The 139,993-nt window shown below is 44.3% G+C and overlaps 7 protein-coding genes and 1 non-coding gene across 20 annotated transcripts; 4 read left to right on the forward strand and 4 right to left on the reverse strand.

The window, feature by feature from the left end:
• Positions 1-25,250: 25,250 nt before the first annotated feature.
• hs3st3b1a (heparan sulfate (glucosamine) 3-O-sulfotransferase 3B1a) lies at positions 25,251-35,228 on the reverse strand. The gene is made up of 2 exons (XM_028986652.1): positions 34,432-35,228; positions 25,251-27,031 (listed from the first exon to the last, which is right to left on the reverse strand). The coding sequence occupies exons 1-2, from the start codon at positions 34,857-34,859 to the stop codon at positions 26,395-26,397; spliced, it is 1,065 nt and encodes a 354-aa protein (XP_028842485.1). The 5' UTR covers positions 34,860-35,228; the 3' UTR covers positions 25,251-26,394.
• Positions 35,229-50,870: 15,642 nt separating this feature from the next.
• On the forward strand, positions 50,871-86,650 carry arhgap44a (Rho GTPase activating protein 44a). 12 transcript variants are annotated; one of them, XR_003750328.1, is made up of 23 exons: positions 50,871-51,183; positions 68,573-68,612; positions 69,456-69,575; positions 69,662-69,738; positions 69,882-69,993; positions 71,027-71,103; positions 71,183-71,300; positions 71,410-71,478; positions 71,616-71,697; positions 71,923-72,050; positions 72,528-72,639; positions 73,061-73,142; positions 74,532-74,612; positions 75,843-75,956; positions 76,157-76,248; positions 76,321-76,504; positions 77,938-77,955; positions 78,786-78,974; positions 79,893-80,381; positions 82,852-82,997; positions 83,165-83,521; positions 83,603-83,982; positions 85,253-85,390. XR_003750328.1 is itself a non-coding variant. In XM_028986675.1 (23 exons), exons 1-22 carry the CDS (start codon positions 51,131-51,133, stop codon positions 83,936-83,938), a joined length of 2,748 nt encoding a protein of 915 aa, XP_028842508.1. In that variant the 5' UTR covers positions 50,871-51,130; the 3' UTR covers positions 83,939-83,982; positions 85,253-85,390. The 12 variants fall into 12 exon arrangements, 10 of the variants coding, with proteins under 10 accessions (XP_028842508.1, XP_028842509.1, XP_028842502.1 ...); XR_003750329.1 differs by having other exon boundaries at positions 85,256-85,371; XM_028986675.1 differs by having other exon boundaries at positions 83,931-83,982.
• Positions 68,739-68,901, forward strand: LOC114795004 (U1 spliceosomal RNA). Its single transcript, XR_003750417.1, has one exon. It is a non-coding gene; the product is annotated as a U1 spliceosomal RNA (small nuclear RNA).
• A 5,082-nt stretch (positions 86,651-91,732) lies between the features above and the next one.
• LOC114794767 (RING finger protein 222) lies at positions 91,733-93,341 on the reverse strand. Its single transcript, XM_028987539.1, has one exon. The coding sequence runs from the start codon at positions 93,038-93,040 to the stop codon at positions 92,444-92,446; it is 597 nt and encodes a 198-aa protein (XP_028843372.1). The 5' UTR covers positions 93,041-93,341; the 3' UTR covers positions 91,733-92,443.
• Positions 93,076-104,705, forward strand: ndel1b (nudE neurodevelopment protein 1-like 1b). The gene is made up of 9 exons (XM_028987537.1): positions 93,076-95,064; positions 96,825-96,921; positions 98,340-98,493; positions 99,908-100,056; positions 101,002-101,138; positions 101,246-101,419; positions 101,502-101,593; positions 102,155-102,300; positions 102,683-104,705. The coding sequence occupies exons 2-9, from the start codon at positions 96,836-96,838 to the stop codon at positions 102,771-102,773; spliced, it is 1,029 nt and encodes a 342-aa protein (XP_028843370.1). The 5' UTR covers positions 93,076-95,064; positions 96,825-96,835; the 3' UTR covers positions 102,774-104,705.
• Positions 104,706-106,374: 1,669 nt separating this feature from the next.
• On the reverse strand, positions 106,375-112,807 carry slc16a5b (solute carrier family 16 member 5b). 2 transcript variants are annotated; one of them, XM_028986523.1, is made up of 5 exons: positions 112,677-112,807; positions 111,576-111,979; positions 109,867-110,007; positions 108,300-109,160; positions 106,375-107,238 (listed from the first exon to the last, which is right to left on the reverse strand). In XM_028986523.1, exons 2-5 carry the CDS (start codon positions 111,946-111,948, stop codon positions 106,976-106,978), a joined length of 1,638 nt encoding a protein of 545 aa, XP_028842356.1. In that variant the 5' UTR covers positions 111,949-111,979; positions 112,677-112,807; the 3' UTR covers positions 106,375-106,975. The 2 variants fall into 2 exon arrangements, with proteins under 2 accessions (XP_028842356.1, XP_028842357.1); XM_028986524.1 differs by lacking the exon at positions 112,677-112,807 and adding an exon at positions 112,229-112,477.
• Positions 112,808-115,823: 3,016 nt separating this feature from the next.
• atp5pd (ATP synthase peripheral stalk subunit d) lies at positions 115,824-118,960 on the forward strand. Its single transcript, XM_028986951.1, has 6 exons — positions 115,824-115,896; positions 116,170-116,299; positions 117,935-118,031; positions 118,159-118,230; positions 118,522-118,584; positions 118,776-118,960. The coding sequence occupies exons 2-6, from the start codon at positions 116,178-116,180 to the stop codon at positions 118,905-118,907; spliced, it is 486 nt and encodes a 161-aa protein (XP_028842784.1). The 5' UTR covers positions 115,824-115,896; positions 116,170-116,177; the 3' UTR covers positions 118,908-118,960.
• Positions 118,961-129,429: 10,469 nt separating this feature from the next.
• metrnla (meteorin like, glial cell differentiation regulator a) lies at positions 129,430-136,047 on the reverse strand. The gene is made up of 4 exons (XM_028986400.1): positions 135,730-136,047; positions 133,610-133,992; positions 130,393-130,452; positions 129,430-130,233 (listed from the first exon to the last, which is right to left on the reverse strand). Exons 1-4 carry the CDS (start codon positions 135,825-135,827, stop codon positions 129,920-129,922), a joined length of 855 nt encoding a protein of 284 aa, XP_028842233.1. The 5' UTR covers positions 135,828-136,047; the 3' UTR covers positions 129,430-129,919.
• Positions 136,048-139,993: the final 3,946 nt, after the last annotated feature.

Genomic DNA, 139,993 nt, shown 5'->3' on the forward strand with positions numbered 1-139,993 from the left:
GAACCCGGAGACGCCTTTAACCCCTAAAGGTCTGATGTACAGCGGAGCCTGCTCGACCTGGAAGGGTCTCGGGACTTCCCCCCCCGTTGTCACCCAGAGCCGCAGAATTGCAGACGTACGCTTTCTGACGAAGAAAGGGACCGAAGGGAAGAACATCCGAGAGGAGGAGGTGTCCCGCTACTCTATAATGTTTTTCTTTTTTGTTTTAATGAAGTTGCTCCTGAATGGCATACGCACACAAAAGGGCGACTGTGGCCTGCAAGGCTTTGAATGCATTTGCCACCAAGCCCCCGACTCCCGAATGGCTAAATAATCCATCTTGCACACTCTGTCTTCTTTTTCTTGCCTGTGACCTCGCTGGCTTCTGGTTCACTTATAAAACAAGTAAAGCTTCAAAACATTTATGCAAAGGACTTCATTGACTCTGCCTCTCTGCCTCTCTGCCTCTCTGCCTCTCTGCAGAAAACATAAATCTAAATCGGAAAAAGCTCCAATCAAGAGCCCAAGTTCACACAAAAGCGGTGTGGTCCTACATCAGCCACTGCTGGGTTTACAGATTCTGCAACTGGTGACACACACAGTGTTGTTCCAGAAGAGGCTGTTTAAGCCTCCTCAAAAGTAGTCATTTTTGCAATCTTATACCTAGACCTAGCAAGTTTATATGGTTTATATCTATACACTCAAATGCACACATTAAACCACACCACTGCATAAAAATGAAGAACGCATTGATATTTTTATTTAATGGAAATGATTCTGGTTGATAGCTCATGAAATTGTAGCCAAAATACAATAAGTGCAGTAATGCTGAACACAGTGTTGTTCACACACTGTACACAACATTATGGCTCCTAATGCAGTATTATATATTTTATATATTTGTGTGACTGAATGGTTAGTCTCCTCCAAGTTGTGGCCTGATGAGGCTTCTGTTCTGCCGAATGCTTTTAGCAGTTAATTACAGAACCTTTTTCCCCAGCTCGGTTTTCCGTTTCAATCCAGATTACAGCCCAGGGACATGGCAGGAATTCGTTAATGCATCTGAGGACTCGGCTGCAGATGCCGGACTCCGGGATGAGGTAAGAAAGTTAAAAACAAACACGGGGCCTTCAAAGTGGCCCATTCACGCTTGAGTGATTCCTCGAAAGGATTCTGTTGCATCAGCGTCTGACGGTGTGTGTTAATCGCCTGGACCTCGCTTATTAACATGTATTCTCACGTTCTTCCCTGCTTTGGCTCTTGGAGCCAGACGACCGACGTTGCTTGTACGGCAGGTCGTGTCATGACTGGCCTAAATGGGGTTAATGCGCGGTTACTGTGGACGGCGGCCGTTGTCTCTGGACACATTCGTCAGGCTGTCGCTTGTGCGAGACACTGCGGCGAGGACCATGACAGCATGACAGAGCTGGGCCACGCTCAGGTAATGGGGTGAAATGCGATTGTGGCCATTCCTCGCAGGGTTAAATGGCCTAGTAGCTGACCGAGTATCCGGCACCTGATTTAATGAGGGGGAACTACTGAAGGCCAAACGAGGGTCACATCTATTCGGGCGGGTTAGTTTAACCCTGGTGACCTTACCCAGAAGCCTAAGCGTCCGTAGCGCTAACTGCGGCATAGGTGCCCCGGCCGGTGGAAGGGAGGATTGGGAGGCTGTTTGTTTGTTCGCCGCCTCTGGGTGAGTAATGGCCTGGGGTCCGAGGATGGCCCGCTCCCACCCTGCGTGGCAGCTTTGAAGCGAGATCATGGACACGTATCAGTGGGCTGACTGAAAAGGCTGGAACACACAGAAACACTCCGAAACCTCACAGGCAGACAGACAGACAAACGCACACTGACTTCTAATGGTCCTTTGGACACGTCACAGCGATCTCGGCCGCTATAACATGACCCTGTGGGCTATTAGTGTCAGGTCTGTTCAAACAGGCTGTGGGAGTCGGTATCAGAACGAGATCTTTATCCGGCGTCCTCTTTCTCCCCGCCGCTTCCTCGCAGACGAGCAGTTTCCTCCGCAGTAAAGTGCGTGCTGGGAGTCTGATTAGATCACATCTGCCCCTGCATCTGCATCTGTCCCCTCCTCCACCCTCAGCCCAGTCTCTCGGCTTGCAGGTTAATTACCCCAGCGCCCATTTCAGGAAAGGAACAAAGAAATCCGAACCCCGTTCTCACAAGGATATTTCTTTTTTTAGTCCTTTTGTACTTCAGATTCATCATCTGTCCTTATTTTTTATTTTTTTAAAGAATATCATACCAAGGGTAAGAATCCTGGTCAGAATGAGCAACAAAGGAAGTACATTATTTGCGGCAGACTACACAGATGACTTGTCCGTATTGTTGTACAGTGATGTTTTGTCTACTGGGGAATTTACTGCAGGGTGTTTATTAAGACGGTTGAATGTAAACAGCTGAAGCCAGATGAGACATCTGCTACAGGCCTTGATCATGTCCCTCCACAAGAAGGAACATCCAGCTTTCAGCCTTGGGTCTCATCCTGTTGCTATCGATAGCATTCATGCTCATGTACAGTAAACCAGGTGCTCACTTATTTTTTTGCGTTTGGATTTCCGAGAAGTGCCCAAGGTCTTTGTCATTGGAGTCGTGCATGACACAAATGGCCGTAGTCACAAATTGACACAGTGTTGGGTTGAACAGATGGACACATTCGCACGGCACACAACAAACAGGGGGGTTTATAATACAGAACAAGATCACACAGTGATACAGGGACGGACAAACCATCCTTTGGATAAACAGAGACATAAATACAGGTCCGACACAGGTCATTCTAGTGGGCTAGAAACTAGCCTATGAACCAGAAGACCACAAATTGTGTCCCTAAGCAAGACACTCAACCCTGAGTTGCTTCAGGGAGACTGTCCCTGTAACTACTGACACTCTGGATCAGGGTATCTCATAAATGATAGTTAAAATGTAAAATTAATTAGTTTTAAAGTTAAAATTAATTTAGCCAGTTATACATGCTTTTTTGCTCACTTTAATTACCTAAATTAAAAAGGTTCAGTGTTGTACTTGATGTGGCAAATGCCAATTTGTATCGGTAGCAATAATAACATGGCCACTAGACAAGGCCAGAACTACATACATCCAACACTAACACAGAATCCCCGACTCTGCTGCCAGGCATCCCCATTTTCACCTTCACCCTCAGGGACTCGAGTGAGGAAACCATTTAATAGCCTTAACGGTGCAAATGACACTTCTTTAAACATTTCACAGATTCCTGATATAGTGAAGTGTGGAGTTGACCTAACTGTTGGTGAGAAGTCTATCCATCACACTTTTTACTTTTTTTTTATGTTGTATATGGCTACAGCTTGTAGAATTCAGCAAAAAGCATCCAAATTGTACCTGTAAAACCAGACCCAGACCCAACCTACAGACCCATCTACTCCATACAACTATTTCAATTAGCTAAAACACGGCATTTTTTTATTATTTATGTTCTAGTTGTTTGATAATGTTCATCCCAAAATTTCATTTTCATTCTTGAATCGTTTCAATGTAAACAGCAGGGGATGAAAAGAAATGATCAATTCTACACTCAATAATATTGTAGGGGTCATATTCTCATTCCCAATGTATCCTTACATGTGGAATGCAGAATCCTGTCCTATACATGATTCTCTCATTAACACACAGTCCTCGTCTGCAAGCATCAATGACAATAGCCATAGAAAGAGCATTGGAAGGGGCAATTTAATTCAATTACTGATACATGATTGAACAATTAATACAAGCTAATAGGGTCAGAACAAGTGCACCGAAATGCTGTTCCGAGTGTGTGAGCCAGCATACCAAGCCTGGGTGGGGTCCAGACCTGAAAGGTACCATCTAAATACCCACAATTAGCTAATAGTTCATTTCCTCTGATGTGTCACTGAAGCCAGTGCTGTTGTCTCATGACAGAAGACAGTTTGCCCCAGGCCTAGACAGGCAGTCGGACCTTTGTGTTCTTGCGAGCTTAAAGGCAGTGCGTGTGTGACTCGAGGTTAAAAAAACACTCTGGCAGTTAATCATCGTCCGTCTTGCAGCACGACGTGCCTCACCTAAACACACCTTTCCTCCTGCTGGCACGCACTCCGGTGGCGGGTCTCACCCCGCAGCTCTGAGACAGCTGGAGGTGTTGAGGGAACATCTTGTTGGTGTCGCTTTGCAGTATTACGTGATGAGACCTGGTTTTCAGCGGAACAGTTTCTCGTGTTGGCGTGAATCGAGAAAATGTTCAGGTGTGCAAATAGGCCTCAAATAAAAGGACAAGTGTAATGCTTTTCTGTAATTGTACGGTCTAAACCATTTTCTGCTAATTTCATATCTGTAAATGGCAAACCACACCAGGAACATAACCAATAAGAGATTTCCTTGGCGTCACAGAGGTAATAGGGCGGTATTTTGACATCATATGAGCTAGCGGGGGCCATGTACACTAACATGGTCAAATTTGTTTAAATCTCAACAATGAAGGTAAGTAAAAGACATGTTCAACCAACAAGTCCTATTTATTTAGCCAGAAAACGTGGGAGCCTCCTAATGTTGCTCCGGTGTGAGCATCAGCACCACCCACAGTTCTGGACACACTAACAGCCTGCCTTGTGGTAGTCCTCGCACAAACTGATAGAGAATGCTTACATTCTGTTGCTGAATACCTGGGTGATGCGTTTAAATGTGTTTTTGAATGAATTGCCGTTTATTTGATTCATTTCTTGGAACATGTAAGAAATCGGTGTTTGCACAATGCAATAATGTTAGCCTTTGCACAATGTTTAGTTGCTTGACTACAACAGTATAAGTATAGCATATTACTGTGTTCACAACTTTGCCCAAGACTATTTGGCCTATTTTGCACATTTTTTGTATGAAAAACACCAGAAGCATCATGAATACCTTCAGCAGTGTTATGTTTTTAAAGGCAAATTTTATAATAATAAATAATATAATAAAGTGAAGTGATTGTCACATGTGATACACAGCAGAACAGCACACGGTGCACACAGAGAAATTTGTCCTCTGCATTTAACCCATCACCCTGAGTGAGCAGTGGGCAGCCATGGCAGGCGCCCGGGGAGCAGTGTGTGGGGACGGTGCTTTGCTCAGTGGCACCTCAGTGGTGCCTTGACGGATCGGGATTCGAACCGGCAGCCTTCTGATTACGGGGCCGCTTCCTTAACCGCTAGGCCACCACTGCCCCAATTTTGTAGTATGAGTAATGACAGCAATAATTGTTTCAGTGCGACCAAGGACCAAAAGATCCACGGTCTATCACTAGTACACACCCTGTTGGTCAGGAAATGCTGGTAAAGGTAACACCCCAGAAGAGTAATTTCCAGTGGTCCATATCATCTTAAAAGGATTGTACAAACTGAAGTTAACATCATAAAACATACATCTCCATTGCATGAAGTGAAACACTGCAGCACAGCCCACTGTGCACACAATGAAATGTGTCCTCTGCATTTAACCATCACCTTAGTGATCTGTGGGCAGCCATCACAGGCGGTTGGGGAGCAGTGTGTGGACGTGGCACCTTGGCGATTTGGCCTTTGAATCGGCAAACTTTTGATTACGGGGCCCTGCGAGGCCACCAATCTCCACTGCACTACATGGGATCAGAATTGAGACAGAAATGAGTTCTGGTTCAGGCTTTAAACCACCTGTTGCTGAGTAACTGATGTGTTTACCTCCAGGGTCACTAATGTTTTGGCTTCAGCTTAAGACGATGACACTCACACACACACACACACACACACACACACAGAAACACTCTGTGTGTGTGTTTTCTGAAATGGACCACTGACTTTGTGCATCTTATATTCGAGCCAGTTATTAACTCCTCAAAACTGAGCATAGCGGTACTGGAGAACTCATTAGCTTCGGTAGTTTGCTGACACATGCCTCATTCTCATTTTCTGGGTTTCATCTGGTGGAGTGGCTTTAAGATTCAGGTCAGATGACAGCTGCGTACCATCTTAAACACCTACATCCATGCTAATCTTAGAAATCCATGCAATCAGAATGTTGAAATTTTGACCTGCAGTTCCATCTGCAGAGAAAAGCAATGAATATTTCAAATGTTTGTAGTACTTTTTTCCATTTATTTTTTGATATTGTTATATTTGTAAAATTTTATTTATTTTTCATTGATCAGTTATTCACATTTTACGTCTGTACAGGCAGTTTGCATCCATCAGAGCGCTGCTGACATTCTGTAAATGAAGGCTGCCAGTGTTCTTATACAGAGGCGACATTCATTTCATCTCAGTTCTCAAAACCCCGAGCTATGTTTCTCTTCACTGCCCAGTGAACTTCAAAGTGAAGTTCACGCGGTCCAAAGTTCACACTTGCACTGACCATTTCTTGCCAGATAAGAGCCAAGCAAACAAACACTATTATCATTAGCAGACCCTCGTGTGCCCCAGCTCTTAAAAAGCCTCAAACCGATGGACATCTGGCCCCTGGTGACTCTGGGGAGAGCACAGGATGAATGATGGGCTGAGAGTGTGACCAGCAGGACAGTGGGGAGGGGGGGGGTTGCTGCTTATTGACCTCTGCTTATCTGCTGAGGAGCTTCCTGCCCGATTCCCCAAACTGACTTCATCACAACAGTCCGACGGAGCATCAGGTCACCCGTTCAACAAGGTCAAAGGTCCCGTCCTCGCAGCTAACACATGGATTCACAAAACACACACTCTCTAATTGTACTACACACCCGACTTAAAGAGTATCAGTGTGTGCTTGATTTGTTTATTTTTATTGGTGTGTGTCTGGTTGCTGCTCTGCATTAACACTCATAAGGCGTTCTCAAGGCTGAAAACTTGGGCCAGACATGAACGTTCCTTTTCATACCAGCTGCATGTTGTTCCGGAAACCGAAGATATGGGCCCAGGCGCTGAGACAGCGAGTGCAAAGTGGATGCGGCAGACGGGCAGCACTCAGCGGCTACACATTCCTGACTCTCGGCCCTGCATTTCCCATGGGCACAACCACAGTAATAAATCTGCCCGACCCATAAAACTCTTGCCCTTGCTATGAGACGCGCAGTGCACACAGATATACACACATAAACGGAGATACGTAAATACCCAGAGGAAGCGACTGTAAATCTGATTTGCTTATAAAGATTTGCCTTTACTCTCTGAGACAAAAGGACCTGTCTGGAAGGCACAACACAAACACACTAATTCAACGAATCTGAATTTTCCGTAAAAAAAAATACATTTATGGGAGAAAAGACCGTTTAAAGGGAGAGCTGAGGAACAAGGAATAACAGGAGTCTGTGTCCAAACAGCTTCTTAACTTCAGATAGGCTGGGGTTGTTTTTGTGGGCACATTTATCCCATCCATTGTGGAACCGCCCCAAATGGTTCTTCCGAATTTTGAACCAGCAGGAGGAGAAGAAAATATGTGAGCCTCTAAATGGACAACTTTCTGCCATTCTCTTGGTTAAGATGAACTTCTACAGAAACTCAAAGCAATTTGCCTAGAGCTCAGTTGAACCATGCATCTCATCTGTGGAGTTGACACCAGTTCAGGAATTTCTGGGATGAACAAGGAAATAAGTTGCCTGTGACAAGTACATTCCAGCTGTGATCATTTTTTTTTTCACTGCCTCTAGTGTCTCTTTTTGTCCATTGAAATAATTTCTTAGTTTGCACCACTACTCTGAAACAGTCTACTTCAGATCATTTGTACAGCTATAAACTAAAGCCAAAGGAAATAGACCAAACTCTTGGTAGAAGAGTTTGACTTAATAGAAATATATCATGATGAAAGTTATAATGAAGAATGGGTGTATAGAAGAAATGGGTCAATGAAGCTATTAAGAACGTGAAAGTAGAGAAAATTGCACACTGCCTAGACAATCGATGAAGTGATTATCAGACTATGTGGGAGGCCCCTTTCACAAACAAGATCAATTAACCTGAATAATTAATCAATAGAAGAGAGCTATAGCATAGCTTAACCTCAGGTGTATATTTGCTATTATTTTACTAATTGTCCTTTAATATTCATTAAGATGACTTGCAACTGTGGGGCAGTGGTGGCCTAGAGGTTAAGGAAGCGGCCCCGTAATCAGAAGGTTGTCGGTTCGAATCCTGATCCGCCAAGGTGCCACTGAGCAAAGCACCGTCCCCACACACTGCTCCCCGGGGACCTGTCATGGCTGCCCACTGCTCACTCAGGTTGATGGGTTAAATGCAGAGGACAAATTTCACTGTGTGAACCGTGTGCTGTTCTGTGCTGTTGTGTACCACAAGTGACAATCGCTTCACTTTATTTTTTTTTTAAACTACAGTGCATTTGGAAGGTATTCACTGCGCATCACTTTTTACACATTTTGTTAGGTTACATCCTTATTCTAAAATGGATTAAGTTATTTTTTCCCTCAGAATTCTATCCCATAATGGCAAAATCACATGAGTATTCACAGCCTTTGCCATGAAGCTGAAAATTGAACTCAGGTGCACCTGTTTCCCCTGATCGTCCTTGAGATGTTTCTGCAGCTTAATTGGAGTCCAGCTGTGGTAAAAACAGTAGATTGGACATTATTTGTAAAGGCACACACCTGTCTATATACGTTCTCACAGTTGACAGTTCATGTCAGAGACAAACCAAATATGAAGTCAAAGAAATTGTCTGTAGACCTCCAAGACAGAGTTGTCTCAAGGAACAACACTGGAGAAGGTTACAGAAAAATTGTCTGCTGCTTTGAATGAGCACTGTGGCCTCAATCATCAGAAGTTTAAGCCCACCAGCCACCTAAACCGAGTAATCAGGTGAGAAGGGCCTTAGTCAGGGAGGTGACCAAGAATTCCAAGGTAACTCGAGGATCTCTGTAGACAGAGGAGAACCTTCTAGAAAGACAACCATCTCTGCAGCCATTCACCAATCAGGTCTGTATGGTAGAGTGGCCAGACGGAAGTCACTCCTTAATACAAGGCACATGGCAGCCCACTCCCAGACCATGAGAAACAAAATTTTCTGCAGGCCAATACCATCCCTATAGTGAAGCATGGTGGGAAAGATGACTGCAGCAACGTACAGAGACATCCTGGATGAAAACCTGCTCCAGATCACTCTTTCAGCAGAGCAACCCTAAGCACACAGTGGCTTCAAGGCACAGTGTCTGTGCATCAGTGCTTCCCAGCCAACCTGATAGGTGCTGTGCTGTGACAAAATATTGAGGGAATGATCTGAAAACGTATGGATATGTGATTTCTCAGTTTTGTTTTTAATATTTTTGGCCAGTCAATTATGTTGTGTTGTGGGTAGAATTCTGAGAACTAAACAACACTTTGGAATAAGGCTGTAATATAACAAAATGTGGCAAAAGTGATGCACTGTGAATATGCCCACAACCAAAAGCCCATTGAAGCAAAGGGAGATGCTGTCTTGGTCTGATGTAGATGACCAGGGGAGTATGGGTCACTAACTAGGGATTATATGAACATGGAAATAATATTTGCTCTTTCAGCAGGTGAATATGCCCTGGTTCAAGAATGGTTTGAGTAACACAACATCGAGATTAGACTGTCAATTTAGCCTCCAAATTCTCCAGATCTCATAAGTCACCTGTGGGCTGTGCTGGAAAACAACAATCAACATTTATTTCTTATATAGCCCAAAATCACATACAGTATGTCTCAATGCGCTTTGACAGACCCTACAGTTGACACCCCTCACACTTGACCCTCCTGCACACAAGGAGAGAGTGATACAGAGAGTGACGCCCTTCTAGGGTAGAGTGAGCCTGCAATTGGTGTCACTGCAGGGTTTGTGATGATTTGTCCATAAATAGATAAAGTCCTACAGTTGTAGAGGTGGAAAAGTCCAAAGTGTTTGGAGGTCCTGGACAGTGCAGAATAGGTTTTAGTCCAGTGTCATTGTGAACATCATGTGTCCATTATGATGCTACTGGTCCATTTGAAGATCCCTGAAGCTTTAGTTGTTGCGATGGTGGTGGCTTTAGTGACCCTGTCGTTCGTTTCATGCAAGTCATCGTTTAGCAGTTGCCAGGAACCAGGATTTATCTGGTGGTCTCTTCACTGGAGTTTGCCGGTGGTTTGTGCGCTTGATTCTGTGTTTTGGAAAGAACAAACAGAACAAACGGCAGACGGTGGCACTGTACGACTGATACTGAAATATGTGGTATATTTGTGCAACAGTGACCCGGAACCCTAACTAGCACAGCCTAACTAAAACAAGGCTGGAAAACAAGCCTGACGCATGGAGCCACAATTTAGCCTCACAATTTGAAGGAACACCTGAGGACTATTAGAGTTCATGTGTTGAAGGGTCATGGCTGCTTTTGTGGCAAAAGGGGTAATAGATGCAGAGACATATAATCACATAGTGGAAATATTATTAATGATTGGTACAGATAAAAAAAAACATTGACTCTAGATGAGCTCTTTCTATTGCCAAACGGATGCAATTAACTTCACCAGTCGAGTTATTCTGAGATTAAAATCTGTATACAAAAAACAGGGCCGTGGTTATTGTTTTGTTAAGCATTCTGGCTCTCACCCGTCAGTGTTCTTTTCACACAGCACACATACATGCAGGTTACATAACCGTTTGGCACCATTGACTCAGCAGTGCAACCCACTCTGTCAGAGCACCGTGGTTCTCTGAAGTCACATTATCACTAAAAAAAGGGCCAGAGGTGGCGGTTCAACAACCCTGAGCGTTCTGAGAAATATCAGTAGTTGTTTGGTTTTTCACTGCCATTCAAGAGGGCAGTGTGTCAGGATGCAGGACCATGAACCCGTGTCCGTTCTCAGAGAACTCACAGCCGAGGGACGTCAGGAGCATGTTAGCAGTGGATGGGCTTTAAAACTGTGAAATATGTGCCTGTAGATCCATTAAGTCTTTGAGGAAATTCTGGGGTGGTAGTAGCCTTGTGAGTGACAAACTCGTCTATGAACCAGAAGACCATAAAGTCACAGGTTCAAACCCCACTTACTACCACTGTGTCCCTGAGCAAGACACTTAACCCTGAGTGTCTCCAGGGGGACTGTCCCTGTAACTACTGATTGTAAGGGGGTCTGATAAATGCTAGACATGTCCTGAAATTAGAAATGATTCATTTCAGTCTACCATCTGTGATTCAGAGAATCTCAAAGTACCATGCATTATAGAGTTTTATGGCAAAATTAGTAATGATGAGATCAATAACAAGCACATAAAAGAAAAAAGTCTTGTTTCCAGGGATACAGGACGTGACGGTGAACGGTCTAAGAAATGGCCAAGTTCTCTCAATTGTGAAATGACATTAAAACCTCTATAAGAAAGGCGAAAGCCTTGTTTCAGTCACGCCCTGGGGCTTCTGTAGGATGGGCTGGTGATGAGGGAGGGAGGGACCTGTCAGACATGACATTCCTCCCAGGCTAACTTGCAGGATCCGAGATGTACACTTCCTTTCTTATGAAGCCTTGCGAAAGATTAATTGCAGTAAATAGGGGTTCTGTAATGTAGGTCAGACGGTCCGTTTATTTTAGGCCGTTGATTAAGTGTAGGGGCCGAGTGGAAATGTCCGCTTTTGAACGGAGGAGGGGGGCTTCTGAATCTCCCTCGCTGCGGAGAACTTGTCTTGGCTCCGATAGTGATTATTTTCTCCCGCAGCATGAAGCTCTTTTTAAAATCTGGCAAGCCTTTGATCCCGCGTTTCTCGCAATTTGTTTCTGATTAACGTGCAATTTAGCTGCAGCCTTCATGTGGATTTCTTCTTCCCCCGACCTCAGGCAGGATGTGCGCCCTGACCTGAACAACACCGCCAGGGTTTTTTAAAAAAAAAAAATTAATTTTGTGGAAGAGATGCAAATAGCAGACAGGAACACAAAGCAGACGTCTGTTGCCAGACTGTACGTTTCACCCCTCTGGGCCACATCTGCGCTTCCCTGAGAACCAGTCAATGCAGGAGAGCAGGAGAAGCACACTCACCCATGGCAGCCACGACGCGACAGGAAGCCATGAAGCTCGACCTGTCGGCAGGGACACTCCCTGTATTCTTGTTTTGATCCGAGTTTCATTTATCTGCAGACGTATCTTCCAGAGCATTGTTTTCTGGGCTGAATGTTGAGGAACAGTGTGGATGTGGAACTACTCAGCTGTGAGCTTCTTGCTGAAGCTCAACAAATGTGAAAAAGTAAAGCTCAAAATTGTACGCCTATGCCAAGGCATTGGCAATATATTAGCATTAAAAGGGCATTAACTGTTAAATTAACTGTTAAAAGGGCATTGATTGCCCTTGAGCTCAATGATGTGTAAGGTGTCTGTTCACTGGAAATCAACTTGGGAATAAGATTTATTTTTCTTTGTGTTTATACAGAATATTCATATGAAATCAAAACCAGGTCTTTCTCATTATCCTGTCAATACATGTTATTGATGCCATGTCTACGTGGAACAAAGAGAGGGATTGGGGGTCTGGAATGCTAGGGGGCCTTGGATTAGGATGGTTTACTGCAGAGCGTTTCTCCGGCAAGAGATGGACTTAGAGTCTGGATGAGGACCATTTGTCTTGGCAGATGCATCTGATTGGAAAATATGAGGAGAGGATACAATACAGCACTCCATGAACCACACACACACACACACACACACACACACACACACACACACACACACACTGGTCCATACACTGTACACAGTTCTGCTGACCTACAGTGAGTTTTGTTATTTTTGGGAGGTTATTAAACCGTTATCGCTTGTTATCATTTCAACCAAATCGCCTTTTCATAAAATAAAAAGGAAACTTAATTAGTCTATTTTTTTTTTTAATCCTGCAGGAGACCCTTATCCTCTTCTCCACACGCAGAGAGTATGAGACTAGCACTCTGAGAACTTTAATAATTAAAATTTAGTAAAGACCACACAGTTAAATTAGGCTTGGCTGCAACCGCTGGGCATCATGGCCACCTCCATCCAACTCTGTTCCCCTGGGCGGTGGCATGCCTGTCATCTTTGCCCTCTGCCTATTCATAGACATCCCAGTGTTCCAGGCGGCTGGGAAGATGACACGCTGAGGGAAGCGGTGATGGCAGCATGAAAGGAAGTAAACCGGGGGTGCAATTTGTCTCCCTCGTCTGTGAATTAGTAAACCAGAGCCAGCCACCCACATGCAAGTGTATCCAGCCAGTCGGATGGGCAGAACTTAAAGCCAAACCCCCTTCAGGACTGGAAAAGAGCTTGCTTCATCCGTTCCTTCTAATAAAAGACCCCCACCCACCGCCAGAACGTCCGCATCAACCAGCAGAGGGGCTATCAGCCACCCGGGGTTAAGTAGGAGCCCTGCTGCTGGTTTGTGCCGCTTTTATCCCGCTAAACTCACAACTATCCTCCTGTTTGAGACACATATTTATTTCTCTGCTTTGCCCATAAACTATTTATGCTGAGCACTAATAGTCATAGCCAATCGAAAGGTTCGCAGTCGCTATGAGTATATTTAGTGGCTAATGTGATGTATTATAATATCATTAAAATCCTTCACCAAGCAAAGGCTGAATTATGACACCTTTATTTGTTCTCAACCTTGAAGCTCAAGACAGTTTGTAGACCTCTGATCCATCACGTTTAAATGCAACATGTTTTTACATATGCAACAATACTGAAATATAGTTGTTGTTGTTTTTGTAAGTGATGTCCATGTTCGTGAGCCACGGCGAAAGAGAAAATGAAATTACAGAGAGTGAAGAAAACAAGCTGGTGTTGAGTCGTGATTATATCAAGTTCATCAAAATAACCCCGGGCCTCATCTATGCTCCACATCCCCTTTGTTTGCAGTTCATAGATAACTTTATTAGGGAGTTCGCTGCAGATAGAGGGGGCTGCGTGTGTGTCTGTGTATAAATGTATTTTTTTGGTTTCATTTTTATATTTACTTACTCTAGGAATCGGTACTTTTTGAATTGTTTGTGTATTAAGGAATAGGCAAGTTTTAGTTTTAGGCTAACAGTGTTATGTGTACATGGTGGAAAACCAAACAATTCAATGAAGAAACCAAAAACATGGACACAAAAAAATGCCACTCTGAACACATTATGTTACAATTTTGTTTCTCAGGTTTGTTTATATCAGAAACAATTCATGACACAATTTTTTGATAGAAATTGTACAAAATTCTATAGCCAATCTTCATTAGTCCCAGTCTCTCCACCACAGACGGAGGCTGATGTAGCAACAGCACAGAGAATCATGGCGAGAACAAGACACCATCACTTCTGGAGGCCCTGAGTGACAGGCGCAGACAAGAAACCATGGAAACATGTGGAATTCGGCACTGCGAGGCCTGTGACGAATCAGGACCTTGGCGTTCACCTCCCTCTGACAGGAGAACACTGAGACGTGAGGGGTGGGGAGGGGCAAGAGAGGGGACAGACAGAGCACTGAAACAAAGGGTCTTCATTAAGATCGGGATCGGAGGGGAGAGTTATCTTGTGTGGAGAATGAGTTCAGCAGGCTTGTGCCGAATGGCAGATAAAATGAATTCCACCCATTGTAGTGGCAGCATTCGCAAAACTTGAAATACAAGGAAGTGCGGGCGTGAGTGGGGAGGGCTTGTATCAAAGGCCATTATACGTGGGGGAAACCCTTCTTTAAGCCGCAGCTGTTGGTCACTTTAAACCTTTATGGTCTGCTAGGTGATAGATTGTCACCATTATTCAAAAGAGTGTTTTCAACAGTAGTGTTCACAAGTTGTAGTGTAGTGAGATCATCACTGTTGTGGGTATAGTGATAGTTTCATGGATCAACCCTAGTTACAGGGACAGTCCCCCCCTGGAGACACTCAGGGTTGTCTTGCTCAGGGACACAATGGTAGAAAGTGGGGTTTGAACCCGGGTCTTCTGGTTCATAGGCGAGTGTGTTACCCACCAGGCTACTACCACCCCTTCAGTCCCTGAAAGTCCCTTTCAGTTAGCATCTGGTCCCAAACCACACACACATGTATGTGTGTGTACACTTTAATTTAAATGATATGTTTAATATTACGCAATATGTAATATTAGAACAATTCCACATTCAGCTTATTCTACCCTATTTACACACAATAAACCTGCAATAAGTAGCTAGCTGCCAACTCATTGACGCTGTTGCCATCATGGAAGAAACTGTATTTTCTGCTTAAATTTGTGATGTTTCTTTTTTTTTTCCATTTTACTGACCATCGTTCATTCGGTAATTGGTTAATTAATTAATGATGTGCAAGGACTCACCGACATGATGTGAAATATATAGTGCCACACACGAGATGCCACCTTAACTCAGCACTAGTACTCATACCAAATATCATACTTAGGCACACGTGCCGTATGCAGGCGCAGATCAACACAGAAAATGAAGGTGAAAAAAAATGCATCATTTTAATGCTAAATCTGACAATATTAGGCTTTGTCACAAAAGACAGAAGAAGTGATATTATGCTTTATCGTGCCTCTCAAGATCTGAAACTGTCAGCGTTGTCCAAGTGAAATCTGGAATACTCAGCTAGGGATATATCACGGCCGGCTGTGTGGATATTGGATAAACAGTCACGCCGAACGGCCATCTTGGGAAATTCCTGCTTCGGGCATTGCTTTAATTTCTGTCCAATCCCCTGAGCACACGTTTAACGAGCCAATTAATTGCAAAATCAGATTAAATCCCCAAACGCCTCAAAAATTATCTCTGTGTTTAGTGTTCTAATGGCTCCAGGCAGAAGAACGCTGCCTGGACTCAAGCTCTTGTGCTTTTTCCATTTGTACTGATGTCTTTTTTTAAAATGCCTTGGAGAATATAAAGCTTCTGAAAAGCCGCACTCCTCCTCACAAATAAATGAAGTAAGACAACGCAGGGACATGATTGTGCCTTTTGTCCTTGTGTCGGGAATGGACGGGAAAGAATTGTTCCATTCATGGAGGTGGGCTTTAAAGGTCAAACACAGAACATCTTTATCTCTGCGAGCCATGTTGATAGAGCCATCATGCCTCCAGATTGTGAAGACCCTGCCCTTCGCTCAGCAGGGGGGTTGGGGGTGGTGGGTGTCAAGGCCCCTCAGGTCCAGTAGGGCGAAGGTTGCAGACGGTGGGGGTGACAGACAGGTCAACACATAATCCCAGAGGGGATTTTTTTCCCCAAAAGTGTGATTATAGGGGTGATATTGGTCCATGGAGGATAAAGGGGTTATAGGGGAAAGAAGGATAAGGCAGCTATCAAGGCAGGTTGGATGCCTGAGCTGGGGAAGGTTGAGGCATGTCAAATAAACTCACCCCGTGTGATCTGGGATCTGAAGGAATTTCTACTTAGTACTGTGAAAAGGGCATCCTATATGCCCTATATATCCTAAATCTATAATTGACAGCTAAAAAAAGCTGCTAATACATTAAACAAACACAATGATGGGCTAATCATGGTTGCTTTCATGGCATTATATAATTAAATTACAAAAATCCGTTACAGTTGCTGGAAAGATTTATGATTACAATCTTAGTAACATATTAATATTGTATTTGAAACCTTGGCGACATAATAATAGTTTAATAATAGTAAACAATGTTAGTTGAATGAATGTTGGAGCTGGACAGTGTGCGTTTATGCAACTGAAAGCTATCACTAAAGGGCTAAAGTCATTATAAAGTATTTATAAAATAAATCTAAATGTATTGTCGTACGACCAATAAAAACAGAGCATTGAAGCAGCTCTGAAGCCAAAATGGAGGAGAGGTCGATTACAACAGTGATTATAAGTTGATTACTGAGACACAGCATGGAAGGCGGACTGCTGGAGAAAAATGTTGGCCTGTTTTGACAGTGAACTGGTGCTGGTTTACTGGGATGGAGGTGAGAAGGGCGGAGGAACCCTGACCTACCATAGATTTCCTCACATTATTCAATATTCTTAAATGTTAAATATTTAGCAGTGGTTTATAAGTGTATGATCATACAATAAAATGAGAATAAAATGTGGTGGCTGCTATCATACAGGGAGTGCAGAATTATTAGGCAAGTTGTATTTTTGAGGAATAATTTTATTATTGAACAACAACCATGTTCTCTATGAACCCAAAAAAACTCATTAATATCAAAGCTGAATGTTTTTCGAAGTAGTTTTTAGTTTGTTTTTATTTTTAGCTATTTTAGGGGGATATCTGTGTGTGCAGGTGACTATTACTGTGCATAATTATTAGGCAACTTAACAAAAAACAAATATATACCCATTTCAATTATTTATTTTTACCAGTGAAACCAATATAACATCTCCACGTTCACAAATATACATTTCTGACATTCAAAAACAAAACAAAAACAAATCAGCGACCAATATAGCCAATATATTGCAAGGACAATCAAAAGCCTGCCATCCATGGATTCTGTCAGTGTTGATCTGTTCACCATCAACATTGCGTGCAGCAGCAACCACAGCCTCCCAGACACTGTTCAGAGAGGTGTACTGTTTCCCTCCTTGTAAATCTCACATTTGATGATGGACCACAGGTTCTCAATGGGGTTCAGATCAGGTGAACAAGGAGGCCATGTCATTAGTTTTTCTTCTTTTATACCCTTTCTTGCCAGCCATGCTGTGGAGTACTTGGACGTGTGTGATGGAGCATTGTCCTGCATGAAAATCATGTTTTTCTTGAAGGATGCAGACTACTTCCTGTACCACTGCTTGAAGAAGGCGTCTTCCAGAAACTGGCAGTAGGACTGGGAGTTGAGCTTGACTCCATCCTCAACCCGAAAAGGCCCCACAAGCTCATCTTTGATGATACCAGCCCAAACCAGTACTCCACCTCCACCTTTCTGGCATCTGAGTCTGACTGGAGCTCTCTGCCCTTTACCAATCCAGCCACGGGCCCATCCATCTGGCCCATCAAGACTCACTCTCATTTCATCAGTCTTGAGATATTTCTTGGCCCAGTCTTGACGTTTCAGCTTGTGTGTCTTGTTCAGTGGAGGTCGTCTTTCAGCATTTCTTACTTTGGCCATGTCTCTGAGTATTGCACACCTTGTGCTTTTGGGCATTCCAGTGATGTTGCTGCTCTGAAATATGGCCAAACTGGTGGCAAGTGGCATCTTGGCAGCTGCACGCTTGACTTTTCTCAGTTCATGGGCAGTTATTTTGCGCCTTGGTTTTTCCACACGCTTCTTGCGACCCTGTTGACTATTTTGAATGAAACGCTTGATTGTTCGATGATCACGCTTCAGAAGCTTTGCAATTTTAAGAGTGCTGCATCCCTCTGCAAGATATCTCACTATTTTTGACTTTTCTGAGCCTGTCAAGTCCTTCTTTTGACCCATTTTGCCAAAGGAAAGGAAGTTGCCTAATAATTATGCACACCTGATATAGGGTGTTGATGTCATTAGACCACACCCCTTCTCATTACAGAGATGCACATCACCTAATATGCTTAATTGGTAGTAGGCTTTCGAGCCTATACAGCTTGGAGTAAGACAACATGCATGAAGAGGATGATGTGGACAAAATACTCATTTGCCTAATAATTCTGCACTCCCTGTATTATCTTTATTAAATTGTTCAGTGGCTGTGGGGCAGTGGTGACCTAGCGGGCGAGGAAGCGAATCCATCATTGGAAAGTTGCCAGGTCAAATCCAGAGCCACTGCGGTGCCACTGAGCAGGGTGTCGTCCCCACACACTGCTCCCCGGGCGCCTGTCATGGCTGCCCTCTGCTCACTAAGGGTGATGGTTTAAATGCAGAGGATACTTTTCGTTGTGTCACCGCGTGCTTTGCTTGCTGTGTATCAAATTGACAATCAATTCACTTTCTCTATATTAATTTATGTATTGAAACTAGTTCGGCCATATTCGAAGTTTAGTATTGCTCTTTGGTTAACACTGCCAGGCTACAACATTTTTAAACAGTTAAGAATATTGATTCAATATTAACAAAAGTAATCAAAAGTAATTAGTAACATTAATTTTATATAGAAATTAACCCAGCCACTAAGGATGCATGTGACGGTGTATTTCTTGGATAATTGGGGACGGTCAGGAAGGGCATCCGGCGTAAAACTCGTCAATTGTGCGGACAGCCAGACTGTGGCAACCCCTTCATTCAGGAAGAGGGAGATTCATGTAGTTGTTGAAATAGCTACATTATTCATAGAATTGAGTCTGCCTACAGAGAGGAGATAAAACATCCGGTGGATTGGTGCCAGAGCAACAACCTGACTCTCAATGTCACCAAGACCAAGGAGATGGTTGTCAACTTCAGGAAGAAACCGAATGTCCCCATCCCACTGAACATCGCTGGATCTGCTGTTGAGATCGTCAGCAGCGTGAAGTTCCTGAATGTGCACATGACAGACAACCTCTCCTGGAGCCTCAACACCAGCTCTACCACCGAGAAAGCCCAGCAACGTCTGCACTACCTCAGGAAGCTGAAGAAGGCCAAGCTCCCTCCTCCCATCCTCACATCGTTCTACCGGGGGACCATTGAGATGTTCTCTGCTGCCACATCACTGTCTGGTACGGGAACTGCACAGTCTCTTAGCAGAAGGCCCTGCAGCGGATACCGAAGACACCAGAGCACATCATTGGGGGTTCCACTTTCACCAGCTCTCAGAACCACCTCATCCGTCGAGCTCAGAACATAACGAAGGACTCCTCACATGCCCTGTCCTCCAGCATCAGAACTGTAACTGCCAGACACTGCAAGAGCTTCTTCCCCGCAGAGGTCCGAGCTGTCAATGCACTGCCATCACCAACAAACTGTTAAACTCAACAACAATACACCTTATGCACCTGATTTTTGCACATTCCTGCACATCTTGCACATGTTTGTCTTGTGTGTCCTGTTTAAAATGTCCAACATATTCACTCACAAGCATCCTACATGATGTTGTCATTGTACAGAAAAGACTTTTCTCCTGTAGAGAAACATGTACAGGATTTAAGCTTTAGTTATAGTTAGTATAGTTTGTTTAGCATGTATATACATATATATTTTTCTTTTATGATGGCAGTATGGGGGGGGTCTGTGTGAAACATTATTTCAATACACGGTATACTGTGTATACTGTGGTACTGACAATAAACCAATCTTGAATCTTGAGAATTGTTATTATAACAGGAATAAATATAATTACATATTCAAAGTAATCTTCACAACTGACTACGAGTGGAACAGAGTAGGAAAGAGGCTCAGAGAGGGAGTGACAGGGACAGAATCTGACATCAAATTATATGCACATAAAATTTAGTGCAAATGGCTCCCAATTTGAATGCAGCAGCCATGTGCCTCCAGATGAAAATAATGTAAATGCATCCATGTCATATATCACACTGTAATGCCACGGCAGGTTGAGAAGTGCTCGCAAACAGATGGTGAAACTTAATAGATGAAAAGGAAACAGACAGTAAAGCACACAGGAAAACAAGATAAGTGCAGGACAACCTATGTGTCCTGTTGTTGCACTTTTAAAAGAATCCTGAGTCACCCGAGTCTAATGTGTGGCACATGTGAGTGGTCACAGTTATACTTCCTGTTTACACAGGAAGTAAACAAAACAGATTGTGTTTATTTATTTTAACATATAATATATTTACAAATTGATCACAGGTTAAAATTGAAAGCCCTTAAAATGATTGTCCCGATTGGGTGCGGCAGGGGACGCATGGAAATGGTGTGAGGAATTAGGTGGACATGGCGGGAGCCTGGTTATAAGGAACTTCGGAGCATTTTGAGGAATAACATTTTTATGTGGACTGTACGACTTGTGAGGTACAATTGTTTTCAGTTCTGGCAATCGCCGCACGCCTGCGGGTTAGTTCGTGTTTCCCCCTTTTGTGTCATTTTGTTTATGTTTAATAAAACATGGTTTCCCAGAATGTCCCGCCTCTGCGCTTCATTCCCCCGTCAGCTGGCGGACGTGACAGTGATCTACGCTAAAAGAAAATGGGACCTCCTTTAAGTTAGTGTGTGGATCTGCTGTTATTCACAGCTGGTATCATAAAAATTCTAAATGGTGAATATCTGACAGCCCCACCCCCCACATTAAAGCAAGTACGACATGAGACAAACCACAAGCAGCGGTCAAATCCTAACCATGGTACACATGAGCTTAATATGGAGATATGGAGCAGGAAGGCATAAAAAAGAGCCCACTCCAGCAAAGGAACCTCAAACCAAACAGGTGAAGCTGAAGAGGAGTAGCGGTGTCACCGAGATATGAAGGCATGACACAAATGGTTTGCATAAATGGACCACCCAAATAGACGGAACCATCACAGTCACACATCAAATGAAGCATGTGCGTCAACCATCACATGAAAGACCTTCAAAAACATCCCTTTCTTTATAAACCTAACGTGTGATGAACCCCAACAGGCGGTTTTCTAGGAATCTGGAGTCATCATTCTCATTGCTGTAATAATATATTTCAGAAGTGGCATCCAGAAATTAGAGACTTTAGTTGCTCCCGCCTGTCATGTTGTGTGGAGAATTAACGAGGCACTTTCAATACCATAGGGTGGGAATTAGGTGCAATGACTGAAAGACATTCCCATGTACAGGCAGATGCACACAATGCTGGAGAAGGATGGACAGTAGATAGGAACAAAAATGAAGGCATTTTTGATTATCTTTCTTAATTGCCCTTGGCAGTGGGTGGAATATATTATGCATCCATTTGTCATTAGATATGATATGATTGGAGCATAAGAAACAGACAATTGTAAGGATTTTAGTGAGTTTGTGATGGCTGGATCAAAGCATCTCCGAAACCGTTCCTGGTCTGCCTATGACCTTGGGATGCACTAGTCTGAGAAGGACATTTTCTGGCTGGTATTTTAAAGAACATTTGGGGCACGGTTTTCAACCTGGCACAACTGGTGCTACGTGCTAAGCATGCCACAAAGACTAGTCTTTTTTGTTGGTATGTAATTCTTTCTGTCACCCACAATATGATCTTCAATGTTTTTTAATGTAATTTCAAATGGGATGAGCCCAGTGACTGACATGACGACATCAATGCATCACATGCAAAAACACATCAGCAAACATCCTCAATTTAGATATGTAGATGCTGAGGAGGCTTTTGACCTTAAACCAACAAACAAGTCCCACACTTAGCGCATAGTGCTGCATTTCGTGCCGTCATTGCTCATAATTATTACAGTCTTACACCATGTAACATCACAACCAGTCTAATGCCAACCTTACAATGTTGCTTACCACAAAGGAAAAATCATATTATATACGTAGTATATAGTGTGTGGGAATGGGATATAAAGGGGACATCAAAAAGGCCAACTGAATATCAAATAGTGTGCGTGGTCAGCGTTTCCTTCCATTCTTCACCCACCATGAATGCCTTCGGCCCATTCAGTATCATATCAGAGTAATCCAGCTGTTGGACCTAGTGCCCGATGTTAATAAGATTTTCACAAGATCTTGATTTTGCACTGAATTAAGGAGAACTGTGCAGGAAAAATCTTATTTAATCAGATAGATGAAAACTCCCTGCGAGAGGAAACCAGAGAGACCTGGATTAAGGGCCCTGTTGGCAGCCATATGTGAAGTCCTCTAATCTTATCTGGCAAAGCCTGTAGCCCCCGGTCCAGGCATGGTGTGCATTAAGAAAATCAGATGCTTTAGTCAGGGTCTTTTAGACTTTACAGTTTTGAGTCTCGGAGAACAAAAGCCATTTGTCTGGCTTGTTCAAAATTATGTTGCATGTTACTATAATAAATACAAAGAAAGCCCCTCTCCTTTGATTATCATTGTAAATTATAAAACCGCAACCAGGATTATGTTTCCTCCAGTAGGACAATGGTTGAAATTACAGAAAATCGAATTTGAATGCTGCATTTTGCCAAATCGGTACAATAACAGGAAGGCGAATATTCTAGTCAGAATAAAAAAAATTGTCCCTGGCCTGAGGTGGAGATTGATTGTTGTCATATCCTGGAATGGGCATTTCGCTACCGATTCAACCCAAAATACATTGACTGATGTGATCTGCAGACATTAGTCTACTGCAGCAGGGATTACGTTTCAGAATAATCGCGTCAGCACATATGTGACACCGCCTGTCAATCTCAGATTACCGCTCTCCACTCAGACTGGGATTAAAATTCAGCACAAAGGGGGGAAATTATGAAAAAAGAAGGCTAATTATTTATAGCAAGCCTTGTAAAAACTCCATCAGTGTCTTTAATAAAAGTATGGTGTCTGCAGGCCATGATAAAGCCATGCCTAATCCATTTGACAATGTGTCCTAAATCACGGTTTTAGACTACCCGACACACACACACACACACACACACACATGCACACACTCTGTAGGCTGTGTCGAGACAGGCTCCATGGGCCTGTAATCCAGCAAGCTTAGTACCCCTGGCCCTATTAGTGATAACTTTGTTAAAGTGGCTTACTGTATTCCATAGACGCCTAAGTCACTAACTCTATTAGAGAGAATCTTTTCTCTGACTGGCCATGGGACGCATCTCATTGCCTGACTGGCCGTTGCTCTAAATGTGCTATGAAGGCAAGTTTGCAGTCATGCAAGTTTCTGTTTGTCTTTTGGCAAAGCTGCGTTGAAAGGTGCCAGGTGTGTGTTTCGCTGCTCCTCCAGGCCACAGCATCTCGGCGCAAAACAGCTCGAGGGCTTCTGAACAAACAACGGTCCCCCGGCAGGGAGCGCCGCAATTAGAGCTCCTCTCTACACCGCCAGTAATTGCTGACGGAGGGGTGGGGTGCAGGGGGCCTGGCTGGCAGACTGTTACGAACGAAGAGAGAATTTTGGTACCTGCAGGCAGGTAAAGAGGGTGATTTGTCAGCAGGAGAGTAATGGCTGCCGGTGATCACCGCAGATCAACACTCTGTTGTAGCTTGCGTGAGGCTCACTGTGCTCTGTGTCGAAGGAATTTACATTCGCCTGTCAATACATGAAAGGAACCTGGAGCTGATTCCTTCACGTTGCGGGTTCATGAAAAGCAAACACACCTGATGCAAACCAAACGGCTGCATTTGTTGTATTTTGTCCAATTGTCAGGGTTTCACACACACACACACTCACACACACACACACTCGTTCAGTAAAATGATGCATCTGCCCGCCACCTTTTCACCTTAACTTAAATCCCCGGCATCAGCACATTCAGTAGGTCTGCCAATAGTAAATCCTGAGATGATCCACGCCACCTCGCGAACAGCGTTCCCTGCTGCAGCGGTGGTTATGGTGACAAGGCCCGCCGGCTTACGCTGCAGCAAACACTGGCTGTGCTGCGGCCCTCATTAAGGTGTTTAGGGTGTTTATTCTGCAGGGCATTCCGCCTGGGCCGCAGAGAACGTCTCCAGTGGAAACAGAAGCACCAGATAAGGGACACCTGAGGACTGTGCGCTATATTCTGTCTTTGTTCTATTCCAGTAGCTCTCAGGTTTTTTTATTCTTTTTTAAAAGATACAATGAACAAAGGATAAACACCTGTCTGCACTGTTGTATTAATGTAAAGTCTATTCTAAGAATCACATTCACATGTATGAGATTTTAACATGATGCCCTTATCCAGAGCGACTTACAATCAGTAGTTACAGGTACAGTCTCCCTGGAGACACTCAGGGTTAAGTGTCTTGCTCAGGGTTTGACCCTGTGACTTTGTGACCTTCTGGTTCACAGGCAAGTGTGTTACCCACTAGGCCACTCTCACCCCTAATTCATGTACCATTCTGCACATTATATTATTTAAAAGAAGGGACAATTTTGTCGTTTAGCCGAACAATTGATTCTGAATAATGATCATTAATTATGCCAGCCAAAGATTGGTACCTGTCAACCTATATTTTTACACTCACCCTCTCACGCACCATTCATTACTGCAGATTCGTGGGTGCCGGAGCCCACCCCAGGACATTGGCCGCCGGGCACCCAATCATATCCAGAAAATAATTGTTGTTGATAATAAATCACTAGTATGGATCCAGACTTAAGTTTGACATATGACTGCCATGAAAAGAAAAAGACATCTGCTGTTTTTTGGCTCATTTGGACTGATCCTGACCCATGCCATGTATAAATAATAACCCATCGCTTTATGACCTAAGTGAGAACATCATGTTATTTTAAAATGAGAGGGGAATGGGCTTTGGGGAAAGTATGTAGCAAGCAGAAACCACTGAACCGGGAGTCATTACATACTCCAATCTAGCCAATAACATTCCACATGTCATTCAATTGTGAAACCAAGGCCGAGGCTAAACTGCGTGGATGCTGTGAGAAATGAAAAGGACAATAGGGGTTAGATAAAAATAAATTTAATCACCAGAAATACTGCAGAACGGGCACTGTTCACATTTGTAAATGCAAACATACTGATGCTCATGTACTACTGTACATATTTTATTGAAAGGTACAGCATATTATTCACATGGCCTCCAAACTAAGTAACATATTCAGAGAAGAACACTAGTACTTGTTTTTTTCCTGGGGTTGAATAAAACTCAACCATAACATTTTTTTTGCAAAAAATACATGTAACATGAAGACTTTATATTTTTTTAATCTATATTTTTCCATATTGCTTTGCTTGAAATGCCATTTCTCACATCTAGCAAAATCTCCGGTCTTCAATCTCTCCCTTCTTCAAAAACCCCACGAAGAATCCCGGCTTTGTGTGGCATTCGAGAGTGATTTGTGAGATTCATGGTGAGGTCCGTGTTTTTACCTTCCTCAGCCAAGGTCGATTATGAAACAGCTGCTCAACAAACAAGATGAACACAGAGACAAGCTCCCACACTCACGACTCTCCATTCACTGGAATGGCAGAGACCTTAAAGCTTTGAGGTCATCGCAATATTTAGTCAGGAATGGCCAGGAGGACTTCACATCCATTGTTTCCGGGGACAGCAGATGCGATGCAGAACCGGTGGTCGAATGGAAATGATGTAATCTCTCACTGTTTTACCCAATCCGGCAGCTGCAGCGAGTACAGAGGTGGGTCATGACTTGTTTCCTGAAGCTCGGGGACCGGCGGTACCTCCACCATAATTGACAGGATGAGTAGCAATCAGCTTATTGATCTACCTTGCGAGCAGTTATGTGTCAGCCATCGACCCGATGAAGTGAAGCCATTATGTGAAGCCATTATCCTTTTTTCAGTCAGGCCAGTGATAGAGGATGAATTATGGGCAGAAACTATGAACATTAGATTTTTGTTCCATTACTGCGATACCCGTATCATATTTAATTGTGCTTTACATCATTCAGAACTATCAATCCTACAATATCCAAAATGTAAAAAAAAGAAAGAAAAATTGTGGAGATGGACATTTGATAGGCAGCTTAGTGAATTAATTGCTTACAAATAAATTATCATAAAATAGATTTCTATACTTCTGTACAAATAGAAACACGTTTGAAATGTTAATAACAACTGTTTGGTTTTATTCACCATCTGGTTGTGAGTCCCACCCAAAGTCATGTCCGGTCATACGGTAGAACTTCTTGTTGTACGGCCTGTAGAAGTTGCGTAAACTCTGCACAACCCTGGCCTCAATGTTAGGATGGGTTCTGCCTTTGGTTTTGCCCAAGCAGTGAGGCTTGCTGTTGCCCTCAGGCCTCTTTAGACACGGGAAGCCCTTGGCTGGGTTGAAGTGGAAGTGTTTTTGGGTGACGACCCTCCTCAGGCCCAGGAAATCCTGAACGCGGGCCATCTCCCCGGCGGGGTCGCTGATGAGGCCCTCCCCGCTCACAAACAGGATCTGCTCCATGGGGAAGAATTGGAGCCAGCGCTCAAGGTGCCGGGCGTACATCCCGATCTGGAGGGCGCTCCACGTTGTGTCGATTAAGTCCAGTGTCCTATTTTTGAACGTCAAGCTCTCAAAAGAAGGGATGTCTGGCTTCTTGGAGCGGGTCTGCGTGTAGTCAGATATGGCCCGAGTCACGGGGTCCCGCACCACCACGATCAGTTTGGTGGCTTTGGACATGGTGTAGATCCGTGCCGGTACCTCCTTGGTGACAAAGTAACTGGGGGTCTTCTCCATGGTGATCTGCCCTTCCAGAGTCTTGGGCATCAGATCTCTGGCGAAAAAGAAGAAGATATCAGCATACAAGACATACAAGGTTGCGAGTCACTCCTCCAAACTAAAGGAACTAAAACACAGCCTGGGACGCCCATCCTCCCCACTCTCCGCCACGCTGTCCCAGAAAAAGCCTCAAGCCTCGGCGGCTATTAAGCGAAAGGACCGGCGTAAAAGACCAGGACAGACAAGAGGCTGCTCTCACCACAATCACCTGTCACTCAGCCAAATATGAGGGACTGCAAATGAGACGGGCGCTCCACAGCCGAGGGAGCCGAGCTGAGCTGTCTGGCAAAGACAGAGGCATACGGCAGCAGACCTCGGCTGCCCCACAGCCTTTTGTGTGTTTATGACAGTCCTCGCAGCCGGGGCTATATTTGGCCCCCTTGAAGAAGACGAGGAAGAAGAAGAAAGAAAAAAAAAAGACATCTTCTGCTTCTCATAATCCCACTCATGGTTCTTAGATAATCCTCTTCAAAAGACATCAAGTCCTTTCTCTCGGCACTCGGGCCGAACATGATTATTTTTTCGTGTTATGAAACATCTTTTGAACTAAAGGAGCTTCGCGATTGTCCAATGGGGGAACTTTTACAGTCCATGCCGCAGTGCTTTGAAAAAAAAAGATGATATTGTGCAGGCTAAACCTGTACTCACTCAGAGGACCATTTCTTCCACTAAATTCCAACAACAAGTGTTTGAGGCCGTTCCCCTGCTGTGTCACTGTGAGGATGTCTCCATCGTGTTGTAACTTAGCCTTTTCACTCTAGCCCTCAGTGGCTAATGGCTAAACTGGGCCAAGTGGGATTTATGATAAGCCAGACGCTTTCTAGCATTAGGTCCATGGATGAGACAGAGTGAGAGGGGGCGAGAACAGACTGACAGCCAGAACAGAGGAGTGAAAATTGTATATGAATACATTTTTTGGATTAATTGTTTTTTTTTTTTTTTTTTTTTTTTTTTTTTAACAGCCCATCAATTACGGGTGGCACATTTTTGACAGTAGCTGACAGAAGTTAATTACTGAGTGGAATAAATTAGAATGAATAAAATTGGCAGCTCGTACGGGTCTGGTACATTCCTATGGTTTTATTCATACATAATTCTATGTATGAGGCAAGTGAGGTGAATGTGGTAGCGGGACAGGTTCTATACTACCAGACAAAAGTTTGGACACACCTACTCTGTGGCGCTTTAGTGAGAATAAGATGGAGCCATTTTGAAGAATCCAATGCAAGAAACATATTTAGTATTTTTGTAGCAGGAGAAAGTGAAGTATGTGTGATGAGTCTGTTTTTTCAGAGTCGGTTCTCATTTACTTCATGGCTGCTTTGTTCACTATTGACATCATCAAAAACTGCTTCCTGATATGCTCATTAACATGAATGAATAATAAAGTCTTCAGCATAAAACATTGAGGATATGGAACAGGCTCCAATGTTCCATTTTTTGCCTTAATTGCTATTTTATTTGTTGATTACATAACCTCATGTGTGTTATTCATATTCAAAATGCAAGACCCATAAATGAGTAGGTGGGTCCAAACTTTTGACTGGTAGTGTATTTCAGATGTGATAAATCAGCACATTCTTTTCAGGGCCAGATGTAACACAAATGTGCTTTTACATGTGCACTTTCCATTGAATGTAGTCTGGAACAATAGTGATATAAAATCTATAGGCCTTGTGTACTAAATTAACTTAATCACCCGATTGCTGATTTGCAATTTCACACACAGTTCCACCTAGAGATTCTGAATAGCAATAAGCCTTCACAATGTAGAGTTAGGCCTTCTCTAAATTCCAGATTAGAAAATGATGATTGATTCTGATTATAAAGTAGAAATTTATCTGTCGGATGACAAATTCTGCTCCTCTTTCTTATGTAAATACCACAAACTTGCTCTCTCACTTTGTTTTGTTCCTGCACACAAACAGACCTAATGAAGGAGATAAATGACCACGGCAGCAGCTGCAATTATCTCCTCCACCTTTTGGATTAAAAAAAAAACGAAACGCGTAGGATTGAGGCTTGCTCCCCTGGGCGAAAAGAAAACTTACGACTGATCAAACTTTCCACTTAGTCTCCGAGCACTGGAGCAGAACAGCGGCATGAATTATTCATGGAACAAGAAAAATAGAGACTGAGAAACATCTTGAACTGGGGGCAATAACACAAAAAAATGCTCACGGGGGGAAGATGTAGCGAGCTTCTGCAATTTGTTCCCTATAATAGACATTACTGCCTGCAACCAGACGCCCTCCAAGTATCTATTGTAATCTATCACTATCACTTCCAGACTCATTGCACTTTATACGTACAGCCCAAGGATCTCTCCAGATGCCTGAACCAGTCTTTCAATCACACGAACACATGGTAATAAGCACAGGAACTAATAAACAAGCGGAGGAAGGAAGTGAATGCAGGAAGTCACAAAAAAAAAAAAAGAGAAAGAGAGGAGATATATAAACAAATAAATAACCCGTGCAGGATTAAAGAGGTTAAACCCTTGGCCCCTGGACAGAGCTGATATTCTGTTCACGTCCTCATTAAGCAAAGCAAACAGACACACACGCAGACACAGGAAAACCACTGCTGAGAGCCTGCTCGGAGCGGTGCATTTACACGTGTTTTTTCTGGTGGGGGAGTCAGGTGTGTCCACCAGCTCGGGCCCAGTCTCAGGTCCCGAGCTGACGTCCCCACTAATCAGGTCGCTTGCATGTTCCAAGCCAGCAACGTCCGACTGGAACGCGGCAGGGCCGCTTCTCTCTATGGTGTGTTTAAAAGGACAGGAAAAAGAGGGTAATGGTCTGTTCCACCGTTGAGGTTTGTGGAATGGTACAGACGTCCGACATGTGGCATCAGCATCATCCGGGAGACAACTACTGTTTTCCTTTTACTGAAGCCTTCCATGAAAGAGGGATTTTCAATGGACCAAGAAGTCTGAGCAGTAAATCCTTAAATACAGTGATATGTCTTCAACGCCTGTGGTTATTTAAAAATATATATCTAATATATAGAGGGGAAACTCCACTATAATGTACTATGTCAATGATGATCATATGATTGGTCCAAAATGGCTGCCAATAAAAAGTTAAAACCAAACCACTGAAATACTGTGAATGTTCATTTCTGTATAATTTAAGCCTTTATAGATATGATGTCTGGGGGAAAAGGTGGCAGAACAGAGCAACATTTCTAAAGAATAGAGACTATGTAGTCTATGCATCCATTTAATTTAGTATTTGTCCCAAATTAATGTATTTGTCTAATTACAAGACAGCCCCCCTTTTTCCAAGACAAATTTAAAGAAAGCCCAACACTATCCTAAACCACACCGCAAACGAAACCAGACGCAATTCAAAATAAAAACATGCTGGAAAAAACACAGAATTTCTAATTAAGTTGTGGCCCACTTTGCAGCATGCGTTGTCATTTTGATGCTCTGTGGTTTTGCGGCGTGTTTTATTTCGAATTGTGTTGGGCACAATTCTCTGTTGAATTCTGATTTTCCCGACCAATTTTGTAATCCACACAACCATCAAATTTAGATCAATCAAGCCATTTATTTACGAAATAGTGCTTCAAATCACTTGTCATTAGAAGAGGAAGAGCTCTTTATACTTCTGCTATTTTTAGCCATATAAAAGATCACGCTTAACATCCATTACAAATCTTCAGACCATGAACCCATAATGAACCCCGTGTTTCCCACGCATTTAGAGAAAAAAAAATGGTCCAGTATTTGAGCCAATACGGTCCTCCTTTATCTGAATAGAGAACGATGGATAAGCTTAAAATCTGTTGTCTTTTAGACAGGTTCCAGACTGATGCTCAAGACGATGAAGCATGATGGCAACAGTCACAATTTAATGTATTTATTTCTTTATCAAATTCCACAACATCTAATCTCATTTGTCATAGTTGGCAGCCCTACTAGATGTTCAACAAACCAAAAACAACAACAACATTTTGATAAAAAAATACTGATCGTAATCCTGTTATAATGTTATAATGGTGTAAAAGTCTAATCGATTGTTTCTTCCCAATTATGCCATGATTTGTCCTCTGTTGACCAACGTGATGTACTGAACCTTCAAGAATGCTGAGCTGTGCCGAGATCTCTGTTCCTCCCCCAAAAAAAATCGTCTCCTTTGTGCCCTTGTTTAAAAAAAATCCCACATTAGCTGCCTCAGCAAGAACATTTTGAACCGACGTGAACTTCCACGTGGGAAAAGAAGAGTTTGGGCTTTTAAGAAAATGCCACAGAGGAGGGGGAAAGTTATCAGCTTCAGCATTCAGGATCTCCTCCTGACCGCCGGATTCCTTTCAGGGGGCCAGTTTCGCCGGGGTTCATGCTGTGCTCACCAAAAAAAGCACTTTCGCCCTCCTGAGCGCATTAGCATACAAAGTGAAGGCAGAAGCAGCACAATCCACACTAATTGGCCGCTCTTTCTCATCAGGGTTAATGCAGACCCCGGGGGCTCCGCTGCGTCCCTTTCAGAGAGTTCACTGCTTGTGCTGCCTCCTCAATGGGCTCGGCCCTTAATTTACCGCCGGGTGCATCTGCCCCCTCCCACTACCAGCCCTACCCCAGCAGGCTGGAGAAAGTTTTCTACAAGCTCTTCAATAATCCTTCACCATAAACAGATATCAGCGCAACCGTACTATAACCGTACTATATTAGACGTGTGGGGTCATCAGATGTCCCGGTAGAACCACCTTCTTCACAGCGTTCACAAAGGGTGTTTTTGTAGGGAAACATATTCCAAGTGCCTCCTCTGAGGAACTTTAAATGGCGTCCACGATGGCCTCCACCGCGTTGGGCCAACAGACCAGGCGGGTCTTCTATGCCGCAGCAGGACGCCGGCCCACCCAGATGTACTCACCTCACCCCAGGCTTCTCATTCACGATCAGTCAGTGGGTCCCCTCCTTTCCAAACCCAGGAAAATGTAACACCAGGGAGCTAGACCCCCATCTCTCCCAAGACAGGGCTGCCTGAGCTGGAACAAAAAGAGGCCGGGGTCCATCTCAGAACCTTCCGGAAGGAATTCAGTCGTGCTCATGACGTGACGCAGCACATGACTGGGAAAAGACAGAGCATGATCCTCCCTGGAAGCAGGGCCGAGTGGTCCGGCGGGTGGTGGTATTTCTTGAAAGGGACCCCGGGGCGTGTCGCCATCCCCGAGCGATCGCCAAGGGGACGTCACGACGCACCCCACTGTCTGGGGTCAGTCGAACAAGCCGCATATTAGTTATTAACGGAGACCCTGTCTGTCATGTGACATCTGACCCCCGTAAAACGGGATACGACCCCTGTTACATGGACCATTTTCTCCTGGCCGTGCGTGACGCAAGTTTCTGCAAGATAATTACGCACCGCTTTCAAAGTTATTTTCATACTTTCCCAATAACTGTTAACACTTACAAAATCACTAATCCTAATGGGATTCGTGCGGCCTTATCTCCACGAAAAATGTCCAGGCCTGGTTTCCATCAAAGTAAAACTAATCAACTAATGCGCCTTATGAGCGTGGACTGTCTGTCACAGAGGAACCTGACCTCTGAAACACGTTGCTTTCCTCCGTTTACATCGTGAGACGCATTCAGATTTTTTCCTGAACTCTCTTGATCATTACGTGACATTTTTCATGCCAGTTGTTACACGCTTCCCTTATTTTAATGACTGCTGCCATGCAAATAATTTACTGCAAACGTTCTATTTATATTGCACAACAGCTTAAAGAGTACAAAAGAAAGAAATGCTTTCTTTATGCCTTGCTGCTATATTATGCAACTAAACGACACTGTGGACACAGGACACATTTAGCTGTGAATGAGCATATCCTGTAAAACTATATAACATAGTTATATCAAATGTTGTTTTTATAAAGACTGCACACACACACACACACACACACACACATTTATGGGTCTTGTATTTTTTTACATTATAGAACAAAACTGAAGATTAAGGAATATAAAAAACGTGAAGTTGTGTAATAAACCGGAAAATTGCAAACAAGGCAAAAAGTTGAATATTTCAGTCTCTGCTGTGATGGCAGCATTCAACACTCTTGGCTTCTCTCAGCCATCTTAAGTTAGACAACGGGGACGGTTTTCCTTTCTTATCATTCCCTCATGTTAATGAGCATCTCATGAAGGGGCTTCTGATGATGACAACAGTGAAGAGCCGCCAGGAAGGTAAAAAGAGGCGACTCTGAAAAAACAGGTTCATAAGGCATACTTCACATTCTCCATTTCTTCTAAATGTCTCCAAATGTCTCCAAACTCTACAGAGTAGGGACGTCCAAAACTTTTGACTGGTCGTGTAAGATATACAGATTTAAAGCGGAAAACCGACCATCTGCTGAAGCAAACATGTGGAACATTGTTGTCTGTCTCCGTTTGCCTCTGTGTCCACTGGGAGCCGTATATATATGTGCGTTCTCGATGTCCCTTCAGAACGCTGCATGTGCCGAGTTTATTAATGCGCTGCGGGGAGGCAGGCGAATGCCTGAAACGTGATTGCGTCAACTTGCTCCCAGAAGACGGGCGAACAATTAAAGCGCGGCTACTTCTGGATCCACACAAGAGAGGCGTGCAAACAAATGACGTCAGAGCCGAGCCCTGCGGTCCCTGGCAGCCAAACCATGTGCTGATTGTCAAAGCACGACTACGACCTGTCAAACATCGTGAGCGCACTACGACGGAGGCGCTCATCTGGCCAGCACCGCGGTTTCTTGCGGGGCCTTGCCCTGGGACAGGTCAAAGGTCAGTCTAACCTGAAGCAACGTTGTGCAAAGGGACCTGGCCGTGAGGTGCGTTACGCAACCCGGCCGCGCGAAATGTTTGCGGAGCACGTGTTTGCACTGGGGCCTTTAGAAGGTTTGTGTTTGTGCTCCGTGCCAGATTTCTACATCCTTTTTACCCCGGCCCATGTTGGACGAGCCGAGATTGGCAATCGTTTGAAACGGCCGAGATGAGAAGGGATCCGGCCTCCAGAGGCGCGGCGCACCTGCTCAGCATTTATTTACTGTCTCTTCACCTGTCCAAGGACACACGCTTTTATGGAACAATTCAATTTTCTCTTTTCAATTATATAATTATGTTGTTCGGACTAAAATATAGTGAAACTTGATGTAGTTAAACTTGATGTAGATAGATAGATAGATAGATAGATAGATAGATAGATAGATAGATAGATAGATAGATAGATAAGTATTCTGAATCTTTATATAGTTAATACAGTAAAACAAACAAATGAACGAGGCAATAAATGCCATTCAGCAGTAAAACACTGCGGGTTTTAAAAAGACGTAGTTGTTTCAAATGTATTTCATATTTAGTTTAGTTTAGTTATTTAGTTAGATGTTGTGTCACATCACGGGTTCGTGCCCCACCTGTACCACTCCAGCCCCTTGTCGTAGTTCCTGTCGAAGAAGTGCGGCTCTGCCCCCACCGCTCGGATGTCGGGGTGAACCCGCAGGAACTCCAGCAGCGCCCGGGTCCCCCCCTTCTTCACCCCGATGATGATGGCCCGCGGCAGCTTCTTGCTCTCGGTCCCGGTCCCGTTGACGGAGCCCGGCGGGGTGGCGTCCTCTGCCCTCGCGTCGTCCCACTCCTCGTTCTCGTTGTTCAGCAGGTCCCGGGAGGACGTCTTGACGGGCGGGTCGAGGTAGTCCGCGACCCGGCCCGCGGCGAAGCCGGGCGCCGTGGAGCAGTAGCCGGCGCAGCAGTACAGCATGTAGACCCACAGGGAGAGCATGACGCAGGCGGCGAACACTTTACTCCTCACCGGGCTGGGCGGACGCGCCGGGCTATATTCCATAGGACCGTCGCTGGCGGTGCGCGCGCCGGCCGGGCATATTGGCAAAAGTTGGGCGCCCGGTGCGGGGATGCGCGCCCCGAGGGTTCGCCGGGGTTCGGTTCAATTCGGCTCTGGATTTGGGAGGGTTTTTTTGGGGGGTTGTTTTTTTCTTTTTTTTTTTGTAGACGCAGAAAAGTATTCCCGCTAACAGGGGACGCGGGTTTGGAAACGTGCAAATTCCCAAAACGAAGCGAATTCAATCACTTCTCGTATATAAAAAAACGACAGTCCAAAAACAATAATGGAAAAATAAAACTACACATCCGACATTTTTCACAACGTGCGCGTTCGCGCGTCCAGCCGCGTAGTGAGCGCGAGAGCAGCGCGCTGTTCCACCGCGACCTCACCGGTCTGAGGGGCGGGGCGGGGCGGGGCGAGGCGGGTGAGTGGCGGCACGAGTGGCCAATCAGAGGCGAGGGGCGCTCAATTAGCCGCGTGAGCTGCCCGCTGTGTTGCAACACGGTGGGGAAAAAATTGTGAACAATCAACACACATAAAAATACTACTAATTAAAAAGTGAGCCTAGTCACCAGCCATTCGACTGATTTCATCGCTCGGTTTCCTTCCAAGACACAATCATACCCATCAATTGGTGTCTTCTGCGGCTTTTGAAGAATAGTGTATACAGTACAAAAGTTTAGGGACATTTAGAAATGTCGTAGTTTTTGATAGGAATCAATTGTCTGTTGCAATGAGTAATCATCAAATGTGTGGAAAGAGTCCAGACTGATTTAAATGACTATGGGATCTTAAGCTTTTAATGACGGAATTACCGCATAAATGTAGAGGGGAACCACGCGTGTTATCAAACCCTTTTCAGTGCTGGTATTATAGCTGGATACAGTTGCACTGATTCGAGAAGCAGAAAAACTGGCCAAATTCACACAAGTACAGTATCTGGATGTGGGTTCCACTACACACACACACGTGCCTTCATTATTTCTATTTTAATAGAAATTGTAATCTGTTTCGGTAAAGAGGTCAGTTGTTTCACTATCAAACATAAATGCATTTAAAACCACCGAGCACTCGTCCTCAAGTGCTGTGCAAACAATTTTATGCGTTTTAAAGAGCCGCCACGAACTGTCCAAGCATATGGAGCGCATTGTGTTCCGAGAGCAGCATCTGTTTACGCCGCGCACAATGCAGCCCATTTACACACCAATGTCCGCTGCTTCCGCCAAACCCACGGCGCTCAGCGCGACCCAGCCACGTGGGACACGCCCCCCCCAACCATCCATTAACGGGCACAGTGACCTGTGATGACCCCCCTCCGAAAATACAGCGCGGACTTACTGCGTCCTGGGGCAGAAATTAAAAAAAAGAAAAACGTTGAAGTGATGCAGCACAGCACACAGGGACACAACGAAATGTGTCCCCTGCTTTTAACCCATCACCCTCAGTGAGCAGTGGGCAGCCATGACAGGCACCTGGGCAGCAGTGTGTGGGGACGGTGCTTTGCTCAGTGGCAGCTTGGCAGCTCGGGATTCGAACCAGCAACCTTCTGATTACGGGACGCTTCCTTAACCACTAGGCCACCACTACCCCATAAAAATGGTTGCCATGAAGCAAACTCGGTAGAAATTATGGCTTTGGTGCAAGCCAATAAACAGATATAGTAATGATGGTATTTTGGAAGACAAATATAGACCTTTGCAGCACAAGTAAACCACAGCGATGGCTTTTGCAGGTGTATGTGTCTGTGTGTGTGTGCAAGTAGTGTCTTGTGAGAGTATTGTGTATGTTGTGTGTGTGTCCCTAATCTTGGGTCAGGGGACCTCTGGACCTCTGGCACCTAGGGGGGGTCTTTCAGGATTAGCAGGATTACCCCAGAGCTGCCATGTCAGTCAGAGCCTCGGCCTTCACTAATCTCCTTATCTCATCTCCTGCTCATGGCACAGATACAGTGTATGACGATGCGCGTGTGGGTGACCGGACAGTAATATTTTAAAGCCTGCAGCGCTATTCCTCACCAAAACTCTCGTACCCTGCTGATGTCTGGGTGGGCAGAGTCGGCCCTTAACCTTCCCCCTTTTTTTGTTTAAAATTCCGACGTGCTCTGTCCCGTGTCACTCCAAGAGGCGTCGTCGAGCCCGGCTCACCTTAATCCTGACAGCTCATTAAATCTCTTCAGTTATTCTTCCAGCCAAACAGCGAGGTGTCTCCGTTTGTGCCTGTGAGGGGTGCTGTCAGGGTTTACGTTGCGCCCCGGCGCCACCTCAACCCTTCATTTTTCACCTGGGAGGGAGTCAAACACTTAAAAAATGCAACCAAAGCCATTGCTTGGTGTCATTTGCAAGTAGAACAAAAAAGTGTCTATCATGTCTATTTAACCGTAATTCGAAAGGATAAAAGGTCGTGTGTTTGCATGCTTATGGGACGTGGGGTAAATTTAATCCTCTAAGCAGGATAACCCCGCAGATCAGAACAGGAGGGGCAGAGAGCGCATTTCTTGACGCGTTCCCCTCCAGTCCCTTTTGCATCCTTTTTGTCTTTTTTTTTTTTTTGGGTCCAGATTGACACTTCAAAGTCCCCTGGAGGCGGCAGGAACAAAGGACACCCGAGGAGGAGCTTACATCGCGATCTTTCTTCAGGGTCCGGAAGACCTTGTGTGATGACCAGTTCCGTTCGTCATGGTACGTGATGCGCGACACACATGTGTGCGCACGCACACCGACATCCGCGGCCTGTGTGTCTTCAGAAGCACTTAAGAGAGACAGACTGGACACATCAAAGAGGGCCTGTCCTGAAAGCATAACTGTAACTGTACCATGATCACACACGTCCCCTTCAGCTCCCATCCGTGTTTGTGACGTCAGAGTACCGGGGTTTTCTAAATCAACTCATTGCCATGACTTGATGAATTCTGGAGGTGTGTTATTGATGCGTAGCTCTGGGAAAGGAAAGAGTACAGAAACACGTTCAGAAAACGATAAACTCAACATCTTTTTTTTTTCTTAAAGCAATGATTTAAAATGAATGTTCTCATCAACATGTTTCCATGGCAAAGTGTGAGTTTCCGCACCTCAGCGAAGGTGTATTACTGTGCCACTACACTTCTATAAGTAGTGCACCTTCTGTGTCAATAATTCGTGTTAATAATTTTCCCTTTGGTTCAGTTACATTATTGCTTGTATTTGACATTAACTGGTTAAGATATGGCAGATTTCCCCAAAGGAGTGCTGCATAATTCATACAATTTGTTAAAAAAACACATTGCTGACCTCAATCTCCTGGTACAGGAGGAACAATAAGAAAATGTGCTAGGAAGAGGAGGGGGAGATGAGGAATCTCACAATGGGCCGCCGGTAATGAGGGGGTTATTAGCTGGACAGAAAAGCAGATCAGGCCGTGCTGCAAAGTCTTTAACTGAGGTTAAGACAGTTTTAAATGTCTATAAATTCCCCAAGGGCTGCTGAAGTCCGACTCTCTGATCTCTTCCGTAGGAAAAGTCCCCAGCTTGGGCGGATTTTAAAGCCTTATCCTGTAGATGAGACTTAATCTTCTTGCTTCTTCCTTATGTTGGAGAGGGTGCAGGCTGCTTAGGCCAAAAAAGTACCCAGAAATTCTTTACCTATTCAGTGATTTTACTGTTATAGAGATTTTTTATTTCTGCAAGGTTATAAAGCTCCAATACCTTAGCAGCATCTTAGATATTATTTATTATAGCATTGTGATGACTTTAAATTAACTTTATTTTTTACAACACTTTATTAATCAGAATCAGAATTTGAATTAATAGTTTTGTGTCTAGTATGAAGCAATGCATTTGGAAGAATTACCCACCAAGGGGTGCACACACCATTCACATTTACATTTTACATTTACAGCATTTATCAGACGCCCTTATCCAATGCGAGTTACAGGGACAGTCCCCCTGGAGCAACTTAGAGTTAAGTGTCTTGCTCACGGACACGATGGTAGTAAGTGGGATTTGAACCTGGGTCTTCTGGTTCATAGGCGAGTGTGTTACCCACTAGGCTACTACCATCCCACTACACTACCATTCACTACACACTCCCATCAACAGACAATTCAGAGCCCCCAATCCACTGATATACATATCGTATATGTATACGTATATATGTATATGTATGTAAATTTATACATGTCGATATACATGCTGGGAGGAAACCGGAGAATGTGGAGGATGACCACGCCAACATAGAAGGAGCATGCAAACTTCACCCAGACAAGGTCTGAGGTGGGATTCGAACCCACAGCATTGGAGGTTTGGTTTTATAGAACATTCTGTTTATAGTAAATATTTCCACAAATTAATGTTCTTTTAACAAACCATTATATTCTCAATTCTGCCATATTCATCAATCCGCCATAAAACAACCCAGCGGTGTCCAGCAATGAAAAGGCCCAGATGTGGTCCATCGTCTGATCGTGACAGAGAGCGAGCGAGAGGAAGAGAGAAGAAATCTCAGCAGAGATTCCAAAATCTACAATGTTGCCTGCATCAGTACATAAACACATTATTTAATTCCAGCATGTGCATGTAAAGCTCAATGGTATTTGTTTAACATTTCTTTTAACCCAATAAGGGGAAATGTCAACCACAGCATCACACAAGAATTGCTTTTCGGTGCTCGCATGAAGTTTGACAGATGTGAGCGATTTTATCCGCAACGTCCAAAAACAAACAGGCTAATTTATGTAATGTATGTAATGTATTTTTATGTCATGGTGCAGTAGGCAGCGCTTGGCTTCTCTGGTGCCTGACTCTTGGAGATGCTTTGAAGGAACACGAATGCCCATAAGGGAAACTGTGGCTTTCGGCTGTTTTGTAAGTGATTCATATCACAAAAATGTATACACATTATTGGAGACATACAGGCTCATATTTTACGGCAATTAAGTATACATGATTCAGGAGGTCTCACCTAGACTTTATGACTCATAATAACATTTTATGGAGGGTGAAACTAAATCAAATCCCAAATGAAGTCTTCTGGACCCGTTCTGTTTTCCTGCAGAAAGAAATAGAAAAAAGTTGCCAAACACAAAAGAGGATATGCCTGCACAAAAGGGATTATTTTACCCCTTTAATGCCTGAACCATGAAATAATAGATAACAAATTATTTTACCTTTAGTCTTTATTTTGTCCTTAGTCTTTATTAGATCCTTTAACAAAATGTAAAATATTAATTTGCACATATGTGTTTTTTTTTCCTATCGTATTTGATACTTTGGGAAAATAAAAAAAAATTCTTTCATCATCAAGTTCTGCATTGAGAGTCCAATTATGATCATCTGTCTCTACAAGGCCCTCTAAATCACTCAAATTGCCATCACGCAATCGCAGGACATCTTTAGAAGTGAACTTCCTTTAAGCCATCTATAAATTAGCCATCCTGTAGAAATTCTTGTAATTCAATAAATATCCAACAGGGGACAGAAGACAAGCATCAGATATTATACAAAAGGGTTTTTTGCAATTTTTTTTATCTCATGGTAATGCAATGGGTCTCAGAAATGCATGTCTCAAATATGATATGCATGGCATTAAAGGGTTAAAAACAGAAAAAAAAAACATATGTGGGCATTTCTGCATGTCCATTCTCCTCATTTCAAGTTGACAATCTGGCAATCGTCAGCACCTTGACAAAAAGCAGGGGGCCAGAAATATCGTTCTCACCTACTGATGAAGAAATCAAGGCGAGATCAAGAGTGAGGAACCACACGTCTGGACAGCAAACTTGCTGGACAGTGCAGCCATAAAACACACAGGACCTGGCAACATTTTACTCAGGGCCCTGATTAAACAAAGGCACACTCTCATTACACTGAAGGTAAAATTCACAACCCAGCCAAACAAAATAACAACCGTCTCGGGTCAGAGGGACGGGGGCCATTGGGAACAATGACTTTTCTGTTCAAATACCCAACACAAGCAGTGCTATTTGAAACAATATTATGTTTAAAATAATCAACACTGAAATCTGGCAACGGATGAAACTTCAAATAAACACAGAGCAATCTGAATGTGCATTAGATCACAATTGGAAATGATTGCCCAAATCAAGCAAAATTTTTTGTTGTTTTTCCAAAATTCTGCACTCAAAATATATGCAGAATATATGCAAATTAATCATATTACCTCCGAATTTTGCCAGGATAGGGTGAAATATATTTTATGGCACTTTTATATTATCAGTATGTGAATTTGGTCTTATTTATGTTCTAAAAGCTGTCTCACTAGCAGAGCTTTAAGACAAAGAAATGAAAGGTAAGGCTTGGCATGTAGATGGCAAAGATGACAAAACACACACACACATGCACATGTCTTTATGGCTTTGAACAACCCAGCCATGTTGCTCAGGTTGTGCTTTGTGTTTTTTCACTTGAGATCTGGCAGCACCATCTGTAAGACCTGATTTCTGTTTATCAGAACCTCCTCGCTCCACCCTGAGTGTCACCTGTACCTTCAGCAGGGCTTCCCACAAGGCCTTTTGATCTGGCATGAGATGACAGGCTTGGGATCTGCAGTGGCTCCAGGGTGTCTCAGTTTAAAGAAAAAAAGAAAAGTGGCACGTCTTCCAGCCATAAAGACACACATACACACACAGAAAGTCTGTGTTTTTAAAGCCACCAAATGCATTGTAGGTAGATGTATTATAATGTGACTCAAGTAAATGCACCAGAGTAGAAAACCTATAACACATAATTAAAGTGTTCCAGTATAATTTCCTCAAAGGTGGAGCTAAAACAATGTCCCGGTGCAAGAAGAAAGAAGTGGGTCGCTGGGTGAACCGTCCATGCACCTTAAACTGAGAACTTGCTTATGACGGACAGCGTCGAAGCAGGGTTCAGTCAGGCGCTGGGGAAAATAAGGTAATCTGTTAAACCACGACTTCTGGGCTACGCCGGCACATTCCTGGCGACAAATGTCGAGCGCATTGAAAGCTGATTGTTATGTGCACTCAGAGTCTTCGAGTCCCTTTCATTTGCCAAGGTTTTTTTTAAGTGCCGAGCAGCCAAAGATGTGGAATGTTTCATTACCAGAGTTTACACTGTACATATTAGGGGAATGTCATTAGTTACTAAGGATATGAGATAAAGAGGATCTCTATGAAACAGAAGTGATTTGTAAACCGGTCTGGGGAAAGTAATGTGTGTTTGAGGATATTTGGGCCAATGCTTGTCATTCCACACATTTACAGTACGAGTATATATTTAGCCTAATAAATTGTTTTTCAGGTGCTTCAGTGCTGTGTTTGTTTGATCTAGATGGTAAATCTGCCGCTCAGCCTCCCCGCTCATGTGCAGAATTTGCAGGATGATCACCAAAGCCACCACAGATCTGGCACCCCCACTGGTCGGCTGCAGCACATTTTCCAACTCACGTTTCTTGTTGTAGTTTCATCTTCTCTAAAACAGTATTCTGCTGTAAAAAGTCCGGTTTACACATGAAAAGGGACACATTGAGCCGGAAGAGACTGGCTGCAGAACATGCATTGTGACTGGCTGCAGAAATCATCGAATTTTACCCGCAGGGCCATTCTGTTGAACTTCTGTTGCTTTTTTTTTTTATATACAGGCAGTCAGTGTAACCAGCAGGATGCCCCGCCCTCATCCCTTGATTTGTATGTGTGTATGAAAGCCTGTGGTGCCTGTCAGGTGCCATACCTTCTAACAACAGATGCAGGATTTACTGTGCCTCTTCAGAATGAAACGCAAAACACAATTTCTCCCGTCAGAGATTGTTCTTTCTATTCTGGGCTACTGTACAAAAGAGGCAGTGTAGCATTAACTTAGTTTAGATGCATCTTTTACTGTCGCTGTGCAGTGTGCAGTTACAAAGACAATGAAACACAGAAGAATGCAGAGCTTCTTCTTCCAAGATTATGAGAACAACACACATTATTCTGTTAATAGATCCCCATGAATTATATATCCTTCACCTGGTGTTCAGTACAGTGAAGACTGTATATATCTGTATTGTAGGGTTAATAATTTCATGTAAAATACTATATTCTGTGAATTTTGAAGATGATTTAAAAAAAAAACTCCTTAAGGAACCGTATAGAGGCATTTCACTGAAAGCATCGATATTTTCCAGTCAATTTAGCATCCTGTGTCAACATGGGCACCATGGGGTTCATGAATCAATAGAAATCAACACATGTGGCAGTAACAACTCATGACACTCTGCGCACCAGCAAGGCGGACTCTGCCATGAATGTGATTTCTGAGGCTCACGTAGGGTCACAGAAGAAATCTTCCCATCATATTTCGACAAGTCTGAACAACCTCAAAACCCAACATTTTGTCATTGCGGTATTTAACCGTCTTTAATCCAACAAGATGCCTTCTCTCATTCGTCAGGGCCATAAGTGGCAGGTCTGTGGCGCTCACCCGTCACCACAGACCAAGCCTGATCCCATAATGTCTCGTGCGGCTTTGTGAATAATAGCTGCTGTTAATGGAATGGTGCACCCAGTCCACACGGATGTCCACATTCATCTACTTGTTTTTGGGAGGGGCTCAAGGCAGACGCACGCTCACTGGGACACAAACACTCCCTTCTCATCCGCGGCTGTACATCACGCACGCGCTTGCACGCACCCTGCAAAAAAGTCATCTGTACTCACATTCACCAGCTCTCATACACCTACGTGTACACACACACACACACACACACACACACCCAACAATAGGGTAATGATCCCCCTGGCGTGTGGAGAAACGAGACGGGCAGAAGCCAAGAACGCAGCCTGTGGAGTGGAAGCGCTCAGCATGGGTGGCCCTTGCCTGCAGGCAGCCAAGTTGAACCCCACTGCTGTCAGTGACGGCTGCAGGCTGGTTAAACGCTTTCAAATGGGAACGGAGGACACCAGTGTCAGGTCTAATCTCCTCAGAAGACATGGAAACTGAAGTAAGATCACATGCGGACGGGGTGATGTGATCACAGGCTGTCTTTTTTTTACCGAGGGAGAAAATGATGCTCTGACATCAGCAGCTGGGTTGCTACACCGCCCTGCTTTTTTGTCATCCCTTTCTTTCTTTTCCAGTATTGCATTGTGCACTTTCGCACATTTCAGGGATTTTTCATTCATTTGGATTGGCCAATGGTTTCTGTATTAAAGTGCATCATTTTCAATATTCTTCAATTTGGTAGGGTACAATGAATCACAATAAAACATTTATTTAGTACATTTTTGATGGAAACCCTCCCAGCCCTTTTATTAGTATGATTCTGGTTCGGATCAGGGGAATGTAGTGAACTGAACTGAACCATGTGTGTACAAATAAATCATTACAAATTGTTCTGAATACTGAAGTCAAATCGAACCCGTACTTTAAACTATGCAACCAGGAGCCACAGCTCAAGGACCTCTACAACTACTACAAAATGCAGCAGCACAACTAATCTTCAACCTTCCCAAATTCTCCCATACCACCCCTCTGCTACGTTCCCTCCACTGGCTCCCAGTAGCTGCACGCATCAGGTTCAAAATACTGATGCTGGCCTACAAAGCCAAACATGGAGTAGCACCATCCTACCTCACAGCCCTTATTACACCCCGCACTGCACCGCGTATACTCCAAGCCTCCAGTACTGCTCGCCTGGTCCCTCCATCTCTGAAGGTAAAAGGAAGACAGTCACTGAGCACCTTCACACGACAGCTCAAGACCTTCCTCTTTAGAGAATATTTAGATTAAATTGTAATTTTCTTGTTGTCGAACTTTGTGTACAGAATCTACAACAGAGTGAATTAAATAGATGTATTCATAGTTGGGGTCCTAGTGAACCGGAATTGATCTCTTCATCGATGGTAACTTAAGCACGTTGTAAGTCGCTCTGGATAAGGGCGTCTGCCAAATGCCGTAAATGTCAAGGAAACTGCATTGAATAACTGAGTGAAATGCAAAGTTCCTGATCCATTAAAACTAAACCAAACCCATCTACCTGTAGATCATGTGGGTGGAGTTGTCTGAAGTGTCACCTTAATCAGAAAATTGCCTTTTAGAATATGGATTGTATAGTGTTACATCCTTGGACGTATGCTCCCAGGTGTTCTGTGTGTCTGGCTGTGTTCTTGCGTCCTGTCTCTTTTAGGTTGACTTCATGGGAGGAGTTGAAGCCTTCCAGCTCCACCTACCATCTGCCATTGGTCACCTCCACCTACATAGAGACTTCGGATGGTGTTCGGGAGGTCCCCAGGGTCTGCTAGGCCCTTACTCTTTTGGGAGGTCCCCAGGGTCCACGGAGATCTGCAAGGAGCTCCGTTGGGAATCTCATTCGTGTGTCTTGTTGCTTTGTGTGATAGATCCCTTTGTTGTTTGCCTGTGTTAGCCTGTGAGCTGTATGTGCCCTTTTTGTTAACTTGTGCGTGTTTTGAGTTATCCCCGCTGTTATCCCATCCCTTCCTTTAGGCTGTACTGATGTTGGTTAGCTGTGCTGAGTCCGCTGTTTATTGTACCTGTTAGCACCCTGGAAATAAAAGCACTGTTTGTATGCTTTGTGTGTGTGTGTAACAGTGGACCTCCTCTCCACACCCTTGTCGCGTTTCTTAAACCCCCAGACTTAGGAACGTGACAATAGAGTATATGTGTTACACAACCTCAACTTTAGTTTCATAACAGTAGCTACAAAACTCAGTTTCCTTCAGTTCCAAAGTTCAGAATTTATTTTCTGGTTGGTGTCATGCACTTGAGACTAGTACACAGTAAAACATGGAGTGTCAATATTTCAGAGTAAACCTATTGTAACCTATTTACAACTCTATGAGGAGTAGACCAGTAGAAAGTTCTGCAGACACATAGTGAAGATTCCACACTGTGGGTTAGTATCAGAATGCATTTCACTGCCAGTTCAGTAGGGGTGTTGGTGGGCATTCACCCACCTTTAGGAAGAAGATGAGGTATATTGATGGGCCTCAGGGGGGAAAGCTAGCTTTGGTGAGTAATATCCAGGTTTCTCACATTCTGTAATAAAAATGTTACTTGATCCAGCCCAGTCTCCACGTCCGTTCCTCCGACACCGTACAATACAATACGTATTATAGTTTTAATGGTGTCAGGTGTAGACATGTTGGCAGCATTTACCCATCAGAGTAATTATATTATTAAGTAGCTACATGCTATATAATACGCAGCATTTAGTAATATAGCAGTGAAACAGTGAAACACATGTCTCAATGGGACGCAGTCATGGGACTTCAGACCAAACACTATCGCTATACAAAGGGAAATAAAAACCAGGTGTGATGAATGAACAAATCCAAAATGAAGACAGGTGTAAAAAGGCTGTAAACGTGTAATCAGCTCGAACCCAAGATCCAAAAGAAAAGAAAAGGAACAGATGGTGACAAAAGATCAGTTCAGATTTATTTGTATAGTACTTTACATTGGTTAACATTTATTAATTAACACTGATATTAATATACTGACAATATGGGCACATCACTCTTTTCATTTCTATTAATGTCTATTTCTATTAAATTGAGGAAAAATGTAAACTTTTTGTAAAATGTAATTTTTTAAAAGAAAAATAACACAAAAAAAACTGCAGTGGAAACACTTTTTTTCTAATTAGTCACATGGTTCTCAAACATACATGGATGCACAACATATGTCTGGATGAAGCACTCATTTCACAAATGTGGTTTACTGACATTTGAAATAATATTGATTTAGTTTTGCGCAACCAAAACCAGTGGCAACATTGTCTGATACTTATTTAAGGCATGAACTCTGCTGGTGTAGTAACAGAATCCATGTATAGTCTGGTATCTACAGATGGATTCTAGATACGCATCCTGCTGCATGTGGGCTTCATTCAGTGCCCTCGTCCCGACTCGCTGTCTAGGCAGGGCTGTATTAATGAATATGTCTGGACAGGGTCGGTCTCTGATTAAGGCAAAGGCGCAATAATGAGGACATGGTTCTCTCAGGCCTGCTATCAGGTCCATCTCCCAGACCTGCATTTAGAGTCTCAAACTTGACCAGATTACCATCATTTTCTGTCACGTGACACCTTTGGAAACAGCCCATCTCGTTTGGACTTGAAATGCTCCCCCGCCCTGTCAGAAGTCACAATGTTTTCATTAACGCTGACGCCCGGGAGCCTTGCGGCCCCAGATCGGCTGTAAAGACACAACACAGAGCGCAGACTCTTCCTTTGAGGCGACCCTGTAAAAGGTTGCAGTCCTCAAGCCACGTTCAAGTTCATTAACTGCTCAGTTCATCTGGTGCAGCGGCTCACAGTCAATAAGGTATCGCTGGGCTCGCTTTAAACCCGCCTGAGCGCAGATTCCTGCAGAAAATTAGCAGTGCTAATTACAGGCAAACAACGCAGCTCCTGCTCAGCCTCCGCTTTGAAGTGGAGTAACATGAGATGGCGCCCGAGGAGCCGGTGTTGGGTGATCAGACACACACCCTTCCTTCAAAACAGGGTCATGACCTGAGAAACTATACGATCCACTTAAACGTGACCGCGAGTGTCTCCCAGTGAGAGATAAACGGTGATGGGATGGGAAGTGCTGGTATGCTGTGTATGTGCCAGTGTATGGGGCGCATTATCCTTTTCCACCAGCGGCCAGTGAGGAGCCCTTTAAAAAGAAATAACAAAATTAGTGTTAAAATGAATTAATAGCGTAGCCGATGACTAGCAAGAGGCAGCAAGGAGGCAGATGGTTTGAAAAATGTCATCTCTGTGATATGCTGTTTCATTAACACTGTTCCCGTTGAAATAAATGAATTAATTAATTAAGCATCTTGGTACATGCAAGTGTTAAGATTCCATATTTAGACAGAAACTTAAATGCCTCACATCTCTGCATAAAAAAAACACATGGTCACTTTAAAGCGGCTGAACTTTATGGGAATAAGAATGTTAGGGGTTTCCTCTGGGCCGAATTTAGGGGCGTCTGGAGACCCACCTGTGCTGCGTGTTTGAGGGTCAGGGGTCTTCAAGCTGTGGAGCTTTTAGGAACAGGGGCATTAAAAGGCAGCCAATGAGCGTCCAGGGCTGAACAAATGAAAATAAATGACGGAGTCGGGTGAAAAGGTTGAGATCAAGGCACAGAGGACCTCCTCTCAATTTCCACTGCCCCCCTGCAGATGAATTAAAGCTCCGCAGTAGGAGCAGAAAAGAGCCATTTTTCAGTATCACTTTTACTGGAATGGACTGCTTAACCCCTGAGGCCATGTGTGATGCCCACCTGTCGCTCCATTACACCCTAATGGACCAAACAACAGGCACTCTGTGGACACGGGTCACTCGAACAGCGCGGTGTTACGGATGTGGGATCCTTTCGACCAAAAGTGGAAAATACCTCACACATTCAGTTCAAATGTGCTGAGATCATGTGACCATTTTAGATATTGTATTAACCAAACAATGATGCCGTGGTGCCTTTTTACTCCACTCTGTTATCTGTTGTGCTCAAACTCTTGCCGTACAAGGTACAGAGTAGTTTGGAGATGTCCAGTATCTTTTGTTGAGGGTGGTAGTAGCCTAGTGGGTAACACACTCGCTACAGAAGACCCAGGTTCAAATCCCACTTACTAAAATTGTGTCCTGAGCAAGACACTTAACCCTGAGCGTCTCCAGGGGGGGACTGTCCCTCTAACTACTGATTGTAAGTCGCTCTGGATAAGGGCGTCTGATAAATGCTGTAAATGTAAATGTTGTAAAGCAGTTTACAAATGTTTTAGCAGTTGAGGTTCTCCTGTTACTCCTCCCCCTTCAAGTTTCTCACGATCTTGTGTTGTGTGCACTAGTGGTTTAATTATTTTAGGTAATGGGCTAAATGAGACTGGTCCATGTGGGTGGGAGGGGCTAAAAAGGAGGGGCGTGGCTGTATGAGGCAAAAGTGATTGACAAACTGACATGTAACATACATTTCAAGTAAAACAGGTAAAAAAAAAAAAAAAGAGTAGACTGCAAATCAGTATCAACCTTGGATGCTATTAAAACGTAAACAGTGTTCTGTCTAGAACAGCTTTCATAAATCAGCTAACAATGAGATCCTGCATGTCTGTTTCCAAGACATGAATGATATGTTTGTGCAGCTCTGTGATGGTTATAACGGGGTTTGAATCCCAGCCTATGTGACCTCTGTATGGAGTTCACATGGGACTTCCTCCCACATTCCAAAGTCTTGCGTCAGTCCCATGCAACCACTGTCAGAATAGCTGAGGATATACTGGTAGACTGGTATGGTGCCAGTGATGGAATCGCACATTGAGACATTCAGTACTGGGTGTTAATCACTCACATCAAGGTATTCATTTTACTCTATCTCTCCTCTATGTCTTCAGACTGGAACTGGTCAACATCCCTTCTGCACTTCCACTCACAGAAAGACCTTAAGAAGGTAAGAAAAAAAAAAAAAAATATATATATATATATATATATATATATATATATACACACACACACACACACACACACACACACACACACACACACATACCTTCTTAAGGTGTATATATACATACATACATACACACCATGTGCATTTTGTAAACAGTGAACTAGCGTTTTAGCAGCAGTCCCACAGAAAAGTAAAGACAACTGACCATTCCAGGGGGGTCATATGTTAAACATATAGACTTATCACCACACACTTCCATACATTCTCACAGGCTCAGAAGACCGTTCCTTTAACATTACTGCCCTCTGCTGGAAGATTTTGAACACAATTTTAACAAATTGGTAGTAGCCTAGTGGGTAAGACACAGGCCTAGGAACCAGAAAACCCAGGTTCGAACCCCACATACTAAATTTGTGTCCATGAGCAAGACACTTAACCCTGAGTGTCTCCAGGGGGGGACTGTCCCTGTAACTACTGATTGTAAGTCGCTCTGGATAAGGGCATCTGCTAAATGTTGGAAACAAATGTTATTTACTGTATATGCAAACAACATTTTATTATAATTTTTATTTGCCTTGCCATGAACCTTTACATTTCAATTACGCTTTCAACAATAAACGAGTGTGGCTATAACAAGTTTAATACAATGAAAAAATGACATTAGGGTAAATAATTCTCCAAAAATCACACAATAGAATTTTCAATTCCTGGCTCCATTCCAGTTAAATTATTAAGTGAAAGTGAAGTGATTGTGAAACACTGCAGCACAGCACTCCCTTGGTGAGCAGTGGGCAGCCATGACAGGCGCCCGGGGAGCAGTGTGTGGGGACGGTGCTTTGCTCAGTGGCACCTCAGTGGCACCTTGATGGATCGGGATTCGAACCAGCAACCTTCTGATTACAGGACCACTTCCTTAACCACTAGGCCACCACTGCACCAGTATCGTTTAGTGTCTGCTATTTAAACAGATTCATTATTAAAATCACACCTTACGCAAATTTCAGATCACATCACACGGGATAAACCATCACAGTAAAGAAGTGCAGCATGGAGTGGTTTGCCATCAGTATTCATCTTCTTTTGCTCATGCTTTGTTGTGGTCTTCCTCTTCTTCCTCTGGCATTCCCTTACCCTCTACAGATAAGTTATTATGTACAATACTTAGTTCCAAATATGCAAACAGCAGTTTCAGATTTGACACGACATGCGACATTGGTCATGATGTGGCTTGAAAGAGCAGCCACGTGGTGGCAGTATTTTATAAAATTTAAAACCCATCAGGCTACTGTGGTCGTCCTCGCTGAGCAAATAACACACAGCAATTGTTGGCAATTATCAAATCAGTATTGACAATAAGGAATGAAAACTGACCACAAACTTTATTATGATATCAATACTTTGTATGCGATACGCTCTCAATTTCGTGGACCATAGACTTATTTAGCAGGATTATCTTTCGCGCTGAAATATAAACACAATTATTTACCTCAACGGTAATACCTCAAAATAATTCTAATAAAATATTTGTCCTAAATGGCAAGTTAATGACAGGTTTTCTTCAGTCCCACACGCCCACGTTTTCCCAGTGGCAGTGTGTAAAACTACATTTCCCAGCATGCACCGGCGCGCAGCGGTTTCTGCTCGTTCTGCTGTCACTTTGCCCACCGCGGAGAAATGCCCCGGCATCTCCTCGCAGGGAGTAGCTGCACGCCCAGATTAAAATGCATTGAAATGGAAGAATAACACTAAATATGCCTTTTCGATTTCCCCGCCCGGCTTTGCAATTGCGATGAAGGTGGGATATCGGACCGGGGCGGAACAGGAATACGGGCCTTTATTTTCACAGATATGCGGAGTGTTTTTCGCTGTAGGTGTTAACGCAGAGAAAATACAAGATGAAGAAGCAATTCAATCGGATGCGACAGCTTGCCAACCAGACAGTAGGCAGGTAAGCGTGACGGGGTGACATTTCTTTAATCAATCTGGGCGAGCCGGAGATTTTTAAGGGTCTGGGAATGCAATGAAAGTTTGAATGGGAAATCCTCCTAAATCCCAATGAGTTGCGCCCGCGGTTTACGTTCCTTGCGGTTCGAGTGTCGTGCGATCGGGGAGCGTTTTGTCGCTGCGTGCACAACGGGAATGTCACGGGAACGGCGGGATGCGGACTTCGTTACGCGCCCGCGAAACGAAAGTCCTAATCCCATTTGCGTAATGATCCCGGGAATACTGCAGAGGTAGCGTGGAGGCGCAATGTCCTTAGAGGATCCCCTACCACCACCCCCCTCATGGCCATGTAACCTGCAGGCGCTGCGCCCTCCCCCTCCCACGCACGCGTTTTTCACGCGTTCTGCGGCGTCGGTGAAGGGGACGGAGCGGAGATGCTGGCGAGGCTGGAGCAGACGGATGCGGTCCCTGCGACGTGAGGGGGAAATGGAAAAAGGGCGCAATGTTCCGGGCACGCAGTCAACCTCAGCGCTGGACAAATAAATAAGAAGAAATTAAAACGAAGGTCGCCTCGGCTGTATCCGTGCAATCCCCTGCCCGATCTTGGTCACAAAGTGCCAATTTGCATATTATCTCCGTCGGGATTTTCATATGTAAATGAGTCGTATCATCAAACCAAAGCCATTTTGTGGATTTGCTCCACGTATTCATAAAAATAATAACAATATGCAGAAAAATGTGCACGTCTCAGCCTCCGTAGTATTTGAGATTTATTGTTCTTGACCTCTCACATTCCTAGTGTGTGTGAGAATGTGTGTGTATATGGCACGTCCCCTCCCCCGCCCTGTTCCTGGATTGCTGTTTATTCTCTACCTATGGAGGAGAGCGGCACCTCATGTAGGAGGCCTCGGTCCGGACCGCCAGGTGCTGCACTCCCATCTCGGATCTATGCTTGGAGGGGGTGGCGACGTTTAAAAAAAAAATAAAATTCCTTACGTGTGCGCAGTAAAGGAGGGGAGGCCCTCGTCAGCTAGGGTGACCTCTGGAGGGAGGTCGAACTCTGGCCTCCTCGGTTTTATTCGCGCATGTTCAGGATGTGCGTTACAGCTGTAGCTATGCCGTTTCTATGCCGCCGTACTGCACGTTCTGTGGAGCCCTGAGACCTTTGGCGGGAGCCCCAGAGGCTTTCTGTCAGCATCACGCCGACAGTGTGTAACCGCACGTTCCTCCCCGACAGGGAGGTGTCCGCGTCGGCGAGTAAAGGCCAAGGGGGGGGGTTGAGTTGACGCTGCAGTTACGGCGGCGTCACAGTGACCCGTCTCGCTTCAGCTTCAGGGGAACTGGGGTCAACCGAATTTGACCTTGTCCAAGGGGTGTCCCACATTCTGTTTCCTGAGTTTTCATGCGCATATGCTAAATAGGAAGCATAGGATTAGCCTGAAGTCAATGTAATTCCTCTGAACTGACATCGTGATCAATAAAAATTGCAATTACAGTAATTTCCATCCTAAAAATTAAGTGATAAATGTTTCCAGGCTTTTTACGGAAGAATTTGTTATTCATGTACATGCAGTGCGTGTGTAGTAACACTGCGTGTTGTCCACGTTTCCAGTGTCGCGGCATTAATTAGAATCCAGTGTACTGAGCGTCCGCTGCTTATCGACGTGCTATTTGAATAGAGGAGCTGTCTGAATCTCCATTCATGTTTCTTTGAGCTGATGTTTGCATAATAGCAGGGGTGGAGCCGTAGCCACGCCCAGGAAGGGTGGCGGCGCGAGGAGAAGTCCCGCCCTCCCCGAGGGTGTGTGTGAGGCAGAGATGTGAAACAGGCAGGAGAGGGAGAGCGTGAACAGAGGGGGCGAGGGATCGCAGCAGCGGTGGGCAGATGTGTGTGTGTGTGTGTGTGTGTGTGTTGGTTGATTAATGACCCAGTTAAATGAACATGTTCACGCAGCAGAGGCTCCTCCAGAGCCCGTCTCTGTGTTTCCCCTCAGCCCACAGATCCCTGAGTCACAGGGTGCGTTGTATGGCCCACCGAGCGATGACCATTTAATAGCCCATGGCTGCTACCAGATAGCACTTTGAAGAGGTGCGTGCTGCGTGCTGCTCCTCCTCCCATCCTCCCAAGGTATGGGGGATTCCATAAATCGTCTTTCATTTGAAGGAACACCATGACAAACCAACACATTTGCTTTAAAAGGCTTCTCCCGTGTCATGGTGACGTATTGTGCCCGGGCTGTATTTTCCTTTGATGGCATCTGCAGCACCGTGCTGTTTGTCTCTTTTTAACAAGGGCCACATTGCGCCGGGCGTTCGGCTGACAGATTTATGGTTGCTTGTTTGATGGTCTTCTCAAGGTTAACGCTGCTCTGGTTGTCCACTCTCTACCGAAACATCATTGATGCTGAGGGAAAGCGGTCACTATTCTAGACTGAGCATTGTTAAATACACCCAAAAATGAATTATATCCTGCTCAATGCAAGACAAGCTTCCTTTTGAATGACAGTAGACCTATAAGGAGAGGAACATCTGCAGGACGTATGAGAAATGTCTTCTAAAGATCATAAATCCTATCGAGAAAAAAAAACACTTTGAATGAAAAGCAATGCATTTATGAGACAAGTGTAACACAACAGTGAATCAACAGCAATACTGGTCAGATGTTTCAAATGAATTTAAGCTGCTCAGATCTGGCAGCTTTACGTTCTAGGTTTACGTTATTAGTTTTTGTATCAGCCTCAAACTGTTTCAACCATAACTACAAACACACATGAACTTTAACAGGGACTCGCTATGAATATGTCATATTTAAATATTATGTCAAGTTTTTTTCATATATGTATCATCATGACTGAGGTGTCATGTGGAGGTGTCAGCTCTTCCCTTTCTTTTCAATCTTTGTGTGAAATGCATTCTGGCACTCAAGGGTGGTTGATTACCCAAGTTCACCATCTTTGATAAAACCATCTTTGATCTAAAGTTTTTAATGTCACTGTATTTGGTCCCTGACTGTTTCTGAAGTTGATGAGAACACAAGTACAGGACAAGGAACGAGCAGACATCTTGCAGGCTGAATTAAAGTGAAAGTGAAGTGATTGTCATTGTGAAACACTGCGGCACGGCACACGGTGACTCAACGAAATGTGTCCTCTGCTTTTAACCATCACCCTTGGTGAGCAGTGGGCAGCCATGACAGGCGCCCGGGGAGCAGTGTGTGGGGACGGTGCTTAAAAATGCTCAGCTAGCATCCAAAAATAATGATAACATGGTGTAGTCCTGTATGCTAATATTCAAACACAGGCTAGAGAAGACAAGGAAATGTTCAAATAATCACTGCAACAAAAATTGCCGTCACTGGATGCTGTATCAAAAGGAGAAAGGTTCCATGCTACCAACATGAAGAATGTTGGCGCTGATAGTTACGCTATGTGAGAACTGCGTAAGAACTGTAGTTTAACTGGTTTAATGTGATGCTTCCTGCAGTGGCCCATTTTTTTAATTAGCTGGGAGGGTGCTGATGAACGGAGATCCTCCCTTTTCTGGGAGTCTGGCAGGTGCGCCGTGTCAGCAGACTGCGCTAACTCAAGCCGTCCCTGGTTGCGCCTGGGAACATGTGACCCCTGGCCGGGTGGCTTCTCTCTGCATCGTGGATTTCCTCAGAGGGGCATGCTGCTCTGCATATGGGAGATGAAATGCTTCATGCACTGCGTTGTGATTAGGCTGCACCGAGGAAGTCATTACAGAGCTTCCATGCCGAGTGCAGATCTTGTTGAGATATTCACCTCTCGTCCTTTCTGTATAGTCTGCATTTTTTTCCATACAATATAGTGTCATTTGCAAAATAGGTTTGGTTTAACATCAAACTGTCTGATTGTCTCATGCCATTTCCATGGCGACCTGAATAAAGAAATAAAGAGTCTGATGTTGAAACCTGAAGCCTTGTATTAATCAAATGCAGTTCTTACCCATTAATACTATTCAAAGGTCATGGATGTAAATGTTCTGTACGACTGGTGCTTCCCCAAGCCCATTCCACACTGTACTCACCCGTTCATCATCCATTACAAAAAGAAATACTTCAGATTGTGCCGTAATGATTCCTGCAAAGCAATTAGAGCGCCCTAATCCCAGCTCCAATTAAGGCAGAAGAGCAGCCATTTGAAGATGTTGGGAGACTCTGCGGCCTGCATCCTCTTGGGGTGGAATGTGTTACAGCTGAGTTGGCGCACTGGCCTTTCATGACATCCCGCTGGCCACAGGCGAGAAGCTGTATGGACGAGGCGAACATAGATTTCCTGCCTCTACAGGCTCAGGAGGAGCGCGATGGAAGTAATGGCGGCCGGGGGGATGGTTGGCGTGGGAGTTTATCTTGATGGGTTCTGCGTGGTATGCCTGAGCTTTGAAAGTGATGCCTTAATTATGTGGCAATTCGAAAATTAAGATGCATCTTTTTTTTTATAATTTTGCCTGTTTTCAGCACGTAATCACATTGTAAAGCAGCTTTTGTTTCCAAATCCATGAATTCCAAAATATAAATCCTGCAGGTGACAAGCATGCATGGTGCCTCTGCGCATTCATTTCCACATTTCAGCATAAACACTGCCCTTATTCCACTTGCCTTCCATTTAGCTGCAAGCACCAAAATGGTGATGGAGTGAAAATGGGTCAGTCCTCGCTTGCATTTGACCCACAGCATTATTTGGACTAAAGAACTGATCTGAGATCTGGGCCATCTGAACCACTGCATGGTTACGGGCACCTGACAGTCTGGCACTGGGCTGACTGGGAAAGTCGAAGAAATGTGGAACCAGTCTGAAACAAGAATGTGAGCGGAACTCCTACAGAGTCCACCTTCCAATGTCCATGAAGACAGGTGGCAGACCAGGATGCGAGAATGAACACTAAGAGAATTTGCAGAGTTCTCTGGCAAGGTGTGAAGATGATCTTCTAAATGTAGCCGAACTGCTAAATAAACTCACGCCACCCACGTTTGTGAGCTGTCAGCACCTCTTGGTTTATGTTCTTATCCGGTTTTGTTCTTGATTCCCAATTCGGTCCTTTTATATTTGTGTAGGGGTGCAACAAACGATGAAATTTGTTGGTTGACTATTTTTTTTGGTAGGCAATTATTATTTCTGCCATGCCCCCCCAGTCTACATCTTCATATTAAAGCATATGAATGTGAAAGTGTGATTGCTTTTTTTTTTTGCAATTATTGCAAGTGTTCAAACTTTAAGGCTGACAGCACTAAAATCAATCAAATTTAAATTATTTCAAATGAAAATGGTCTTTTATGCTAAAAATATCATGTACAAATAAGTAGCGTCTGGCCCTGACAAGGTCCATTAACCTGCTTGCTTTGCATTTCAACACAGACTAACATATAGACACTCATGACGACTGGGTTTAGTCAGTCATACTCAGACTGTTGGTTCTGGATACAAGAATATGATCTGAAATAATATGGACTGGTCAAATACAAAATATTATAAACTTGTTCAATCATCCCATGGTGCAGAGGTTCAAGACTAGACCTTTACATCTGGTGATATTTAATTTAGTGTGTTTTTCAGTCCAGTTCATGTCTTTATTGCACCACCTCTTTCAATTAAATTACGGAGTTGTATTACAAAACATTAATTAACGTAACTTGCACTTCATTAGTTCAGAATACAGCCATGGCAATGGAATTACAAATGAGCACTGACATAATTTTATAAAACGACACATCACTTAAACATGACTAATCATCGCATCGCATCTCTAGTCTGTCACATTGGTGAAGCCTCATCCAGCCACAAGCACACAACAGCCAACATCCAAGCTCAAGCAAACCCTGAAGATCTGTGCTCAGCTAGTATCACCCTCCAGCATCCAGCCAAGGATGGAGGTTCTTTCGTTTCCTCTTCTCCCCGGTCACGTCACTGCCAAGGACAGCATCATGGCGGTCCTTGTCAGGCTGTCCTTGAGATTTAGCCATGCTGATTCCAAAGTCACGTCTTACGAATGCTGAGGCTAGCAGGATACGGCTTCCCAGTGAATAACTATTAGAGTTGGGCTTTATTTGGGTCCATTGTATCCAAACAATGAATATATAACAATGTTTTATACCCCTGAATAGTGAAGATTATATGAGGCATTATGACTGGTACCATCAATACGAATTGAGCAAATCGCTACCTAATGAAAATGGTCAATCAATTGAAGAAAAAAAAAACAAGTGTCAATAGCCGCATATTTGGAATTTTTGCCATATAAGCACACCTTTGGGCATACTGTTGTGTATTCAAAATGTATGATACGAATGATACGATTTGTTCCCATTTCCCATTTGTTTCTGCCTGGGTTTGTCTTGTGTTTCTGTGATCAGCCAGATGCTGTTTGTTGTGTTCCCATATGTATGAATTCCTGCCTTCTGTCCAGTGCTCTGACCCTGAGTTTGTGCATGGGTTTATGTGAGATGCATTAAAAATGAAGGTGTTTGCTTACTGTTTGAGTTCTGCAATAAACGGGTGCATATAAAAGGGTGCATTTGTGCCTCCTGCTTGCGCTGAAATTGTCACGTCCACGAGCTGACGGGGGAAGGATCCGAAAAGGAACTGGAAGGGGCCGAAAACAGGGGAATATTGAAATATTGTGACCTTTTATGATTCGTGGTTCCCTTAATTCATGAAAGCACATTTTACTTTTTCTCCAGCCCGTCCCATAAATTGTCAATGGGCGGGACTGTGTTATCATCTTGAAATTTTGCTGGAAAAAGAAAATTGCTGAAAATGAAAAAGTTTGGTCATTCAGTATATTTATAATATTTAGCTGACTAGCAAGTGTCTTCCATTAGGGCCATTAGGACAACTGACTGTAAGTTCTAATTGTGTAGTTTAATTGCATTACTTTCAAATATTAAACAAAGTTGTGAGCAATGGCACTGGACTCTTTTGTGGTTTTATTTGCATGATACGGGTCAATCATTTGATCTTTCTGAAACAGTGACATCTTTTCCTCTGATAGGGTCTTCATTGCATTAATCACTGTAATAAATAACCAAAACAATGGATGAATTAATTTTTTTTTTTTTGACCGGCATTGTGCTTTTGTCATGTGTTTTAAACATTTCATTTTAATTAGTTCATTATACGGGTAACTTGCAAGAGTATATGCTGCACATGTACGTCATTTCAGCTCTTATTCGGCTCTGGCCTTGACTTTTCTGTAGCACCGTATGATCATGGTCTTTCCACGGCCTCTCAGAGTGATTCAGCAACCCCGACTGTGCCACTAACCGCTAATATCTTAATCAGCTCATGCGCCTTCAACTGATTGCCTTTTTTTTTTTTTTTTTTGCTTATTTATTTCTTTTATTTGTCATAAGTTTTATCAGTTTTCTTTTGTTGTAGCAGAATTGCTATTTTGTGTGAACAGTGACTCATAATGAAATGGAGTAAGGCACGATTCACGAACATTTCATCATTGTTTGTCATAGAATTCCGCCCCAAAAGCTGGGCCATTATATAAGCTTGGGAAATAAATTGCCTTTTTATTCGTCTGCACGTCTCACACTGACAAAAGTCTGTGGCCAGCATGACTCATCCTCCATCTGCTCAGGTTTCTTAGATTTAGTTGTGGGCTTGACTCCGTGTCAGCCGCACCACCAAATATTGCACCGCCCATCTTCAGTCCCCAAAATAACCCGACATCAGGCCGCCCTGTGGCTGTTCAGCGGGAGCTTGGAGCTACACTTCAATGGGAACGTGCTTTTGATCAGTATCGCGTACACTTTGCTCGACCCTGAACCCACGGGCCGTTAGGTGATGCTGAAGTGTGTGTAGTCGCCATAAGCTTAATGGCGGGCTGGAATATTGTTAGTAGGGTTCATCGCTCAGTAGAATGCTAACACTTTAAAGGGCTATTATGTTGCGTTACATTTAGGCATTGAGTAAAAGACAATTCTACCAAATATCACTGTGATGTTGTCATGGTTTAAATGAAAATTCAACAGGGATAGAAGGGGAGGGGGAGGGAGGGAATTCCCGCTCTCAGAGTTTTTCTGGGAGAAGCGTCTTAAAGGGATTTTATCACATTTATAAATAAGGCTAATTGTGGTCATTAGGTACAGATACCTCCATGTTAATGAGGTTTCTTAGCAGGGCAGTAAGACTTGCTTCGGGGCACGTGCAATTAAGATCCAGAAAAGTGGTAATTAGCTAAATATAGGATAATGGCCTAATGTGTGCTAGTCACTCCATTTTCTCTTATTATATGATGTGCTGTGTTGTGTTGCGGTACTGAAAATAATTCATAAGAATTAGAAATAAGTAGTTTGTATTGGTGATTAGTTTAAACAACATTTGCACCAATCAATTATTTTTATTAGATGAACATTTTTTTCCCCCCAAAAGCCACACTTGATGCCACAAGCTTGAGATTTTTCAGTACTGCAGTACACTAATGGCAATATCTTACAATGTACCACTCCCTTTCCTGTATTATTTCTTAATTATAAAATAACTGTGAACCCAACTACAAAGATGGAAATATTGTATTTAGGTGGTACATGTGATACTTGATACTAGTTTTGCCTTTATGAATAGAGAGATTAATGAATACCTACATTTCAGTGCAGTTTCTCATATGTCCCCTTTGTGTGTCATTTCCCATCATCTGATATTTTTACTGCAGATTTGATTGCCTTCGGAATGTGCTGCGATCGGCCTTTTTCCCTTCTCGTTGTCGTCTTGCCATTTGATGGTTACACCAGGTTCGGTTGCCTAGTAACACCTGTGTTTTTTAAATGTTGTCTTCGTCTTCCATTCCCACCACTTGCCCACACATTATTATTCATGGGGAGATGCAGTTTTGGTGAAGACCAAGCAATATCAGGTGGAATATGGGAGAATTTTAAATTGCTGAGATCGACCGGCCACAGTTTCTGGGGCTCCTGATGCCGCCTTGTTTGTCTGCTGAATGCGAGTCGTGGTGTGGAAGGCACCATATTTTGTCATGTGCTGCTTGAAGCGCTTCGTTACATGTGAATACGGTTATTTAAGGTGTGGGAAACAGTTTACGTCTTGTCTTCTCAAAGCCATTTACTGTGTCTCTCTGTGTGTGTCACAGTTATTCTTGCATTCTTAACAAAGCTGCGACCTAGTTCAGTCGACAACTACTGTAAGTGGGTTTTTCTGTTTCGTGTAGCGTTGCCTTCCCCTCTGCCTCTCCCAGACTTTTCCTGCACCACCTTCTAGTCAGTCTCTTTCTCACCCCCACACATCTCCAAGATGTATTCAAGACCTTCTCCACCTGTACATTTTTATCTCTCTCTCTTTATACACACACACACACACACACACACATTCTCCTTAAGTGTGTGTGTGTGTGTGTGTGTGTGTATACAGTACAGGCCAAAAGTTTGGACGCACCTTCTCATTCATGACCATTTACATGGTAGATTCTCCCTGAAGGCATCAAAACTATGAATGAACACATGTGGAGTTATGTACTTAACAAAAAGTGGAGACCTGGACTCCACAGTCACTGGACCTGAACCCAATCCAGATGTTTTGGGGTGAGCTGGACCGCAGAGTCAAGGCAAAGGGGCCAACAAGTGCTAAACACCTCTGGGAACTCCTTCAAGACTGTTGGAAAAGCATTTCAGGTGACGACCTCTTGAAGCTCATCGAGATAATGCCAAGAGTGTGTAAAGCAGTAATCAGAGTAAAGGGCGGCTATTTTGAAGAAAATAGGGTGGTAGTGGCCTAGTGGGTAAAACACTCACCTATGAACCAGAAGATCCAGGTTCAAATCCCACTTACTACCATTGTGTGTGAAGTGGTTGCCATCGTAAAACACTGCAGCACAGCACACAGTGACACAGCGAAATGTGTCCTCTGCTTTTAACCATCACCCTTAGTGAGCAGTGGGCAGCCATGACTGGTACCCAGGGAGCAGTGTGTGGGGACGGTACTTGTGTGTGTGTGTGTGTATTCTCATTGTCTCCTCCTTCATCTCTGGAAGCAGGACAGAGCAGCTCAGTTCAGTAGGTGGAGTTGTGTAGGAGGCAGGAGTTGAAATGCAGGCCGGCCCGCGGTAACGCCAGCGAGATTCTGCAGCTCGGCCCCCGACTGATCCAGGGTGGGAAAAATAATCCGACCACGTTGCTGGCATGGAATCTGTCCAGTGTGGTGTCTTCCATTGTATTGAGATGAGTGCATGAATAATTCAGCATTTCATTACCATGCAGCCTCCACCACACAGAGCAAAAGGGCCTGTCCTGCAAGTATTAATATATATGATCTTAAACCAGACATTACATAACACGATTGAGGATTTGAAATATGCATCTTGATCGTTATTTGACAATGACCTGATCCTGTTCAACTGAGGTGCAGTGGGTCCAGGGCTCGACGGCATCTCGGCTGCAATCAGTAAACCAAGCTCCTTCTCCTCAAAGCTGTGATTTATATGGGTTTAATATTGCAATACTGTGTGTCTGGCACCAGCCATTGGGACTTTATTTTTATTAACATCACTGCTGTCTTATCCCAGTACTAATAAATACAAACAGAGCATTGAGCCTTCATAACAACAAAGCATAAGGTGGAGGCTGGGCTGGTTACCGAACTTTTATGTACTGAAACTTCTGTGTTAGTATGCTTCAATACTACTGAGCATTTGAGAAGTACTTAGCATTTGGCATGAAATTCTTAAACAGTCTTCATCTGAATTGAGACGTCACAAACCCATGACGTCCCATCGTAGAGGCCGGAAGAAAAATGCAGGTCAAGAGAATTGGTTTGAGCTTGGGGAGTCGCACCTTTCCAGTAACATGTCTGCTTCCTTAGCACCGTGATCCGTGCAAGGCGGTTTTATTAACGCGGTCAGAGAAAACGGCACCCGCCTTGAGATATACTGCATACCCGAGTGCTGTTACTCAATGCAATATCCAGCACAACTGCTTTTTAGGTGCAGAGAAGTAACGGAGAATAATAACCTCACACAGACCACCATCGCCTCCACCTGCTTGTGGCATATAGGAATGCGTTTGTCACCACTTTCCTGTTTTTCTGCCTCATGCTGCACGCTCGTGTGCATCTCAGCAGTTGACTTGGTGGGCACATTAGGGGCAGCGCTGATATGCTGACAGGAAATTCCGGGGCTGAAAATAAACAGGCCGGAGGAACCAGGCCCAGGTCTTTCAGTGGCGAAGGTCTCCGCTGATACGGATTTCGACTTTGTCACTAAATTGAGTTCTGTCTGTAGTTCATGATACAAGCTGATGTCCAGTTTATCACAGTAGCTAAATTTGAACAAACCAGAACCATAAAACAGCTGGTTACAAACATTACTAAAATAAATAAAGTTATTACACTACTAAGAGAAATAATGAGAAATTTGCTTGTGATTTGTGATGATTGTAATAACTTTGCAGTCAGAAACCTGGGCTAGTTCAAAAATGTGAATAATATCACATGTGCAAAAGGGCAAATAAGGATGAGATATTAAGGTGCACAATAATATTGTTTATGAAATATCACATAATGCTCATTTGATATTTATGAGAAGTTATTAAGAGAATGTGTAAAGTGATCATGATGCTCAATTTCATGCCATTCTTCTTGGATTAAATACAAAAAATAAGCTCTTTAACTGTATTTGACATCCAAACCTACACTCTTTTCTCAGTGAGGTCACAGCCATCATTCTTCTTTGCACTGTCCATCAGGTTATATAAGAACCCTTATTTAAAAGAGAACTATTCCAACATGTTTCCTAATATGTAGCTAAACAAACTGTGATGTTGTTTCTCTTTTTATGCTCATATCAAACATCCATCCACCAATGGATTTCATAACCTTCTTAGCCAGGTCAAGGGTGCAGAACCATTCTACCAACCGCTGTGGAGACTCATCTCCTCTGATACAACCTTCGCTTCTCTACTGCTAGACCTTCATTTGCACATATATGCAGTCACTGGACACCTCCTGCTTGACCTCCTTGTGCAACATCCTATGGATTTGAATAACAATTTGCTCTCTCATAGGTCTTCCATGGTTCTAAATCGTGGGTCTTGCTCCTCACTTTGGATAGAAAACTACTACCAAATGCATGTAATGTAATGAAATATGCATTCAATGGGGAAAAAAGCAAGACTGCTTTCAAAGCTCAGTGTGGCGCTCAGTTTTATTTACTTAAAAAAAAAACCACAGTAATTACTTAAATGATCAGAATGCATTATTGTTGTTGTTGCTGTTGTTGTTGTTGTTATACAGATCCAAACGAGGAATACTTTCAAAACCTGTAAATCATTTTGAGTTTGTCTCAGTCGAAGATGCAAGGAACATTGTTGTTGTCTTGCCAGCAATTGCAAAAATACAACGTCAAATTTATTAAACCATCTGACACGGCAGCTGCACTGGCAATGCGAAAGTTGTGACTTACATTTTTTGATTAATTTCTCATAGCTGCTGCAATATTTGTGGTTATGCCATTCTGTTTTATACAAGGTTCAATCGATTTTTGTCATGTAAACATACTGATTAATTGCTGCTGCAAATGACATGCATTTTTTTAACATATACATGTTGCCTGGCCCTAGTCTCAGCTGCGCCCCTGCAGCTACGCTCCCTTGCAGTGGGGTCCTCTTGTATGGCGCCGTTTTAGAGCCACATGGATGATGACAAGCGCCCAGCTGCTCAGCTGAGGGAGCGAGCCGTCACAGGCCAGCCTGCACAGGAGGCCGCCCCGCCGCAGGGAGAGTGGGCACGCGTGCTGAAGAGCTTGGGGATCGGCCATACAAAGCTTGGATGGAGTTGTCGGATCTGCTGCTTAAATATTTGCTGTAGTGTTGGCGTTGTCACACTTTTCCTTTTCCTTTTTTAAACCGTGCCCTCCTATCCTCTTTTTTTTTTTGCTGCAACAAGCTGCCCCCCGCTAGGCCACCACTGCCCCGTTAAGGAAGCGGCCCCGTAATCTGAAGGTTGCCGGTTCGAATCCCGACCCGCCAAGGTACCACTGAGGTGCCACTGAGCAAAGCACCGTCCCCACACACTGCTCCCCGGGCGCCGGTCATGGCTGCCCACTGCTCACTCAGGGTGATGGGATAAATGCAGAGGACAAATTTCACTCTGTGCACAGTGTGCTGTGCTGCTGTGTATCACATGTGACAATCACTTCACTTTATTTCATTTCCACCCAAAGGTGGTTTGCATTAAATCCTTGAGTTCTCACATGAATCCCTGCCATTTGCCATAGATGTGTTCTGGACGAGTATCAGAGGGGCCTTTTGCTTCATTCCCATTTTGAACTCTACTGGTCAACATTACTGCCATTTTATGAAATGACTGTGTCTTTATGAATGCAAGTTCACAGGCCAGGCATCACACAGTCCCCTCTGATCCGCTTCAGAACGCCTCTAAACAGAGCCGGAGTAATATTTTCAGCCTGAGGAGAGACTCCAGCAGGGGGATTGAAAGGAGGACAGAAAGAGGAACAGATGGCAAACATTCTTGCTGCTCTGCAGGCCGGTTGGCAAGGCGTCCCGTTAAAGACTGGCGATAAAAAAATACTTGTCAGAAAATCCATTCTTCCTCAAAAAAAAAATCAAAGGCGCTCCTTATTATTTTTTTCTGTTTTTCAAAATAAAAGCTATATAATGGCTATTATGATGCTTTTGTCCTTTCACTGGGCCGATTTGTGTTGGGGCACAATACCTGGAAGTGGCTGTGTGCAGACAGCAGGGAGGAAGTGGGTCGGGGAGAGAGGGGGCAGCGGCACACTGGGCTTTGTGCAGCCTGTCGATAGGTCAGACACAATGCCGACATCGTCCCCTCAATGTCACACAGCAGCCCACTTGGACAGGAAGTGTCCTCATCAGTCCCCATTGGATCATGCTCTTGGCCAAAGATGGAAGCACTTTTCCCCCCCCCCACTTTCTTACCAGCAATGAACACATGGGTGTGAATAAATGTAAAACAGGGTCTATAATTGTCACTGTACAATTGTGCAGTAACAGTTACGCAACCATGTCCCGTTTTAGCTTTTAAACGTGACCTATTTTCCTAACCCTCAGGCTTTATCATGTGAGCTGTAATGAAGAATGAGGAATATACCCTGATGCTGAGGGGTGCAGCGATAAATCGACTTGACTATAATCATCTACCGAATTGTTTGCGATTAGTTGCATTTTTTTGTACTGACTCAGAAAGCTCAGGATGAGCCACTTCACTTCATGAGCCACTCATATTTACAGTACCATAACAATTTGATAGCACTAAACTGCACCTTGCTGCACACACTACCAAATAAATAAAATCTCAATACAAATAGCAAGTTAGAACAAAGTATGCCAGCAACTTCATCTCCTGCTTGCACCACTTCAAGCCAGACCATTGTTAATGGAAATGCAAATCCAGTTCATTGATTTATCTTATGTTTAGATTAAATAGAGTTATAGATATTGTTGTTCAATTAGTAATAGTAGTATTAATAATCTGAATAGTTGATGTTTCATAGCCTTCCTCTATTTCTAAATGTTCTTGTTTTGTTCGTCACATACGTCCCTGACGGACCTCCACCACTAGAGGCCGCCCTTGACAAGGACTTGTTATACTTTTATTTAATTCCACTCACCTGTGCCTAGGTTCTCATTTATACTTCACATTTTGTTTCAGATCTTTTAGTCCAGGCTTTTTTTCATCAGTATATGTCTTCATGTACAACCCTGCTTGCATGTGCTTGCATTCACCTGTATTCCGGCATTCGGCATTCTTGGGGCATCATCCCCTTTTGTTGCTTTCATTACATGTTTATGGCTTGCATCTGTGTTTGGTCCCTTTGAGTAATGTAACATTTTTTTCAACAGTGAGATAGGTAATGGTTCTAGGTAATGGCCCCATCCTCCAATGACATGTGCGGCAGTGCATGTTGTGTGTATTGAGACGGGTGTAATAGTTTTCATTGTTCTGCGAGCAAAATCATGATGCAATCCATGGTTATAAGAACATGGAGCAGGTGTCGGTGCTTCGAACATTGAATGGGGACTCAGGAGATGATTGGTTTCCCTTGCCGCTGTGTTTGTTTATCTGTGATGTACAGTATACCGTACCCAATGTTTAGCATTTTCATTGTGTTTGTTTACTGACTTAAAATATTAGTGCCTGTGGCCTGTGGGTGAGCATAATCTCCAAAGCAAACACAAGGACTGACCCTTCCCACATCTTTCTGGATCACACTCACCTGTTTGTTCCAGATTTTTTCACAACTTCTACCTGAGGGTTCCGGAAATGCTTTCCTCAGCGTTGTTCCATGGCTGAGCGTTTTGTCAATCATCAAGTTTGTGTTTTAAAACACTGTGGTTCGATGGAGGGTGAAGCACATCCAGCTATTTTCAGTCCCTGCTGTGGGAAGAGAGCATGCTGCCATGGCAACCCCCTGCTTCTGGATGTGTGAGCAAAGCATGTGGGTCGTGTCTCTCTGTGCTCCTTCAGAGTCCAGGAGTGGGTTGACCCACCTGCACCATGTCTCTCAGGCCAAACCGCAGTCTGAGCAGAGAATGGGGAATCATCTGACAACCAAAAGCAATTAGTCTTTCTGGTCAAGAATCCCTCAAACACCAAACCCACTGACACCCCTTTTCTTTATGTGTGAGGTAGTCCCATCTGCTCATTTCAAGTAGTATGATCCATGATAAGATGATGAGAATTTCACATAATCTGTTATATACATAGAAGTATTCTCTCTTTCTAAACCATGAAATAGTGCTGGACAGTTATTACACAAAGTACCATACCATTTACTATATAACAAGATCTCAAATCACCTGTACATTTATAATACATAGTGCTTGCCATTGGCTGCAACTTTGTGGACATCATAACACACCGATTCAATAACTATATCAGAAATTGGTCTGATATTAACTCAATAGACGTGTCATTGTTGATGACAACAGCAATTGTAAACCTCAGAATGATTGTTTTTGGCTAATCAGAGCCTATTGCATTCAGCCAGGGTATTGCCAACTGGTACGATACCTACGATTGCAGTCAAAAGTTTGGACACACTTTTATGGGTTTTTGCACAAACAAGTCAAAAAATTGAACATTTGAGGCTCTCCAAATCAGGGAGCTTTTGCTGTGATGGCAGCATTTTACACTCTTGGCTTCTCTCCACCAAGTTAGACATCGGGGATGGTTTCCCAACAATTCTGAAGGTTTATGCTGAACAATTTCTCATCATTCTCTCATGTTAATGAGCATCACATGAAGCAGCTTTTGATGGTGACAATAGTGAACAAAGCCGCCATGAAAGTAAAAAAATGAAGCGACTCTGAAGAAACAGATTCATCAAACATACTTCACTTTCTCCTGATTCAGAAAAATACTAAATATGTTTCTTGCATTGGATTCTTTAAAATGGCCTCCATCTTCGTAACCACCACAGAGTCGGTGTGTCCAAACATTTGGTAGTGTAGATTTCTTACAAAGATTTAAGCCTTCTGCGTTAGATGTTTGCTCATGATTATGCCCCATTTCTTAAACAGTATATATGACCGTGGCCAATATTTAGCAGGATCGAATGTTTATCTATGTTAAGATCTTGATGTTGATAAAACTTAGACAGGTCATACATGATTTGTGACCAAAAGCTTTTCAAAAATCCTTTAGGATTCTAGCAAAGCATTTCCATATGAATCATAAAGAGAGTCTCTCTTGGCTCCGGTTTTGGCATGGGCTGCCCTGTTCTTGTTTCTTTTGGACAGGTACATAAAGCATTACTGCAAAGTGGTGACATGCATATAGAACACGAGTAAATGTAAATGAATGGATTCCTGGAACGTTGTGTATTCACTTCCAAGGTATCCGTCATATAAAACAACGGGACGAAGATCCTCGTCCCCGCGTTCTGTGGGCGCGCAGGCGGTGATGTAATTGAGATAGTAAGGTGGTGAGGGAATGTGTGTCAGAGAGGGTGGGTTCACACCTCTCTGTGAGGTTTCAGCCAGCATGTGTCCCCCTCTCTCGTCGCCTGGCGGAGAATGGTTGTCCTGACGCGTGTTCTGATCGTGCCAGGGGAGAGGGGCAGATCGAGAGACGCTCGGGTCGGCCCTTTGTGTTCGGCTAGTGGAGCTGAAAGGAGATATTTGTGTTGAATTTCTGCCAATTAGTGAAGAATGTTTTTCTTCGTTCTGCGAGCCACTTGGGGTACTCAACACGGCCATCTTGGCCAAGCAACTGCATCAAAAACTAATTATTAGTCATGTTCTTACAATTTGTTGTATGAGTCTTTAGTAATTCCTAGATTGGAAAAAACAAAATGATCTTATTTGGGCCGCCATGTTGTGGTGCCATGTTGGTAGGTTGTGTCCTCCATTACTAACTGCTGTTTTCTGCTCATTCCAGGGCAGAGAAGACAGAAGTTCTAACTGAAGATCTGCTGCAGGTAAAGGCCACAGCAGCTTTTTGGTGTGCCAGTCTCGTCCATGGGCACAAGGCTTCATGATTTTCTCTCTCTCTCTCTCTCTCTCTCTCTCTCTTTATATAATTACATTTCAAAATGAAGTATAAATTACTTACCTGGCAGGGGAAATACCGTGATCAAGAAGATGGTTCACCCAGGGCCAGAATCAGCCATTGCACTCCGGCTGTGCTGACCCCTGCAAATTCCCCAAATGTGGGAATCTTGACTGCATAATTTCTGTAGTGGGGGACTGCGTTCGCACTCTACCCTGATTTCTATTTTTTGGGGGGAAGTGGTGGCCTAGCGGTTAAGGAAGCTGCCCCGTAATCAGAAGGTCCACTGATCCACTCGATCCACTGAGGTGCCACTGAAAAAAAGCAAGGTCCCCACACACTGCTCCCCGAGCGCCTGTCATGGCTGCCCACTGCTCACCAAGGGTGATAGTTAAAACACATTTCTTTGTGTCACCCTTTGCTGTTCTGCAGTGTTTCACAATGACAATCACTTTCACTTTCAACTTGAACTATATACACATACTCACACACACACTTTCACTGCCGAATTTTGCAAGGCATAAAATAATGGAGAAGTAGATTAAAGGTCAAGGCTATGTTGCATTATGCTGTAGAATGGAGACAATTTTCTTTTTTATACACACACTGTATTGCTAGGTATGTTTGTGGAGGTACACCTTTGCTTTAAATCTAAACCATCTTAAACATAATGTAATTATATAATAAAAGTTTCATGAATTATTTACTCTTTCCCTCAGGGTACAATTTACTGTGTGCATTCACTTTCACTCTCTATTTATGTGTTGGCCAGGTGGAGAAACGCTTGGACCTGGTGAAGCAGGTCTCCCACAGCACCCACAAGAAACTGACTGCCTGCCTGCAGGGACAGCAGGGGTCAGATCAGGAAAAACGATCAGTGAAGTCCCCCTCAGTGAGTCCTCTGCGACAACTTCTCATATCAACTCTTCTCTCTTATGGAATGTGCTAATGGTGATTTGTTTGTCCCTCTCTGTCCAGAAAAAGCTCCCCCTCACAACCCTGGCACAGTGCATGGTAGAGGGGGCTGCAGTATTAGGAGATGACTCCCTCCTGGGGTGAGTTCACACGCTTCTTCGTTAATTCACACATCACATTTTCATGTAGGGCACATTATATTCCGGTCTGCATCACAGTCTCCCCCATAGTCCACTGGCCATTAAGCTTTGTTCTAGTTTGTCTCGTTGGTTCTCCCCTGCAGAAAGATGCTGCGACTCTGTGGGGACACTGAGGAGAAACTGGCTCAGGAGCTCCTCCAGTTCGAGTCGGAGATCGAGCGCGATGTTGTTGAGCCGCTCTATGTGCTGGCTGAGGTACAGATAAACTCTGCTGTTAGCAGGAATCAGGGATCTGGACTTGGACGAGGGACTTGAATTTGAGATAGGGGTCAAGTCATGAATTTTATGCCTTCTTGTATTATGTTATCTTGTATTTGACTTTAAAACCACAACTCAGAAAGGTTTACTCAAGCATAGACATGCATTGGCTTAATAACTAAACTATGACTTTGATCACTGGCTGCTTTCCCTTCAGTTAGAGAAATATGAATCAACTTTTTTTATTGTTGGCATTGCTGCTCATGACGTAGCCCTCACACAAAAGGGATGTGATGTCTGGTGGATATCAGCTTTAGAAATGCACAGAACTGCACAGAACAGTCATGATGACGGTCATACAGTGTATACACCCCTGTAAATAGGCCAGTTATTAAAAAAAAAAAGCAACCACAATAAATCATTAAAAAAAATTTCCCACCTTTAATGTGACCTATATTCTATATAATTCATTTTTTAAAAATAGTACAATGATGAGAATAGTTACATTTCTGACCGAGATACTGTCTATGGGATACCTGTCAAAAATTCAGAGGGACCCACGTTTAGAATTTTTTTTACAGGCTATAAACAAAATGATTTCATAAGCTAAAAAATGCTATTAGACTTGTATTTTCACAATGTCTAGATGTTACCATAGCATTGATACAGGCTTATGAAAAACCAATAGTTTCTATGGACAAAGGAAAAAAAATTTCATATATTTTTAAATATTTGGACAGGCTCAAATAAAACGGTTCAGCTCTGAGGTGGTTGAGCATGGGATGTTTTTTGAATTGAGCCAGATTGACCACCCTAGGCATTATCTGACACTTCTTTGCTGAAATCAGAACGACCAACACCAACTTCACACTACGTTGAGTTTGTATTGTGTTGCTGTGATGAGTTTGGTCCTACACCTAAATCAGGGCTGGTCAAAACTATGTACGCCTTGCATGTATCAAATGTTGAATTTGTGTGTGTTCTTGAATGCCAATTGTCGCCCACAGCTATGTCACGTTTGCTCCTCCAGGTTGAAATTCCCAACATCCAGAAACAGAGAAAGCACTTGGCCAAGCTTGTCCTGGACATGGATTCGGCAAGAACGCGGTATGGCCAGTTCCTGTGAGTTACTCTCCCTGACCCCGCCAGGTCTTTAATCGGCTGCTGCACTTTTCCCTGCCTGTAGGTGGCAGCAGTCCTCTAAGTCCTCAAGTCACCCCAGTAACATGCAGCCAGGTGGGGCCAAGGCCGACGCCCTCAGAGAGGAGATGGAGGAAGCAGCAAATCGGATGGAGATATGCCGGGTGGGATTTTGGGCTTGCTGTCTTGCTTCTTTAAGCGTTTTCTTGGCTCCTATGATCTATTTTGCTCGCTATTGCTGAAATGAGCCCTGTTTTTTTTCTTTCTTTCCAGGATCAGTTGTCTGCAGACATGTACAATTTTGTGGCCAAAGAAATAGACTATGCAAACTATTTTCAAACTGTAAGCCTCCCACTTGCAACAGCACCTTCAAAGCAGTTTATATACGGACATGACAATGAGCCACAGTCTGTTGACTGTGGTGCCTTAGTGTGTGGAGTGCTAATTCTCTCTGTGGGTGAATGTGTGTGTGTGTACAGCTTATCGAGGTTCAGGCAGAGTATCACAGGAAGTCCCTGGAGATCCTGCTGAGCGTTCTGCCACAGATCAAAGCTCACCAGGGTGAGTCACACTTGCTCTCCTCTGATCTTGCGCAGTGTGCGAGCTGCAAGTCTGTGTGTGTGTGTGTGTGTGTGTGTGTTTGCGTGTGTGTTTTAATGTGTTTGGAATGAGACATATCTGTTTTTCAGAGAACATTGCAATTTTATATTAGTGCAGGCCTTGCTGTCAGAACTTTTTAGGTTTTACTATGCACCTGACTGTCTGTCTGGTTGTGTTGTGCTGCAGAGGCTTGGATAGAGAAGCCATCGTATGGAAAGCCATTGGAGGAGCACCTGATGCTCAGCGGCCGAGAGATCGCCTTCCCCATCGAGGCCTGCGTCACAATGCTTCTGGAGTGTGGGATGCAGGAGGAGGTATAATAATGAAGGCATAGCTAGAATTCCATTTCTGATTTGTGAACTAGTGAATCTGACATTCCCGATCATATCCAATGCACAACGCCGCAACACCTTTAACATGTATCTGAGAATATTCAACTGATGATGAAATTCTGCAAATATATTTCGGTGACCCAAATAAAATCTGCCACTGCATGCGATCTGGGTTCTGTTAGCTGTAGGCATTAAGGGGTACATGGTGTTATTTTGATGTGCCTAAAAAATCCTTTCCTTCCTCACACACGCAAATGACCGCCTACAGGTGTACAGCCAGCCAACCATTTAACATTAGTAACTCTTAAATGCACAGCATCAAAAACAGGACAGAGAAAGACTCTTTTGGTTCCCTGAAACTGGGTCATATAAATATAAAAGTAGACTGTAGAAGAACACGGGACCTTTAATACTCATTCGCCCGCCTCTCTTTTTCTTTTCTGCTGCTCTTTCCCTCAGGGTTTATTCCGAGTTGCTCCCTCAGCCTCCAAGCTGAAGAAACTGAAGGCTTCTCTGGACTGTGGCGTTCTGGATGTGCCTGAATATTCGGCTGACCCTCATGCCATTGCAGGTGAGCCGTGCTTTTTTCGCCCCACATGGTCCATTTGTCCTCTCATGAATGAAAAGAATGGCCTTATACCTCATCTGTAAAGAGATTTGACCCCTGCTACATTTACCATTAAACTTTGGCTGAGATTACTAGGCCTTAGACCTACTGACTCTGACAGGCTTTGAGGCTGGGGGGCAGCATTCATCTGACATCTGTATTCAGGGCAACAGAAAAACCACACCTTCCCTCAGGCCCAACGACACATCTTCAGCCCAGCTCTCTCTCTCTCTCTCTCTCTCGCTCTCTCTCTCTTTTGCTATTTTATTCATCTAACTCCTAATGTCATTTTCATGCTTCTTTCTCTTTCTATATCCTTATTTCAGGTTAGGGTCACTGTCCCTGTATTACATATCCTCCCTCTCTCTCTGTCTCTCTTTCTTAGGAGCTCTGAAATCCTACCTGCGTGAACTGCCTGAGCCCCTGATGACCTTTGAACTATATGAAGAGTGGATCCAGGCATCAAAGTAAGACTGCTCTGTACACTGTAACACTTCCACTGCAGCCTGTTTCTAGCAATGTGGTGTAATGGTAGTAAACCTACAGCATGGGTAGGTAACAGTGACAAAATCTGTTATTACATTCTAAATACATGTCTGTTGTCCAGAATCTCAGTTTTCACTTAAAATCTATGGTTTGTATGGTTGTATGGTTTGTAAACTATGGTTTGTAATATGCAATGACAATTAGCACAGCTCTTTAAAAAGAGTTTAGTAGCATGGTTAGGAAATACAGTAGTGTGAAAAAGTGTTTGCCCCCCCCCTCTTAGTCACATTGAATTGTTTCTGTCACGATTGGGTGCACGTGGAGACGCACCTGGCACCAATCTGCATGACAGCAGGGCGGTTCTAAAGGACTTGTTGAGCAGCCCATCAAGGCTGTGACATTTTATGTAGCCCGTGCGATTCCTGTTTGTAGTTGTTTTCAGTTCTGGCAATCGGCACACTGAAAATGAAAGATATTGATATCCAGAATATCCACTATCTTTGTGCACCATCAAAGTTCGGTCTCCTTCAGTTTGTGTTTTACCTGTAATTCTGTGCAATACATTTAGGAATATTTCACAATCTTGCATTCTTGCAAGCACAAGTTCATGGCTTGTTTGAATCGTCTGAGCCTATAAACTTTTGGGGAGTAATTTGCAGAAATAACATCATCAACAGCATTCACAAAGTGCGAAACGCCATACGCATGCGCATGAAGGCTGGATTATGGTAATGTTTTTGCCCTTTTGGGGGGGGCTCTCGGTGCCTGGGAGGGTTTTTATTTCAGGCTGTGTATCGAGCTGCCGATTTATTTTGAATTTATTCACTGTTTGACATGGTTCTGCTGAGTTTTTGGATTACGTTAATTTAAGTGCATGGTGTTGGAATTGTGTTTTGTTTAGGCAGTTTTGATTTTGTGTGGCTTTAGTCTCTACGTCAAGGCGATATGCAATAAATATCAATTGTAGTAGTACATGTAGTACATGTGTAGTGGGGTGTAATATTGTGCGGTCTGCGCTCCCTTCATTTAAAAAACACATTTGTGTTGTCTTTGACTAATATGTATTACTTTTTTATCTGAAACATTCAAATGTCACTTACATGGAAAAAAGTAAGAAATCAGAGAGGGAGCAAACACTTTTTTACGCCACTGTATCTGAATTGCCCTGCAGAACTAATGTCCAAGATGGCATTGCATTTTGAGTGTTTTTTATATAGGTATAGGTTATATAGGCACATCAACAATGCAATGAGTCTGTAGGATATTTTTTAACATTAAGTTGCAGCAGCTGAAAAAGAAAAAAATACATATCGTTTTTATAATGTGTGTATTAAATCTGTTTAAAATTATCTCTGTCCTTTCCAACTCAGCATACAGGATATGGACAAAAGGCTGCAAGCCCTCCTGTCATCCTGTGAGAAACTACCGGCAGATAATTTAAATAATTTCAGGTTGGCCTTCTCCTCATCTCTTTTTTTAGCCATCTATAGTCCTTGGTATCTATGGACCTCCATAATGAGCCATTTCCAATCAGTTTTTTTCATTAGTCCTTCCAGTTGCATAACAGGCCATTCGCCTGGATGCTGTTGGGTTGAACACTACTTGACAGACTGTGTGTATATTTTTTGCAATCATCTGATTGTTGCTTCTTGAGTGTACAGAATGTGCACAGTAGCACTGAGGGGTGATGTTGTCCTTGACACAGTCCCATCATTGCAAACCTCCACTGTATGTAGGACAGAATAAATGCAGAATAATATGACCCGGTTTTGGTAAGTGACAGTAGAATATTATGGCGGCATCAAAACACTTGTTTTAAACAGTAGTTTGATGAAATTTTATGCCTGATATTTTGATGGTTAAATATTTTCTTGCATTGGATTCTTCATGCATTCTATAGTCTAACTGCCACAGAGAAGGTGCATCCAAACCTTTGACTGGTAGTGTATTTTAACCCTTTCAGGCTCAAATTAACTTTTAGCAACAGGAAAAAATCCTATATTTGGGGGAAATTATCATATGGGGCAGTACAATAGAATCCTGACTTTTTTTTTAGAGAGACCTTCACATGCAATGCATTCTGAGTTGTTGCAGATTTGCAACATTGGCCCGTTGTGATAATTGACACTGACAACTGAATATGATATGAACACTAACTTTATTTGTATATCAATTTGTAACAACACAATACAGTGGCAGAAAAACAACAAAAACAACATGGTATAAATGAGTAAAAAAATCTCAAATCCTCATTGAGAAGGCCATGTTTGCATTTCACTTTGTCATGTGATACTCCAAGAAACAGTTTTTGTCCTTTGTAAAGCATGCAAGTACTTTGCACTTCAGGCAGGCCATTTGTGTGTAGCTTAGTCCTGCAGTGGAAAATATTTATGTGGGGGAATCAGGGAGTTAGTTTTTAACTGTTGCAAATCAGCAACGCCTGCCTCGAGAGGGTTAAGAGTATAAGAGTAAGAACCCTCAGAACACACAAATTCTATGAATGAAAGTCTTAGTTCTTGGTAGAATTGAAATGATCCTTCTCCTTTTGAGAGTTGTTCCCTGAAGCACTGTTCAGTTGAATGAAGCAAGTCTCTTGAACTGTTTCATCAAGATACACAAGCAAACCAAAGCAATAGCAACTTGGCAGCCGTATATCATAGGACTTTTTTCTTGTCCCACAGATACTTGATAAAATTTCTTTCCAAACTCACCGAGTACCAAGACTCAAACAAAATGACCCCAGGAAACATTGCGATAGTGCTCGGGCCCAACCTGCTGTGGACCCACTCTGAAGGGTGCGTATGACTGGTTTTCTCCCATCTTGCTGTTCATAGTGAGAGCCTACAATAGAGGTTTCTTGCTCAGTGCAAAGGAAGGACGTCTAGTAGGTGATTTGTAAGTGTTTGCTTCTTGCCAATGAGTTTGTCAGAAGTAATGAATTAGTGTGTAAGATCCTGGCTGTTAACTGGTGGTCATGGGTTGTTTCTTGCAACAGGAACATGACAGAGATGATGACCACTGTGTCCTTGCAGATTGTGGGCATCATCGAACCCATCATCCAACATGCAGACTGGTTTTTCCCAGGAGGTTAGAGAAGCAACAAAAACACACATATATATACACACACACTTTTTAAAAGCAAGTTCTTCTCTCCTGCAGAAATTGAATTCAACCTGACGGGAAGCTATGGTAGTCCCATCCACACCAACCACAACTCCAACTACAGCTCCATGCCCTCACCAGACATGGACCAATCAGAACGAAAGCAGCAGCATGACCAGAGCCGACGTCCACTCAGCGTGGCCACTGACAACATGATGCTGGAGTTTTATAAGAAGGATGGGTAGGACCTTCCCCAGTCACCATCTGCTGACCTACCCACCCTCTCGTGTCTCCTGACATGTTTTACACATTATGGTAGCAACAGGTGTGAAAGTACTTTTTAATTCTTGCTGGCACTACTATAGATCGGTGTGGAGCCGAAAAACAAACACAGGTTGTTAACAGTAGCTTGGATTCGTTCAACATGTATGTTTCTGAAAGAGGTTCACAATTTAGTTTCATATGGCATAACCTGTTCCGACACGGATATTAAAGAAGTAGTTCTAGACAGTTCAAGCTCACATCAGCTCACCCCTGTATGTCATCCCATCTCTGAGGAGTTCCCATTGTGCTGGTACATGAAGTGTTGAGAGGAAACTGCAATGTACACACTAATGAGACATCACCGAGTGGGTGATGTTCTTTGTCAGTTTGCCCCTTCTGACCACAGCGCCTTTCATTAAATACTCTACTCGCCTCACCTCTGACTCTTACAGAGCGATCCTCAATCATCCAGGTCATGTGCTCAGCGGTCATGGCTGTCTCTATAGCAACACAACACACAGATTTAGCGGCATTAGTCTCTTTTGCAGGAATGTGAAAGCGATGCATCCACATTTAGCCGATGCCTCCAGCTCCCAAACTGACAGCCTGCTGTCACACACCTACAGAGCTCCGCAGCCAGCCTCAGTCCCAGATCAATCCCACACTAGCATATGGCACATTACCCGGTGTCAAAAAACACACATAAACAGTCCCATTGGGATTATCATTTTAACACAATGTCTACATGTTCCCCAGGAAAAGACTGCTGGAACAATACTGCATTAGTGCATATGTGCACTGCATTTGTACATATAATGCATAATCCCATAAAATAAATAAATAAATAATATCAGAAACACACAGGAAGGCACACAATCAACATGGCAAATAAGAGTGATGCAGATGCAGACGGCTAAATAAGGGGACCGTATTTAAATTTGGCAGTATTTTAATATAAAATGTGGCCTTTGCTGCATGTCATGGATGCATATTGTAAATTTCCCACTTGTGGGACTAATAAATTATCTTAGCATTTTATATAGATTATTTGTTCATAGGTGATATATATGCATATTGAAAGATTTTTGTTTTCTAAAATAAAGCACTACAGTTTTTTTTTTTTGTTGTTGTTCGACCATTGGAGAGTTTGGGGTAATTACGGTAATTGAGGACTAATTGTCTCTCAACAGTAAAATGTGGTAAATGCTAGTTGTCTGGGTTTGGAAAGCTTTAAACCTCTGGCTTTCAAACTCTTTTTTTTGCCCCCTCATCCCTCTGTGTCATCTTCAGTCATTTATTTCCTACTAATTCTTTCTTCATCCCCCTGTTATCTCTTTTGTGAGGTCTGATGATTTCACCGTGTCTGCTTTCCTTCTGTCTAAAACGTTTTTTCCTGCCCCAATGCTGCAGAATTAGGAAAATTCAGAGGTACAGTCTTCTGCTTTCGTGGTTTACGTTCTTTCTTTTTGTGTCCTTTCAGTGGTTGGTGTGGCTGACCAAAGAGTCTGGCCATATTCACCATAACATTTTCAATGTAATTTTTGATTATTTTTATACCATTTGAACAATCACAAAGATATCTGTTCTGTATGTATTTTTCCTCTGCCGGATTAAACCGAGACTAATGGATTTCTGTACAAACACATTGTTCCCGCTTAATGCATTTTGCAGTGGTTGCAGAGTTCAACAGCTCTCAACATCAACCAGAACGTGCCTTCAGAGGCGCTCCTCCAAATGTGATGTTGTGATTTAGTTTATTGCATTATATTTGTGCATGTGTACATATACAGTATGTTTTACCCCTAGGTGTAACAAATGCTGATATTTTGAAGAATAAAATACATTTGGTGTTGAACATAGGACACCACTTTCAGGAATGTTTCAGGAAACTTGTCCCCGGAAGACAAGTGTATGACATGCTGTCATCACAGCAAAAGGTCACTGCTTTAAAGGTTTTCAAATAAGTTTTGTATAATATTTGATTATGGCCTCCCAATCCGAGCTTTATTTTTGTGGAGGTTGCTTTCATGTGTCAAGTGTCATATAAGGAAGCACCATTAGATGGTGATATCTGGTACAAATACAAACTAGTTGACAAATGATCAAGGTACTTAGCATACGGTTGACATCGCCCCCCCTTGTGGTCAAGACCAAACGAAATGTCAATGTTATTTTTATACACATATAATTAAACGATTGCTAGATTTAACATATTGCTAACATATTGTCCCTACTCTGCTAACAAATTGTCCCTGCAGTGTGGGCGTGCGAGTGATGGACACGTCATGGGTGCGAGGGAAAGGCTCGTCCACACTGGCGCGAAAGGCCTCCTCCACCCCTCCCTCCGTCCAGTTACCCGGCTCGCCCGCCGACACCCTCATCCCTGAGCAGCCTGGAGATTTTGCAACCTCCCCATCCCCCACCCCTCCTCCTGGAGACAGGGGCAGGTGAGCAAGACACACCAACGTCCTTGTCCTAATCGTCGTCTTCATAGCACAAAGTACTCATAACGAGCATCGCATCGCTCCACGAACCGTCGGTTCGGTGTCCTTGTCTGTAAGTTAACGTCCGTGTCCTGTTCTCTCTCACTTCACTCTCTCTGTCTTTATTTGTTCACCCTGCCTGTGGATTTAACACACAAAGTCACTCACAGTCTTATAGTCCACATAGCGAGGTCCATGAATAGGGTTATAGGGTCAAGCGTCTTTGCACCGAAAAAACGGACGAATTCAGCTTACACTTTGAGTTGCCATGGCGCCATGTTGCTGACACGCTGCAGAATGCTTGTGCGATTGGCTCTGCACTTGGCTGGCTGCTTCTCCTCTCTGTCGGCTCTCAAGCCAATGAAAGCGCCCTGTGTCCCTTTGCGTTACACTGTGCCGGGCCAAGGTTCCAAATAAAACAGGATGAAACCAAAACACGAAAAAACACACACATCTTTAAAGCTTGCCGCTCAATAGCGATGTGTGGATTGGACGTCATTGCTGTGGAGTGGCCTCTCTGTCCAGTGTACCGAACAGACACAAGGTCACCATGTGGAGAACACTGCTTCGGAACGCAGTGTTCTCTCTCGTCCGTCTCTTGCAGGAACCCGGGAGTCCCTCTCCTTTGCCTCGCTTCTCTTTTATTCTTTTTTCGTTTGCCTGCTGAGCTTGATTTCTCCCCATAGCTTTCTCGGGACATGCTTACCTGAGCTTGAGTCTCATGTAACCGAAGCCATGTGTTATGCTGTGCTAGATTAGTGATAGCGGGCCCTGGGCCTGACACAGTGTCCACTTTTCTCTGCCGCTTTCATCCGTCTCCCTGTGCAGTTACTAGAGCTCTCTTCTCCTCTCTCTGCTCTGTATGTTTGTTTAAATTTGCAGCTCCGACGACGTGTCGCCCAATCGCCCGGACTCCTCTCACGCCTATCCGCCCCACGGGGAGGAGCGGCCGCCCCCTCCCTACCCCACCTCCACCTGCCACTTCTACCCCAAGCCCCCTCCCTGCGCCCGGCCCGTGGCCCCGGGCCCGGAGTCGCAGCCCCCCGGCTCCCCGCCAGCGCCGCTGCACTGGTCTGGCTTCACCCCCCCACACCTGCCCCCGCCTTCCTCTTCCCCTTCCTCCTCCCCCTCCTCTCTAGACATCAACTCCAACCCCAAGCTCAGCTGCTTGCACTTCCCCAAGCACGGCCCCCAGTGCGACGCGCCGCTGCATGTTGACGCTAACGCCTCGCCCCTCTACATCAAAACCCCCCTCGTTCTCACCCGCCACGACGTGCCCCTCGGCAACCCCCCTAGCCTCCCCTCATCTGCCCCCCCGCCGTGGGCGGCCTGTCCCTGCGCCCGTGAGAGAGGACCCCCCAGGCTGACTAGGTAAATACAGCGCCCGCGTCCGTGCCCACCCTGCCTCATACATGGCCCCCCCCACACCGCAGCTGCCGCCTTTCTGAGCGATCGGGCAGCGCACCGCCTCGCTGCCCCGCCTTCTTTTTCTCTGGCTGGTCTCAGTTCCATATCTCAGATTCTGTAACATTCTCATTGTCAAGGGATGCCTCTCATGGGGGTTGCCTAGCAACTGAGGATGTTACTGGCTTTCAGAGAAAGTGGAATCCTGCCGTAGATGAGAAATAAATACATGAGTCACCCTGCGTATGGTTAATCAGAAGCTCATGAATGTATTTATTTTATGCCTTGGTCAGTTATATTTGCATTGGATCCAACGGAGTGCCGTAAACCTTTCAGGTCTTTTTTTTTTTTTGTTTCCAAAATTTCTGTTGATTAAAACATTTTCAAGAAATCCCCGCACATCTAGTCCGTGTGAAACCTCAAAAGATTTCTCTCTCCACTACCTCCCAACTTTCCCAATGTGGAGCTCACAGCTAAAAATAATTCCCTGTTAAGACGGTGTAGTGAATCATGTGTGCCGTGTGGCAGCCTGGATCCGTGTCACTTTCAACCCGTGAAGGTTAATGTGCTCTTGGGAAATTCCGAGGACTGTCCCCGTCTCGCGCACAAACCTGCGAGGCCTGAGGTTTTAATTGGGTTGGGAGTAATCACGCAGCAGCGCCCTCCGCACCACCCCCGGGTGATTAATCAGAGAGTCCGCCGAGACTGGGGGGTGGATGGCGCTAGACGGGCCAGCGCCAATCATTACCCCGATTCCACGCCTGCATCTCACAGCAAGTCTGCCTCTCTCCATCTCCTGTCCCTTACAGGAAATTACATCACAAAATACATTTGATGTGATCACTGTGTAAGAAGAAGTTCAACACCAACGCACCTCCTTGAACATAATGAACCGCCGATTAGATCAGACCAGGTCGTCCAAATCTCAAGAATTTGATAACTACTTCAGTGGACTGAAATGTTTTTATTGTTAATATTATATTACTTAATAGTGGGTATGAGCTTGAGTATTGTCTTAGATGACAATAGGGATTTTGATTAGAATATTATCAGTAGTTTGTTGAAGAATATGAACAACATATTTTACATAGACATAATCAATTGAGGAATAAGTGAAAAAGAAAATGGCAAAATGCTTTGGTACCTTAATATTTATTGCAATAGGAAATCAGTCAATAAGAAAGACAGATGCAACATGAGAGCATATTAAAGTATGGTGAGCCAAATCTTTCAGTTGTGTTCAGTTAATGGTGACCTCTCACCAAACACATTCATGGCAACGCACTCCAAATATTGCCGCATGATTGTTCATTTCTCCAAAAAAGCAAGAGTTTATCAATGATGATCAGGATTTGACGATCTGTGAGGATCTCCCGGCTGGGGATCTGCACGGACTCACGGCCTGGTTCGGGCGCCGAGGATCCATTTTAGAGAGGAAAGAGGCATGGCTGGTTCAGCGGCGCAGTGTGGGTGTTAGAATCTCTCCCCGCTGCTAATGGAGCCGTCACCGCTAGTCCACGGATGCGCCGAGCTGCACACGCACACCGATTCACATGGCCTGCCGTAGCTGAAAGGAGATGTGAGCGTGTATGTATTCCATATTCAGGTTAACGTGTGGCTGCTGCTGCATGGGAGGTGACAGACGTTGTCCAGGGTCTGTGCTCAGCAGTAACCAACTCAAGTGACATATTTCATGGCCCTATATATGTATTTACAGAAAGAAACTGACCCAGCCCTTTCTGTTGGTGTGTCTTTTTTGTGAGGTTTTTATTTGTTAACACAGCTTTAAATGATTGACAGCTCGCAACACCCTGGAGGATCTAAACCACCATGAAACCCATGAAAATATGCCCTCACAGGAAGTTGCTGGCAAGAGCTATGTGATCTCCAGCCATCTCAATAGATCCCTAGGCAGTAGTTGGTTCTTGCTTTGTTTTTTTTTGTTTTTTTTTTACTTTTTATGAATGGTGACAGTGCTATGGGTTAGTGATCCTTATCTACTATGTCATCCTATATCTACTACCAAGTACCCTTGGGTCCAGTTTCCACCAGAACTGTAGATGATATGTTTGGGGAGTGCATCGGCTTGAGCTCTATGTACAGGGGTGGTAGTAGCCTAGTGGGTAACACACTTGCCTATGAACCAGAAGACCCAGGTTCAAATCCTACTTACTACCATTGTGTCCCCGAGCAAGACACTTAACCCTAATTTACTCCAGGGGGGGACTGTCCCTGTAACTACTGACTGTACGTCGCTCTGGATAAGGGCGTCTGATAAATACTGTAAATGTACAGTGGAAAAAGAAAAACTACAGATATGAGATCATCAGTATTAACATTAATCCATGAAGCTAAATGCAGTGCATGATTTTGTCTTATTCATTGAATGAAAGCTTTTTGTGAAAACGGCAGCACTGACCTCTCTATGTTTTTCCAGTACTTTAAAGAGTAAGGAGCTCTCTCCTGTAATCGGACACAAGGCCGTGCAAGCATCGGGACCACCAGCGCCCCCTGTTGTCGGCCAGCAGAGCAGCAGCCAGTCCCCACACTCAGCTGAGCATAGCCCACACACGCTGCGCAGAGGTCAGCCTCACAGATGCACCACGCCTCTTCCCACACATCCCTGCCCACCGAGCGCTTCACAGTTTGGAGCTGTTCGGAGTTCGGTTGTGGTGATGATCTATAATAAAATGATCTAATAATAAATTGTCTTTCATTTCTGTTTCTTTCTCTTAATTTTTTTACTTTAGCCTCTAAGAAGTTGGCCCCTGTCCCGCCGAAGGTTCCATATGGCCAGTCAGGGGGGATGTCAGACCAGTCCACAGGTCAGCCATCCCCAGTCAGCCTGTCACCCACCCCGCCCAGCACCCCCTCCCCATATGGACTCGGCTGCCCACCAGGACAGGTGCTAGCATCCTCCCCAGGCCAGACCCCCCTGGGGGCCCCGCTGTCCTCGATGCCCTCCCTGACAGGCACGCTCACCAAGTCCCGGCCCACACCAAAACCCCGACAGAGGCCCAGCCTGCCACCGCCACAGCCTCCGACGGCCCAGCCTCTGGACCAGGGCCTGCTGGACGGGATGTCTCCTGGAGAGAGCATGTCCACAGGTAAACACGTCTCCATGGCGACAGCACACGCCGGAATACAGCGCTCCTCTCTGAAACTGTCTGTCTCGCCATCCTATGCAGGTGAAGGACTGTGAGTGTGGCATCGCTGACCGAGGAGTGTTACGGGTGCCTTTTAGGGAGGAAAAAAAAACATGGTGCCCTATGGCACGGTGGCCCCATCAGATCTGACATCAATTATTTATTCCCATCAGCTGCCCCCTCCCACATCCTCCGGTCACATGGCCCTGTGTGTGCCCTAGGAAAACCAGAACTCCGACTGTCTTAATGATGTGCAACTGTCTTCTGTACAAATCTGCACTTTTCTCATTGGTTTATAACTGTTTTGTCCTCCCCCTTCCTCTCCTTCCCCTCCTTCCTCCCCGCCCTGGTATCACTGTGTACCTTGCAGCTGTGTGAGGCCAGGGACTGAGTGTGGGCTAAGTGTGAGGGGGCCGTTTAGGGTAAGCCAGTCCTGCTGCGCCCGTGCCGTAGCCTCATCCCGCCGCCTGGCCTGGTGCTGTCTCTGGGGCTTCCTGCAGCCTGCTTGCTCGCTTACACGCAGAAAAATACAGTCCGCTGTGTGCTGCCGCGCCGTCGCCGCCACTGCTAGCGCGTTCCGTCTGCATGGTGTTGATTCGGGGCTGAAGCTATGCATGGCTTATGGATTTCCCAGAGTGCACCACGCATTTGCCAAAGACAAAGAAAAGCAAAAACGACAACAACAACTAAAAACTTTGCTTATCAAAGAGCTCCTCCATCTTTAACGTCCCCCTTCTCCCGCTGCCCATTGGGCACTACTTTTGAATCAGCACTAAGCACAGCGCTATGCACTAAGATGCAGAAAACTACCTAGCGAGTCTTTTCTTGTTTTATCGGTATATGTAAATCCTGAGGACGCCTTTGATCTTACGCCAGGGAACAAGCCCCACGCTCGCCGCATGGCGCTGTGCATAGCGCCAGTTTGAAAATCGTGCCCTTTATCTTTATATCTGAAAGCCATCACTCCTTTTCCAGCCTTTTTCTTCACCCAGCTCTACCGGTGAGGGCAGGGGGGATTTTTTGGTTAAGATAAATAGATAAAAGCCCCTCCCTCAGCCGATGAGAACAGGCCCCACCTCCTGCTCCATCTCACTCTTGACACAGGGGACAACATCATTCCGCCACACAGACACTGAGCTTCAGACAGCTGCAAAAAAAAACCCAAAAAACGAAATACTTTTATTTAAAAATACCAATAAGACAGATAATAATCCCAGTTCAGATCCACCTCCACCACTGTCGGTTCCTGCTCACCTTACCACCCATCCTGTTGCCGCTGTGTCGAGTTATTTTGGTTTGGTGTTCCTGGTGGCTGTTGTCAGTGTGACGTGTTCGTGTCGTCTGTCTGGGAATATTTGGAAACGCTTGTTGCTCCACAGGACAGCTCATGGACTACAGATGTAATGTGTAATGGACACATTTAGGATGAGAGGGGTGGTTTCCTCCTCTTGAGCTCTCTGTGTAGAATGTGAGGAACAGGCATACTTATCCAAACTAAAAACCTCACATGTGCCGTAACCTGCTAACTCGCTCTGGACAAAAGAACTTAACTGTTGCTTTCCTTCCCTCCTTCTTCTTCATTCCTCCTCCTCATCACCGCAACATGACTCTTTTACCCATTCCTAATCACTGTCGCCCCCTGCTGTCCATCTCACCACATCACGCTTCTCCCCATCTCTCTCGACCCGACAGCAGATCTCTTCAGTTTAGAAATCCCTTCCATCAATGTCAACCTGGACAGCCTCCTGGACGAGTTTAGGGTGTCGCCCTGCAGGAGCACCCTGGTGGTGCCCGACTCCCCAGAGGGAGACGCCGTGTCCGAGGAGGAAGGCCAGAGCACCACGCTGTGACTTCAGACCCCACCCTCCCCTCCAATAAAAAATACTCCGAGGAAGCTCCCGTTTTTCCCTGTGTCCCTCTGAAACCCCACTGCACAATTCCAGGCCTTGGCTGAGTCCAGCACCACCTGCCTCCTGAACTCAATCTCACTGCTGACCCCCCTACCTGCCTCATTGTCATGCCGCTAAGGGATCGTTCATGTCCACAGATGGCTGTACTTTCTGTGATTTACAACTACATTTTGTGCCATAGAGGAGGAGCAGGTGACAAACAGGACCACGCCGAGTGACAACTTGAAACATGAGGAAAATATGCCACAGCATTTCTTTTTTTCTTTTCGTATGTGATGGATGTAATGCTTTCCCCCTCCCTCTGTTGTTTTGCTTTGTTTTGCCTTTGCACAGCTCGAGATCTGTGGCTTCCTAGAGGAAGCTTCCTCAGATAGGCAGCAGGCTTATTGGTTGACTCCAAAGGAACCTCATTTAACTGTTTGGTGCAGTAACCATGGTAATGAGTACTACCCTCAGGACTGGGTGTAATTGCTGCAGACAATAATACAGGGTATGAGAGGGTGGACCTCACACCATGGAAATGTTCATAAATGCTGGCGGAAGCATCAACTGAACACTCACTTTACACAAATCCTGGAAACATTATGATGCAATAGAATTAGTTTAGAATTTGATCATTTATTTATTTGCAGGATGTTTGTTTATTTATGCACATACCACACCAGTACAGTATGAGAATGTCTTTATAACAATATTTGACCATTAATATCAACAGTTTAAATGCACTTAAAGGTCCCCTATTACGAAGATTATTTTAAGATTATTTAACACTAATATGACCTGGTCATTATATGGTCATTATATAGGTCATTAATATGACGTATAATATAAACCTGTCTATGGTCCTGCAGTGGCTAGAAATGGCGATATGTATAAAGAGTGCTTTGGCCATTCTGCTTCGCCGTTCAGAGAGTGGCAGAGAGTGACGGTCCGATCTGGAATTTCGCCCTTATGTCATCATAAGGGGAAAGGTTACCTCCCCTTTCTCATGCTTTGTCCACCCAGAGAATTTCCCACCCTTCCTCTAAAAAAATAACTCCACTGATCGTCATGGCCTGAAAACGTGTGAAGCATTGCAGTTGCTCGTTGATTGGATGTAAAAATTAGCACAAATGTATTTCTTTTTATTTCCGTCACGTGAGACTCTGAGGAACCAGTGGGTTAATTACATTAAAAACAACGTCCTGTTTGCCTGCTCACTTCTATAGGCCGCGCTCCTCCTCTTCCCGCCTCTCTTCTCCTCATTAGCATTTAAAGCTACAGACACCGAAATCTCATTGTGGACCTGGCTAAAAGTGGCTGTAATTCTGCACCACGGCTGAATTTCAGAAAGTGACTTTAGATACAGTATTAGGGGACCAATAAGATCGATATAAAAGCAAAAAAAAAATAGGGGACCTTTAAAGAAAACTCAACCTGACAGAAACGTTTTGAGAAATGTAGACATCTTTTCAGCTCCTCAGTGGGAGCTGTGAACGCACAAGTATGTTATACATACTCAGACATGTGCATGTTTTGTGTGTACACAAAAGTGCATGTGACAGTAGGGTTTATAAAGATAATCATCATCAAATTGTCAACAAATCAACCATTTTTTTTTTTTTTAACAGGAATTTTATGGGGAAGATTGTTTCATGATTCCATTAGATAATGAAATATTGTTTTCACCAGTGTAGTAGTTACAGCTACCGTAATACACTGATTGTATAGATCATTACTGTTTTGAAGCACAGTTGATGTCCCTGCATGCTGTCGCCTGGAATTTTAAAACAATCCTACAGAAGAGCTGAAATTATATATTTATGGGTGCAGTATGTATGAACAAAAAAATTTGGTCATTTGAAAAATCTCCGAGACTTACTTTAATTTGGAAACAAAACTGTTCTGTATTTTTTTGATCATCAAATGAATGATGAGGAGAACTGCTAGAAAAAAAAAAACTAAAAAGGGAAGTACTTAGCTGCATTCGTGAATTTCTGGCAACCCTTCAGAGTGCCTCCTTTTAACCTGACCTGGTTCCCTTCTGAATGCACTGCCTGCAAGTCCCACAGTTCCCCCCTTCCTTCACCACCCCACTGTAAATACGGTCAGCTGTACATAAAACAGTGTAGATACGAGGGGAAGGTTTCAGTTGTAAATATAAAGTACACATATATTCATAATTGTGGTCTTATTTATCTTGTATAGAAATAATAATATGATATTATGATGTGGTGGGCTTTTTTTTATTCGTTGGTCCCTACACACAATTGCCAGATTCACAGACAGTTGGTGAACTCTTGTGCTGCTTGAAAAGAAAGCCATGAAATGCCATCACAGAGCGAGTCGTGACAAGCGGAAACTGTGTGTGACGTTGCTGGTGGCAGTGGACGTGTGCCCCGAGAAGAGGGCTTGTAGTCACTATTGCGCACTGTAAATCTGCCTGGTTGGACTGTGCATTTCAGTGTCATTTATCAAAAGTCACTGCATGTATTTTAGCACCAGTATGTTGTTGTTTTTTTAATATATATATATATATATATGATGGATTCTTCATTATGCACATAATTCTCATCCCTGTGGATGCAATAACGGCAACATGTTTGGTTTCAGATGCAGTATTTTCTTATAGCTGTTCTGTACAGAGATGCTCAGTGAAGTCTCATTTCATCTGGTGTCCTCTTCACTGCCTGACTACACGGCACAAGCCACCTGACCACCCCCACCCCAGCCCCCTAAAAAGCAAGACAGGGGTTAATCTTGAAGTTAAGGATCTTTACCTGGAGGGACGGTTTCATTCATTGGCCAGGCGAGCATTCGGAGAATTCTGAATGGAACAGTCTAAAAAGCATCATTTCATAGGCCCCGCCCTCATTTGCACACATAGGATTGTGGGGGTTTTATGAATACGATACACGTGTGTTCTTGATTTTTTTTTCTGAATGAAGGATCTAGTCCATGTTGGCATTTGACGGATCCTGGAGCTTTGGTGGCCATTGAGAACATTGTTCCTTGACTTTGAGAAATACCCAGGGTCGTGGTTGCTGAGGATGTATGCGTGTGGCTTTGTTCGTTTTGTTTTTTTTTTCTCGTACAAAATACAGGACGTTCGTTTCGTCAAAGTGCAATTAGTTTCCCTGTGAACCTCAGAGATGTGACGAGGCCTACCACTCCTGCCACTTGACAAGAGCCTTTACACTTTACTCCGAAAAGACCTTCTCTTTTGTTTCCTCCCTAATTTGTCTACTTCAGGGACTCGACGTTCAGATATTTCACCTGCGAAAACGTATGGTTTGCCTCAGTGTGTGTTCTTGACAGAAAATAAATTATATTCTTGGAAAGTTCTGGTGAGTCTTGATAGCTGTAGTGGTTTTTCAAATAATCATTGCAAAGTGCCTTCACAGTAGATATTGCTGTTTTGACACAAGTTCTTTCTTCACGTGTACTTGAGGTGTTTGTGTCAATACCGTGTGCGTGTTTTTCTTCTTCTCTTTTTTTTTTTATTGTATGGAGCAGGTGTGGCATTATTACAGATGTCATGACTGAATGTGACTAACTCTCCACCACGGTTAGAGCTTGTCAGTAACTGATAGAAGCCGCAATAGAAGCATGAATTTATAAACCTTTTTTTTTTTTTTCAAGTGATGGGGTGGCATTTTTGAGCTACCACACGTCCCCCACCCCACCCCACCCTCCTTCCCGTCCACCCCGTCACCCTTAGGAAGTGCTTTTGTTGACAGTAGTGTTGAAGTGGGAAAGTGTTATGAGGCTTGCATACTGTGAATGCAGTGGACCTTGGAGGGACATTAGCATGCTTGTCTGTTGTTTGCTGCAGTTGTGAAGTAGTCTGGCCACCATCAAACTGTACAATTTTTTTTGATCTTCTGTGTTTGAAGAGCTGTCTCTCTCATATGAGTTGAGGACTGATTCTCGTAGCTCGACTGAGCCACTATGATCTGCAACATCCAGGCCACACAAGCCAGAAATGAGCAAGAATAGTCACGTATCCGATTAAAGTTATGAACCTGTGACCATGACAACCAGCTTCAAGTTCTTCACAATCTTTTGCTGACAGTCTGCGCTTCAGATTTCTGGGTTGTTACGGTGCCATTTTCACTGCAAATCTTGTTTAGAAACTAGTCGACTACGTAATCAATGAAAGGCTCTGAAACGTGATATTGGACATGGGTGCAGACTGGACCTGGGGTTGACTCAACTGATTTCATATCCACGGACGTACACCCCCTCCCAACAGCTGTTCACGTTTGCCTGTAGGACACCCCTGCCCCCTACGCCCATGCTCCTCTGCTTAGCATATCAAGTGGAACAACACAGTCTGTACTGTGAAGCCGAATGTCAAAAATATAAAATATATTAAAGTCTACATTTGTAATAATCTGAGGCCTTGTCATTTTTGTGTGTATGGTTGGATTTGGTTAAAGAAACACTGCGTAAAGAATCAATGTGTCCTCGGCTTTTACCCATCACCCTTGGTGAGCAGTGGGCAGTCATGACAGGCGCCCGGGGAGCAGTGTGTGGGGACGGTGTTTCGCTCGGTGGCACCTCGGCAGTTCGGGATTTGAACCGGCAACCTTCTGACTACAGGGCTGCTTCCTTACCCTCCAGGTTTGTAAGCATAGGTGAATGAAAACATACAGTACCAATCAAAAGTTTGGACGTACCTTCTCTGTGGCAGTTATGGAGACTAAGATTTATGTAGCCATTATGAAGAATCCGCTGCAAAAAACATATTTAGTATTTTTGTATCTGATTCTTTCCCACTTTTCACCTTCATGACTGTTTCGTTCGCTATCAAAAGCTTCTTCATGGAAAACCATCCCTGTTGTGAGAAGCCAAGAGTATGAAATGCTGCCATCACAGCAAAAGCTTTCTGCATTGGAGAGACACAAATGATCAACTTTTTGCCTTGTTGGCTTTTTTGTTTATTGTTACATAACCTCACGTGTGTTATTTCATAGTCCTGAGTCATCAGTTTTGTTCTATAGTGTAAAAAATGCAAGACCCATAAATAATTAGGTGTGTCCAAACTGTAGCCTGGTAGCGTAGGTGTCTTATCTGTTGGCAACACCCTATAACAATTTTTCATATTGGGCCAGGATGAAAAATCCCAAACTTCTCTGGTGGATTACAAAGCAAAGGTTCATGTTGAGTTGAGCCATAATAAGCCACCTGCAACGCAGACACATCCAATCTCAGCTCAACTTGATAAAAGACCATCACCTTCAGCTGACCCTTGGGAGACTGAAATCCACCGGCCCTTCAAAATGAACATAAATATTTGCCTTTTTTTTGGTTGTGAGAAAGCTGGATTGTGTGGTGGCTGACGATGACACTCTCCTGGCACAGGCGATGGTCATTGCTTGCCTCGACTGTTGCTATGTCTCTTCAATGCTCATAGACTCCCACTGGGTGCCCATTGCTGCACCCATCTGCTTGAAGTCAATTGTTAAGGTTATTTCTCCACCCTAACCTCCTTGGAAATGTGTCTGGGGACACTGAATGTTGTGTAGATCCCCCACGTATTGCCAGAACAGTTCTGTTGTGGACTCCGCAAGCTTTTACAACACACGATTGATCCAAAATTCTGTCCTAATGATGTCAATGAGTGGATTATCTGCGTACATGCAGATGATCCAATGATCTTGGGTGGTAGTAGCCTAGTGGGTAAGACACTCGCCTATGAACCAGAAGACCCAGGTTCAAATCCCGCTTACTACCATTGTGTCCCTGAGCAAGACACTTTACCCTAAATTGCTCCGGGGGGGGACTGTCCCTGTAAATACTGATTGTAAGTTGTTCTGGATAAGGGCGTCTGATAAATGCTGTAAACGTAAATGATCTTAGTACAGCTAGAAACAGTTGCACTACATTGATGGCATTTAGCAGAAGCTCCTTGTCCAGCGTAATGTACAACGGTGCTTTTATTGTCCACAACTGATCTTCATACCTGTATGGCAACAACAACCACTGTTCAACAAAGACTATCAGCCAAGTTACGTTCCATCACAAGCCCTGTTAAAGTGCAAAGAACCTTACATTTAAAAACCAAAAGTACAGTCAGGAGAATAAACGTTAGTAGTGGAGAAGTTATGTATGTATGTGTAGTCTATCATGCACTTTATTGCACTGAAGCAATAAAAATCACCTTCTCAAGATGAATTGTGTATTTGGTGTGGCGGCCATAAATGACCATTCATCTTTGAACAATACTGCAGATTAACACACAACATGACACAAAAAAGAGAGTAAATGACAAGGAAGAAATCATCAATGCTTTCATCGCATTTCCCACGACAACCTGTTTTACAGGGTTTGAAAAAGAAAAAAAAGGATTGAGCAGCATAGCAACAGTTAACACAACGCCGTCACATAGAAACTATCACACGCCACGTTCAGAGCACAACCTGAAACCTGAACCTCTCTCCTTACGCGTAACAACTAGACCGTCCAGTTCGTCTTCTCCAGCTTGTCTTACTGCCCCAAACTGGCATTAATCATTCATTACAAAAGCAGCCCTGTAGGCAGAGAGAGTTCCTTCTCACACCAAGATCCACGTGCCACAAGACTTTTTTTTTACAAAAAAAATAAGAATAATTCAGGCCAGACCAGGCATCTTCATTTGGTGCAGGGAGCTGAAACGTTCGGCCGCAGGTTTCGAGAAAACTGTCCCTCTGTGTCATTCTGTCTTTAGTCGTTTTCAGGGATGGGGACCGTTCGGGGAATTTTACTGCTGCCATAATTCACTGTGGCCGGAAAGTAAGCGCAATAAAAGTGAAGTCTTGTGCAGACTGCCCGCAGTTCAATCTATTCCTTATTGCCATAAATAATATGCCAGCCAAACATTCTTCTTTAAGTTATGACATACAAACATTCGCATAAATACGTGTTTTAATCCACCTGACATGGATTGGACTGTCAAATACTGAGGGCACCTGCCACTTCAGTGACGCCAAGCTTCGGAAGGAGCTGGAAGTCACGCCAGCAGGATCCAGGGAAGCGTCACGGTCATCAGCGCGACCAGGGAGAAGGTCAGGAGCAGGACCAGGACGCAGCGCGCCGTGGTGCACAGCCTGCGCCGGCCGGCCCTGCGCGCCGGGGGGATGACGGTGGCCGCGGGCAGGTCGCTGACGTCCCCCTCTTTCATGGGGCGCCCCAGGTCGCTGATGATGAACACCTGTGACGGGGGGTTGCTGGGTCGGACCAGCCGCTGGCGGCTCAGCCTGGACGAGACCCACCTGACGTAATGCGAGAGCCTGCTGAGGCCTCCGGCCAGGGGCGACGGCGAGGTCGCCGGTCCGCTCGGACCCTGCGGGGGTCCGGACAGGGGCACCTCCAGAATCCGCCGGCTCTTCTCGTCCCGGGCGAGGTCGGTGCGTTTGGTGATGAAGGTGAGGTGCCTGCACACGGGACAGACGATGCTGTCGCGCGTAATGACCGCGTCCCTGCTGATGCTGACCAGGGTCCGGACCAGGCAGTCGTGGCAGAACGTGTGGGAGCAGCTCAGGGTCCTCGCCGTGTCCGCCAAGCCCTCGTAGCACACCGGACACTCCTGCGCCTCCGCGTCCTCCATCGTCTTTTACACGCGGGGGTTAGAGGCCATTTAACCTCTCCGTGACGCGCGGACCCGCGCGTCGGTGTGGAGGCTGCATTTCAGAAGCGACGGGAAGCCGCTAAACCTGAATGCCCAAGTTCCTCCGGCGAAGTGAAGAGGGAGGGCGGCTCCTTCATCCTCGCTGCCGCAAATTTGCCGCGCCGACATATATGTTTAATGCGGTTTAACGCGGCGTTACGAGGACGATGAGAAAAGAGACACCCTATCAGCTCCAGAAGACATTGCATGTTTACATCAGCACACACACGACGCCTGCACAACACGGTGATGCAATTAAATCTTGATTGAATTGACACGTTGCGCGCTCGCCAATAATTCTTAAGTTGCCAGATCTCGAAACAATCAGCGAAACCAGCCCAGCATCTACTGGTAGTACATGCATGGTTTGACAAGAAAAAAAACAAAGTGAGGGAAACATTGTCAATTAAATTGAAGACATCGTCGACTGGATATTGTTTCTGCCCGTTTCCACGTAAAGTAGAGACCCAAGACTCAAATTTTGGCGTAAATGTTCAACCACCCTGGCAACCGGAGAGCACGTTTGTAGATGTCATTTACGGAAATACTCCCTGGTTTCGCTGCGCTGGTTTGGCCCAGGGGATACTTCGCAATTCAATACTCTTTGAAAGCCTCACCTCTCCTGCAGAGGTTCGAACCCCGGGCGCTGTCCAGCGTTTTGATTCCCCCTCTTATTAATCATAGCTCATAAGGTTAGGGGCTACGGAAGAGATGGGAGTTTACGACAGCGCTAGGATCTGCACAATGCCCGTCCTTATATTCAAATATGTTAAGAAGGACAAATAGCTATGACAAATTCGAGGATGTATTTGTTACTGTACTAAAAGCTAAAATTAACTTTTTTGTTATATCATATTTTACTTTCTGACATTTTCATGTTTTTAGTTATGCAGTAATTTGCATAAAATATAATCCTGCCTGATTAGGATAATATATCTTTAACACAATTATATGGCACATTCAGCGGACGTAAACGCACAGTAGACTGTACAGTGCAGTGTCATTTCAGAATTCTTATAATGCAGAAAAAAACACATTGCATTTTCAGTGACATCTAGTGGTCACACGGTAGAATGTTCTATAAAACAATAAATGAATTTTAGCCATTCATACTAGTCAATCATACACAAAGTCAATTATGTTTAAGCAATCGACATTGAACAGTGCTGTGACTTCATTTACTCTCTTAAGAGAAATCACTAGAACCGATCACTGATTTGGTGCAGTGTGACACAACATACTAAACCCTTTTGGCCATTTAACATGCAGATTTAACATGCAGCGTGACGATCAGATAAGAAATACCAAAAACTAAATGATGAGTCTGGAGGGCTACAGGGGCCTACATAACTGACCTTTTCACTTTACTTTAAGGGTTAGATCAGATATTGTCAGTCTGTGTTTTTCCTAATTTAGGTTACAGTACAGAATATGTAGAAACAATAACATAACATGAAAATATAACACACACAGCCACATACAAACTCTATTTTTATTAGACATATAAGAAATGACATCAAATATATAATATAAGACTTTTAAATCAAATTGCTTTTATTGTCACATCACATGACACATGTGAGTGAAATTTGAAATAAATAGCAAATCAAATGTATTTGATATGTATAATAAATGCATTTTGAAACAATATAAAATACTAAGGAAAGAGGTTATCCATATACCTTTAGCAGATTGCCATGATTCATGCCACAGGCAAGTTTGTTAGCCTCTAGTATATTTTTTAGAACAGAAAGTACTATTTCAGCCAACCAGTAACCATTCCCGGGTCACGTGCATAAATGTACCGGCAGTGAGACGAAACTGACGTCAGCGGGCGTGTCGGCCTGACGTCACCAGCTTCCCGGAAGTGACTCTCGCTGCCTAAGGACGCGTTGGCGTTTTGCTTCGGAAGACGGCCCAGTGCGTGACGGAGGCAGGGAGCAGCGAAGACATGACATGTTAAGGTTGGTTCACAGCTCACGTTTACCTCTCCTTATACCCAAGGAATGGCTCATTCGCCGCCTGACAAGACGGGTCTTTTATAACGAAAACACACGCTCTAATCACTAAAGCCATTAGTTTAAAACATGTCGGTCAGCCACACATGGGAATGTAGATGACACGCCGAGTAAGTAATGTACATATATAATATGTATAGTTTTGACACAGTAAAACTGTGGTTTTGGCAGCTCGTGTAACCGAGATGTGGAGAAGGGTCCAACCTGTCCGCCGCCTGTAGCTTATTTTTACGCGAAACAGGAGGAGGGGGCTGTTCCTGATTTTTTACTTGTTCTTCACTCTTTTCTTTTTTTTTTTACATTATTGTGTTAGTTAATAATAGTGTGTGTCTAGTAGTCACCGTTGCCCCCGAAAGCCCAGCTCTGCGGCTTTAGCGTTAGCCGGCTAATCCGTACCGTGTGCGCTGCCATTATCCCGTTATGTGTCTCTCTGTTGTATCCGTGCGCGCAGAAAACTCGCGAACCCGCACAAATATAGAAAAATATGAATGTCTAGGTACCGTGGCGGGTTGCCGAAGACCCTACCCGACGGTAGATGCCGGCGGAACCGCTGCGTGGACGCTTGGGCGCGGCTTTGACAGGAACCCTGGTGTCCCGGTCGAGCTTAAATATGCATTAGAATGGCATTCGCTTGCTGTTTTTTACATTTATTTTCTAAAATGAATATGTCTAACTTTTTATTTTTTATTAGTTGGGATTGTGTTACTTGTATTTTTTAGGCTCTGCGGTTATTATATTAGGCCATACAGCTATAATATACATTATTGCCCCTGCCATACTTAATTTTTATAATAAATGTATTTATTCTAGGATTTACTACATTGCCCTTTTGTCTTTTCATTGGATTGTTTGACTGATAACAGTTGTGTATGAAATGTAGCGCTTATTTGGAAGACGTCTTCGGAGTTCGGCACCCAGATCAACAGCGGGCTTTCCTGTGCTCAGCATCGGTCAACTTTGTTCCCATTGGGGTTGTAACCGGGCCATTTAGCTCTGAGAGAAGTGCGTGGCACTCGGTGGAAGCTGAGGCAGCAGAAAACGGGGGCTGTTTAATATTTGGGGAAGGGGGGGGGGTCCTCCCCAACTTTCCAACAGATTAACAGAACGGATCACAAACACCTCCACATGACTTGTTTCTAGACTGGGGAGATGCATATTCATCTAACTGGGGATGACTGAACTATCGTTGAGGTGAGAGAATAGAATCGTATTGTCTTTTGCGGTGCCATTACCCGACCCGACACAACCATTGTGTCCCAGAGGAAGACACTGAACCCTGAGTTTCTCCAGGGGGGCTGTCGCTCGTAAGTCACTCAGGACAAGGGCATCTGCTTAGTGCCATAAATGTATATGCATACTGGAATGAAATGTAGGCATCAATTTTAATATCAAATTGAATACATTTTTTTCCTTTTTTTTTTTTTTTTTTTGCCCAATTTTGCTTTTGTATATATATTGTTATTTATTTATTTTCAAGACGTTTATTTTGTGGGCCTCTTGTCACATATCTTGTATGTTCTGCGGTTGGTTCTAGACCACCCACTTCCCGTTCAGTTTTTGTGTTGACTGCGTCTGATCTGCTCGCGGCGAAGGATTATACAGAGCAGGGGTGGACACGGTCTGGTTTGGTACTGGGACTGATGCAAGTGGAGGTCCAAGTTTGTATTCCCCCTCCAATTCCTGTCTCATATGTCCTTCACCCACAGGTCTTTCTGCCATGGACACAGAGACCATGCCAAAATTCTCCTCCAAGGACGAGGAAATTGATTACTGGAAGAGTTTGTCTCTCAAGTACAAGAAAAGGTGGGTGTTTTTTTTGTGTGTGTGTGTGTGTGTGTGTGTGTGTGTGTGTGTGCTGTTTTGGGGGTATTTCAGATGTGCTATAGAACACACAGCGCATGTTTTGTAGCACATGTGATCAGATCGGTCTGTAGCAGTATTTTTGATCTTCACGAAGAAGGAACGGAGGATGCAGGACATTTCACGAGACTTGCACTTATGATGTATTAACCACAGACAGAATCAGGATCGGGAAGTAGAGTGTATGACTGGGGCAGTGGAAGCGGACTAGCGATTATGGAAGCGGACTCATAATGGAAGGGTTGTGGGTTCAAACCCAGAAACATCAACATGCCGCTGAGGTCCCCACACACTGCTACCTGGCCGCCATGCCCACTGCTCACTAGGGACTGGAAACTCATCTCCGGTGATACACCAGCAAGCCTATGTGCATGATTTAAGAAGACATTCGGTCCATCTACAAGAAAATCTCATGGATATTTGTGTGTGTCTGTGTTTTTTGACCGGACCATAAATAGACATTCGGAGGTTTGTTTGCCAGCTGGTTGTAGTTTTGTCCTGGGATCCATAAAACCACAGGACAGGTGTTTCTGGTCGAGCGCTGAATTTCTCTTTTTCCTGCTGCAGTTGTCTCTCTTCTGTGGGGGTTTTTGCCTCATTGCTCCTTTGAGGATCAGGAAGTACTAGAAATCCAAAGAATTTCCTGCTGAAGGAAGAATAGACAAGAAGAAACCTATGCTGGAGAATATATTCTGCCAGAAATCCTGTAACAGCCCCCTGACACGGGTGCCCGAGGAGTGTCAATTTAGTAATTTATTCTATGAGATTAATTTAAAACTGAGGACTTGTTTTTGTAAAAGGAAGCCTGGATGTTTTTTTTTTTTTTTTTTTGGTTCATTTTTTTTTTTTTTTTTGGTTCATTCAAATGAAGCACAATAAAGACACTGTTGTGACTGCTAAATAGAACACTAATACAGTATCTGGATTGTCAGTTGTTTCCTCTGGCAAAAATGCAAGCGAGTCATGCCATGTTCATGTTCCCATTTCACCATTAAAATACAGTCCTAACACACACACACACACACACACTAAAATGATTTTATCGCATGTTGACCCCTCACCCATGAAACCTGTCACAGGTCATCTGCCTGGACTGATCCAGACTGTCCTGAAATTGTCCTTCTTGGAATGTTTTATGTGTCCCTCATGATCAAAGTTTGAGCTGGGTCACTCTTTAGCCTAAAACCCAAACAAGTGTTGTGTGCTCCTCGTGCATTTTTATCGTGGATTGGGACCGCAGTCCCTTTCGCCGTGCCATTTTTGGCTCATTCTGAACCATGCATGCAATTAAACGGCATCCAGTGGCAGATTGTTGTGGCTCTGCGGACGTTAGGCTGACCCCGTGCCCCTGCCCCCTGCAGTTACCATGACGCCCAGGACGAGCTGCAGGAGTTCCAGGAGGGGAGTCGAGAGCTGGAGGCCGAGCTGGAGGCGCAGCTTGGCCAGGCTGAACACCGCATCCGCGACCTTCAGGCCGAGAACCAAAGACTGAAGAACGAGGTGGACAATCTGAAGGTAAATGCATTTCAATATGGACTAAAATCATGTCCTGGTACACTATCGCAAAGTGAAGTGATTGTCACATGTGATACACAGCAGCACAGCACACGGTGCACACAGTGAAATTTGTCCTCTGCATTTAACCCATCACCCTTGGTGAGCAGTGTGTGGGGACGGTGCTTTGCTCAGTGGCACCTTGGCGGATCGTGATTCGAACCGGCAACCTTCTGATTACGGGGCCGTTTCCTTAACCGCTAGGCCACGTCTGCTCCCACTATGTATTAGGAGTGCAATTTTCACAAAAGTGATATCTCGACATTGCAACCTTTTTAAAAAGTATTTGTTACTGATCGAGATTGTTAAAAGAATATTAATTATGATCTATTAAATAAGTGTATAAAAGAAAATTATTGATACTGACTTGTTTTAGAGCAAATCAGTCAGTGGACTGATAATGTCATCATTTGTGAGGTAACTACCACAATGATAAATGTATTTAGCCTGTGCTGCAGTTATATCCAGACCTGTAAAAAATATACTTTTAACCCTAATTTATTTTATATCCTTATTTATTTGTTTCCCTGACACTTAGCCACATTAAATGCAGCCCATTTCTGAAGTGTGCCACGTGTCACAAAAATACACTTCACAACAGTGTTGAAACATACAAATGCATGTGGTTTATTTTTTACACACATTAGAACACACACACAGATCATACGAGACACTAGCCACACTAGTGTTTTCGTACACAAGATATTATAACATTAGGCTGACCACCCAGGACAAGCTGCAGGAGTTTTATTGCCTTTTATCGCATGAATTCAAAACACAAATCTCTTTAAACAACATTGCTGCCTCCGTTTACATTTCTATTTTCTGTGCCTTGATCCTGCCATCCAATTACATGGATTACCACAAGGCCATCTCACACACACACACACACACACGGCAGGACAGTCTTTACTCATGAATGTCAGTGTAGTGTCTCCTGCTGCTTAAGTCAGGTGTTGTGGAATGCCAGCGCAGTCTTGGCCGACAGCAGGAATCGTGGGTCCCGTTGGGGTTTTGCAGAGTGTTTGGTAGTCCGTAACCTATGAATATGGATGCAGACCACATACTGGAGCCTCTTGAGATGAAGTTGTGGTACAAGACCTTGTGCACATCTTGCATTGTCTATGTGGCTTATTTGATGCACGGCGGTTAATCCTGGCCGTGCTTTTAAGATATTTTGTTCAGATTCTGATGACCTTGAGAAATGTGGAGCAAATTTCACCATTGCATTCTGGGTGGGGGAGGAACTGGGAAACACCCAGGATCGTGAACGACAATGGGGAAATTGGCAGGAGACTCCATCCTCCCTGTTCCTCTGATGTGATTTCCCAGTGGAGGGCAACTGTCTGCATCATCCTCTCCGTCTCTCTCTTAGGAGCGGCTGGAGCAGCAGTACGCCCAGAGCTACAAGCAGATCTCCGTGCTGGAGGATGACCTGGGACAGACACGCAGCATCAAGGAGCAGCTGCACAAATACGTCAGGGAGCTGGAGCAGGCCAACGATGACCTGGAGAGGGCCAAGAGGTAGACCATCATTCCTCAGCCCGGAGTGATGCACGGCTAAGCTCCCACACAGCCGGTTGGAATAAAGACGCTTAAGCAATACTGTTGCGTAAAACAGCTGGCTTTAGTGAGGCAAGCTCACATTCGTTCTCACTCTGGGAAGACTACTCCCACAGGTTAAAGGTTACTAAACAGCAAACTGTGATGAGCAGTTTGCTGTTTAGTAACCTTTAACCTGTGGGAGTAGTCTTCCCACAGTGAGAACGAATGTGAGCTTGGACCACTTACAATCTCAGTCTCGTCTGTTCAGATGACCCAGTCACTAGTGGTCCGATTGTTTACGTCATTGCCTCCGGTGACTGCATTTGATCCCCTTACTGGCTGCAAGTTTCACCATGGCAAGGCATTGCATGGGGCAAACAAAACAGAGAAATGGAAGTGCGGAGCAAGTATTTTTTTTTGTATGTGATTTACTTAAAAAGCACTCTGAGTGAGCAGCAGGCCTCGTGGTTAAACGAACTACGTAATGAGCATAAACCTCGCCATAAGTTGTAGATGGGGGGGGGCTATACTAAACATTAGCATTGGGCATGTGTTGCTATACTTAAGTTGGCCCATGCAGCTCTTTTCCAGTGCTGTATTCCCAGTTACAAAACCCCTACATCTATGGGATTGGTGATCTGAACAGGTGTGTGTTTTGAATGTGTGACCCCATGTGTTGAAGAGAACATAAGTGTTAGAAACAGGTCTGAGAGAAGGAAGTGTTACATATTCTCTGCGGGAAAAAACAACCCTTGGATCCTAGGTGGAATACTACTACAGTAAAACAAAGGATTCTGTTTTTAATAGAGGCTTCAGTAACCAAGTTCCTCAGCTTCACCCAAAACTGTGTTGACTTGAAAGATCCGTCTAGTCATCCTATTCCCCTGCGCTGTAGAGTCTCATACGATTGTTCCACATCAACAGGGCCACAATCGTGTCTCTGGAGGACTTTGAGCAGAGGTTGAACCAGGCCATCGAAAGGAACGCCTTCCTGGAGAGTGAGCTGGACGAGAAAGAGTCTCTTCTGGTCTCTGTCCAGAGGTTGAAAGATGAAGCCAGAGGTAGAGACGGAGACGTAATGCTTAGACGTGGTTTTATTTGTACCACGGTAAGGCCTTGTTTCTTGCTCTGGACACTGTGGCTTATGCGTCCCCTTGCTGTGATGCAGACCTGAGGCAGGAGCTGGCAGTTCGGGAGAGGACCACAGAGGGAACACGCAGGTCGGCACCCAGCTCCCCGACGCTGGACATCGACAAGACGGACTCTGCTGTGCAGGCGTCACTGTCTCTACCCGCCACCCCTGTCGGGAAGAACCTAGAACACCCTTTCATCACTCAAAAAGGTGGCCTTTTCTACCCTTCATTCGGTTTCTCTCTCCTGTTATCGGCCTCCTTCTGAAACGTCTTGTGCATGTCTGCTTGCAGTTTTGACCAATGGCTGTGGAAACTCCCCCCTCACTCCATCGGCGAGGATTTCAGCGCTTAACATTGTTGGGGACCTTCTTCGGAAAGTTGGGGTAAAAAACATTTGACAATTACATTTGATAAAGTATTTTTGTGACCAGGAAGAGTGTACAGTGATGTCACATTAACTAGTTTTTTCCTTTCATTGTTATGTCACTTTTATTCTTTTATGTGTGCAGCCATAGCTAAGACTAGCAGTGCTTATCTGGTCATATTGATGTCATACCAGCAACATTAATTAATGGCCAACTTTTTAAATGTTGGTTACCTATCAGACACCAGTTGTATTAGTAATAAGCAGTTTATATGATTATTTTGATTATTGTATTCATTCATGTTCTCTTATCGTTTCAGTTCATAATTGGCTAAATAGTTTTCGACCAATATAATGAAACAGTAAAGAAATAATGAGATCAAGCTAAAAAGGGTCTAGGTGTTTAGATGACTATGAAGAAGTCCTTTTGTGTTTGTAATATGTTTATTTCTGTGCTTGTAGATGATAATAGCAAACGCTTCCCAGGCACTCCCTCTTATACATCGCTTCGTAAATCTCACCCTGAGTGTAACATGAAGTCGTGATTAGAATTCATTTTAACTAATTTGATTTGTCACAGGCTTTGGAATCGAAATTAGCCGCCTGCCGGAACTTTGCGAAGGACCAGGCAGCGAGGAAAAATTACAGTACAGGAAATGGGAACCTAATCAACAACAATCCGACAAAGTTCTCCCATTCGATACACACCACATACTTCGACAAAACGTGAGGGCCTCCTTTTAACACACAATGCAGAAGCTAAGTTATTAGGCTTTAATGAACACTTTTGGTAACTCTTATGCAATCGTTTTTAGATACGTACAATTTGTTAAAATATGTACAATGTCTTAATAATTTAACAAAAACAATTCTAGACGCATTGTCCAATAGGTCGCTGTAGATACAGGGATTGGCTCGGTAGTTGAATGCAGCTAAATCTTTTATATTGTTAAACATGACTGGCTCTACTTCTGCCTCAAACCTGTGTCAATTAATGCATACCTATCAGCCAATCAGGATTGAGTATCCTTATAGGCCGTGTTATCCCTGTGTTACGGTGTTCTGCAGATGAACTTTGATTAATGAAACGTTGCACGTTGTGTGACAGGTCAGTGAACGGCCTGGACCCCAGCCCACTAAGTGCTGTAGCGACACAGAGAGCGGTGTCTCCTCCGGGTATGCTGCCCCTCAGTGTGTGATCACTGGAGAGGACATTCACAGACCCTGGAGAGGACATTCAAAAACATGGTTTCATATTTGTATGTTTGTGTGTGTTGTGAGAGAGAGCTGTAGAATTAAAACTGCTGGGAGGGACCCACCTTTCCAGTGGTGTGTGTGTGTGTGTGTGTGTGTGTGTGTGTGCACGCGCACACGCGCGCGCTGTGTCTGACAGATACATGTCAGATATGCCCTCACTCAGTGTGAATGTGTAGCTTGCCTCCTCGCTCTTCCGGTGGAGTTCTGGCACTTTCTGCTCTTCTCTCCCCAAATCCAGCCCGACATGACAAAGCTATTGTTTTTTTTTTGTTTTTTTTTCCTCTTTCTCTCTTTCAACATGTGTTGCACAATTAAAACGAGTTTAACGGATTATATGAAACTGAAAAGGGATAAGTCAGATGGTGTGCAATTTTTTTTCAACTTTGTGAGTAAAGGCCACCTTACACCTGTCAATTTCAATCTGAAGTCTGGCATCTAGATATATATATTTTTGTTGTTGCTTTTCACATCTAGACTGGCAAACAATGACTGGGTTGAGAATCACTGGTGATTCAAGGTCTTTCCTTCCTGTAGCCACAGGACTGACTGAAATTATAATTATAATGGTGTTGCTGTATGAATGCACTTTTTTTTTTGTAAATATAAACTCCTCTCTGTCTGGAGAGAGCAGCAGATGGTACAGCTGAAGCCATACCGAAGAAGAAGCACTTGTGTATTTTATATGCTCGAAGCCACAGGTGGCAAGTTCAGGAAGCAAAAGTTTGCACCAGGTTTTTGATGCATCCCATCCCACAGATTTTAGGCCTTGGCAATAATCCCTGTGTAATTTTCCGGGATTGGCCCATTATCACTATATCCACTATGTTATAAAATTTATCTGTTTGAGGATGTGATGAAGACTAGTTAGTTAAAGACATGAAGCAAATATAGGCTTAAAATCAGATGTTATACATAAAAGAAAAATGGCCTTTTATTAAATGCAACACACTAAGACTTTGCATTCATACACAATTTTGATGGCAAAACATTACAATATTAGATTTTTATTTGTGTTGCTCAAATCTATTAGAATTAACAATCCAAATGTAAGGGTTGCAAGCCAAGACTTGGAAGACTTGAAACTTTCTGCTGCTACATGTTACCACCCCTGTTAGAATCACCAGCGTCAACCGCCATTCTCATTACTGGCAAAGCGTATACTTTCCTCCATGTTGTTCTAGAACCCAGCGTACACACTTCCCCGGTGTGGTAGCGTATTGTCCTGCGAGGTGTGTGCTGTACTGTACTTCCCATGGTGCAAAACAGTCCAGACAACATTCTACCTGCATTGTTAAAAAAGAAAAAAAAAGTTGTATGTCTCAGTGCTTTATGGCTGTCCACTCATACTGATGTGACTTGAAGGATGCTGGTGAAGGAAATTGTCTGTGGTGACCTCATCTGTTACATGTGCCTCTGCATCTGACTGGCAAGGTTTTTTTTTTTTTTTTTTTTTTTTTATTATTATTATTAGTTTTTTCATTTTCTCTCTCCTCTCACTGCCATTCTGTTTTATTGCGTTGTTGATGTTATTATTATTATTTTAGTTCCGTTGACCTCACTGTGGACCACTTAGGTCAGAGCCGTTAGGTTTCTCTGCCCCTTAGACTTTGCAATTTCACACGGTTAACTTATTTAGCACTATCTCCACCTGTTTTGTGTATATACGTCTGTAAGCATTACACCTCTGCCCCACAGGTTTGTACATAACCAGCTGTGGGGGTTTGCAGCTCATTTATTTATTTCAGATTGTTTATGGCATGTGTTTTGAGGTGAGTTTTACAGATTGTACAGTTAATTGGTTAAGATCATATGATGTAGAATTAAATGTTCAATATGGTCAAATATGATAATAAAGATCTAAAAAAAAAAATAGATATAAATGTTGTGTGTTTTTCTTCACACACCTCAGCCTAGCAGTTAAGGAAGTGGCCCTGTAATCAGAAGGTTGCCGGTTCGAATCCCGATCTGCCAAGGTGCCACTGAGCAAAGCACCGTCCCCACTCACTGCTCTCCGTGCGCCTGTCATGGCTGCCCACTGCTCACTCAGGGTGATGGGTTAAATGCAGAGGACAAATTTCACTGTGTGCACCGTGTGCTGTGCTGCTGTGTATCACATGTGACAATCACTTCACTTTCTAAAAAAAAAATTCACAGCCTCCTGCCTCTCCTCTAAGAACAGATAGTTCTTCTCAGGGACGACAAACTGGACTGGTATGATCTAAGTATAGAGTCTGCCGCATGTTCTATGAGTCGGTGGTGGCCAGTGCCATCTTGTGTGCTGGGGTGGTGGCATTAAAGGGACTGATCAGGAGGCCAGGCTCTGTGGTGGGTGGGACATTAGACACTAGAGATTGTGGCAGAAAGAATAACAGACTACAGACCATCATGAGCAACACGAATCGCCCGCTCTACAGTGTGATGACTGAGTTGGGAGGGACCTTCAGTCACATCATCTTAAAATCGACCTTCCTTCCCACTGTAATCCGATTCTATCGTCCTTCTCTCTGCAATTTACCCACATAATAATGTGCACAACAATTTCAACTACTTTAAACTCTTAACTTTATCTGCAACTTATCTCTATTTTAGTCATAAAATACAGCATAATAATTCAATTTACTTGTATTTTATACTGTGCACTTTAGTATTTAAATTAATTTAATTAGTGAATTATTTATTTATGTATTTTTTGGTGCAGTCGTGATGTAAGCAATTTCCTTCTGGATAAATAAAGAGGAAGATTCAACTGAAATAAATGTTCGTGTAGCGCCCCCCTATTGTCAGAATGAAACACGGTCACCTGGTTCTTCTAGTATGCATATTTTCGGTTCCTTTCATAATGAATGCTAAATTAGACCGCCTTAATACAAAAGGAAGAATTAACTGTGATTCAGTTTACTTGCCACCAACGTCCCTTCTTCCAAATGGTTCTCACCCCTGAATATATAAAATATAGAAACACACACACACACACACACACAAATATATGTGTGTGTGTATGTATGTATGTATGTATGTATGTAAATGAACACCTCAATAATCATTAGGCCATGCTCAGTTCAAGTTGCAAATAAAACAGGGCCTCATGATCATCTCATATCTCTGTCTTGTAGCCAATAGAAGCACAGCTGGTGCAAAACAGCCAGGACTGTTAGTTTAGTATTTCATTTCAAACCTTCTGCAAACATACAGCATCCTCTGAGAAATGGCGTTAATGTTGTCATCCGTTCCCCCGGGGAGCTGATATGGTTAATGAAGAGCAGAGGAAAAGCTCCAAATAAGCAATGCGTTTAACCCCGTAACACTGCAGGAACCACAGACGACGACTCTTTATTCGTGCTATAATTAGATGAGGACAAGTCTGACTGGTCCAATGAGAGTTCGGGCCTTTAAAACCCTGTCAGCTGAACACAGAATACATATTCGCCCTGGGAAGTGGTTTGTCTTCTGGGAGAGGTTCCAACTTCCCTGTGACCTTTCACTTAGATAAGCATTTTCAGAACGCCCTCCTGCAAACGTTCAATAATCCCAGCAACGTACCAGTTGTTTTTAATACAAACTTTATTTTTGTACAAATACTTATACACTACAAAACTACTCTGACGTAGTCATTAAGGCATGGAAAAGGCACACTTCAACTGTAATAGGCACTGGCGAGTCTTATTGGTCACAAAGCTATTTAAATCATTTGTGTCCTCCCAACCCACAAAATAAACATGTTAACTTTACTTCTACAGTATTTACAACTGGCCTATATATTAATAAAAAAAAAAAAAAACTTTAAATAATTATGTAGGTATAATACATTACAATACCTCTCAATGATTTAATTGCGCTCACAATAAATATTAGAATCTTTGAAATACAGTAAAAGCATGTTGTTGCAATCAAACTACAACATGTTTACTTCCCTTAAACGAAAGGTCTACAGTAACTCTACAGTACTGTTGGTGTCGGTTCTCCCCGAAGAACCTTGTGCAGTGCCGATGTCTGGTAGATCCTGAACTAGATCCTGTATAACGGTCCTCAGTAAGGCTTCGACCTACAGGGAGAGATGTAGAACGAAGCCGCTGAGTGCGGCGGCCACCGGCACGGGGCCGAGGTGTGACGCGATTATCAGCAGGCACTTCGCATTAGGCGCGGTTCACACGTCTGTTCCGTCCTCAGACTCCTTATCAGCCGCCTTGCCCCGATCCGAGGGCACTTGTCGGTACTCGCAGGCAGCGGCGAGGCTAACGATGGATTTGAGCGGGCGTGCCGGGCTGCCGGGGGGCCGCTTGGCCTTTTTGGTCCTCTGCCTGTCTAGGTAGTAGAAGCTGCATGTGATGAAGACGGCCGCACCCGTCCCAGACACGCTGCAGGCATAAAAGACGTAGGTATAGCGTCCAGTTTTGTCTACTAGCATCCCTGAAAGAGGGAGAAAAAAAAAAGACGACAAGTTAAGGCCTTTTGCTCTGGAACCCTATTTGGCACAAGGTCTGGAGATTTTTGACATTTGAGTTGCCACAGTGCTGGCAACCAGAGAGAGATCCCCGGGGGTCTTCGGTATTTCTTGGCCCTGTGACCCCAACGTCTGGGGGCAGAGGACTGGTGAACCCACCCACTTCCATCTCATTCTCCGCCCTCCGCCCCATGAGTCGCGAAGCGTCACCGGCATTTCACAGAGAGAACGTTCCATCCCTGCGGCTAAACGCGCCCTTATAACGCCAGCAGGCGTTCAGTGAATAACAGAGGCGGTAACCAGCACACAATGTACTTACACTACACCCATTAGTCTTAATTGGAAAAAGATTAAGGGGAGAACTCTCAGAGTCTGTGTATTTAATAGTGCTGCCTAATAAGAGACCATCTACAGTTCAGTTCCTTTTCAGTTCATACTAAAAACATGATTATTTAACAAATTATCCATTTGAAGTTAAGCATGAATGACTGAACTATTGTATTTATGGATTTATTTGGATTCTAGATTTAAATTTTTTTTTATGTTGTCACTGGGACTGTAATGGCAGTGTTATGTCTTTGCACATACAATTTTATTGAATTCTAGAATCCCGCTCATTTAAAAAATATGCTTTTAGAATGTTGCTAGAAACTTGACCCACACCTGATCGGAATTTATTCAATTTATCTCTCACAACTACTTAACATACTTAAATAAGAAATGTGTCTCCTCCCTCCGCCTCCTGTTTTTGTCCTTATGGTCAAATATCTTCACAAACGTGATTGTGGTTATAATCACCTCAAGACCAGATCTGCTAGATTATCAATGCGTTTATTAATTCATTCTGATTGAAGACTTTTTGAATCCCACATTTTCCGGAAACCGTATCCAACGCGAAGTGTTTTAAATAATGCCACGCCTCGTCCGTCATTTTTTCCATCTCTTCCCATTTTGTGGTAAGACTTTTTTTGAACACCCTGATGTTGAACGTCCTAAGACGTGAAGAACCGAAACAAAACCTCCTCACCTGCAAAGGGTGGGCTGATGAGTGCAGCGACGCCCTGCATGACGGACAGCAGGCCGAGGGCTGAGGGGAAACGGCTCATCTCCACGTTGTCCATCAGCACGGTGACCATCAGGGAGCCGATGAAGCTCATGGAGAGGCCGAAGATGATCACGTACACCAGCAGCACGGTGAAGTTGGAGGCCACGCCGCAGATGCAGTTGCTCAGGCCGTTGACCAGTATGGCTGCCGCAAACAGGTACACGAACCCACGGCTTCCCTGAAAGCGCGGCAGCCCCAGCACCAGGGCTGCCGCGGGGCGCATGATGATGTTGACCACGCCGAGAATTGACATGAGCAGGGCGGCGCGGTCCGGCTTCATGCCGTGGGCGGTGGCGTAGGGCACCAGATACACCAGCGGCAGCAGGAAGCCCAGCATCATCCAGGCCATCCCCACTGCACAGGCCCGGTACCGTGTGTTACTGTGGATGAGGTCGAAGGCCATGTGGCGCTGCAGGAACGCCATGACCCCGAGCAGGGCGGCCCGCAGGCGCCCCTTCAGCCCCTTTTTCTGCTGAGGGACGCTGCTGATATTGCTGGACTCGTCAGAACGTCTGCGGCGTCTCCCCGATCCGGGCTTCAGCGGGAGCCTGGGGGGTCTCAGAACAGCCCCGCACACGCAGCAGTTAAGCAAAACCCCACCAAGGACCAGGAAGCCTCCACGCCAGCCAAACCTGCTGAGCAGGAAGTTGGCCAGTAAGGGCAGCGCGGTCAGGCCCAGGGCTGTGCCCGTGGATGACAAGGCATTGGCAAATGCCCGGCGGCGCACAAAATAGAGGCCTGTCATGGTCACAGAGGGCTGATAGGTCAGGCAAAGTCCCAGACCTGAGAAGTGAAATGACAGAATAATTCACTTCACAGTGCATAAAAAAATGTTTTATTCAAAAACTGTTAATGTTAAGGGTGTTTGAAAATCTCAATACAGCAAAATATTGCAATATTTTACATGGTGATATAGTATCGATACAGGGACATCAAATATTGATATTTTTGTATACAAAAATATGGTGCTGACTCAGTCCTATACTAGCACCACACCAGCCTTAGATAACTGACCGGGCACTTAAATATATTCTTTTCAAACTTATGCTGTCCACTAGTTCAGTGTGTTAAAATGCAAAGAGTTAGGTTGTTCTGTTTGAATTATTAATGTAATGTAATCCACACAGATTGTACACAGCATCTCGTATATCAGCTCTGTTTTTACATTTTTAGTGAACTGTAGAATATTGCAGTATGTACAGTATCATGACATATCGTGGTATAATCGGATCGTGACCCATGTGTCACGATACGTATCATATTGTGAGATCCCCGCCAATTCACACTCCTGGTTAATATATCTACATCCTACGTACCACGCCTTCAAACCAGTCCGAATATTTGTGGAACGTTTTCCTTACGTGGTTATGGATTTAGTTATCTGTTTTAAAATGAGGCAAAGTTTGTGCAGTTGAGAGCAGTGTAACTACTTTTCTCCGCATTAAGTGAACACAGTTTATCTTGGTGCGGTGTGTGGTTCTGTACTTGCCTGTTACGGCTGCAGTGATGTACAGCTCTGTGATGGATTGGGCAAAGGTGCTGGCTGCCATGCCGAGGCCGCTCAACACCCCCCCTACGATCACCGTTGGTCGGCAACCGTACAGCTCAACAAGAACACTGCACAAAGGACCTGAGGGAACATGCAAATTAACCAAAACACACAAGTCCAGAACATACCTTGTGCCACAAACAAATGGCTGCAAATTTGAATTACAGATTATTTGAGGTGTCAATGTGGCAAAAATGCAAATCGGCAGGCCATTGCCATGGAACACTGCTCGCTCTGCTCTGCCCTGTTGTCAAACCAGGAGGAAGTACTTGCTCCTCCAGCTACCTTCAAGGCTTTCGGAAAAAGAAGTGGAAATGGATTTATATACAAGTCAAAGGTTTGGATGCACCTTATCAGCTATCGGCATTGCATTTTTCACATTATGGAACAAATCTGAAGACACAGGACTATGAAATAAAACATGAGGTTATGTAATAATAATTAAAAAAAAAACAACAGGGATGTCCTGGACGCTTTTCACTCATGATAATGAGCATCTCATGAGGTGACTTTTGATGATGACAATAGTGAACAAAGCAGTTATGAAAGTAAAAGAGGCAACTCAGGACAATCTACCTCACTTCCAGCTATAAAAAACTAAAATATCTTTCAAATTGGCTCCATCGTCATAACACCGCAGAGTAGGTGATTCCAAAATTTTGCCTGGTAGTGTATGTTCCGGGAGCAAATGTTCCAGTTCTAGATTAAAGGAACAGTCATTTTAATACTGCAAAAGTCAGCACCAGTTTCGAATTGAGTCTTTGAAGTGAAAAAAAAAAAGATAATAATGATCCGATTATTCTCCCTATGTTGGCTGAGATCGCGCTCGTCACATGAGAGCAATGTGACCTCCGTTCACCACGTCATACAGAGGGCCGCTGACAGAGTGTGCTGTACCCAGGGCAGGTCTTAATTCTGCCTTTTTGGCTTCGGGTCATTTCATCAGACTGCAGTGGGTGGCGTTCGCAAAATAAACACCCCTGGACCAGAACAATGGGCCCCTGGCGGCAATGGTCTCAGCGCTCGTACACAGTAATAATAAACTTGACCTGGCCAGCGGCTGCCTGTGGAAACCTGGGACATTCTCCCTGAGGGTAACAGGATCGCTCCTGCCGACCCCGAGTCAACATTTCTGTAGCTCATAAAGCACTAAGAGGCTTACAGAACTACTTTGGTCAAAATGGAATATGACGCATGTATAATTTATATTGTGGTCAAACACTGCCGTTTAAGTTTAGGGCCATTTCTAAATTTCTATATTTTTTAAATAAAAAGATAATAAATGATCATTGACAAAGTTTGAAATAATGATGTAGTTGAACCCACATCTGCTGATGCACTAGATACTGTCCTAGTGTGATTCTGGCCAGTTCTATTGCTTTTTTAAATCAGTTTTCAAACGTCACATGAATGAAAATTTTAAAGGAACAAAGTTGGGTTCCCAAGACGAATTGTTGCTTATAAAGTTCCTCTCTACACGTATTCCATCATTAACAGAAATTCCCAGCTACCAACAGTCATTTACAACGTGAACAGTGTCTGGACTGGAGTTCTGACCCATTTGATGACTTTTTAATGCAATAAAAAGCTGTTTCCCATCCTAAAAGGGGGCATTTCTAAATCACCCGAAAGTGTTGGGAAAGCCCTACCGCCTCCGTGCAGCAACGCTGTCATAATCGCCGGAACCCAAGACGTCTCCGAGTTGCTGGCGCTGAACTCGGCCTGCAACTCGGTGTAGAAGATGCCAATGCAAGAAGGGAAGGCCAGGGTGAGGGCGAGGACCAAGACATTAGCCAGGACTACCACCCAGCCCCAACCTCCTTCTGGCGCCACCTGCTGTCCACACCCATCTGCCACCTCCGCCTCTCCATCCTGGTCGCCTGGCTCCTCGGCCTCGTCCTTCTTCTCCTCTCCGGACGCACCTCCATCCGACCCCGCAGAGCTGGGTCCGACCCACGCGTCCGGGCTGCCTCCGCCGCGGGGCTGAGCCGGTGCCTGGTGACCCGCTGACCCCTCAGTCATTCTGTCCTGGAGTCAAGGTCACCCTTCAGACCTGTGACGAAGCAGCACACATACAGTAAGGATCCCATTAAAAATGGTACTATGGTACATTTCACCCTACCATAGATCATATTTAAATATCTGCTAAATAAAAAAAAAATTTATTTCATTTCCTGAATTACTCTCAGGGAGAAACATTGCTGCTGAAATCTATTCTTGCCGAACAAGAATCGGTGGAAGTAAATGAACGGTAAACGGCGGTTCGGGCCACGGATGCGGTTTAGAACAGGTTGCAACTCACCGGACGACCCCCTCCTCTCCCCGTCATCATTCCCCGGTTTTTCCCGCACCGCCCCGGGCTCCCAACTTCCACCGCAGCGGGGCGACGGAGAAAATGAAGCCGCCTTGGATGTGCTTTGTCCCGCGCGTAACCCCGCAGGAAGGAACGACGCCTTCCTCCTTCCCCTGGTCCCTTTATCCCGGGTTTTCCACCCTTTCTCTCTCTATATATACATATAGAATACGGAATATGGAATATAGAAGTTATCTTTATTCCCGTTGGCGCTGTGGGGAGCGTTCGTCTCCATGGGAACCGGCGCACCTGCGCGCGCACCTCCGACCTCGCGTTTAATAAACAGGCGACGTAATAAAAACGTAACAAAACCCCGAAACGCAACACGCAGCACTGCGAGACGTAGAGCTTCGCTTTCTGGTAGACATATTGCCCGGGTGAACGTCGGCGTACGTACCTCCGGCGCGTAGGTGAGCCCGGTCGCGCACCTGGACACGCGGCATCTGGGGCTGACGGGAACGAGCCCTTATCTGCGCCCCACGCGTCACGCAGGCCGGCCTGGCAGCACCCAGCTCTCCGCGTGGGACGCGTTGTGAAAGGACTCCCCCCTCCACATCACGCTCCGTTCTGGAAAAAAAAGTTCCAGTTATTATTCTTCTTTTTTTATTAGAATAATCTTCTGTGCGTCTGTATTCCTACACTGATGGAAAGGACCATGAAAGGAACTGCTGCGTCATTATGAACAGTTTTACTTCAGCGTTTATGGTATCTCATGTTAATCAACGGGGCTGGAGGTTGTGCAATTATATACACCACTGTAACTCATTAACTCGAGATAAAAAGTGAAACGTGTTGTGTTTCTTTGTGTCCGGTCTTCCTATAGGTGAAAAGAACGTCCATTACAGTGTTAAGATAAGATACCGCGATCCTTTATTAGAAAGTGGACGGTGCAAGATAAGAGCTGCAGAAAATAAATAGCGTGAAGGCTACGGCAACCGTATGATATAAAAAGTCTATGTAATGTCCAGAAAATGTCAAGTGTCAGTGTATCTTGCATCACTCTCAAATGACTGAGCACATTCAGTCCAGAGGACGAGAGAGAGAGAGAGAATGAATAAACGAGTGTGTGTGCTCAAGCTGGTTTGGCTGAATATGGGTTCAATATGCAATTGTCAAAAACTTCATTTGTTGTCTCAGTTTTTTAAGACTGCCGCTAAGCTACACAAAAAATTACTTGTTTGTTCTTAATGACAAAAAATGTCAATTGAAAAGTTAAGTTATAAATCTGGCCAAGTCTAACGTATTATAATAGGAACTGGTGTTTGTGTAAATTCAGCGAGCAGGGCCTGCAGTGTTTGTAGGTGCCGTGTTTACCTGCTAGACATGAAACTTTATCTGCTGCAGTAAACACGAGGAGGATTATAAAAATAATTTCTACGTAGTTGTCATCTTCAAGCCATTTTTTGCTTCTCTGCCCATTTTTAATGATCATCAGATTTTAGTAGTGCCTACTGACAGCAAAAATATGTGTCAACAAGACATAATTACAGCCCTGGGGGGGTTATAAGAAGAGGAAACAGACATGCAACTGTCACAACCCTCATGCCACTGCCCTGCCCGCAGGGCCAACCACCTCTTCTCCGAGGATCGCTCTGTTCAGGTGGCCAGCCAGCTCTAGGTGGTTTTGAACTTCTTCCACTTACGGACGATGTAGAAATCATATCTATCCAGTGATGACTGGAGAACGCTGTACCATCACCATTATAAATTGTAGTTTATAGTCAGCACATTGCTTTTTTTTTTCACCCATAGAAACTGTGACATCTATTCATAAATATATAATTTGGCTTTAAATGTATCACAATTAATTAACACAATTTTACACAAATGCCCTTCAATAGAACAGACTGATTTGTTAATTATTTGGAAGTTATTAGAAGTTGAGCTGTCTGGCTCCACTCCTCAGTCAAAGCCTGTTTTCTGTCTTCAGGTAAGAGCTTCCTACTCCATCCTGGAAGTATTTGCTTGCTGCTGCTTTGAGATGATGCAGAATTTGCTATATGATACTTTTTGTGTGAGAAACCACACTTCCCTTTACCTTGTCCAAGGACCTATAAGATTTGATGATAAAGCAGGTCAGCCTCTTCTCATTAGGTCTGAAGGTAGAAGAATGTTATGATTTGCAGTCAGCTTCTAGACACAAAGCTCCTTCCTGTGCTCTTTTATCAGCTGTCCCTCTTACCAACTAAAATACGTCTTCTGGGAAACTTGTCTGCTGGTCGGTCACCATTGGTCAGATGTGGCCTGTGTAGTCTAAACAACCGCAGATTAGTGCATTGTTGCAAATCCCCAGTATCCAGTATCATGAAGCCAAAAAAGAAGAATCAGGAAAAGGATCCGTAAAAAGACGTCTGATTATCAATAAACCTAAAAGGAATGATAAGATTTTGCACTGTAAAAACGATGACAGGTTTTAAAATATCACCTGGCTTCCTGACTTGAGGAGAAATGTTTACATGATAATATGAATTATTAAAAATGTGAAGATATAATTCTACATTCCGGGTAACATCAACATGCATTATATTTCAGTGATTACATATAATGATTCTTTAAACAATTCAGTTTTTTACTTATTTTTTTGTTGGCATATGTACAGATGTACACTACATGCCAAAAGTTTGGACACATCTTCTCTTTCAATGTGCTTTCTTTATTTTCATGACCATTTACGTTGGTAGATTCTCACTGAAGGCATCAAAACTATGAATGAACACATGTGGAGTTATGTACTTAACCAAAAAAGGTGAAATAGCTGAAAACATGTTTTATATTCTAGTTTTTTCACCCTTTGCTCTGATTACTGCTTTGCACACTCTTGGCATTATCTCGATGAGCTTCAAGAGGTCGTCACCTGAAATGGTTTTCCAACAGTCTTGAAGGAGTTCCCAGAGGTGTTTAACACTTGTTGGCCCCTTTGCCTTCACTCTGCGGTCCAGATCACCCCAAACTATTTCGGTTGGGTTCAGGTCCGGTGACTGTGGAGGTCAGGTCTCCACTTTTTGTTAAGTACATAACTCCACATGTGTTCATTCATAGTTTTGATGCCTTCAGTGAGAATCTTCCAATGTAAAGTCATTAAAATAAAGAAGCACATTGAATGAGAAGGTGTGTCCAAACTTTTGGCCTGTACTGTATAGTATACAGTTGTTTAGCTTGTTTAGTTTGCACTCCATTGGTGTTTCTGTCCATTATAATAAAATTAATCTTGTTCACCTTGCCTCTGAGCAAAGCACCGTCCCCACACACTGCTCCCCGGGCGCCTGTCATGGCTGCCCACTGCTCACTGAGGGTGATGGTTACACAGAAGGCCGCAGCAAGTGTACTATGCCTGGTTTTCCCGCACCTCACTCCAACTAGCGGCACTTGCAGATTTTTCACAAGCTCAATGTAGTCAACAAATTAAACGCATTTTATTCGTTTAATTCCGTAGAACCCGAACAAAACTTTCTAATGCACCAGTGACGGCCCCGCAGCTCTCCACTGAGCGGTATAACCGCGCTGGCGAGCGAGGTGCATGTGGACATATCGCGAGCTTCCCGAACGGGCCCCAGCGTCATTTCCGGTTCCGGTCGGCCATCACCGTTCTGTCATTGCAGCGGCTTCATCTCGAGACGGTAGGTCGGCTCGTCTCACCCCTTTTTTCTCTCCATGCGTGGTCGCTTTTATCCCTCTTTTTTTCCGCAGCCGCGAACTTGTACGTTCCTGCGTCTTTCCTCTCATTCTCAGCGCGGCGACGCTGTTCGCGGTAACGCGACCTCGCAGCGCTGCGACGCGCTCTGTGTCACCTTCACAGTTTGTACCTGCTGTAGGATAAACTGCCACACGTTTTTGCTGTCGTGTTTAACGCCCGTAACTTTTCTTCTTTCCTTCTGTGTATTGGAAACCAGGAGGGAAAATGGCAGGAAGACGTGCTGCTCTGAAGGCCGTTGACTGGATCGCCTTTGCTGAGCGGGTTCCTCCGAACCAGCGGGCCATGTTCAACAACCTCAAGACGCAGAGTGACGCCATTTCTGCCAAGTGAGCCTTAGTTAACTCGTCCTCTCTCAGTTATTCATTTGCATTTGATTACTTTTCTCGTTTGAAATTTAGAAACAGATTAGACCCCACATCGCGTTCTAGTAGCCTAGTGGGTAACACACTCGCCTGTGAACCAGAAGACCCAGGTTCAAATCCCACTTACTACCATTGTGTCCCTGAGCAAGACACTTAACCCTAAGTTGCTCCAGGGGGGGACTGTCCCTGTAACTACTGATTGTACGTCACTCTGGATAAGGGCGTCTGATAAATGCTGTAAATGTAAAGTGGCACACATGAGCATGAACGTCGGGTTAATTCCTAAATATTACTAGTTAATTTACCGCTTTGACCTTCAACACTTTGATTTTCGGTGTGTTCAGAATAAATACAGCGCACAATCTGCAGGCTAAATTTCACCAGTGTACGCCATGCCAGCCATAACTTTGGTCGAATACCAAGCAGGCCACAGCCCAGACCAATCGCGGCGTGGAGCCCATCAGCCCTCAGGTGGGATGTGAGGTCCGACTTCACACTGCCAGCAGCGCATCATGTACGTGTGAGGTAGCTCGGACAGGATTTTCCTGCACGTCTTGCAAATGCTTGATTGGGTTGAGATCGGGATCATTTGGAGGCCAAGTTACCACTTTTTCGCGTGGAAGTTTTTAGGAACCAGGCTTTTTTTCGGCTGTTCTTGGTGCCAGGTGAACGGCGACCGGTTTTCTGCTCAAAATTAAAGCGTTCAGCTGTGTTCAGCAGTGATGTGTCATTTTCAAGTGGCATGATGCGTGTATATACTGAACAGGACGAGGAGGGGCGGTGCTACAGGGTGCTTTGACTTTGGCTTTAAGTCTTAAGTCATCTTGCTCTCACCAGGTTTTTGTACCATGTGATGTGGCAATGTTTGCAGGGCTTATTTATTTATTAACTTTTTTATTGAAAACAAACATAAACAAAAAGGGTTAACATTTTTGATTGCCTGGGCTCCATAATTTTCTATGTCAAATAGAAAATGTTTACGTTCTTTTTACATTTTAGGAATTTGTCTGTTAATCAAGTAATGAATTTTATGCACTCATAGAAGAAATGATCGCTACCAGATAAAGTTTTGAAATGCACTACGTTGGCTTTTGGAGGAACTGGCTATTTTAAATCAAGTCTGATTTTTCATGCTTTATTCACTTCTGCGAAGAACGACACCCATATAATTTCTACCAAAATGACCAAAGACAGAATTGTGCAGGCAGTCTCAGATCATTGCAGGAAGAAACCTGAAATAAGTTAGAAGCTTGTGCAAAGAAAAGGAAAAATGCTAATTGAACGCAGCTACAAAGTGCAGAATGTTGTGAATATTTACATTTACAGCATTTATCAGACGCCCTTATCCAGAGCGGCTTACAATCAGTAGTTACAGGGACAGTCTCCCTGGAGCAACTCAGGGTTAAGTGTCTTGCTCAGGGACACAATGGTATTAAGTGGGATTCGAACCCGGGTCTTCTGGTTCATAGGCAAGTGTGTTACCCACTAGGCTACTACCACCCTTTTTATATATATATCACACAGACACACAGACAGGTGAAATTGTACGGTGGTCCATGAATTTAATATATATTAAAAAACGTTTTAATCTCTTTATAGACTAGCTTCTCTGCCTGAGAAGCCAGCTTCCATTGATTGGAGTTATTACAGAAAGAATGTGGCTAAAGCTGGCATGGTGGATGAGTTTGAGAAGAAGGTGAGGTTTGGTTTTTATCTCTCTGCTACCAGGTCATTATAAAATTAATGTGTAACACACCCCCCACACACATACACACATCTTGTTTTGTGGGATATTACAGTATTCCTCCTTTCCCCCCATTTAGTTCACAGCTCTGCAAATCCCTGTTCCAGTTGACACCCAGACTACCAAGATTAATGCACAGGAGCAGGAAGCCGTGAGTATTGATCATCCTTGTGTCTGTTCAATGTGTCTGTGTCCAGGATTATGGTTACTGTTATGACAGAATTCTGCCAACAAAATCCATATAACATAATTTTCAGGTCATTACATCATTGTCTTGTAGAAACGGATTCCACCTTAAGTAAACTACTCTAGTAGAAGGTTGTTGTGCTACTAATGAAATGAGTAACTAGTTACTTCAGTATCTAATTTAATTAATTATCTTATGTATTCATCAAACAAATGAATCAGTCGTAATACTACTAATAGTGTTCTCTTATTTCAGAATAAAAGTGCTGCTGAATATATTGAGGCATCGAAAGCTCGCATTGGCCAGTATGAGAAGGAGGTGAGTGGATTTGAGTCGTTTGTGTATTTATCATTATATATTTGTGCAAGAAACAGCAATACAGTACATGTTTCCGTATGCTCTGTATCATATCAAATGTTCCAGACCAGACAAGAATCCCCTCCACCGATCGGTTCATTTGTTTGACTGTTTTTTTTTTTTTGTTTTGTTTTTTTAACTTGTGCTCACAGCTTGAGAAATTCAGGAATATGATTCCCTTCGACCAGATGACCGTTGATGACCTGAATGACACCTTCCCAGAGACTAAGCTGGATAAGCAGAAGCATCCATACTGGCCACACAAGCCCATTGCTGATCTGTAGTTATTCAAAATGATCACACATGGTTTCCTAAATAATAAACTGTCCTCCCTTTCCTTGGTGCTTCTTCCTGTTTGTATTTGCAATATTTGTGGCATCAATCAGGATTCATGTTCTACTGTAAAAATTGTTGTAAAAATTGTTCCCCACCCCTCTCTCCCCAGTCTGTCACCTTTTATGAGTAACTTAAACATTTTAAGCACCCTATAGCATTGCTGTGTTCTCATGAGGGAACTGGGTTGCTCTGTTGAGGACCAGGTTTTCATTACCACAGAATCAAGATCAACTGAAATTACATATGTGCTCTTGTCCTACTTTAAAAAAAGGAATAGATTTTCCTGTGTGGTTTGATTTTAATTGTCAGTGGACTATTAAAGAGGAGAAGAATAGAGAGAGAATATTGAGTGTGGGGCAACATTTGAGATGATCTGCTGATGCCGTGAAGTCTCCTGGTAAATAATATGAGTGAAGAATTAATTCCACTCATTTGTTCACCTGAGCCGCTGATGCACAAACAGTGCATTAAGCAAGAGAACAAATTTTAAAGTTTACTACAAATCATTTGCAGACTCATAAATAGAAGTCTGTTTTTCATATGGAAATTTGTACTAATGAAAAATGGTTTCTTTCAAGGTTTTTTTTTTTGCATTTTATGTGCCGTTTATGTTATGGATCAGCACAAAAACTGTGAGCCGTTTCCCACTAGGGGGCAAACCAGGCATTTATAAACTCCAGCAGATTCAACTTTCCCTTAAATTAACACCCCTTTCCCAGTGTGCTGCGCAGTGTTTGCCTGTTTAAGATATGAATTTGATTTTCACTTCTCACATGACTGCTAATCATGATAAAAAAACATTTGTAACCCTTTATTTTGTGCACACATTTTTAAAAGTCACTATATATAACACATATTTATATATGTCATATATATTAGTCATGCTTTTAAAATGATATATATTATTGTTATATATTATCCAGCATCCAATTGATTTATTAACTGTAATTTTATATCCAGTAACCTCTATATATTATCAATAATAAACTTCAAAGAGAAACTAATTAATAAACAAGTAATTATGAATACTTGTGCATAGCAGGGACAATTTAATGCACAGAATTATTTTGTCTTCGCACAACAGCCCCGCAGCTGAGGACAGCGGTGAAGAAGGAGCCAGGCGCTCAGCACTCAGACATTTTTAACATAGCTGGGTGGGAGAGAATCTGATTGTCAGCACATTGGACATTTGAGGAACAACCACCCCACCCCTCTGTCCACCCAAACACACACTTACTCGATTTCACTAACACATGTTCTCTCCAGGCCCACTCCAGATGACTGCTTTTTATGAGCTTGTGTTGATGCTATAACTGAATTAGTGAGCAGTGGGTAAGCATGAACACAGTTTAAAAAAAAAAAAACAGGGCCCTTAATGTAATGTTGACTTTCGCTCAGGATTCACAATTTGTCCTTCTTCTCTTGCCATTACTATACATTTCATTTCTATGAGAATCAGTTTTCATAATATGGTTGTGTGGTATATATATTGATGCAATTACACCTCTGTCAATCACAGTTAAATGAAATCGGCTGCAGTAATTACTGATTAGGCACCAGCTTTACTTTTGGATTTGGTCTCCCCAATGACATTAATTTCTTTAAGTTATAGAGATGTGTTTAGGGACCTGCAGACAGGAAAGGGATTTGACCATTTGTCTCATGAAAGAGTGGTGATATACTGTTCTCTGTTTTATACATTTTATAAATGTTCTGCAAGTGCTATACAAAAGAACTTTAATTTGGTACTGCAAATGTTTTGACCTTTCAGGCGAATTAATGTTTTATAAAATCCATAAAACAGCTTATGCCTTGTAAAATGGCCCATAAAAAGGTTTAGACGCATAAAACCAACTATAATGCATCGCTCCTCTCAGTTACTGATTTGCCATCTGCAGCATCTAAATGGGCTTCACAGACATACTTGCTCAGAGGTCTCGTCATTAGTCTGAGTTCTGAGTTCAGAGTTCAGATCTGTTTCATTTCAAAGAACACATAGACCAGCAAATGTACAGCAAGGATCTAAATAAAAATCCACGCAGGGGAAGGTAGCAAGATTCCACAACAATTCTGGCATCTGTGAACAAACAAATGACAATTAATGTCACAACCATCAATCTGAATATCTGAATTTTATAGTTGCACACCTGACAGCTTAAATGTTTATTCCATGTGTGACAGGCTAGTACTGTGCCATTATGAAACACACACAAAAAAAAAAACGTTTGTATAAAGAAGATGCACCCAATTGATTTTAGGAAAGGAAAGTTGACTGGTTACAATGAGATGTTTTTTTGTCTATCCAAGTAGTTTCATCCATTGTTTGCTTTCCCAGATAATTATGACCACCTCCCCTCGCTGAGTTCCCTGACCCTGTTGTGACCCTGGGAGTCACAGATCTCTGTTCCAGGCTACTGTACAACTGTCCTCAACACGCACACACACACACACTCAAGCATGGACATGCCCTAAGGTGTGCATGTGCATTTACGTGTGTGTGTATGTGAGAGTCCTTATTTCCCCTGAGCTCAGCCATTCCAATTCCAGCTGGCAATTCAGCTGCTGCACTTGTGTCGTGTGGTGTGTTGTGCAGGCGTATAAATTACCACGATTCGTGCTGTAAACATACCGTACTGCATCAAGATGTGCACTACTGTCCAAAGGTTTATGGCGTTTTAAAATGCCTTTTTCATATGATATTAGTTTCAATAGAAAATTTGTCACTTTGTATATGAAATTATTTCTAATTTTATTTTCAATTTGCAAAAATTAGGCATATTAGATTGTTGAGGTAATTCTAATAATGTATTCACGTTAACCATGAAAGACCTGAATGCAGTATTCCCTTGGAACAAGAAGTTCCTCTCTGGATATCTTTATGCAGATATTCCATCATTAACAGCCATTTCCAGCTACCAGGGTCATATACAACAAGAACAATGTCTAGACCAGAGTTTTGGGTTAATTTCATCATTTTTACTGAGCAAAATAATCAAGACATTTTTAAATGACCCTAAACGTTTGAATGGTAGTTTACGTCATGTGTGTTTAATAAATCTGTCAGCATTTCATGGAACATGTATAACACAATATACTGCATGAAATATCAAAAGCTCAAAATTGCGGACATTCCAGAACTGTACTGAATTTCACACAGCGTTCCTGGATTGGGTTTCTGGCTGACTGAAAAAAAAACGGATTTCAAGGCTGCCTGGTTAAAAAAAAAACATCTTCATTAGCATAGCTACATTTTACATTCTGAATCTCTGCCCGAGCAGCCAATGGCTTTTGAGGTTATACTGGATATTTAAAACATCAAAACCGGGCTTAACCTCAAATCAAACAGTATTTTTACCGGAAATTGAGTCCTGCTGAAATGGGACTGTATTGAAATCGTTGCAATGTGCAAAGTGGGCCAACACAAACAGGCAGCTCGCAATTCCCTTTCATGCTAGAGATCTTATTCAGCATAAATACCCTCTTTCCCTTTGCTACATTCATGGTTGAAGCGTATAATTATGGTCCTAACGTGGCCAGGAAGTGAATGCAAGGTCATCTTCCCCATCGCTTTTCTTCCGTTCTGAACACTTTGGCGGGAACTTGTTACAGTTCTCCAGCCTGGTTTGGTACATCAGGGGTCAGGTAAGCTGCTGATCTGACAGGGAGCCAGTTTTGGGAGTCTTTCCTGAACAAGGGTCCAAACATTGTTGTCACGGTTACAGCTCAGGGAGAAGGGGACGGCATCCGTCCCAACAATGCCGTCCCTCACGGCACCAGATCCCTCTGGCTGCGCGCTAACAACAGCTCCACTGAAGACATAATAAATAACACATGAAGATCCAGCCCAGCAGGAAGGGGAGAGAGCGGCAGTGTTTGGTTTGGATGTAGCGTGTGGCCCGATGGACCAAGGTGCATCATTTTTCACTCAGAACAGAACTTCATTGCCTGTAACTTACTGTGCTGTGGGTGTTTATGACAGCAAACCTTAATCAACTCATATAACATTCAGCAGTACTCGCTCTCGCTTGTTTTTCTATGAAAAACGGACTTGATTTTATATCCCTGTCAGGACCTAGGGCAGGGAGGTGCTGGAGGTTTCATTTCAGTCATTGCTTTATTAGGATCATGTGATCAACTTAATTGTGTATTCATCAAAGTCACAGGTTAGCCACAGTTAGGTTTTTAGCACTGCTTTGATGATGATGAGGGATGAACGGGTGGTAGTGGGTAACACAGAACGGAGCAAGACGGCCACAAAGTCACCGGTTCAAACCCCACATTGTGTCCTTCAGAAAGACATATAACCATGAGCTGCTCCTGTCATTGCTGCTGATAAGTACATGCTATGTAGAGCTTCCCATATATAGACAACGGAGTGCATATTACTGTATAATATGTATAAACCACAGAGAAATCTCTTAAGAAAATCTTTTGTTAAAGGCTATTTTCCTTGTGAGGACCTTTATGCAGGTCAGGTGGTCCTCTTTATGAAATGAATAAAAACTCAGACACAGGCACATATTGTTTCTTTTCAGTGTGACATCTCACAGCAAGTCTCAATGCAAGTCTCATCTGGTTTGTGCCACAAAAAGACTTTCTTTGCACCCTTTACGCAGTAAACACAAAACAAAAATAGCATCTTCCTCCATATCTCCCTCCACCAGCCCCACCCATAATCAATCCATCACTCCCAGTGAGTATCAGAACAAACAGCTCACATCCGCTCTCTCTGAAAAGCAGCCATTTCCTACCTATCCATCACCCCCACATTGTGCTGCGAAGTGTCATCAATCACAGCCTGAATCACACAATCTGTCAGACCCTCACTTCCTGGCACGACCAGTGATCATTGTCAAGGCACTGTGCCCACAATGCACGTTTCCTTCAAATGGTGATTCAAGGTTGTCCTTGTCTGTCTAATTTCTAATGTCTAGATTTATGCACAGGATCCATTTAGTTCCATTCAGTCATCAGAAGGCCACGACAAAGGGTAAAGGTCAGGGGAAGGTAGCCTGGTTGCTAAGGAGACTCTCTCTATCTATAGGGGTCCAGTGGACCATACAAACGGCCAATCACATGCAATTATTCTGACCATGACATTCGCAACATAAGGCTACGGAAGTGCTACGTGAATGAAGACATCTCGAAGGGTGTCGATATGGCAGAAGTGCCACATACTTCATGGCATCTTCATGTCATTAAACTATAAAGCAAAGCAAGCATCTAACAACTGATTATGTAGCATTTCCAGTGTTGCATGCGGCTGAAGGACCATTTAGTACAACTGTGTCTGTTGATGTATGGAAGCCAGAAGCAAAGAGGAATGTTTTAGAACTTATGAGAAAGTTCATAAACCTCCAGTGCTGTCCTACATACATACATGCATGGATAGATAGATAGATAGATAGATAGATAGATAGATAGATAGATAGATAGATAGATAGATAGATAGATAGATAGATAGATAGATAGATAGATAGATAGATAGATAGATAGATAGATAGATAGATAGATAGATGGGTTATGCCAGGTCCAGACAGCACTGAACTCACATCATTGTATCCTTGTAATGAATGCATGACATCATGAGAAAATAGTCGCCCTGGTGACACAGTCTACCGTTTCTATGGTGCCGCTGAAATTGCAATGCCAAATCTTGTGAATGAAGGCCAGGGGGGAGGAGGGTATGGGTAAGTAAACAGAAGTGCCATTGGGAGTGTGTTTGTCCAATATATTCCTGTTGTTTGAGCCAGACACAGTAATGTCCTGGGAAACTCCACATAGTCGCGTAGCTTGGAGTATTCATTGAGCTAACAAAGATGGCGTTGTGCATAATGGCTCATTAGACATAGGAATGAAGATATGTTACCCATTAACTACCATTGATTTTAATGTTTAAAATAAACGTAACAAAGTTAATGAAAATCAGTAGATCAATAAGCGTTCTGGAACCCATGGGTACAAGAAAAAGTATATTTCTGTAATAATTAAAGAGTTAGTAAATAAATGGATTGCAATGTACATTAAACGACTGAATAATATAATCTACTCATCTACTCAATCTACTTTTTCATTTTTCCTAGTTATTTGAAATGTGTGTGTATGTACATACATTTGTACATACACACACACATATATAAATATAAAAATGACATTCTTTTGCTTCAAAAACACTAGTAGCGTGTCTTTAACTCAAGACATATGAAACACACGTACAGCGTTAAATACACTCAAAATATGTCGGGGCATACAATCATTGCATTCACACATCTTATGAAAGCATTTATATTGGTCTGGATCGTGCTCCGGAAGCTCTGGGCGCTGGGCAGGGATACTCCCAGGACCAGACGCCAGGCCGTCCTAGGGCAGAGCGAGGCGGAGGCAATTTACAGACGCCAGTCCACCTAGCCTCCACGTCTCTGGACAGCGGACGCGGTACTCCACCCTGAATGGACTGGAAGGCCCCAGGGTTACCCACCAAACCAACATACTGCCCACAAACATTTCATACACAGAAAGGAGAGAATATGGTTTTGATATTTATTTCTAGTTCTAGTTGAGTTGTACTGTATGTGATTATGGGCTATATGAGAAATAAATGTTGATATATGAGAGATCTTCAGAAAAAGTTTAGTTTTAAAAAGTTTTAGCAAAACACGGAAACCTGAATAAGTCTAACTATTATCGATATCAAAACATAAAATAGTAGTTAAATTAAGAAAATAAAATGATGTTTCTGATAAACTATTACTATTATCATTATATTATTATTGTTATCTTTATTTAACGTTATTTATTTATTTATTTATTTATAATTGGTGTAATTATTAGTATCAGTAGTATTGACTGTATGTGAAAGTAAAATGCTGAAACTATATTGCAAAATTACACCAATTTTTGAAAATCCTGTCTTCTTGAGACCTCACCCTCCTTTAAGTTGTGTTTATCTTTCATTTACTCAGTGGTGGCCTAGCGTTTAAAGAAGCGGCCCTGTAATCAAAAGGTTGCCGGTTCGAAGCACCATCCCCACACACTGCTCCTCGGGCGCCTGTCATGGCTGCCCACTGCTCACCAAGGGTGATGGTTAAAAGCAGAGGACACATTTCATTGTGTCACCATGTATCACAATAATAATCAGTTCACTTTCCCTTTAACAAGCTCTGAATGTTTTTTTCTTGCACATCTGTCCCCTGAAATCCTAACTTTATTCAATCAGGAACTCAGAGAATATTCTGCGGAGGTGGAAACCAGCTGTCCTGCAACCTGTAAAAAAGTCTTCACACCAGCAACTGGCCATGATACCATCAGCATGTCTTCTTTTCTGGCTGAAATGGGCAATATTGTTCACAGGCCAGTAACATCCCAGGTGCTTTACAGACTTGGGCTTGATGGGAGAGTGTCAAGAGTGGGAGAAGTCTTCAATCTCTCCGCGGTGTGCATGATGGAGCGGTCTGATGAGGAAAGCATTCAGTCGAGACTGTTTCTGTTCCAAAAAAAATGGCGGTTAGCGGCCCAGTGATGCAGGAGACAGGTTGGAATTGCAGAAGCCTGGATAGAAGGAAGGAAGGACATAAGGGCTGAAGAAGAGCCTCTCTGTCTCCCTGAAAAATAACCGGGTCATAACAAAACACGTGGCAAAAAGAAGTTGGAAAGTTTTAAGGGAAACCTGCAAGAAATCCGAGTGCTGCATGCAGAGAATGCACCATGGCTAAAAACGCACGGTTAAAGCGAAATGTACAAAAGCAAAGACAGAGATGTCTCTTTGAGAGGTATTTATTAATATATACAGCCAGATTCCAACGGTTGAGCTCTGTGCTTTCAATTGTGGTCCTTTAACCTTAAAGGGAGATTCAAAGTTTTTATGCAAATTTTAATCCTATTGCATCCACTGGACGCACTAATAGGACCGAGTGTGAGAACTTTTTGTAATATGTTGTGCGAGGGCCCGGCCCTTCTTCTGTGAGGTAGTGTGCGATAGTCAGGGTGCTGACTGTGCTGGGCCTGTGCCTTTGTGGTACGCCGGGGTTTGGCGGCGGGGGCCGTGTGTTTGTGCTAGGGGGAGGGCCACGTGCTGCGACCACAGAGAGCCCATTGATTCCAACCAGCAAGGCCGGGAGGGGGTGTGTGTGTGTGTGTGTGTGTGTGTGTGTGTGTGTGAAGTCAACACATTCCTCTCATTCCTGCACTTCCCCACAGGAGGGAATGTCACCGATCCACGGAACGAGCGTCGACGCGTCCTCCCGGCCCTCTCTGGATCACCTCTGGCTCTCCCTGCCTGCCCTTTTCACTACTCACTGACTGTGCAGTTCGTTGCCCCAGTGTGTGTGTGTGTGTGTGTGTGTGTGTGTGTGTGTGTGTGTGTGTGTTTTTTTTTAAACCACACACACCACCCTTCTGCGCAGCCAACCAGAACGTCCATGAATTATTCCGTTCTTTTGATAACAATCGGGTTATCGCTGCGATTCCAGGAAAGGTTATACCACAGGATGCCGCCAGAAATAATATTAGGAATGTCTGTGGATGACAGTTAAGTCATGTTTTTACCAGTATTACCATAAAATCTACACATGGTCATCTTTTAGCTCAGGGCGTAGATACTCTTCTCATTTTCAGCCTTTATTTTATGTGGGACGTGCATGGAGCGCATTCTCTTACGGGGGAAATTTGGTGACAGATTTATCGACAGCCATCTGCCCCACAGCTAGATAACAGTGACATAAGAGAATATTTAAACAGAGTTAGATCCTCAGTTTGGCCATAAAGGGACTGCAGGCTCACGGTGGGCGCATATTTCCGGACAGGTATGCAGCCGTCGGCGAGGCTTCAGGTCAGGCTGGCACACAGCAGCTTGGAGATGGCGAGTCGGACTCCTTCACCCCTACCTTCTGCTCCCTCCACGGAGCCCTGGGGAGAGGGTTCGCTGCGCCGCAACGTTGCCATAGGAACTCTGTTTGCATTTCCCAGTGTGCGAGTGTTCCGGGGCTACTGGCTTTCGGTTGAGCTCTCAGGTCCGTCTGGAAAAGCAATTGTCGGACTTAATGAAAGACATGATGGGTTTATTTCTGACTCAATGGAAAGGGGAATCACACCAGAGCTTTTTAGGGGGACGGGGGAGCAGACGTCATTTCATCCTAATGTGTCTGGGAGAGGATGGGCCGCAACGTTTAATCCAGGGGGGTTCAGCGAGAGGTGTCTTGGAGATCTCCTGCTGCCATTTAAGTCGTGGGCCTGAAGTGTGCTGGCTTCCATTTCGTGCTGCATCACAGGACTCCATTCAGCGCGCTCCTCCGTCCAAAGCATTCTGCCCTGCACTCATACCAGGCTGCGCCCAAACAAAAGGCCCTTTCAGCCTGACCTTGACGGATCGCCTCCCTGAGGCCCACGGAATCCCACAGAGAAGAATCTGCTAAAGTCCACTTCCAACAAGTGATAATCCCAAGAATGGAATAATCACATATTTCACTGAGACGCTTGTACTATGTCGACAACTCTAAAAGTTTGAAGCATATTTTCATAAATCATATATATTTTTTATTAAATATATGTTTGTAAAACGAAATTCCCGTTGGTTTTATTTGTTTATCTCCTTTCAGGTTTTCACTAAAGACTTAACAAACAAGCCTTTGGGATGATAGGATGAAAATGACCATGGGGAGTGGATACTGCATTTTGGTGTAAAAATGTGAAATTTAAAATATATATATATTTTTAAGAACTTTGATAAGTGCTGATAAGCTTGACAAGATCAGCTGAACGCTGTTCTGGTTGGAATCACAGAACGAATGTATTTTGCAGGAACTGTAGTGATGAAAATCATGCACGTTGGTTCCGGATCTGCAAGCTGTACTCGGCTGCACGAGCAACCGGTCCTTGCATCTCAAAAAATCAGTTGAGGCGCACGTCATTCCTTTCAAAGCAGCTTAATCCTTAATAACAGCCTCTCTGTGACGGTCTGTAATCCCTTTTACAGGAGAGGCACCTAAATGTCAAATACGCCAAGCAGACCTTTAATGTTGCACTGTAGGATTTCTTTACATGGCAAGACAGCTTCTAATCCCAATAAATAAATATAATTGTATTTATAATATAAAAGTGTCTTTCCCATATAATTGTTTTTGGCGGCCTGTCTTAACTTAGTTTTAGTCAAGTTTTTGCGTGAAGCAGTCATTTTAGTTATTAGTCTTAGTCACGTCCATGTTCATTTTAGTCTACTACAGTCAGAACATATTGTTCTTATTTGAGCCAGAATTACTCATTAATATTAGTAGTAATTTTTTCATTTTAGCCTAGTTTTAGTCAACGGAAACCGATGACATTTTAGTCTTTTTTTTTTGTAATGCAATTCTAATTAATATAGTAAATATAATACAGGTATCTAGTAAAACATACAAACTAAATTTTGTTTTAGTCAAACCCATTTCACAATTCAATAAAAAGAATTGCACAGGTCAAGGGGACATTAAGAATAAGTTTTTTTTTTAAGAGAGAAATCTTTAATCTCTGAAAGGCCACCTTAGCAATTTGACAGCCTGAGGACATAACACAGACTCAAATTGCACTTTGAAACACTTTGAAATAAAATAAACATTTAAAGAGGCAGATATCATCTTTGTACATTTCTATCAAAAGAAACAACTGCAGGACTGTACATCAAGCTTTTTACAAAGCATCTGGAACTGAATGTTCTTTCACATTTATCCATTTATGTATTTACACTCTGCTACATTAACACTTGGCAAATAGCACTCGTGCTATCTGAAAATTGGCGGTTAAATGACAGGTCTCAAGACAGGTGACCCATAAGTGCATCCTCCGCCGCTCTGAAACGTTGAACCAGCATCTGAGAAGCCTGCGATGCAGTTCGTTCCGTCTCTCCCGGACAGCCGCGTGCAGCACTTCCTGCCTCCTCAGGCTCCTGTCCCTCTGAGGTCGCTCCAGCCTCGGAGTTGGGGGCGGCGTCTCAGTCCGTGTCCATGTTGCACGGGTTCGTCCCGTCCCTCTGTGCCTCCCGGTACACCCTCAGAAAGTCCACGTACCGCGGGGTGCAGCCCAGCCACGGCTCTCCGAAGCGCACGGTGCCGGTGAAGAGTAGCTCTCCCTCGCCGGGCTTGACCCCGCACTGGTGCGGCACCTTCACCTTCCCTGACCAACGTTTGACGCGGCCACCTCCAAACACGAAGACCTGGCTCTTCTGCCTGTGCAGGCGGCTCAGCATCACGGTAACGGACGAGTGCTCGTCCTCCTCCGACACCCCCACGATCCTGCCCCGGGCCACTGTTGATAGGACACAGCAGATGTCAACACTTACTCGTCCCCACGTTCCCTCTCATTACTGATTCGCGTGGAAATCGTTTGGCGTTTGGCTAAATTGCACGTTGGAAATAACATCTTTCCTTTAGTAATTACTGGAGAGCTGCGGCGCGCCGGTCTTACCGAAATCGCTGGTGCACACGGCGAGGAGCACGTCTGAGTCACTGCAGGGCTGGCAGGACGCTGCGGAGAGAGAGAGAGAGCAGAGGCGGAGGTCTAATTAGACGGGGGGGGGGAAGACCCCCAAGGGTCTAAAACAGGCAGGTCCCATATACAGTAAGTGGTGCCTTGAGGCAAAAATGATGAAAATCTTGACCAACAGAATTACTTTTCCTTCCTGGCACGTGCTGTTCAAACACACACACACACACACACACACACACACACACACACACACACACACACACTCAGGAAGTCGGCAGCAGTAATGAATTTCTCCTGCAGCTGGTTATTTATTTACCCGGCAGAGGCACCGGGCTTTAGCCGTCACGACCCGTCACTCTCCAGCTGAACCCGGCGGCGGCGGCCTGCGGTGAGCGGCCATTCATTAAGGACCTGCTGCGGGCCGCCAGGCAGCTCCCAGGGGACACCTTTCAGAGTCGGAGCCCCCCGATATACACACACACACACACACACACTTTATCTTTCTTTTAAACCAAATGAGAAACAGCTGAGAGCCGCCTGGGGACCAGTGGTGTGAGCTGCCTTGATACTGGAGCAGTGTGACGGACGCCGTCTTCACCGCCAGACCAAACGGCGGCGGGTGCCCTCAGACAGAGGACGACGCCCACTGCTTGTTTCATACTTTGTCTTCCTTTCAACCACGATATTTGTGACTAAATACAGCACAGTAAGTACAGCACAGGTCGAGGGGCGCAGTAGTAATTTAAGGAGTCGAGTTGAAATATATGTTCCCGGCGCGTGCCGCCGCCCCCCACAGTTCTTGACAGGGTCAGTCAAGACGCGCTTTCTGATCAAAGCTGACCGCGCCCCCCTGGACACGACTAGCGGCCCTTCACTCGCCGGAATTCATCCAGCCACTTCACTGATTGGTTGATTCAGCTGCTGTGCTCGGATGTTTCGGGGGGGTTTTTTTCCCTTTTACGGCGGCGTCAGCCGCAGGGCCAGGTGTGGAGGGTCGTAGCGCACAGTCAGCAAAGGTCAGACGGGGGGGAGTGCTACGCCATAAATGGCCAGACGTTGAGTCCTTCTGTTGGTTCAGGTGGGCCACGCCCTCGGACGGACCAAAGGCTTTGCTTTTACAGAAAACACCACAAGATTTACCGCAAGCTCTCAATTCTCAATGCCGCCCCACCCCCCACAGAAAATTTCCTGTTTGATTGACTTCGGGTCAGAGGTCAGGGGTAAGAAAGCCCACGAATCAGATTCATTCGGCCTCGTCTGTGTAAGTGACCCTGACCAAAGGCGAGACTCGGGCGGCTTATTTTTAGAGCGTCTGCTGACTGCGGCAGCGTGTGCGGGGTGAGGAGAGCAGGCCTTGGGTCACCACATGTTGCGACACACTCAGCCCAGCCGTACGATCGAGGTCAGAGTTCACAGAGCAGGAGGCTCCTCAACAGCTGGACAGCAGTGCGCGCTTGAGGTGGCGGTTTTGAAGATCCCATCAACGCTCCGCACGTCGAGCATTAAGCAAAAAGGGGACGAAATAAATAAATAAATAAAGCTTGCAGATGCAAAAAAGATGTTTCTTGTCCAGTGCGGCTCACATGTCAGACATGAAACGGGACCACAGGAATGGGCCGGCATCTGACTCAGCAGCCCTCCCCGGCCCACATTAATGCACAGCGGCTCGGGTCAGAACCACTTCACAGACGTCCCTGCAGCATCTGGACGCATATTCTTCCCCGGTTAACGGAATAAAACCGTTCTGCCACTGCATGGAAACAGCAGGGACGAGCGGCGAGGAGCGGGGAGAGGGAGGAGGATGAAGAACATCCTCCCCACATCTGGCCGCAGAGACACGCCTCATTGATGCCGAGCAACCCGATTGCAGCGCAGCAGGTCGGAGGAAAAATAAGAGGGAAATCGCACCGCTCGCGTCTCCAGAGACCACACACACACGGTCGATCTGCGTCAGGGTCCGGTGGGATGTAAGGAAGGCCAACTAGATCGAAATGCTTGATGGTCCATGTGCAATGTGATGAAATGGCTCGAAGATCTTATGACACCCCTTGTAATTGACCACTGTTAGCAGCTCACTGTATAACTCTGTGGCCTCAGAGGACATTATGTCCTTGCAACATGGGAAAAGTTACGTTTTTATCCACACTCCTGTCCTGTTTTAGTATAGCCTTTACTTGAGCCAGATTAGACCTTTATCTAGTTTTTTTTTTTTTTTTTTTTGGAAGAATGTTTGGTGCAGCAGCTCTTGGTGCCAGACAAGGTCTACAGAGCAACATGGTGCTTTGTTTGGACTTTGGGGAGGTAAAGCTGCTGCATGCTGGCTCCCCTCGAGGCCATGAGACGTTCTGGCAGGTGCGCAGCATGAAAATAAAACGTGTTTTTCAAGTGAGGCAATGTGTTTGACCGGGCCACTGCAAACAGAAAATATCTCGGTGAAAGCGGCCTCCTAAAGCGCCTCCGCATGAAAGTAACATATAATCTCTCCTTTAGAGCGAAAACAGCCTCCCAGACGTCAGGCTGAGCGGAATGCTGTATCGGTTTCAAGTGAAAATAAGGACACGGCGTTTGGTAGAGGCTTGGCAAGTATGCGGGTCCGGCTCCAGAGCCACAGGAAAGTCTTTGTTGTCACAGATATTACTGCGGAATCTCAAAATGGAGTAAGACCTTATCACAACAGATGGTTGGGAAATTGAATTAAAGTGAGCAACAGCTTGCTGGGTCCTTCGCCCCTCTGTCCATTTCAAAGTGCTCGCTCATACGCTGGTCAACGTGTTGCGGTTAAGGCCGCGATCCGCGGCACGCTGAACTTCGTTCCATTTCGATGGTAAAGTGGACCGAAACGGTCCACCAGCTGCATGCGCGAACGGCGCTGCTGGCCGCATCTGACACGGCGCCCAGCTACACCTCCGTCTGGAGGAGGTTTGGACGAATGCGTATATTAGGTTCAAACCCCACCTACTACCATTGTGTCCCTGAGCAAGACACTTAACCCTGAGTGTCTCCGGGGGGGGGGGACTGTCCCTGACTGTAAGTAAAGGCGTCAGATAAAGGATAAGTAATGGTAAATGTTTTGACTGTTTATTGAATGTTTGCGTGTGAGTGTATTCCGAATTGTTACCATACGGCGATGTTAATACAACGGACAGACCCGTCCAGTCATCACATTACACTTGTTTATAGGAGACCGAGAACCTACCAGACAGGGGGTTTGCTCCAGGTAGGTCGCTGATGAGCTCGTACTGGAAGCTGGTGATCTTCCTGCTGATGTCCAGCTGGAGGACGGCCTCGATGAAGATGGACCCCTCCTGGATGCCGAAGCAGTGCACCTTTCCCAGGGCCTGGTCCTTCTCCGGCAGCAGCAGCCGCAGCTTTCCCGCCTTGTCCAGGTAGATGTTGCTCCCGCTGGACTCCTGGTAGGGCTTGATGCAGACTGAGAGACGCGAGGAGGCCCGGGACGCGGTGTTGGGACGCAGGTTGACGATGATGGCCCCCGTCGGATAAAGCCACTCGAGGGAGCCCTGGGAGCAGCGCAGGTACACCTGCTCCACGTCCCTGGTGTGTCCCTCATGGGTGAGTCCACTGCCGGGACGGAGAGAGGGAGAGAGGTGAGCGATCAGATCTGCCGCCTACAAAGATCTCATCGCTTCCGTCCACTTCCAGGATGTATATTACGCAACACACAGAAAGCCGTTTTGTAACATTCTTTTTTAATAATGTGCAGATGGCCACTGGGAAACATTTTTACAAGGTGCAAAATTTTCCAAAATGATGAAATTCACAACATGGCAGCAGTTTCTAAATCCTGCCGGTCCCATTTCATCCGCCTACAAAGAGAAGGCGGGCGCTTCAAAGGAGGCGTCAGGCTTAAAAAGTCATTGTGGAGGGCAGTGTGGGCCTGAACTCCAGGGCGGAAAAAAAACCCCACCATTATACTCAAAGTGTCGAAGTCCGACAAGCAACAAGTCGCCTTGTTGACTGACCACATGGTTCAGACACACACACACACACACACTCTCTCTCTTTATACTGTGTGCTTCATTCACCGCTTTGGCAAAAAAGGCACCACTGGGCATCCTGCCTCGGGTGAGATATCTGAAACAGAAGTCAATGAGCGTAGGGACGCGGCACGGCAGAAACAGTAGCCGGCCAGGAGAATGGAAGTGCAAATTCAGGTCACGCACGGAACCTCCCCGGCCTTTCAGCACCTCAGAAAAGGAACTGTAAGGGACTCTCTGGCCCCCGCCCGCTCAGCCGGACAAAGAGGGGGCTCCGCGGGCACGTTCAGGGGCATCTGCCTTTAATTGCCACCCGCGGCCGGGTTCTCCTTCCAGGGACAAGTGGAGTTCAAAAACCGGAAAAAAAAAAAAAAAAAAAAAAGTTGGGAGCATGTGGCGGAGGGCCTTAAATCTTCTTCTGAGCAGAACATGTGCAGCAAAGCCTTCATAACAGGGCTCCCTCACCACCGCTCCTCTAATTAAGGCCCTTTTTTGCTTCAACACGTCGTCTGCTGCGTTCGGTAATGAGGGGCCCGGCGGAGGGCCCGTCTAATTAATAACAGATCGGCGGTTCTGCTTCTGAGGAGGTCTTTAAAATATCAATTTCAAACGCACATTCCACACACGTCTTCCCGCAGTGCCTGGAGAGAGAGCGTCCAGAAGACCTTCACCTGAAGGAAGGTGCTGCACACACATCACGGCTCGTGTCCTACGCTTCAGGCAGGAAACGGGACTTTCATTTACCTCCCGAGCCGGGCCGGGACTCCAGAACAGAGACAGAGGGAGAGGGACAGTTTCTGGACTTTTTTTTTTTAACGCTGTGAACGTCTGCTGATCAGAAGTCAGCTGGAATATGATCGAGTTTGAAACATTCCACTCTGAGGAACGAAGGAATGAAACCAATAAAACGCAGAGCTTCACTGCTCGCCAGAAGGCGTTTCTAATAAAGTATTTTTATAATTAGAGCTGTGATTAAAAAAAAACATCTGGGAATATTTTTCCCCCCTATTCCCACTGCCATGTTTCTATTAGTTAATTTTTATTAATTGGTTTTTCCTAAACCCGCATTAAATAAATAACTATTTCGTCACCTCCTGATGCACCAAAAGCAAAACCGCGATGCGCAAACCAGGGACACAACCGGGCGGTAATAATCCGAACATTTATTGAATATTTATATGATCATTCTAAAGTCAATGTAAAAAAAAAAAAAAAAAAAAAAAAACAAGCCACGTATAACACACGAAGCAAAGTTCATCATCATCATCATCATCTTCACTCTCTCCTGGAGAGGAAAAAGAAAAAGCGTGAAAAGTCTCACCTTCCTCTCCAGCTGCACTGGTCGACGGAGTACTGCGAAGATGCTGTCTGGCATGAAATAAACACAGACAGCGTGAACGCCACCAGCGGTGAGGGCATGTTTGTCCCGCCGCCGTTCCGCCCCGGTTCTACGGTCTCTCGCGTTGTCCTTTTTCCGCTCCCGCTCCGACGAAGCCGGCCAGTGGGGTTAAGTCCCGCGCCGCGGCCCCGGCTCCATCGCGCCTCTCCGTGTGAAACGAGTCGCTTCTTGGCGGCGCCGTCACATCGCGGTCCGCAGGCGCGCGCTCGCGTTCCTCGAGTGAAGGAGCGCGCGGGGGCGCGCCGAGCGTGACCGCGCGGGGCTGGGGGCTGGAGTGCGCATGCGCGGGCGCGCCGAGCGTGACCGCGCGGGGCTGGGGGCTGGAGTGCGCATGCGCGGGCGCGCCGAGCGTGACTGCGCGGGGCTGGGGGCTGGAGTGCGCATGCGCGGGCGCGCCGAGCGTGACCGCGCGGGGCTGGGGGCTGGAGTGCGCATGCGCGGGCCAGCGGGGCGCCTGGTCCAGTGTTTTACTCGCTGTGTATGCTGGAATAAGAGCTTCTCAGTCAATCAACCCACCAGACTTTATTTACACTACCGTTCAAAAGTTCCAGGGGATTTAGAATGGAAAGAAAGAATAGAAATGAAAAGATGAACTAATGGTGTAGTCAAACCCACATATACCCATGCACTAAACACTGTATTAGTAGGAATTTGGACATTTCCGTCTACCATGAACAATGGGTCAAATCATCCAAAACTGCAAAATGCATGAACAATAAAGATGTAACATGCTTAACAACGATCATTGGAAAGAAAAGTGTAATTGGCAACAAATGAAATGGGCATGACATGTCATCTGGCTTCGCCATCCCGGCACAAACTCGTTCCAGACTGTTCTTCTTTTGTGAATCCACTGATGATGGAACATGTCAGATCAACCTCTTTAAAAAATCTCTCTGTCTCTCTAGAGCTGCTCGCTCCTCTCCTAAGCTGCTGAACACATAAGATCTTTTGCTCACTCATTGTTCTGAATCTCGAGTGTTAAAGAGTGTTTGCTACACTAACAATTACACACTCAATGTGAACATCAGGACTGGACATTTAAAATGACTGTCATCAGATTCAGACTACTCCGAATAAGGAATGAATAAGGAATGAATATGGAATGTGGCCTTGTGCTCTTTGTTCCGCCACGCTTGGGAACATTTGAGAGTAGATACATCTATCAACTCATGCGATTCATCGTGTTATGCGTCATTTAAAATATATGTCTGCTTTCTGTTTGAGTATTGATTACGATTAAGTTGTTTTATGCCAGCAGACCTCCCTCCTCACCTCTGTCTCGGGTTTTACTGGTGAAGACCGATAAAGTTCTGTCATGCTGCACGATCAGAATAATCGTGGTGGTGAGATTATTGTCCTGCTGTTCCAATAGATTATTCTGCTTTGTAAATTGGGTTTCGTAGCTTGTTTTTAACTGCGTGAGAATAATGGCCAGGAACTTTTCAATGTAAGACACCTTTCCAATGTCAGTTAGTGAAATATGATCCCTCCTCATATTAAAAAAATGACTGTAATGGAGGTTGATGAAGGGTTGTTTTAGGCAGTTGTGTGTTTTCTTGCCAGATGTGTGTGTGTGTGTGAGAGAGAGAGAGAGAGAGAGAGAGGGAGCAAGCAATGGCTTTTTTTTTTATTTTGACAGGCACCATGTTGGCTCACTTCTCCTTTAATTCCACAGATCCTCTGTTTTCTGTATCAGATGCATGTCAGAACAAGCTGTGTTAAGTCACAAACACCTGCAGAGCTACACCTGTTTGAGCTCTGAGGACGTGTGTGTGAGTGTGTGTGTGTGTTAGAGGAAAAAGACAGAATAAAAGCTGGAATAGTTTCTGTATCATGGAACACTGGGTTCTGGTCGGGACCCTTTCACAGGTTAGATGTTGGTTTAGGACCACTGGTTGAACTCCGACCCAGTCAGTCAGTAAGAAATTCTAAGAAAACCTCACATACACATCTGGAGAATGCAGCACCTGCCACCTCTTGCTCAGAATTCTCCGCAGTCCTCACAATCCTTAACAAACATCTATCAACCTCGCGTCACAGACCTGCATGTGTCTGAGAATCTTAAAGTGTGCATGAGAGAGGATTATAGTTTACTGCTTCCTTTAAATTATTCTGCCACTGGACCGATTTTAAATTCTAGAAGAAAAACAATGAGTCTTCTCATTGGACACAAAAATGTCAGCCATGCTCCAGTACCAGGGTAGGTGGGTCGTAAAGAGCGTCATCCATTAAGAGACCTGATGCTGCCTGACAGCCATGAAGGGACCCTGGGTGTGGGAGGGAGGCGCTCCCGTCCCTCTTTTTCTGTTTAGACGGTCCTTCTGGGAGCCTGAGGAACGTTTCACGTGGGCCATGCCAGTCTCAGTTCCTGGAAACTGGTCGACTTATAACTTTTTCCATCGTGGGCAACCATTCCAGGGGGGTGTTGCTTTAGAAATGCGATCATTGTTCCGCCCTTTTCCCAAATTTAGGTCATCTGTTAGCACTAATCGTGCATCGGTCACATCTAAATGAGTCTCGCTTAGCTCATCAGCCTACAAAGGTTCGGCCTGGCGGCACAGCTGCTCTCTATTAGACATTTCCAATAGGAGCCAGGTAGCCCACGGGTGCCCTCCCCCCCACCAAATCCACGGCAGCCGGTGCCGGTTCCAAGGCCCCGGGATCCAAACAGCTCCAAGCAAGCCTTCGGCAAACAAACAGCTCGGGCGCGCATGCGGCGGCACAAATAAGCGCACGCTCCCACCCGACAGGCTGAGCCTGCTCCGCTTTCAACAAGTCCACGCTCCGTGCGTGCTGCTGACAGAACGCGGCAGCGGGAGGAGAGGGAGCGAGAAAGAGAGAGATTCCGAGGAGGGCCGGAGAACAGTCGCAGCATTGTCCTCTCCCGGATTATGCAAGTTTACATTTCCACATGGTTCCGTTGCAGAAACAGTCAACAAACCACTTCGATCGCAAACAAAAGGGGGGGGGGCTGTAATGTGGAGCCGATGTAGGCTGTATGAAGGTTCAGTTTGTCCGAGCCCAGATCCTGGAGGCCCACGGCAGAGGGGAGACGTGAACAAACCACCTTACCTTTGAAATGAGATCCCCTGTCCAACAGAAAGAAGCCACACTGGCTCCCGTCAGTGGCAGGAAAAGAAAATGTCACCCGGAGTGATTTACAGCGTGTCTAGAGCCCCCCAGACCAGACATGCAGGCTTGTGAGTGTGATGGGATGGGGGGCTTTTAAAAACGACATTTTGACTTTAAAAGGCCTCCAGCGTTGAGGTCACGCACGTACCAGGGCGTCTGTGTGATGGAATCCGGGCAGGTTTTCCAGCGCACCAGGCCGGGGGTCGTAAGGTCGACATGGTTCAGCCGAGCGGATGTTCCTCAGTGTTTGCGGTTTAAACACGTAATCTGCTCTTTAACGTTTTGTGCCCCCCCCTATCCTCTTTTTAAGAGTTGTAAGAGACAGTGGAGGTTCTGATCTACAGGTGGCTTAGAAACCTGTTCCATTCACACATCCCCATGTTTCAAAAGAGGTGCTGACAAGCGGAACATCTGGAGTCCAGGTGATTTTGACAATACAGACATGGGGGGAAAAAACAGAAAGAAGTAACTTTTCATGATGATCTATATTAGAAAACGCACACAAAACACACAAACCCTAAACGTACATAAGATTTACACCTATGGCATTTATCAGACACCTTTAGCCAGAGCGACTTACAAGATACCACCATACCAAACAATAAATGCACAAAAGTCATTTAAAAGTCACACCATATTGTTCACAGTCCCTTCATTGTAAGAGTTGTGATATGATTGTGGTTGTGGTGTGACAGTTTGTGAACAACACCAGTCATAATGAAAGTTTGCAGACGCACCGGGAACCCTCAATGTCAGTTTATACTCATACCTGCTAAAGCCCCAGGTCAGTCTGCGTTTGTGATGGACTGATGTAGCAGTGCAGGTTCCCCCTGTGGGGTCAGTGAACGTCATCGCTCATCACGTTCCGCCCTCGGCGGACCGTAAAACACACGGCGGCGTCTGCCAGCTTTCTGCCTGAGGCTGTTTATGCGCTCCGCTGCGAGATAAAAAACATTCCTCTTCCTGAAGCGTGCACTGCCGGTCAGTCAACGCCTGTCACGCGGCTACCTGATTTCATTTCATTTTCGGCCCGTTTCTGTCCACCCACCTC

The sequence above is a fragment of the Denticeps clupeoides genome, chromosome 7 (genome assembly GCF_900700375.1).
Source record: "Denticeps clupeoides chromosome 7, fDenClu1.1, whole genome shotgun sequence".
Classification (NCBI taxonomy): domain Eukaryota; kingdom Metazoa; phylum Chordata; class Actinopteri; order Clupeiformes; family Denticipitidae; genus Denticeps; species Denticeps clupeoides.

Bases quoted from the DNA above. Each gene is read 5' to 3' on its own strand.
- hs3st3b1a (XM_028986652.1), bottom strand. From the start codon at position 34,859: ATGGAATATAGCCCGGCGCGTCCGCCCAGCCCGGTGAGGAGTAAAGTG. The intron at 27,032-34,431 runs GTGGGGCACGAA...CTTTTTCGCCAG, and splicing joins AAGGGGCTGGAGTGGTACAG to AGATCTGATGCCCAAGACTC.
- LOC114794767 (XM_028987539.1), bottom strand. From the start codon at position 93,040: ATGGAGGACGCGGAGGCGCAGGAGTGTCCGGTGTGCTACGAGGGCTTG.
- metrnla (XM_028986400.1), bottom strand. From the start codon at position 135,827: ATGCCCTCACCGCTGGTGGCGTTCACGCTGTCTGTGTTTATTTCATGC. The intron at 133,993-135,729 runs GTGAGACTTTTC...CCGTCCCGGCAG, and splicing joins CAGTGCAGCTGGAGAGGAAG to TGGACTCACCCATGAGGGAC. The intron at 130,234-130,392 runs GTAAGACCGGCG...TCCTATCAACAG, and splicing joins CGTGTGCACCAGCGATTTCG to TGGCCCGGGGCAGGATCGTG.
- ndel1b (XM_028987537.1), top strand. From the start codon at position 96,836: ATGGACACAGAGACCATGCCAAAATTCTCCTCCAAGGACGAGGAAATT. The intron at 100,057-101,001 runs GTAGACCATCAT...CCACATCAACAG, and splicing joins GACCTGGAGAGGGCCAAGAG to GGCCACAATCGTGTCTCTGG. The intron at 102,301-102,682 runs GTGAGGGCCTCC...GTTGTGTGACAG, and splicing joins ACCACATACTTCGACAAAAC to GTCAGTGAACGGCCTGGACC.
- slc16a5b (XM_028986523.1), bottom strand. From the start codon at position 111,948: ATGACTGAGGGGTCAGCGGGTCACCAGGCACCGGCTCAGCCCCGCGGC. The intron at 109,161-109,866 runs GCAAGTACAGAA...TTCACTTCTCAG, and splicing joins CATCACTGCAGCCGTAACAG to GTCTGGGACTTTGCCTGACC. The intron at 107,239-108,299 runs GTGAGGAGGTTT...TCCCTCTTTCAG, and splicing joins CATCAGCCCACCCTTTGCAG to GGATGCTAGTAGACAAAACT.
- arhgap44a (XM_028986669.1), top strand. From the start codon at position 51,131: ATGAAGAAGCAATTCAATCGGATGCGACAGCTTGCCAACCAGACAGTA. The intron at 71,479-71,615 runs GTAAGCCTCCCA...GTGTGTGTACAG, and splicing joins ATGCAAACTATTTTCAAACT to CTTATCGAGGTTCAGGCAGA. The intron at 75,957-76,156 runs GTGCGTATGACT...TTCTTGCAACAG, and splicing joins CTGTGGACCCACTCTGAAGG to GAACATGACAGAGATGATGA.
- atp5pd (XM_028986951.1), top strand. From the start codon at position 116,178: ATGGCAGGAAGACGTGCTGCTCTGAAGGCCGTTGACTGGATCGCCTTT. The intron at 116,300-117,934 runs GTGAGCCTTAGT...ATCTCTTTATAG, and splicing joins AGTGACGCCATTTCTGCCAA to ACTAGCTTCTCTGCCTGAGA. The intron at 118,032-118,158 runs GTGAGGTTTGGT...CCCCCCATTTAG, and splicing joins TGGATGAGTTTGAGAAGAAG to TTCACAGCTCTGCAAATCCC.